We start from the raw sequence: 102824 nt of genomic DNA, 5'->3' as shown, positions 1-102824 counted from the left end.
GTGTGTGTGTGTGTGTGTGTGTTTGCAAACTGATGCATTTCCTAGCATGTGTGTGTGTGTGTGTGTGTGTGTGTATGTGTGTGTGTGTGTGTGTGTGTGTTTGCAAACTAAGATGCATTTCCTAGCATCGGAAGTAAGTGCAAGGACAAACCTGGAGATCCTAGCAAGGGTCTGCAACCTTCCCGCTTCCCCAAGCTAAGGCCTAGCCCATCCCCCTGTCATGACTGCAGAGTAAGTGGTAGTCACCCCCTAATCAGAAACACTGAATTTCCCCGCCACATCTGGAGACAGAAGCTGCTGCTATTGTGTTAACTGTGCCGGCACCAGGTTTCCATAAGTGGGCGAGACCAGAGTCCCATTCCTGAGAAGACTGAAGACTGTCCACCAGAGCTGGGCCTTGATCTAGAACTGCATTGTGTTTATTTATTTATAAAAGGAACAGGCCAAAGATTTAGCCTCTGTTTCTAGGTGCTGTTATCAAAACCCCAGATGACTGTGATGGGAGATCTGGATCTTTGAGGAAAATGGCTGGAATCGTTAATGACGGATAAGTTAGGCAGGTCAAGGAGCCAAAGCTGTAGCTCCCCCGCCCTCTGACTATAACGATACCAGGATGTTCACACTGATCCACACGAACTGTACCTCCATCAGTATGTCAGATCCCTTCTGTGTGGATAACAGAGGACTCTGGGGAAGGAAATTTCAATCGTGTAAATCCAGGTAAAGAAATGGGATGTAGCGAACAGCCAGCAGGGTGGCCTGGGGCACATCGCTCAGCCTTCCCTCGCCCGGGGGTGCCCAGCCTCCGAGGCGTTGGCCGGAATTTCTGGTGTTCTCTCCAGTGCGCGTTCCATGATTCTTTCCAGTGACCGGCCGGTCCGGACCATTTTGTCTCTGCACCGACGCTTCTCTTTCGTGCAGGCAAGAGAAGGAGCCTTTTGTCTGCCAGGGTCACTGAATAACCAGTGGCCACAAATGGACTATTTTTTATCAATTCTGTTTGCTTTTTCATTGAGAACAGGTTCCGTGCCTTCCTTTCAAAAAAAAAAAAAAAAAGAAAAAAAAGAATCAAAAGCCAAGGAAAACCACTTGCCTTGGTTTTTTTAAATTGACGACTGATGTTGCTCCCAATGTTCTTAGTTCTTAGAATAACTTGTTCTTACCAAAGAGCTAATAGCTTTAAGCAGGTTCATTTTTTCAGCGGCTGAGATTAAAATCTTCAATTCACCATCGGTAAACAGCTTTTCTTGCCTGGCTAACAAATGAACTTCTTGGAAACTTAGTTTGGTTGTAGCCTCATTTTCCTTTTTTTATTTTTATGAAGAAATTTGCATTCCATAGGATATTCCATTTTAAATTTTCTAATTTTCAGACCACTGCTTTCCCATGAGTTGGAAATACTGTGATGAGTGCTTATCTAATAATGACAACATATGCTGTATTCTTTCAACACAGCCACAGTGTCATTGCATAATGAAACCAGAATTTGATATGAAACTTGGTAACCAAAATCCACTGTGCCTCAAGAGTACAGTATGAAAAATCCACTTTTCTCTTCTTGTTTGGTCTTGATGGCTAAGCACAGGTTGTAAAAATAATTTTAAATGTCACTGTAGGATGAAACCTGTGGCGCCAAAACATTGTCAAATTACCGCTGCGATTTGCAGCCCGCAGTTGTAACTGAGCAGCAGTGCAAAGCCATGCAAGCATCACATACGGCTCCTGCCACCATTATTCAACTCTGCCATTCGAGCGGGAAAGCCGTCATAATGGTATATGAATGAATGCAAATTCTTGTGTCAGTATGAAATTTTAGTTATGGCTTCTGAAATAGAATTTCATGTAATTTTTATTGGCTTCAAAATATTCTTCTTTTGAGGGAGACAGTCGTGGACTTGACCGGATATGGGGTTACCATTCCAGCTGCTAGACTGGTCCTCCAGGGCCATAACTAGCACTCTCAGTCCCAGGATAGCAAGCTTATGTTTGACCCAGTGTATAAATGACAGAGACCCAGTTGGAAGTAACAAAGGCAAAAAAAAAATTTGACAACTTGTGTCACAATACATTGAAAGAGCATTATCAATGTGTCCTAATAGAACGGGATGCCAATCTCTAGTTGGAAATACAGGGCAAAGGGCCCTCCCCCCAGGGGAAGCAGTTGGCAAGGCCTGTGGAGCTGGTCAGTATATGAGCAGAAACCCAATCCCATGGACCAAGCCAGTGGTTTCCATCCACGGCTATGTGGCAAGAAATTAGTTACAATAAAGTGTAAATGCTTGTGAATGAATTTCCTTTTTAAATGTTATTTAGAGCAAGTTCACACTTTTTCCTCTTGTTGTTCCCACACACTTGCATTTCATCGGGTCTCTTGACAGCGAAAGAAGGGTGTGGACTACCCACTAACATGTAGGGGCATGTGCTGTGCACATGAATGTCACCAGGTGAGGCTTGGTGGAAAAACACTAGACTGTGCAGCGAGATTGCTATCAAGAGAAGACCCACTGTCCTGGCCAGGTGGTTGGAATGTAACCCTACGCACTGAGGGGTTGTGGGTTTGATTCCAGGCCAGGGCACATATTGGAGCTGTGGTTCGATTCCCACTTGGGGCTTGTACAGGAGGCCATCAATCGATATTATTAGGAGTATTCAAGTCTGTTTTTTCACCACATATTAAATAAAGACGTCAGAAAACACGGCTTGAGGCTTTGAATGTTCAACTTCTCTAGCTGCACGTTCCAAGCCGAACTGCATAAGCCCTTGGAGGAGTTCTTTATTCTAAAAAACAGTTTCGGGCAAGTTGGAGTATTTTGTTCTGTTCACATCTAGAGAAGCAACAAAAATTAAGTAGTTAAAGGTACTCATCATAAAGCGACAGTGCTTTAAATATTGCTCCGCTGGTGCCTATATATGAGTTTCAAAAGGAACAAAAGAGTAAACAGTGCAAAGCAAGTCTGTTTTCTCTCAGGTACCCACTTTCCCCCCTCCTCGGAGGCAAACACTGTTACTAGCTTCTTTTGCACCCATAGTGATATATGTATGTGCTTATACACATATGTAACAATTCCTCATTTGGGTAGTAGGTAGAAGAGAGAATGTAACAGGCCTGAGAGTGCCACCCTTAGTAAGGCCTGCTTGCAAGGTCGGCCGTTGGCTGGCCTCTGGGGACTTGGCTTTCAGATGGTTCCTACCATTTCCGCATCTGACGGGTTTCCACGATAGACAACACTTCACACGTGTTGTCACAGTTGGGTGCTGGAGTAATTAAGCATGCCCGACGTTCCTCCGTGGGGAGAGAACTCCTGGAAGGTGGCGCCTGGTTTCCTCCATGCTTCACCCCATGCGCCTTTTCCTTTCGCTAATGGTGCTTTGTACCCTTCTGCTGTAATAAATCTTAGCTGTGAGTGCACGTTGTTGCTGAGTCCTGTGCGTTCTTCTAGTGCAGGCGTCCTCAAACTATGGCCCGCGGGCCACATGCGGGCGTTTTTGCCGTTTTGTTTTTTTACTTCAAAATAAGATATGTGCAGTGTGCATAGGAATTTGTTCATAGTTTTTTTTAAACTATAGTCCGGCCCTCCAACGGTCTGAGGGACAGTGAACTGGCCCCCTGTTTAAAAAGTTTGAGGACCCCTGTTAGTGAATAACTGAACTTGGGAGGTCTTGGGAACCCCCCACATAGGCAGGTATGTATTTTCTTCTGTGTGACAGAAAAGTCTGAAACTATGGGAATCAGAAGGCTCTTTCCTTGTTGGTTAAACAATAACCAGATTCAGTGAAACCATCCATATTAAGAATATACTACCTTATTGAGTTTACCAATCAGTCTCAGCCCTATACTACCATTAGTGTGTATCTCAGTAATAAAAACTATGACTTACATCTGGACGATCTGTTCACTCTGGAGAGAAGATGACTGCTGAGGGGTGGCTGTGCATTTCATTTACAAATTCTCCAGCAGGATCCAATCTGAACCTGGCGCTCTGTGACGCTCCGCAGTTATTATGGGACTCGCCATCTTTCGGGGGAGGGGGAGGTTGGTGGCTATTTACATCTTCTCGCTCCTATTTTAGATCTCCCTTTCCTGTATCCCCTTTATTCCTCTTTCTTTGTTTTGGTGAACACATTCTATAGTAATTTCTTGGGAAAGAGTGTATTATAGGTTATACTTTGAAAGGTTGCATGACTTTCCCACGTGATTGATAATTTGGCAGAATTTCAAGTGGAGTCATATTCTTTTAGAATTTCAAATGATTGTTTCATTGTCTGAGCTTCAGGTGCTGCTGTTGAGAAATCTGATGGCATCCTGATTCTCTATCCTACGTGACTTTTTTTCCTCTCTGGAAACTCTTAGGATCTGTTCTTTGCTCTTTCATTCTCATGTCCTTCAGTCCTGAAAGTTTTTATTGAATTACTTAATTTCTTCCCCTCTGCACTGCTCTTCCAATTTTCTCATCTTTCTCTTTGAAGAGCATTTTGCTCTATTTCCCTCAAATCTTCTGTGAACGTTCCCCCCCTCACTTGTGCTACCTTCTAATTCCCCAAACTCAATTTACCCATCACCCCCCGTTTTTATTGCATCCTATAGAGGCTACATATTCTCTTAACCTCCCAGGAATATTACCGGGAATTTTAAAAAGTGTTCACCCTGCAGTGTCTGTTTCTTCCATATCCCTCTTTCTGGTGGTTAGGCCTCTTCCCTTTCTATCATTGTGTTTTGTTGTTTGCTGTCCATGACTTAAAAAGATAAAAAGTGAAAAGGGAGGGAGCTCTGAGTGAGTGGGTCCCTCTCTTGACTTTGAATTTCAGTATGGAGCGATCTGGTGTATAGTTTGTGGAGAACCTCGATGTCAATATCTTTAATCCAGGCACACAGTCCCTTATCTCCCTTTTTAGGTATAGCTCCCAAGCACTTCTTAGAGATTTTACTCTCTTCAGAAAATTAAACCTCAAAACTTCAGCCTAGGTGGGAAGGGGCGGCTGCCTACAGACACAGCCTGGAGGAAAAAAAATCTATCGATCTACCTGCTTCTCAAGCAGCTTTCACCTAATCCCCCTTCTTTTCAGAAATTCCCCCCTTCCCCCCCACTCCCCCACTAGCCTCCTTCAATCCTATTTTTCTGAGGCATCTCTTGCGGCTCCAGAACCGTTCCAGGAGGCGGAATTAGACGACTGTCTTTGAGCCGCCCTCCTAACTCAGAAGGGATGTCTGTATCTTAAAAATCTTTGGGCCATTCCAACCACGTTGCTCTTCCTTCCTTTCCAAGAACCGCTACTTCTCCATTCTGGGGGAACCCTCCCCCAGCAGATCACAAGGAGTGCACAAACCACTAAGAGCGGCAGAGTGTTGGTGGGGACATCAAAGGCAGAGATGATATTTACTTGAGTCAACTGGTCCCCTGTGACCAGAGGCACTGGCTCACCTTTCACAGCGGCTTCCTGCTCCGCGCGGCCCAGGCACCCAGCCCTGGCTGACGCCCCGCCCCGCCCCGCCCTTCCCACCGGGAGCCCCGCCCTTCCCACCGGGAGCCCCGCCCTCCCCACCGGGAGCCCCGCCCACCCCGCCTGAACCTACGCTGCAGGCCCCGCCCCTCTGGCCTGGCCCGAGGAACCCACGCGGGCGGGGGACCCACCAGCATGTCCAGAGCGTCGCGCAGGCTCCCGCGCCTCCTGGGCCGCCCGAGGAGCAGCGCCCCTGGGATCGCTCCGCTGCTGCTGCTGCTGCTGCCGCTCGGGGCCGGCGCCGACTGTCCGTGCCAGGATCCAGCGCTGTGCCGACCCATCCGCAACCGCCCCAACTTCGAGGTAGGCGCCTCTCGCCTGCCCCTCGGGGTCTGGTCCTCCGACCTCAAAGAGACGTTAGAGGCGAACTGAGCCCTAAAAAGAGGTGGTGCGGGTGCTGAAACCAATTTGACCACTTACTTGCCCAGGACCTTTTCTAGTTCTGGATTTCCTTCATCTTTTAAATGAGGAAACTCGAGCTCAGGGAGATTGAGTAATTCCTCCCACGTCTTACAGCAAGTGTTCAAACCCTGATCGGAATCCAAACACAAGCTTTTTTCATTATCCGGCTGTGTCGCTTGCAGTGCTTGCAAGCAAGGAGCTAATGAGACATTCGCTAAACAGCAAGACTCTGTGGTTTTCAAAAGAATGAGGATTCAACCCTAGCCAGTTTGGCCCAGTGGGCAGATCATCGGCCTGCGGACCAAGGGTCCTGGTTCAGTTCTGGCCAAGGGCCAGTACCTTGGTTGCAGGCTTCTCCCCAGCCCCTGGGTTGCAGGAGGCAACGGATCAATGTGTGTTTCTCTCACTTAGATGTTCTCTCTCTTTCCCTCTCTTTTCCACTGTCCCTAAAAATCAATGGGAAAATCTCCTCGGGTGAGGATTAACAAGAGCGAAGGAGAGAGGGAGAGGGGGCGGGCGGGGTGGGGGGTGTGGGGGGGAGGGAATATGAGGGTTCAGTTTGAATCTCTGCACTCCAGCAGTGCATTGGAGAGCAGAATGTTTTACTTACCTTTTCTTTCCTCTACCCACCACCCCTTTCCTTTAGGCACCTCAAAACCCACCCAAGAAGGGGGGTTAAACTAGGTCTTTCAGTGAATTTTCCTTCTACTCACCTAAACAATTTGTAAGGCCTTTGACAACTTTAATCAAACTGTTTCAGAGGCAACGTGAAAACAACCTGATTGCCTAGAGTTTGATGACTGCACAGGGAATTGGACATCAGAGAGGTGGAAAGGCTTAGTCCAGAGAGCATTGTTTTGTAATGTAGGGGCCATTGCCAGTTCTTAAGTCTAGCAGGTTAAGTTTGAGGCTGTGACAGCTCAATGCCAATAAAAACAAACATGTATACATTGTTTAGGAGAAAAAATAAAAGTGGTGAAAGTGTTACTGATGGAGAACCTGCCTGGTATGGAAACCTATCATCTGAAAGACTCACTGTAGCAACAATACCTCTTAGCAGGTTAGACAGTGTCTGTGAGCATTTGGAAAACCAATTATGCAAACAAGTTAAATTTGTGTTCATTTTCACGTTAAATGGTCTTTTTATCTACTGATCTTTTCTATGTTTTTCAAACCCCAAGACTAGACTACATAGCTTTTTTCTCCTTGCATTTTCAATTGGTTCATCCAGCTATTTTTTTAGGATTTCTATTATATCACAACCCCTCAGCATTTTTTTAAACAAATTCAATTTTAATTATCAGGATTAAAGGGATAAGTTTTGTGATGGAAATATGAATCTAAAAACAATGAGCTGTTCAATTTTACATTTTTTTATTTTGTTTTAAATGTTTTTAGCCAAAACCGGTTTGGCTCAGTGGATAGAGCGTCAGCCTGCGGACTCAAGGGTCCCAGGTTCGATTCCGGTCAAGGGCATGTACCTTGGTTGTGGGCACATCCCCAGTAGAGGGTGTACAAGAGGCAGCTGATCGATGTTTCTCTCTCATCGATGTTTCTAACTCTCTATCCCTCTCCCTTCCTCTCTGTAAAAAAATCAATAAAATATATATTTTTAAAAAAATGTTTTTATTGATTTCAGAGAGAGGAAGGGAGAGGGCTTTTATTATATAGGATAGGATATCCTTCTCTTCCTCTCTCTTACTTCTATACTAGAGGCCCAGTGCATGAAAATTCATTTACTGGAGGGGGTGGTCCCTCAGTCCGGCCTGCCCCCTCTCACAGTCCAGGAGTCCTCAGGGGCAGGAGGTGACCCAGCGATCAGGGGAAGGCAACACCCCATCACAGCTCTACTGCTGCCACTGCCAGCAGTGCAAGCCTTGGCCATCCCTGGTTACCTGTGCCTCGGGCCGGCCCTGGGTGGCTGGGTAGCCGCCATCTGAGGCTTGCCTGTGCCTTGGGCCGGCCCTGAGCAGCTGGGGAGCTGAGGGGACTGGGGGACTCCGGAGGCCAGCGCATGGAGCGGCCAGGCCCACCTGAGGGCAGGCCCAGCCTTGCCACACGCCTGCCCCCCACGGGGCTGAGGGGACTGGGCACCGCCATCTTGTGGCTGTCAGTGCTGCCATCTTTGAGGGCGTGGCAGTCAATTAGCATATTCCTCCTTATTGGCTGTGGGCACCACCATCTTTGAAGGCAGGACAGTCAAGTAGCATATCCTCTCCTTATTGGCTGTGGGCACTGCCATCTTTGCGATGGCGTGAAGGTCAATTAGCATATTCCCTCTTTATTAGATAGGATGCACATCTTAGGCCCCACCCCTGCTTAAAATACTCTAATGGTTTCCCATTGATCTCAGGATAAAATACAAAATCCTCCCTGGTCTCCAAAGCTTTACTTGATCTTGCCACCTTACTAGATCCATCTGATTCCATATACTTACAGGATCTTGTGTTCTAGCCACATTGACTTTCTTTTGGTTCCATAAATTCCAAATTCTCTTGAGGGATTGAGACCTTTGCACTTTTTCTTTCCTCTGCTGAGAATGCTTTTTTTTTTTTGTCCATAGTTATGTCTCCTCCATTCTGTCTAGATCATTCCCCAGGTTTCAGTCCTTTCCTAAGTGTGTAGTCCTCAGTGAAGTTTTCCTGCCCGAGTACGGAAGCAGGTTCCTTTATATGCTACCATGGCCCCCGGCATTCCCATGTAGCCCCTACCACAATTGTACTTAAATAAAGGACCTGTTCTTTCTCTTTAACCCCTTTGTCACTAATGCCTAGCAATATGCTCTTCCTATACCTTACTGGATGGAATTCAGTAAGTATTTGCTGAATCAATTAACACCTTATTTGGGATAAAGTAATAGTAATCAGTGAGCCTTCTGTGCTTCTAGAATTATCTGTGGGATAAAAATACTGGAGAAACATAACATCATCTACTTCAGAATTTAACGTGAGTACTATTCTAAGAAGTCATTCATAGAATTGCAGTATCACCTGGCCAGTATGGCTCAGTGGTTGAGCATCGACTTATGAACCAGGACGTCCTGGTGCAATTCTCAATCAGGGCACGTGCCCAAGTTTCAGGATCGATCCCCAGTGGGTGGCATGCAGGAGGCAGCTGATCAATTATTCTCACTATTAATGTTTCTCTCTCTCTCTCCTTCTCCCTTCCTATCTGAAACACACACACACACACACACACACACACACACACACACACACACACATATATATATATTTTTTTTTAAGAAAGAAATGCAGTATTTATGGCTCCACCTACAATAGCCAGAAACTTGAGGGTTATCAACCTCCTCTTTTTCTCTTGCCTTACTCATTCAAATAGTCACAAGGTCCTGTAAATTTTGCTTCCTTAGGATCTTTCAGATCTGTTCATTAATCTCACCTTTGCTGCTCCACAGCATTAGTTGAGGTCACTAACATCTCTTGCCTATATTCTTCCAACAGCTTCTCTATTAGACATTCTGCCTCCAGTTTGAGCCTCTCTTAAATCCATTTCCACTTCAGCTGAAGGGATTTTCTGAAAATGCATACATAAATGAAGACCTAAAGTATAAATGTGTGACTTCTCCTTTAAACGCTTTCCCTCAGGATAAAATACTAATTTCTCAAGAGGGCTTTTAAGGCCTTTTATGATTTAATCCTGCCTGCCACTCTCTGGTTTGTCCCTTCTGTCGCAATCTAAATTCTAGGCGATACATCATCGTTCATCAACAGAACAGTTTCACTTCTCTGCTATTCTAATTCGTCTGATATGAAGGACTTTAAGAAAACTCTAAATTTTTTCCTGAAATGTTTAACTCAATTTTATAACAATTGTTCTATAGCAAAAATGTGGTTTAAGTGTATTAGTTTCTTATTGCCACTATAACAAATTAACACAAACTCTGTGTCTTAAAACAACACTTTTTCCCCCCCAACAGTTCTGGAGGTCAGAAGTAAAACAAACAAAAAAACACCCCCCCCCAAAAAAAAAAACAAAAAAAAACACATTCTAGGTGAGAGCCATACTCAGTATTTAGTTACACAACCACCATGCTCTCTCTGCCTCTAGGCCTTGACACTTGCTACTATCTCCTCCTAGCTACTTTCCAGGCTGGCAAATTTCCCCTGCCACTAACTATATTGGGACCCTGACCCCCATGTCTTTTTCACTCTTGTACTTTCAGGGCCCCCAGTGCCTAGCATATGTTTGATGTTTAATGTTGGCATGCCACTCTTCTTACCTTAATTGATGGTACTTGCTTATCCCTGTTGTCCTGACAGGTCTTTGTGTTTGATGTTGGTGACAAAACTTGGAAATCTTATGACTGGTCACAGATTACAACTGTGGCACTTTTTGGAAAATATGACTCAGAACTTATGTGCTATGCTCATTCAAAAGGAGCCAGAGTAGTGCTGAAAGGTGAGTGCCAGTTTTTACCAGATGTGTCCAGACAATTGGTAAGTTTATGTGCATCATTTGCTATTCCTACTTTCCAAAACATTCCCTTTTCATGTTCATATGGCATATTTTTTAGCATCTTAAATTCTTACATACTGTGTAATTAATTTCACAAATACAAATATTATTAAAGAATTAAATAAACCACTGCATCATTTTGAGCAAAATGTGACTCCTAATTAGCATGATGACCTTTAGCTAGTCATGGTCCACAATTTCTGCTTCTACTTTGAAAATGATTTTACTAATTACTCATAACAGTTACTTTGGAGATGAATGAGTAATAACTTTTTATTATTTTGGTATATTATTTATTCATCTGGAAGACTTAAATTGGGAGCTTAGAGTTCCAAAATAATGAGATGTTTAAAGGACAGTTTGATCTCTTTGGAATGGGGTTGTGAAGTAAATGTCATTAAACTGTGAAAAGCATATATGAACAAAATGTGTGTATTGATTTCACAGGAGATGTGTCCTTAAAGGATATCATTAATCCTCATTTCAGAACATCCTGGATAGCTCAACAAGTTAATTTGGCCAAAACACAATATATGGATGGAATTAATATAGACATAGAGCAAGAAGTTAATTGTTTATCACCTGAATATGATGCCTTAACTGCTTTAGTCAAAGAAACTACAGATTCTTTCCATCGTGAAATTGAGGGATCACAGGTAAAAATTCCTTTGATGTTTTTTGGAAATCCCTAAATTTCCTTATCAAGATGTACTCATGAAGGTATAATTAATAGAATCCGTTTTATAGTAATGAAGTAGAAAAAAGTTCAGCATTTACATCCTAGGAAATATTCTGGAACTTTGGAGGTTTTATTTTATTTTATTTTTTTCTCATTTTTTTATTAAGGTATTATATGTGTACATATCTTACCATTGCCCCCTCCCCCCCCCATCCCACTCCCATACATGCCCTCATCCCCAGGTGTTTTGCGTCCATTGGTTATGCTTATATGCATGAAATTTTTAAAGTTTTACAGAATTTTAAGATGATAAGTCTGTTCTCTGTGTACATCAAGATACAACATGGATTGCACCATCTTCTAACCTTGCAGCAGGACTAGAAATATTAGCTAGGCAAAGGGGTCAGAAAGAATCAGGAAGGGCCAAGTTGCTTAGGCCCTGCTTTCTCCCATGCAGGACACAGACAGCTCTTGCCTTGGCGTAGAGGTACTTCAGCTGCTCCACCGACTGAATTGCTTTGTAAAGCACCCAAGGCCCAGGAAGGCTCAAAGGACTGACTCCATAGAATCAGTCAGAGTTATGACAAAAGGCAGAGTGCTTCCCCTCTGTCATCATGAGTGTGATTAGAGCAGATCATAGCACAGGGCATCTTGCCAGGCAATGTATGGGTAACAAAGGATAAAGTGGCCCCAGATTAGTAATTCTCAAACCTAGTCATAAACACACACACACATACATACACACACATACACGCACTGGAACTCACTCCCAGGGATTACTATTCACACAGTTTAAGTGAGCCCAGAGTCCATATTTTTTTACGAGTTTCATAGGTGATTATGGTTAAGAACTACTAGGCTAGGATATTCTAGACCAAATGAAGACATAGGAAACTCCTGAATTTTCCACCTGAAATGGACACATGAAATGTACAGCTGCAAAGGGAACAATTTCCTCAGAGAGAAATCCAGGACCTAACTGAGTGCCTACACATCTGGCAACTGAGAAAATAACATTGAAATGATTAGGAAAGGGTGAGACACACTCTTGCCATAAACCGCACTCCTGACACAGCACCATTTAATAGGGAGGGAACCCCCAACTGCAGCTTCTCTCTGAGGAAGGAAGGGTTTGGAATGCAACAATTTTTAAGGCTCCCACCTGAGGGATGGCCCCCCAAGCCTAGCTCTGAAAGCCAGAGGATGACAGGTGACACAGAAGAGGTTCCCAAGGCACTTGAGCACTTGTAATGGGTACTTTCCCCCTCCTCCCCCATAGGGCTCAGCTCAGAAAGAGCAGGCAAAAAGACAACAATGTATCTCCTAGTCCAGTGGTCGGCAAACCGCGGCTCAGGAGCCACATGCGGCTCTTTGGCCTCTTGAGTGTGGCTCTTCCACAAAATACCACGTGCGGGCGCACACATACAGTGCGATTGAAACTTCATGGCCCATGCGCAAAAGTCGGTTTTCGGCCTGGGTGAGTCTATTTTGAAGAAGTGGCGTTAGAACACTCAAGGGGCCAAAGAGCCGCATGTGGCTCGCGAGCCGCGGTTTGCCGACCACTGTCCTAGTCTTTTTCTGGGTTTGACTGCATAAAGTTGCTGCCAGAGGCTCTGATTTCTAATTAGCACACATCTAGGTAGTGACTGCAACCCTCCCCAGACCCCAAACAAAATAACAAGATCAAACATTATAAAAAGACTTTAATGAAAGTGAGGTAAGTGATTTACTCCATAGTGAATTCAAAATAATAGTCATAACATGGCTCACTGAATCAGGAGAGCAATGTCTAAACAAAATGAGAATTTCAACAAAGAGAAAATATTAAAAAGTACTAAACAGAAATAATAAAAATGAAGAATAACAGAACTGAAAGATTCAACAGAAGGGTTCAATAAAAAACTGTATCAAGCAGAAGAAAGGATCAATAAACCTAAAGGTAGAGAATTTCATCTAATTAGAGCAGTGAAAAGAAAAAAGGATGAAAAAGACTGCAGGTAGCTTAAGGAACTTATGAGACACATCAAATGGACCAATATATGTTATAAATATTTATGCATCCAACATTGGAACACCCAGATATATCAAGCAAATGCTAACATATTTAAAGGAAGCAATAGACAGCAATCTATAATAATAAAAGTGTAATATGCTAATTAGACCAGATGTCCTTCTGGACGACCTTCTGGACGAAGCTGGGGGCAGTGAGGGAAGCCCGGGTCCCTGGTGCCAGAGGGAAGCCGGTGCTGACAGCTGGGGGAAGGAAGGCCTACTCTTGCACAAATTTCGTGTATTGGGCCTCTAGTTCTACAATAATAGGGGACTTCTATACTCCAGTTTAAGCAGTGGATATGTTGTCAGTGAGAAAAAGACTCTTTCATGGGATCTTGAGAAAAGCATTTCAAGGATCCACACACAAGAAATTGTGATGTGGCATGGTTTATTTGTGGTGCAATATTAAAAGAGTTCTCTTCCTGGCTTCCCAATGTCCAATCTCCCTTCATCCCACCATTGAAAAAGTCCAACCATGTCTTCAGCAGGGCCAAAATAAAAGCCAAATGCCCAGAGTTCCTGTTTCATAATCCTAGGGAGCCTGCATAGTCTGCCTCAGGCCAGGTGGCCACTAGACCTGCTTGGTCATTTGTATCCAGGCGGGGGAGAACAAGAATGAATGGGACAAGTACAGGTCACTGAGGGAGAGAGAGAGCTTCTTTGTTCACCTGAAATTATGTATTCTTAGGCTTGGGAGGAACCAGAAACTTATTCAAAATAACCAATTAGCCTGGCCGGTGTGGTTCAGTGGTTGAGCATCGACCTATGAACCAGAAGGTCCCAGTTGATTCTGGGTCAGGGCACATGCCTGGGTTGTGGGCTTAATACCCAGTGTGGGGCATGCAGGAGGCAGCCAAACAATGATTCTCTCTCATCATTGATGTTTCTAACTCTCTCTCTCCCTTTCCCTTTCTGAAATCAATAAAAATATATTTAAGAAACAAACAAAATAACCAATTAGCTTCCCAAACTTTCTCGGGCTTGTATTGGGGTCCACCCCTAGTCAATGATCTTTTTCCCAGACTGACAGGCTTCTGGGGTCGAACACCTCCCACTGTGCCATTTTGATTTTATTGCCCACGTGTTTATTTCCCCTTTGTTCTATCCCTTCCCCCAGTGATCTTTGGGCAATGGACTGGTGCTTCCTGGGGGGGTGGGGGGGGAGTGTGAAGCTATAGCTTCCTGGTGAAGCAAACAGGTCTCTGCTTCCCAGCTGAATATGCTCAACAATGTCTCCCCCTTTGCTTCCTTTCCCATCAATGTTTAGCTAGCTCTAGTAACAGATAGATTATGCAGACAGATAATCACTAGGGAGACTGCAATAACTACATGTTAGAGCAGCAATTTCCAGCCCTTTTCATCTCATGGCACACATAAACTAATTACTAAAACTCTGTAGCACACCAAAAAATATATTTTTGCCAATCTGACAGAAAAATAGGTATAATTTTGATTGATTTATTTAAAAATTTTATAGTAATTACCTACCATTTTTGCTCCAAAGTGACTTTTAAAAAAATCAGGTGTCTATACTTGTATATAAGGATTTCTGGTACCAAGAATTAACCAATCAGATGCAACCTTATTATGGGACATGACCAATAAGATGCAGCTGTATAATATGACCTATATATTTATGGTTCAAGACAGGGCATTCATGCTGGAAGGCTATTGTGTGTTGGCTTTGTCATTTTTTTATTTGGCAATCTAGGGGAAAAGAGGTCAGTGCCCCTGACTAAATCAGCAGGTATTGCATGTTTTAAAAATTCTTGCAGTACACTGGTTAAAAATAACTGTATTAGAGGAAAGTGACCTAACAGACATACACAGAACATTCCATCCAACAGCAACAAAATACACATCTTCTCAAGTGCACATGGAACATTTTCCAGGAGAGAGCATATGTTAAGCCACAAAACACATCTTAATAATGTTTAGAGGACTGAAATTATATCAAGTATCTTTTCTGACCACAATGGTATAAAACTAGAAATCAATCATAAGAAAGTTAGAAATGCTTGTCAATGTTGTTGCAGAAATGAGACAAACCCACGAAAGTGGATAGGCAAGGCAAGTTTACTTCTGTGCAGAAGGGTGCAATGCAGAAGGGTGCAATTGTGTGTACCTGTGGAGGGCAGGTACACACAATGAGGATTCTGCTCTCCTTTTATTCCTTCCCTGAGGAGTTACTGCGTCCTACCCGGATTGGCTGAAAGGCGTGGCTTCACATTCTAGCTTGAATGTCTAATCTGAGAAAAGCAGCGCAATAAGGAAGGAGATGGAATGTCTGCTGGGGAACGGGACGACCTATTTCTTCTTCAGGAATGTTTGCCAGTCTGGTTACTTATTAGATTGTTAACTATCTGCCAGGAGATGAGGGGAGTTAATATCTAAATTATAACCTTGATAGAAAAGACACTTTTATGCTTATAAGAAGAAAACTGGAAAACTCACAAATATGTACAAATTAAACAGTATGCTACTGAACAACCAATGGTCAAAGAAGAAATCAAAATTGAAATAAAAGTATCTTGAGACAAATGAAAGAGACTATAACATGCTAAAACTCATGGGATGCAGCAAAAGCAATTATAAGAGGGAAATTTAAACTGATAAATGCCTACATTAAGAAGAAAGCCCTCTAATAAACAACCCAACTTCACACTTCAAGGAAACTAGAAAAAGGACAAATGAAGCTCAAAGTTAGTAGAAGAAGGAAATAACAATTATCAGAGTGGAAATAAATGAAATGGACTATAAAGACAATAGAAAAAATTAATGAAACTAAAAGCTGAGGTGTTCTGAAAGAAAAAATTGACAAACTTTTAGTTAGACTAAAAAAAAGTCTCAAATAATGAAAATTAGTAATGAAAGAGGAGGTATTACAACTGATAAAACAAACATCCTAAGGATCATAAGAAACTACTATGAACAATTATATATCAACAAATTAGATAACTTAGAAGAAATGGATACATTCCAATAAACATACAACCTTGTTACTTATTGGTAGGAATGTAAACTGGTACAACCACCACAAAAATTAGTTTCTCAAGAAATTAAACAGAACTAGTATATAAAAAGAAAACAAAGTCACTCTCTCAAAGAAATAGCTCTACTCCCATGTTTATTGCAGCATTATTCATAAGAGCAAAGATGAAAATAGCTTAAATGTCAACAGATGAATGGATAAGAAAATATGATGAGAGAGAGAGAGAGAGAGAGAGAGAGAGAGAGAGAGAGAGAGAGAGAGAGAGAAATATCCAGATTTAAAAAAGAAGGAAAGCCTTAGCCAGGTACCTCAGTGGGTTGGAGCATCCTCCAGATGCACCGGGGTTGCAGGTTGGGTCCCCCATCAGGGTGCATTTGAGAATCAACCAATGAATGCATAGATGGTGGAACAGCAACTTGATGTTTCTCCTTCTCAAAAAGGAAAAAAGGAAAAAGGAAGGAAATATTGTCATTAGTGACACTACTTGAATAACCTGAATGGAATTCTGCTCAGAGAAATATGCCAGACAGATAAAGGCAATTACTGCATGGTATCACTTAGGTGTGGAATCTTAAAGAAACAATTTGAACTTAGAAACAGAGAGTAGGTGGTTGCCAGGGGCTGGGAGGAATAAGGAGAGTCTGGTAAAAAGGTATAAACTTCCAATTATAAGGTGAATAAAGTCTGGGGATTACTATATAACATGTTGACTATAGTTGATAATGCCATCTTCTATATAATAAAAGCCTAAGCGACTGTTATGGTGGAATGACCAGAATGACCAGTCACTGTGATGCGCACGGACCACCAGGGGACAGACGCTCAATGCAGGAGCTGCCCCCTGGTGGTCAGTGCACTCCCACTAGGGGAGCGCCGCTCAGCCAGAAGCTGGGCTCACGGCTGGCGAGCGCAGCGGTGGTGGTGGGAGCCTTTCCCGTATCCCCGGCAGTGCCAAGGAGTAGCGAGCCAAGCAGTAAGGAGCAGTGAGCAGGTGGGTGGTAAGGAGCAAGGGGTCCTAGACTGTGAGAGGGATGTCTGACTGCCAGGGAGTGGGCCTAAGCTGACAGGCAGACATCCCCCGAGGGCCCCTGGACTCTGAGAGGGTGCAGGCCTGCCTGAGGATCCCCCCTCCAGTGCACAAATTTTGTGCACCGGGCCTCTAGTATTGTATAAATGAAAGTTGCTTATAAAGTGGAACTTAAATGCTATCATCAACAAAAAAAGTATCATCACCTGTACCTTTTCATTTTATTTTTCCAGTTTCCTTGCATTATTATAGTGTCACTGGTTTTTAAGAGCTTATTTATGACTAAAGATGTTAACCATTTCTCATGCATTGCAAATGAAATACCATGTTTTTGTTACAATTTTACTCTGGTGTTTTACTTTTTGGTTGTATCAAACTTGTGTATTAAATATAATCATATGCTGTTTTTAAAAAAATTTTTTAAAGTAAATATGTGAGGTGATGGATGTGTTAGTTAATACTTTTGATAATATATATGCATATCAAATCATCATGTTGTACACTAAATATATTACAATCTTATTTGTCAATTATACCTCAACAAAACTAAAAAGAATATTAGGCCTAGCAGTGCTTATTTGAAGATAGGGACCAGCTCCTTTAAACATGTCTAACACAATGTTTAAAAATTGTTTATCAAGTGAATGAGTAATACCTGCCTTTCAAAATTTTAAAATATAGTTAACTAGAAAATATTTATGTTTTATATATAGTATGTAAAATATACTTTATGTTATGTTTTACCTAAGTAATGTTAACCAATAATTCTAAACCTATCTCAGAATCACCTGGGAATACTTGTTAAAAATATCCCCAGTGATTGATTCAGTAGATCTAGGATGGAGCCTAGGAACTATATTTTTATCAAGTTGTGCAAGGTGATTCTGGTACATTTGGTCAACGGGCATTTGAGAATTATTGAGAAATTAATAAATTATATAAGGATTGATCTGTGTGGAAATCAGCTTTTCAGATTAGTACAATTTAGACCGAGAATAGCAAATATCTGGTATGCAGGCCACCAGATTCCTCTCCTCACATACTTTTCTATTAAAGACATAACCCTCATTTTTTTTTAATGGCTTCATTTACTTTAATAGTCAGGTGTTGTTGTTTTTTAAGTGTTTTTTTTTTGTAATCGTCACCCAAGGATATGTTTTTCCACTGATTTGTAGACAGAGTGGAAGGGAGGGAGGAGGTACATGCCCTTGACTGGGAATAGAACCCCTAACCCTTTGGTCCAAGGGCCAACGTTCTAACCATTGAACAAAACGGGGCAGGGCTCCCCACATTCTTTACATTGCTTTTATTGATAAACTATAGGCCCGTTGGACAAAATTCGTGCACTGGGGGGGGGGGGCAGTCCCCCAGCCTGGCCTGTGCCCTGTCACATTGCAGGAGCACTGCAATCAATCGCCCCAAAGAAGTAGGCCCCACCCACCCATCCGGGGCTCCTTGATGGATTGCCCCACAGAGGTAGGCTGGAGCCAGGGGTTCTGTCTCTGCACCGCATGGAGCCTGGAGGTGGGACCCCCAGGACAGCCTCGCCAGACCCCCAGGCAGGCCTTGCTGTGTGGAGCCAGGAGGTGGCGGGATCCCCAGGCAGGCCTCACCACATGGAGCCGGGAGACCCCCAGGCAGGCCTTGCCCAACCTCCAGGTAGGCCTCGCCTCGCGGAGGCGGGACTCCCAGGCAGGCTCTGTGCTACGCCCGCAGTGTCAAGCCCAGCCCCGCCCACCTGCATGCAGCCATCTTGTGATGGCATGAGGGCATCATGGCGTGACCACTACTTAGACTTTTATTAGTAAGAATTAGAATTGGTGAGTGAAAAAAATAACCTATTTGCTAGTGCTGATTAAGTATAGTGAGAGGTCCAGGAGGAAGAGATTGAGCAGCAGTACTATTTCCATGTTTGAGGGGCAAGTAGAACAATTTGGGCTTCTATGTCAAATTCATGTTAGGTAGATTAGTGGTAAGTACAGTTGCCAAGATAGACTAGATTGTGGAAGGTCAAGAATATCAGACTTAAAAGTATGCATTTTATTCTGTAACAGGTTACATGTGTAGAAAGTGCTTAGAGAAGAATATTGTATAGCAGCATGTAAAATTTCTAGAAAAGAAAAGGAGACCAGTAAGGACTAACCCAATAATACAATAATAGGATTTATGGTTTGGATTGGGATGATGGCATAACCCTAACACTCAGCAAGTGTTCAACAAATATTTATTGAATTAATTAATGGAAAGGAAGCGGCTAAAGAATTATGAGAAGGAAAGGAAAATGTGAGATTAGCAATGGGGTGTGGGGAAGAAGCGTCAGAAAGGCTCTTAAAATGGTGACCAGAAGAGAGAGAGAGAGAGAAGAGAGAGAGAGAGAGAGGCTAAAATAGAGTCTGGAAGGAGAAATGTGTTTTTGGGGAAATACGAGATTTAAGATTACAGAATTTTGGTCTGAGAATTAAAGAGCTAGAAATGCTCCTGAAGAGTTCTTTCTACATCCTTATATTTATAGGTAGGAACACAGATTTAGATGTTTTAAGTTACACAGACCTAGTTATACAGAGCCAACACTAGAACCAAAGTCTTTTGATTTGTCTAAAATATTAATATTGCCTTTTCAAAAATATGAGGTTAACTATGAAATCCAAGTGAAAATACTATTAATGCTTACGGGAGAGGTAAGGACTTACAAAATGTATTTGAAATATATTTACAATAGTATAGCTCCCATTTTATAATAGGAAGCAGCAATAAAGCAGGGTCCAAGAAGTAAAATTTTGCTTTATAACCTATAAGGTTTGGTTGTTGTTGTTGTTGTTGTTGTTGTTGTTTTTTGTAGAGCTTCCTTTAGTGTTAATATCCAGAGAATTATTGAGAGAACTTTGAGAAAGTCTTAAAAATAGTAATAGTAGAATAAATTGGCCAAAGTGTAAAAATTTTAACTAAAGTACCTCAATCATTTGTAATAATCAGTGGGTTTACTGAGAGCCTAAATATGAACTTTTAATGAAACCTTAGAATACTTGAACACATGTACGGCTAATTAATACTTGGTTAAGGCAAACAGACTTGTTGTAGAAGATTGGCTCACCATTCAAAATGAAAGATAATTTATCACTCAAGTTTTATTGGAATATTCCCATAAAATTGGACCATTTAAGTGATTTATTCATTTCTAGTTGGTTAGCTATACCTGTAGCTATAAAACACCACTATTCTTTAACTGTAATGTTGGAACAAACCCATCATAATAATGTAATTGTAAATCAGGGGCTCCTACTTCCAGGCCAGTCAGCTTGTACCAACATATGACTGACCAATTCATCCTGCATAATTTTTAAAATATATTTGTATTGATTTCAGAGAGGAAGGGAGATGGAAAGATAGAAACATCAATGATGAGAGAGAATAATTGATTGGCTGCCTCCTGCACAGCCCCCACTGGGGATCAAGCCTGTAACCTGGGTATGTGTCCTGACTGGGAATCAAACACTGACCTCCTGGTTCATAGGTCAATGCACAACCATTGAGCCATACCAGTCAGGCAGCCTGGGTAATTTTTAAAAACTTTTGTATTTGAATTATTTTAGTGTGCTGCTTTTATTTTCCAATTGCTTTCCCACCACACCCTACTGTCATTATACCTGTTTCTTTCAATCTGTTGAGTTTCCAATCTAACCTTTAAAGACATTTTAGTTTAAAACTCCCCTTCTACACAGTTCAGTGCTCCTGAAATTGTATATGTTCAAATAAGTCTGGTTGCAAATATAGGTCCATTATTTAAATATGTGTCCAAAATATTGTCCAAATATATGTCTGGATCAATCCATGTAAGCAAAAAAATATATGTTTCTTAGAACTTTTCTAGTTCCATATGTGTCAAACCCTACATTCATATATGAAAGCAGTTCTGTTTTCTTGGATAGTATTAGATGAGAATGTGTAATCAACAAAACATCTAACATAATATGCATATTTGATCCTGTTACATAAAATGGTTTGCGTTTCTCCACAGGTAACCTTTGATGTAGCTTGGTCTCCAAAGTGCATAGACAGAAGGTGCTATAATTATACTGGAATTGCAGATGCTTGTGACTTTCTCTTTGTGATGTCTTACGATGAACAAAGTCAGATCTGGTCAGAATGTATTGCAGCAGCCAATGCTCCCTATAATCAGACAATAACTGGTAAGACACACCAAATAATCATTTACTGCTAATATTAATTCCATAACCTCAAACACTAAGTCTTATTTTAGTATTTCTAAGTCATTTGTATACCTTTTCCATGCTTTCTTGAAACATGAAAAACATTTAATTTGGAGAGCTTTAAAGTTTACAAAAAATTTTGAAGTTTTCATTTAATTCTAAAAATCTTCTAAATAAGTATGTTATTTATTAATCATCTATTGCACATGAGATGAAGGGTGTTATCTTGATTGCACAGCTATGAAGTATTACATAGTTGAAACTCAAGCAAGTGTTTTAACTTCAAGTCAACACACTTCTCTCAAAATTACATAAATAAGATATTTTTTAATCTAGAACTTGGCAAGATACTTTTGTTGAAATAACCAATGTTAAATAATTTAATAGCAAAGATAGTTATGATGTGAATACCTTCTACACATGATTGATAGGATTGCCTTTATCTCATTTGACATTTATTATTAGTACATGCTGTATTACAAATTACATACATACCTAGGAGATATTATAGATTTGGTTCTAGACCTCAGCAATAAAGTGAGTATCACAATAAAGGAAGTCATAATCATTTTGTGGGTGGAGAGTCTGTCATCAGGTTGCCAAATAAGCAACATCTTTGAAGTACAACAAGGAGGGTATGCCTGTATAGCATCACAATTAAGAGTATTTCTGACGGGTCATTCATATGATATGGCCTTTGCATTATCCTTTCCAAAGTTTGGATTGGTTTATATCCCATCAACCAATTGAATCAAAGGTTGCTTACTATCTTATGGACTCAAGTGAATTTTTTCTCTGATAGTTGGCACTGATTTGTTGATTGGTTAGTAAGTAAAAAATTATTTCTTTTTCATATAGAGGTAAAACCTTAGAACCTGGCCTCATTTTAGCATGTCCTAGTTGTTTGGACAGATAATTAACAATTTGACAAATAATTTAATTCTGTTATAATTAAAAAGTAATTATTTAATCTAATCTTCCCAAACTGTGTTTCATGGAAGAGATGATAACTGTGCTCTATCAATAAAAGTTTCATAATCATGATGAACAAGAATACATCCAGAGACAAATGGCAGGGGAGGGATGGTTAGAGAGCAACCAAAGGTCTTGTATGCATGCATATTAGCATAACCAATGGACACAGATACTAGGGCTGTGGGGGCTTGCCCCGGGTGGGAATGGCTGGGGGGGCGGGGCGGTGTCAAGTGGGGAAAACGCAGACATATGTAAAACTTTAGACAATAAAGAAAAAAGTTTCATAATCAAATATGTTTCAGAAATGATGCATAACCCACCCCTTTCTTGGCTATTGAATGGTATACCATAACTTCAAAGGTTATGAAAAGTAGCAAATTTACTTAACATTCTACATAGTCTTAGAACTTCTCTTGGTGGAAATACACATTTTGCAGCATTGGGCAGAAAGGGATCCATAGTACAGTATTAGTATTTTGCAGAAATGTACCTGTTTTACAAACTTAGATGCTGCAAGGCTTGTGTAAATATATTAGTAGACATATGAAGGGAAAAATATGCTTTTTCTGTCCCTATTTGATTAGCATATGATGACTACATCAAGATGGGCATTAACCCTAAGAAACTCGTAATGGGTCTTCCCTGGTATGGTTATGATTATACCTGCCTGACTCTATCAGAGGTAAGAACAGCTCATTTCTTACATAATTTCTTTCTCTTTCTTTAGTATTTTTAGACCTTGCTGTAATATATAATATATAATATTCTATTTAGAATTTACCAACTCTTCTATATATAGAGTATATAAACTTTAGAATTTCTGAAATATAGTTTGAGACTAAAAAGGAAAGGGTTTATTTTTAAATATTCAATCCCATGAAAGTTTCTGAACGTTCTATATTTTCATTTAATAATGAAATTTAATTTTCATACTGTATAATCAGCATATCTATATAGTATACATTTTTCTAATAGTTTTCAGTATATTTTCTGATTTAACTCTTAACATATACTTAAGTGATAATTTCTAACATGAACATTTTTGCATTTCTAGGATCATGTTTGTACCATTGCAAAAGTCCCTTTCCGGGGAGCTCCATGTAGTGATGCTGCAGGACGTCAGGTGCCCTATAAAATAATTATGAAGCAAGTAAAGAGTTCTCTTTCTGGAATCCTATGGGATGAAAATCAGAAGTCTCCATATTATAACTATAAAGTAAGACTTTTCACAAGTTATGGACATTTATTTCTATTAGTTTTTGTAATTGCATATTTTCATAATTACCTATTTGCTATGGAGGATTTCTATCAGTTTTCTTTTAGGTACAACATATTGACTGCTGTTTATAGCAGTTAACTTGTCTTTGAATCTGTTTAATCAGGAACTTTACTTCCCTGGTGAGCAATTCAAGGTATGGTCACAGTGGCCACTTGTCATTGTAGGTGGTATAACAAAAACATGCATATCACAAACAGGATTTCCTGAATAGATGACAAATATGTATGAAGACTGTGGTTTCTAATAAGCTTTGGGGAAAAATAGGCTGGAAACCTCCATTTCAAAGTAGATAGAGACTCTGATGAGGCTCCTATGCAGGAAGGAATGAGGCCAAGAACAAGAGATGCCATCATGGACTTTACAATGGAAAATGGCATCATTTCAAATTTATTTCACAATTCAGTCAAACTATATGATATGAGACCAATGAAAAACAATGTTAAAATTAGAAACTAAAAATATTACAGAGACTTGAAGAAATGGAGTGAATGATAAGCAGTTCTGTCAGATAATGTTTGATAAACAGGAATTGCCATACCAAAGAGGCAAAGAAAAGTTATATTTTTCATAATTTACCTTTAGCATAATAACTTTTCATACCTCAAAAATCTAAGCACTAGCTTTGAATTCACTTTGGATTATTATTGTAAAAGGAGCCCTAAAAAGATCTGATGTAAATTAATTCCAGTAAGAATATCTATTTTTAACTAATGGTCTGGTAATCTTTTATAAAAAATGATTGCAAACATACATATTTAACAAATTATAATGGATTTATATCTATACATGCCTATATATTGATTATGTAGAAAACTTTACTGTAGCGTTTTCTAAAGTTTAGAATCTAGTGTGCATACCTAGTAATTAAGCTATGGCATACTGTAACCTTGCCTTTGCCAAATAGTATTTATAAAACCCTGTTCTAGGAACTGTTAATATTTCACACACACACACACACACACACACACACACACACACACACACACACCATGGTCAAATAAATTTGGAAAACAATGCATACTGTATGTCCCTCTTGGAGATTTAAAATGTATATTATAAGAAAGGATTTGAGAAGTGCTGCAGTACATATGTCATTTTTTAAAACATAGAACCTTGTTCCAACACTCTTAGGAACATGGAGGGGGAAGAGTGTTTCAAGGATATGTCTTGTAAAGACTGCATGTAACCAGTTATACATAATTTAGAAATATGTAATGCAGAATAATAGTTGATGCTGTGATGTAGTGTTTCTGAATCCCTGTCTTACTTTTTCTGTAATGAATAAGAAGACACATTCTTTTAGGTCTTAAAATTCAGAATACATTCTGATGAGCCTTGAAGACCATTCTTTCCATGGCACTTTAGACAACAATCTAGTCATACTGCTTTTGTTCCTCTTTTTGTTGATTGTAAAATTAGCAGCAACCAAAATCAAGTTTCTGATGTGACTGAAGAGAATCATTCTGCCTTCTTATGCTGTCTCAGCAATAGCAGCTTCATCTTGGTACTCAATATTTTTGAAGGCATTTATACCTGAACCATGCATACATCACTCCTACATGTACTCAGTTTTTCATACTTTGATCCTTCACTATTTTGAGGCATTTGAAATTTCTTAACAATGTCAAAAAGGCTCAAAGTACTAGCTAGAATGATGGCAAATTCAAAGGTATTTGGATTTGCTCCTAAATCTTCAAAAATAAATATTTCTATATTTAGGTACAAGTTCTTCAAGTTGTCTTTTAATGGTGAATTACAATTGTTACTAGATCTAAATATCTGAAAGTACAGAATATAAGATATAGTATAAGATATGCTTGTATATAATGAGTCTTTTATACTTCAATATGCCATAGCTTATTTATTTACCAGGGACTGTTGTCCTTCAAAGAAGTTATTTTAGGAGACTATTCTAATTCCAGTGGTGCTATCATTAAAAAAAAAAAAATGTTACTGGCATTAGTTGAGAACTGCCTTTAAAATTTTTCCAAGATGTATATAAAGTCAGTAAATTATTTTTAACCACAGGTCATTCTATTTTTACCTCCTATTTCCCCCCTTCCTCTACCCTTTTGCCTAGATCTGCTCATTTTTTTCTCTCTTTTATCCAATAAATGATATACCTTCTAAGAGAGAAAGACTGTCAGTGCTAGATAGAGACAGGTGTTATGGGGAGAAGGACTTTACAGGGTAGAAGGTGGGCAAAAGACCACTTTCTAGTTTATGGTTTTTGTCAGCTGTGTGCATAAGGCACCCATGGAGTCCAGACCTGACAGGCTCTTAGATCAATTGGTTAAGACTTAGAAAAGAAGTTACTTTCCTTGTCTATTGCCATTCCTCTTGATTTAACTAATGCATCGTAAACAAAAGCATCTGTTGAGGTCCTAACTAGGCACATTTCTAGAAACTGTAGGGAATATAAAAAAGTGTATAAGCTGGTATCAGAGAACCACAGCAGCGATCCTCCTTAGCCTTGGCTGAATATCACAATTACCTAATGGAACACAGAACACAAAACAAACAAATACATATCAGAGCACTAGCCCTGGAAGGTTTTAATTCAGTCAAACAAATTAACTGGAATCTGTACTTTTAAAAACTCCACAAGTGACTAAGATATACATATTGGTTGATAATCATCAGATCAGGGCAAAGAAGGAATCTTAGGGTATGAGAAGACCTTAAATGGACGCTATTAGGAGGCCTATTTGTGTAATCTCTGCCATTGTAAAAATGCCACAAGCAATGATATCTACCAAGTATCACGTAAAGCGCCATGCAATCATAGAGCCAGAAGATGCTGTGCCCTTACATTTTTATTATTTCATTGTATCCTTTTTGAATCCTTGAAATTTAGAAATGTTTTCCCTCTTATTGCACTGAATACTTAAAATTTCCACTTTCATTTATTTGTATAGGATTCTGCTGGCCATTTTCATCAGGTGTGGTATGATAACCCAAAGAGCATTTCCTTAAAGACAGCATATATACAAACCTGGGGCTTACGGGGCATTGGCATGTGGAATGCAAACTGTCTTGACTACTCTGGAGATGCTGTAGCCAAACAGCAAACAGAAGAAATGTGGGAAGCCTTAAAACCAAAGCTGTGAACATCTTTTGTCAAACTACTAAGATTTTGAAAAAGATCTGTACAAACAGATCTAGTTTCTTGAAGAGATGAAAATTTATACATTTTTGCCATATGGCTGTATATGTTAATTATTATATTAAAAAAACAGATAAAGTGATGCTTTGTTTGTATGTAGAACTATAGATAGATAGATTATGTAGATAATAGGTATAGATATATCTTCAGTGTCCAGAAACATAAAGGTAAGAAACAAGTATACTTACTATCCTATATAATAAAGAGGTAATATGCAAATTGACCCTCACACCAGATAGTGCCCCAAAGTGGTCACAAGATGGCCGCCACAAGATGGCCAGTAGGGGAGGGCAGTTGTGGGTGATCAGGCAGGCAGAGGAGGGCAGTTAGGGGTGACTGGGCCAGCAGGGGTGGGCAGTTGGGGGGGACCAGGCCTGCAGGGGAGGGCAGTTGGGGGAGACCAGGCCTGCAGGAGAGGGCAGTTGCGGGGAAGACCAGGCCTGCAGGGGAGGGCAGTTGGGGGGGATCAGGCCTGCAGGGGAGGGCAGTAGGGGCAATCGGGCCAGCAGGGGAAAGGTTAGGCCTTGATCAGGCTGGCAGGGGAGTAGTTAGGGGTAATCAGTCTGACAGGTAGAAGCAGTTAGGGGCAATCAGGCAGGCAGGCAGGTGAGTGGTTGGGAACCAGCAGTCCTGGATTGTGAGAGGGATGTCCAACTGCCGGTTTAGGCCTGATCCCACAGGAATCAGGCCTAAACCGGCAGTTGGACATCCCACGAGGGGTCCCAGACTGGCAAGGGTGCAGGCTGGGCTGAGGGACACTCCCCCCCCACCAGTGCATGAATTTCATGCATGGGGCCTCTAGTATTAAATATTCCTCTATAAGATGTTTTAATACAATTATTAAGAACACTTGCTTTCAGAATTTTATGCTAAAATTTCCCTCTAATCCTACCTAATAGACAAATATGCAAATTGACCACACCTTTGCTACGCCCAAGCCACGCCCACCAACCAATCAGGACAAGTATGCAAATTACCCCAACCAATATGGTGGTTAATTTGCATATCAAGACAGTGTAGAAAGTAGCCAAGAGCTGCAGAAGGGAGCAAAGCTGCGGAGAAGCAAGCAAGCTGGGGGGAGGAGAAGGGAGGAGTGGAGGCGGGGCCGGGGGAGAAGGAAGGAGAGCAGGCGGGCTGGCAGAGAAGGCGGGGCGGGGGAAAAGGGAGGAGCGCAGGCGGGGCAGGATAGAGTGCAGCAGGAAACCCCATTGCAGGATTGGGAACGCTAGTATTAAAATACTAGAGGCCTGGTGCACGAAATTCGTGCACAGAGGGGGGTTCTCCCTCAGCCCAGCCTGTACCCTCTCCAATATGAGACCCCTTGAGGGATGTCATATTGGACTGCTGGCTCCCAACTGCTTGCCTGCCAGGACTGCTGGCTCCCAACTGCTTGCCTGCCTGCCTTCCTGATTGGCCCTAACCGCTTCTGCCTGCCAGCCTGATCACCCCCTAAACCACTCCGCTGCCAGCCTGATTGATGCCTAACAGCTCCCCTGCCAGCCTGTTTGCCCCCAACTTCCCTCCTCTGCCGGCCTGGTCACTCCTAACTGCCCTCTCCTGGAGGGTTGATCACCTCCAACTGCCCTTTCTTGCAGGCCTGGTCCCTCTCAACTGCCCTCCCTTGCAGGGCTGATCCCTCACAACTGCCCTCCCTTGCAGGCCGGGTGCCTCCCAACTGCCCTCTCCTGCTGGCCATCTTGTGGTGGCCATCTTGTGTCCACATGGGCTCAGGATCTTTGACCACATGGGGGCAGCTATATTGTGTGTTGCAGTGATGATCAATCTGCATATTATTCTTTTATTAGATAGGATAGAGGCCTGGTACAGGGGTGGGGGCCAGCTGGTTTGCCCTGAAGGGCGTCCCAGATCAGGTGGGGTTTCCCTTGGGGTGTGGGGCGGCCTGAGCGAGGGGCCTGTGGTGGTTTGCAGACAGGCCACGCCCCCTGGTAACCCAAGCGGAGGCCCTGGTATCTGGAATTTATTTTCCTTCTACAATTGAAACTTTGTAGCCTGGAGCGGAGCCAAGCCAAGCCTGGGGCTCCCTCCGAGGCCGAAGCCATTGTGTTGGGGTTATAATTGAAACTTTGTTGCCTTAAGCAGGTGAGCCCGGCCAGGGTGTGTGGAAAGCTTTGCTTCCCCTGTTGCCGGCGGCAACCCTGGCCTGCTCTCTCAAGCTCCATTCTGCCGCCATTTGTTTGAATTTGTTTACCTTCTATAATTGAAACTTTGTAGCTTGAGTGGAGGCTTAGGCCTGGAAATGGCAGGCGGAAAGCTTGGCCTCCTCTGTTACCTAGGAAACCTTGCTCTCTGTGGCTGTAGCCATCTTGGTTTGGGTTAATTTGCATACTCGCTCTGATTGGATGGTGGGCATGGCTTGTGGGCGTGGCTTGTGGGTGTGTCGGAGGTATGGTCAATTTGCATATTTGTCTATTATTAGATTAGATATGCTTACAAATAAATGCTAGTTTTTAAATATGTATAATTTGAAGTGGAAATGTTTACTTAGAAGAAATTTTTTTAAAGCCTAGTCTAGTTTAGGCTAGTTTTCTTTATACTTGTGTTTTTTCAATAAATCTAAACTTAAATCCTGCAATTAATTCTCTTGTTTAAGTTCATTAAACTGTTGGAAATAATTTTCCTGCTCCCTGACTCCATATAGTACTCATGTCCTCTGAGGCTTATGAATTAAACTCAAACTTCCAGAGGGAAAAAGTATATGTATGAAGGATTAAAATACTAAAAAAATATAATAAGATAATTTAGTAATATTAGGCCTACCTATTATTTTCCAACTAAATTTTTAATGTGGCTATTTCTGATATTTTATAATAGGAAAAACTTGCTGGGAACCTAATTCTATCCATTGTCATTTACAATTATTATTGTAAATTGTTATTTACAATTATAATTGTAATTTTAATGTTCCAATTATTAAAATTCCTCCATTATGGACATCTATACTTTGTTTCTTGGCTAGTTTTCTTTTTATGGATAGATTTTCCTTTTTCTTTATCTGCATTTTAATTATCTAAAGACATTGTTTTCTCAAGTAGTTTTTTTTTTCTAAAAGAAATATTTTTAAAAGCTTGTCTTTTAAAAAAATATTTTTATTGATTTTTAGAGAGCGTGGAAGGGAGAGGGAGAGAGAGATAGAAACATCGATGAGAGAGAAACATCAACAATCATCTGCCTCCTGCATGCCCCCTATTGGGGATCAAGCTTGAAACCCTGGCGTGTGTCCTGATGGAATCAAATCAGCGACCTGTTGGTGCATGGATCAATGCTTAACCACTAAACCACACCAACCAGGCTAAAAGAGAAATTTTGTGCAAAGAACCTTTCTAAATATACAGAAGTCTCTATTATTTTTCTCAAGGCAATTGAGAACTCTGTGTTGCACTTACTAGTATATTAGTTCCTATAAATACTTAGATTAAAAGTCTGCATCCTTGAACTCTGGACTTATAAATCCTGCATCTCCTGCACATTTTTCTCCTCTAAATGGAAATACATGATGATTCAGTCATCTGTTATGAGAATATTCCATTTCCTATTTACACAATTATTATGGCAGAGTAAGACTAACCATTTTCCGTATAATATGCTGAATTTCTAATGTTTTTATATTTCTAAAACAAATTACTAAAACAATTTAAATTCTTAGACATTAAGCTCTGTCATAGCTCTGAATGCACGTTCAATATTCCTATTCTTTTATATTTCCAGATTGCTTTCAATTAAAGTACAACAAATAAATTAAACAATATTGATTTATATGTAAATATATTCATATGTACTAAACTATGATTTTAAATTATATTTTACAGTCATATTAAATTTTAAGACTATTTAAAAATGAAAATTATAAAATATAATATTTTCAAATAATATGCAATAGATTTGAAACCATCAAAAATAACCAAATAGACACCATTTTACTTTCATACATCTAATATTTCCAAAAATCCTTTGTAATACTAAAGCGGTGGTCAGCAAACTGCGGCTCGCGAGCCACATGCAGCTCTTTGGCCCCTTGAGTGTGGCTCTTCCACAAAATACCATGGCCTGGGCGAGTCTATTTTGAAGAAGTGGCGTTAGAAAAAGTTTAAGTTTAAAAAATTTGGCTCTCAAAAGAAATTTCAATCATTGTACTGTTGATATTTGGCTCTGTTGACTAATGAGTTTGCCGACCACTGTACTAAAGGATTTGGTGAAAAACATAAACCTTATGACTTACATAAAACATTGCCAAGGAGAACAAAGTTTTAACAAATCTGACCAAATAAATATTTAATATTTTTAACAAATAAAAGTTTTAAATTAACATACCTAACAGGCTGTAAAGATGTATCAATTTTATTCTGTGAGTTCAGCTTTCAGTATGCATACATCTGAAATTGCTTGTTTTCTCATCTATAAAACAAATTATCTTTAAAAGTTGAATTTCATTTTACTCATCTAAAACTAGTAGCCCATTTGCAGGAAGAATCCTGCAAGCGGCCGCGTGCACTGCCGCTGCTGCCGCCACCGTTGCGGCTGCCGCACCTGCACACACTCGCTGCTGCCACCTGCCCTGCCCCGCCCCGCCCTGCTCCGCCCCACCCCGCCCCACCCGGGCTTTCCCTCTGGCAGCCACCTTGCTTTCCGCTTTTCCTCCCTCTTCCTTCTAAGTTGTCTTCAGTCTTCACTCCTCCCTCCCTCAGCGTATGCAAATTAACCACCATCTTTGTTGGGTAATTTGCATAGTCACCCTGATTGGCTGGTGGGCGTGGTTTTGGCTGGTGGGCGTGGCGAAGGTGTGGTCAATTTGCATATTACTATTTTATTAGGTAGGATTACATAATTGTCATTTAAATAAAGGTGTGGGTTTTTTTTTATAAGTTAACTTCAACACTTACACTGGATTAATACATTAAATATATATAGATCAAAAGTCCTGTTGAATAAGCATGCTTATTTACTGCTGGATAAACTATCAAATAATTTCATTTATTAGCATATAGTCATAATAAGATTAAACTCTTCTAAAAAATTAGAGAGAAAAATATTTTTATCTTTTGCTAGAGCTTCAAAATCTGTTCTCAGGAAGAGGTAGTAAAAAACAAAAACATAATTACAGAAAAAACAAAACAAAACTTAAATCCCAGCCCTGAGAAACTGAACAGGTACTTAAGCAATACAATAGTGTTATTCTGTGGCAAGTACTCTTCTAAATGGATTAACTTCCTTGATTCTATCAAAAATTGAATGAAGGCAGATACTATTACTATCTGTATTTTTACAGCTGGGCAAACTGAGATGCCTAGAAGTTAAGTAACTCGCTCCAGGTATAAAACTAGTGATGCAGCCAAGATTCAAACTCAAATCACCTGGTGCCACTACCTTTACTCTTCCATGTATAGTCTGTGGACCAAGGCATTCACATCACCTGGAGCTTCTTAGGAATGAAGAATCCCAGGCTTCACCCCAGCCCTATCCAGATGGTCTCACACTGAACTTTGAGAAGCACTGCTTATGCTATTCTAACTTGAATATGGTTGCAACAAACTCAGGCTAGGTTTTCTGCCCCTTAATTCTAAATCTTACAGGTAAGTTTGAGGTAAATTATTCAGAAATCCTATATAATAAAGAGGGAATATGCAAATTGACCATCACTCCAACACACAAGATGGCCGCCCCCATGTGGTCAATGATAGCTGCCCCCATGTGGACACAAGATGGCTGGCAGGGGAGGGCATTTTGGGGGGTACCAGGCCAGCAGGAGAGGGCAGTTGGGGGTGATCGGGCCTGCAGGGGAGGACAGCTGGGGTAGACCAGGCCTGCAAGTGAGAACAGTTAGGGGCAACCAGGCTGGCAAGGGAGGGCAGTTAGGGATGACCAGGCTGGCAGGGGAGGGCAATTAGGGGCAATCGGGCCAGCAGGGGAGGGCAGTTAGGGGCAATCGGGCCGGCAGGGGAGCAGTTAGGCATCAATCAGGCTGGCAGGGGAGTGGTTAGGGGCAATCAGGCAGGCAGGCAGGCGAGCAGTTGAAAGCCAGTAGTCCTGGATTGTGAGAGGGATTCCAGATTGGAGAGGGTGCAGGCTGGGCTGATGGACACCCCCACCCCTGTGCATGAATTTCGTGCACTGGGCTTCTAGTCAATAATAAATAATAATGATGTTTACTATGTACCATTAAGCACTATGGTTAAACATAGGATTTTTCTTCCCACAATCCGTAAACTCAAAATTTGGTTCTCTTTTTCCTCTTAGTCTTTCCTGCTTTTTGTACTAGTAATTATAATATGAGTTAAAACCATTCATAAGTGAGTGATATTGGGTTAAAATATACAAAGACGATATGATCTAATGTGTATGCTTCCCAAAAGAAAAGAGCATCGCGACATGTGATTGAAGGCTCTGGAGGTATTTCTATTAGTCTTTTACCCACCCAACTATCCTTAGTGTGAAAGTTTCCACACTGGTTTTGTCTCCTTTTTTGAATACACAGTTTTCATTAATTGAACAAATTGGGTTTATGTGTGTGTGTGTGTGTGTGTGTGTGTGTGTGTACATACTATATAAGAATGCTAAATATTCATATATTGTTAAAAATGGTTCTTTGCCCTTTCCCTTTTCTGTGTTTTAAGTTTTAAGCTTCTCAATGCTGAGCCAAGAATTAGCCTTGAGATTGCCGGTAGTGAAAAGAATCTAGAACTGTGCTGTGCATATATTAGCCATTTGCCAAATGTAGCTACTTAAATTAACTCAAGTTAAATAAAATTTAAAATTCAATTCCCTAGTCACCCACAAGCTACAGTTCAAGTGCTCAATATCCTTCCGCGCCTAGTGACTACCATATCAGACAGAGCAGGGTTGGAACATGTCCATCATTGCAAAAGGTTCTCCTGGACAGTGCTGATTCTGGAAAGGGGCCATTATTCTGTCATAAAGCTATTTCTGATAAAGAGGTGAATTGAGAGCATTCATATAAGTATACAAATGAAAATAACCAGAGAGAGTGAGAAAATTACCCAAGAGAGGGGGAAAACATTAAATGGGAGCTCAGAAAGCTCAGTGGTTTGTCAGACTTAATTATATGAAAACTATTTCTTTTAAAATATTTTACTGAGCCTTTGTATTAATGCACAGAATCCTTTCCCTTTAATTCTTACTGGAATTTTACTGAGTTTTACTCTGACCTTGATATTATATGCATCTTTTCAGGATTTAGTTGTTATTCTTAAATTTTTTTCACATGTGCTCTTTGTTGTTAAGGTAACAATTTTAAGAGTCAAACTTTGCCTTAGCTAGTTTGGCTCAGGGGATAGAGTGCTGGCCTGTGGACCAAAGGGTCCTGGGTTTGATTCTGGTCAAGGGCACGGTCAAGGGCACGTATCTTGGTTTCAGGCTTCTCCCCATCCCAGGCCCTCATCTGGGTGTGAGCAGGAGGCAACCAATCGATGTGTTTCTCTCACATTGATATTTTTCTCTGTCTTTCCCTCCCTTTTCCACTTTCTCTAAAAATCAATGGAAGAATATCCTTAGGTGAGGATTAAAATAATAATAATAATAATAATAATAATAATAATAATAATAATTAATGAGTCAATCCTTACTATCCTTATGCTATTGACACCCAACGTTTTTTGTTTTTTGTTTGTTTTGGTTAATCCTCACCCGAGGATATTTTTCCATAGATTTTTAGAGGTAGTGGCAGGGAGGGGGGGAGACAGAGATAGAGACACATTGATTGGTTGTTTCCTGCATGCACCCCAACCAGGGCCAGGGATCAAGCTTGCAACCAAGGTACATGCTCTTGACCAGAATCAAACCTGGGACCCTTTAGTCTGCAGGCAATGCTCTATCCACTGAGCCAAACTGGGTAGGGCAACATCCAAAGTTAAAACACCAAAATTATTTCAAGATAAATGTTATAATCAGGAGAAATGCAAATTACCTTAGCTTCTATGATGTGCTTCATTTTCTCAGTAACCAATTTTCTCTTAAGTTGGTCAATTTCTTGCTGTACTTCAGTGATCTGGATTATAAGGGAATTCTGTATGAGGTATAGTAAGATATCTTTATTAAGGATAACACCTATGCATTTTTATTTTTAACTGCCTTGCTAACATAAACTACGATGTGATAACAAAAACCAAGAAGCAAATCATGAAAATGACCTATTCCATAAAATAAACTTATTGCTTTGGATTAAATTACTATTAATCTATAGATTTCTTCAGTTTTAGGGACTGCTTTCTCTTTTGTTCTACTACTATAATTCATGTATTATAAAAATAATACAATAAATAAAAAATAAATATTTATAAAAGTTACTATTAAATTAGTACCACAAACACCAACGACTATTAATATGAAAGGAATATGCTGAGTTTAAGATATTAGCAAGGTTTTAGAGATTGGCATAATGCTTTGTTAGCTGAATGAGATTAGAATTAATGTATTTAATAATAAAATCATATATTTTATATAAGAAAAGTTATTTAATTCAAGAACACTTATTTAATGTAAGAAATATTTTTATTATTTTTGTTCAAAAAGTTTATGAGGTATAATGGTCAACGAAGAAATTATTTAAAAATTCAAGCTGCCTTTGTGAAAAAAATACCCTATATTTAAGACAAAAAGTATCAGTTATGGTAAAGAAAAGTATCTCCTAATATGGATAAAGCATTACTTGAGACAATTTGGATTTTATATTTTAAATTTATCTAAAACAGTATACTTTTACTCAGAGAAACACATTGGTGGTTGCCAGGCATGGAGGAGAAAGGAACTAGGAGAGGGACCAAAAGGTACAAATTTCTACTTATAAGATAAATAAGTTATGGGTTGTAATGTACAACATGGTAACTATAGTTAACAATACTGTGTTGTATTTTTGAAAGCTCCTAAGAGAGTAGGCCTTAAAAGTTATAATTACAAGAAAAATGTAACTGTGAAACAATAGATGTTAACTAGACTTATTGTGGTAATCTTTTCACAGTATATACATATATCAAACCATTGTGTTGTACACCTTAAACCAATACAATGTTATATGTCAATTATATCTTGATTAAATTGGAAAAATATAAATGAGGAAACTTAATATTTCATCAAGTCTAACTCCATACTCTTAATCATGATTAACATATAAAAATATTTTTGGGCCCGACCGGCATGGCTCAGTGATCGAGCATCAACCTATGAAGCAGTAGGTCACAGTTTGATTCCTGGTTGGGGCACATGCCCGGGTTGCAGGCTTGATCCCTGTAGGGTGCATGCAGGAGGCAGCCGATCAATGATTCTCTCTCATCATTGATGTTTCTATATCTCTCTCCCTCTCTCTTCCTCTCTGAAATCAATAAAAATATATTTTTAAAAATAAACTTCATGTCTCTGGTTTTTCAATATCCAAGACCATCTTAAGAAAAAATAAATTGACAAAATGGAATATAATTTAATAATTTCTTTAGAAATACAATAATTTTAGATTATTGTATTTCTAAAGAAATTATAAAATTATATTATTAACCTCCCCACACATAAAAAGAGGAATGTAGTAAATACTGTTTTTCCCCACTGTATTTCACCATGTGCTCATCTCCCATACAATAATAGAAAGTGGCCCTACCCTCAGGTACAGAGTTGTTCATAATTGGCCTAAGTCAGCACATAGCATTCCCTGGTAGGTATTATCAGTCCACAGTAGGTCTGTTATCTCCCACCAAGCTAAAGGGAAAGTTTTATATATCCCACTAGAGGCCCAGTGCATGAAATTCGTGCACAGGGGGGGGGGATGTCCCTCAACCCAGCCTGCACCCTCTCCAATCTGGGACCCCTCAAGGGATGTCCAATGTCCAGCAGTTGGACATCCCTCTCACAATCCAGGACTGCTGGCTCCCAACTGCTCGCCTGCCTGCCTTCCTGATTGCCCCTAACCGCTTCTGCCTGCCAGCCTGATCACCCCCTAACCATTCCCCTGCCAGCCTGTTTGCCCCTAACTGCTCTCCCCTGCAGGCCTGGTCCCTCCCAACTGCCCCTCCCCTGCTGGCCATCTTGTGGTGGCCATCTTGTGTCCACATGGGGACAGGATCTTTGACCACATGGGGGCAGCCATCTTGTGTGTTGGAGAGATGGTCAATTTGCATATTACCCTTTTATTAGATAGGATGTGTTTGGAAGAGGTTCTCTCTTGGTTTGGAGGTATATAGCCTTCCTTGCCATTGGCAATTCTATTACTACTATGGGGAAAAGCAGGTTTGTAGGGAAACCAACACTCGAAAATAGTGAGGAAATCCCAGAAGCACTTAGGCCCTTAAAGACATTATTAAGCTGTTTATTGTATCTCTTCAGCACCCATTACATAAGATCATGAATTTTCTTATTGTTAACAAGTCAAGATTTGTTTTACTACACTTATAGCCCAAATCATCCTAAATATAACAATACTAACAATTATAAAGCAAATATTTTGAATAGAACATCTCTAATAGAATGTAAACACATTTAGTAGCACCTTAGAGTCTGTGGTGTTTGCCATATTCTTTGGTTTCATATTGACCTCCCTGGCTTCAAGTTGCAGGAGCACTTTTTTATAATAGAGTTCTAAATCTTCTTGATGTTTTGTTAAAACCTCTTCCAATGATGCTGTGACTTCCTTTGTTTCAAAGTATTTTTCCTTCCAACTACCACAGGCTATAAAAAAAGCAAAGGCTATATATAGTGTAAGTCTGACTAAAGGATTAAACTTTTAAAACTGGAAAGGACCCTACAGTTATTTAAACTCTTCTACTCCCTTCCACTTCCTCCCTGAGAAAATCAGAACTAAGAGCGAAATGTTTATTAAATAACTAGAGGCCCAGTGCATGAAATTCGTGCATGGGGGGGGGGGGTGGTTCCCCTCAGCCAAGCCTGCACCCTCTCCAATCCGGGATCCCTCTCACAATTCTGGACCACTGGCTCCTAATTGCTCACCCGCCTGCCTTCCTGGTCGCCCCCAACTGCCCCCTCCCTGCCGGCCTTGTTGCTCCTAACTGCCCCCTCCCACCAGCCTGGTCATCCCTAACTGCCCCCCCCCCACCGACCTGGTAGCCCCCAACTGCCCCCCATGCTGGCCTGGTTGCCCCCAAATGCACACCCCCACCAGCCTGGTCCCCCCCAACTGCCCCCCACTGGCCTGGTTGCCCTCAACTGACCCTCCCCTGCTGGTCTTGTTGCCCTCAACTGCCCCCCTTGCCAGCTTGGTTGCCCTTCACGGCTCCCTCGCCAGCCTGGTCACCCCACGCAGCCCGCTTGTTCAGTCGTTTGGTCATCCCTTGGGCCGGCCCTGGGTGGCTGGGCAGCCACCATCCAAGGCTTGCCCGTGCCTCTGGCCAGCCCTGGGCGGCTGGGGGGCTGAGGGTACTGGGCACCGCCATCTTGTGGCTATGGGTGCTGCCATCTTTGAGGGCGTGGCAGTCAATTAGTATATTCCCTCCTTATTGGCTGTGGGTGCCGCCATCTTTGAGGGCAGGGAAGTCAATTAGACTATTCCCTCCTTATTGGCTATGGGCACCACCATCTTTGCGACGGCATGAGGGTCAATTAGCATATTCCTTCTTTATTAGATAGGATAAAAGTACTTATCTACAAATATAGTAAAATGGTGATAAATCAAAAAACCACAACCAAGTTTTTCTTTACGCTTACAATTATTTCTGGAAAATCTGTATTTAAAAATACCATGTATAGCAAAATGCACATATTTTTTATTTTCATTACTTTTATTTATAATCCTATCTAATAATAGACAAATATGCAAATTGACCATACCTCCGACACACCCACAAGCCACGCCCACCATCCAATCAGAGCGAGCATGCAAATTAACCCAAACCAAGATGGCTACAGCCACAGAGAGCAAGGTTTCCTAGGTAATAGAGGAAGCCAAGCTTTCTGCCAGCCGTTGCAGGCCTAAGCCTCCACTCAAGCTACAAAGTTTCAATTATAGAAGGTAAACAAATTCAAACAAATGGCGGCGGAATGGAGCTTGAGAGAGCAGGCCAGGGTTGCTGCTGGCAACAGGGGAAGCAAAGCTTTCCACACACTCTGGCTGGGCCCACCCGCTTAAGGCAACAAAGTTTCAATTATAACCCCAACACAAATGGCTGCGGGCCTCAGAGGGAGCCCCAGGCTTGGCTCTGCTCCAGGCTACAAAGTTTCAATTGTAGAAGGAAAATAAATTCCAGATACCAGGGCCTTCGCTTGGGTTGCCAGGGGGCGTGGCCTGCCTGCAAACCACCACAGGCCCCTCACTCAGGCCACCCCACACCCCAAGGGAACCCCACCCTGATCAGGGACACCCTTCAGGGCAAACCAGCTGGCCCCCACCCCTGTACTAGGCCTCTATCCTATCTAATAAAAGAGTACTATACAGATTGATCATCACTGCAACACACAATATAGCTGCCCCCATGTGGTCAAAGATCCTGCGCCCATGTGGACACAAGATGGCCACCACAAGATGGCCAGCAGGAGAGGGCAGTTGGGAGGCACCCGGCCTGCAAGGGAGGGCAGTTGAGAGGGACCAGGCCTGCAAGGGAGGGCAGTTGGAGGTGATCAACCCTGCAGGAGAGGGCAGTTAGGGATAACCAGGCTGGCAGAGGAGGGAAGTTGGGGACAAACAGGCTGGCAGCGGAGTGGTTAGGGGGTGATCAGGCTGGCAGGCAGAAGTGGTTAGGGGTAATCAGGAAGGCAGGCAGGCAAGCAGTTGGGAGCCAGCAATCCTGGATTGTAAGAGGGATCCCAGATTGGAGAGGGTACAGGCTGGGCTGAGGGACAACCCCCCTTCGTGCACGAATTTCGTGCACCGGGCCTCTAGTTATAACTATGAGAAAGAAAGAGGCATAACACACTTTTTCAGATTTTTTTCCTTATTTTTTCATCCCCCAAAACAACATATTTTGTGATCAGCTGATTCTGATAAATCTTTTATCGAAATTATCCCAACTATATCCCCAAAATTGTGTGGGATAGAATTTCTCAACCTGAGATCCTTAATTAGAAATTTAACTCTGCCAGCTAGGTAATTGCTTTGGCACTGATGAGATTCTAAGTACAAACTTAACAGCAACACAAACTACATGCTAGCATACCAGATTATGTTCATGTTTGTCTTTTCAGATTAGCAAAGAAATGTAAACCCCATATTAAAAAATTCTATATGGTGATTTGATTAAAATTAGTTACTATATGGGAACTTAATTCAAAATTTTCATTTTCGCCCTGTATCTAATTTATGCTTTGTGTAGTAGGCATTTCTTTGTAACTGGTCTCTCTGCTTCTGTTCTCGTCCCAGGCTATTCCATAAGCCAGTTATTCTGATTTTTCTAAAATATTTTAAAATCATGTGAATCCCTACCTGAAAAAATCCTCCAATGGATTCTAACCTAATTTAGAATAAAATCCAAACTCCTTGAATTGACCCATCTATTCCTTGCTGAACTTTTGATGTTATCTCCCTGTACATTTCTCCTAATTTTTTGCGCTCCAGCCACTGGCCTTATTTTAGGTCCTAAGACTGAAAGCTCATCCCTATCTCCAGACCTTCACATTTAGTGTACCTTCTGTTCCTGCTCTTTTCCCTCTATTTCTTTTCATACTTGCCACCTTAATAATTAAATCTTAATAATATCTTCACAGAAATGCTGCTCTTGGAAACCCTAGCTAAAGTATCTCTCCTGCCCCATCACTATTTATTTACTTATTTATTTATTTACATTTTTTATTTATTTCAGAGAGGAAGGGAGAGGGAGAGATAGAAACATCAATGATGAGAGAGAATCATTGATCGGCTGCCTCCTGCTTGCTCCCTACTGGGAATCGAGCCCGAAACCCAGGCACTGACAAGAATCAAACCTGGGACCCTTTACTCTCCAGGCCAACGCTGAGCCAAGCCATCTAGGGCGGTGGTCGGCAAACTCATTAGTCAACAGAGCCAAATATCAACAGTACAATGATTGAAATTTCTTTTGAGAGCCAGATTTTTTAAACTTAAACTTCTTCTAACGCCACTTTTTCAAAATAGACTCTCCCAGGCTGTGGTATTTTGTGGAAGAGCCACACACAAGAAGCCAAAGAGCTGCATGTGGCTTTCGAGCCACAGTTTGCCGACCACGGATCTAGGGCAAACCAATTGAATTCTCAGTTCTATTCAGCAGCTGATATTGTCTTACTTATTTGTTTATTGCCTGTTCCCTGCCCCTTTATTTTTTTTAAATATATTTTTATTGATTTTTCACTGAGAGGAAGGGAGAGGGATAGAGAGTTAGAAACATCGATGAGAGAGAAACATCGATCAGCTGCCTCCTGCACACACCCCTACTGGGATGTGCCTGCAACCAAGGTACATGCCCTTGACCAGAATGGAACCTGGGACCCTTCAGTCCACAGGCTGAGGCTCTATTCACTGAGCCAAACCAGTTAGGGCTCCCCACCCCTTTAGAAGCAAGCTCCTTAAGGGAAGAGTCTCATTTAATGCTGTATCCTTAATATTTAAAACAATGCTGGGAAATGAAGCACATAGTAGGCTTAAAAAATATTTGAGCCGAAACCGGTTTGGCTCGGTGGATAGAGCATCGGCCTGCGGACTCAAGGGTCCCAGGTTCGATTCCGGTCAAGGGCATGTACCTTGGTTGCGGGCACATCCCCAGTAGGAGGTGTGCAAGAGGCAGCTGATCGATGTTTCTCTCTCATCAATGTTTCTAACTCTCTATCCCTCTCCCTTCCTCTCTGTAAAAAATCAATAAAATATATTTTAAAAAAATATTTGATGGCTGATACATGCCTTAAACTTGAAATATTCCTGTTGAAATAGAAAGTGATTGATGATTCTCATTTTATAAACAGAGAGAGTAAGGCACAAAGAGGAGAAATAACTTGTGTACTTATGCAAAAGATTGATCTAGTATTAGAATCAATCTTTTGAGTTCTAGTCCATTGTTTGAATCTGTCTAATAAAATTGCTCATTTAAAATACAACAAAGCTGAGTCATTGCCAGCGCTTCCAGGATAACATTTTAATATGAAGAGATAAAACTTTCAGAAATATCTCCTGACATTGTCTATAATGTTCAGTCAATTCTTGTATGGAATCAATAATTTTGCTGTAAACTGAGAATCCTAAAACCAGTTAATTCGATATAAACCTGTTACACTTATAATTCTCAAGTACAACCCAAAATGCAGGACTCTAAAATAATTTAACATCTCTCAAACCATTATCCTATACTCTCTCCACCCTGACTCATTTTCCACTTCCACCAGTTCTAACAACTACTTCTATTGCAAGAAAACTACCTACTTCTCCTACCTAATTCTCTCATTCATTCATTCATTCATTCATTCATTCCCTTTAGCAAAGCAGACAGACACATATATCAGAAAACTAAGCACCTTGAGGAGACTAAGGAAATCAAGGCTTCTGAAATGATATTTAAACTGAGATTGAATGATTAGTAAGAAATAGCCAGGTTAACTGGGAAGAAGAGGCTAGAAGAAGGTAAGAGAAGCAGATGTGGATGGCAGAGGGGAAAACAAACCTGAAGGCTTGCGTCTGAGAGTAGACACATTTTAAATTCTAGCACATCTTTTCCGGGAAGTGGTTCTTATCTCTTCCATCTAATTTAGGTGTTCTTATCCTGTAATCCTATGCCTAGAGTTCTATAGTTCCTTTATCATAGTATTCATCAGGATGCATCATTACTTAACTTGATTATCATTTCCCCATCAGACTATAAGCTCTGTTAGGGCAGGGACAAAGTTGTTCCTGCCTATTAGTATCTCCTCAATCCCTTTAACAGTAGCTAAATTCAGTAAGTACTTACTACTTATTTAGTAAACAAATAGAAGAATGAATAAATAAATGAATGTCATTTATGAAAAATACTTGAATTTTAATTTAAAAACACCCTACATAAAGAGTTGAACAATGATTTCATGTTTTCTGTATTAAATTATATCAAGTGTACCATTTAAACAATAACAGTAAAATAGAAAGTATTAAGAAGCATAAATTCTGTAAAACTTAAGTTTTTTATAGTGATAAAAGATATGTAATAAACTTTACCATGATATTGCTTTGATATTAGTTCTTTTCTTATTGTTTCCAGATATTGTCTTTCTTCCTTTACTTGTTTAATTTGTTTGATAATCTTCTCTCCTAAAATATTATAACCCATATTCATCAATCTCTAAAAGCTAAAAAATGGTTCATTTCCTAAAATATAGTGTGTAAAACTTAAAAGTGCTTAAATAAGAAGAATAAATTTTACCCCAAATTTTATTTTTCTTCCTGCAATATAGTATTTGCCCCTATGGAAAACAATGAGGAGTCATTTCACTTTCTAAGAGTGATACATAAGGGGATTTACATATATGTGAAGAATACAGTATGTCCCATCTGCATTTATATATATGTGTAAAATCAGGTAAAGATCAAGTAATTATATGTCTTGGTTTAATTCTTTTGGTAAATCTTGGCCCCAAAGTTATTATACTTAAATCTTACATGAAAAAAATGTAAATTTTAAATTATACTTTTAAAAGCAAAAATCATTTAGTTATTAAACATATGCTCTAATTAACATAAAATTTATATATTTTAAAATAACATAACTTTTTTTAGTAAAATATACATAATAAAATTACAATTTTAACCATTTTTAGTGTACAGTTCAATGGCATTTACAATGTTATGCAGCCATCACCACCATCCATTTCTGGAACTTTTAAAAAATATATATTTTATTGATTTTGTATAGAGAGTTAGAAACATCGATGAGAGAGAAACATCGATCAGCTGTCTCCTGCACACCTCCCACTGGGGATGTGCCCACAACCAGGGAACATGCCCTTGACCAGAATCAAACCTGGGACCTTTCAGTCCGCAGGCTGATGCTCTCTCTATCCACTGAGCCAAACCAGTTAGGACCATTTCTGGAACTTTTTTTTAAACTTTCCAAACTGAAACTTGTTGCTCATTATACAATAATTCCCCATTAACATCATTTAACTTTATCTCACAGAATCATCTATACTTATGGTGTCATCATACTTACTCTCAATCTGTAATAAAGAGATTTCAGTTATTCCTGGAAAGGAAGTGAAGGAAAATCAATAAGAGCTGGGAAGGTGATGTACTCTTTTTTACCTATCTGAAAGAAAACATGAAAATCAGTAAGATTTGGTGTGGTGACACATTATTTTCCCCCCATCTGTAAGCATTTGATAATGTACAATAGCAATGTTTTTTGGGTTTTTTTACTTACATGGTGTTTTTTTTTTTTTTTACTTATATGTATTTATACCACCTATAGACTCTTTCTTGTGCTATAGCTTCTCTATTCCACTATTACTTGGACATTATACACAGTGACTCCAAATGTAAAATTTTTAAAAATTCATATTGTGCCCTAACTGGTTTGGCTCAGTAGATAGAGCGTTGGCCTGCGGACTGAAGGTTCCCAGGTTTGATTCTGGTCAAGGGCATGTACCTTGGTTGCAGGCACATCCCCAATTGGGGGGGGGGGGGGGTGCAGGAGGCAGCTGATCAATGTTTCTCTCTCATTGATGTTTCTAACTCTCTATCCCTCTCCCTTCCTCTCTGTACAAAATCAATAAAATGTATTTTTTTAAAAATATGAGAAATGTGTGTTTAATTTTAAAAAATCCATATTGCTTTTTAAACATGATTTCCTTCCAAGATGTCTGATCTAGTGCATGAATTCGTGCATGGGTGGGGTCCAGCCAACCTGGCCAGGTGGAGGGGATATGGGTGGTTGGCCAGCCTACCTGCTGGTCGAACTCCTGAACGAGGGGACAATTTGCATATTAGCCTTTTATTATATAGGATATACACTGAGTAGCCAGATTATTATGCGTTCAGAGATCATAATAATCTGGCCACTCAGTGTATATATATATTTTTTTCTAAGATGGCTAGTGATTTTTTTTCCATTTTGAATCAATTTTGATCATCTATATCTGCTTAAAAATTGGATAGTCTATCACATTTTCAAAGTTTAGCATACATTTTGTTTTCATATATTTTCTCTTCTGTATTTGTATCACCTTTATCTTTCCTGATTTTTGTGTTTCTGCCCATTTTTTAAATACATTTTTATTGATCTCAGAGAGGAAGGGAGAGGGAGAGAGAGAGAGAAACATCAATGATGAGAGAGAATCATTGATTGGCTGCCTCCTGCACACCCCACACTAGGGATTGAGCCTACAACCTGGGCATGTGCCTTGACCAGGAATTGAACCATGATCTCCTGGTGCATAATCGATGCTCAACCACTGGCTGGGCTCAGCCCATTTTTGATAAACTACTTCAAGCCTTTCCAATGATGTTGTTTCTCCCACTGCCACTTTATAGATCTTGAATTGTTTTAATTCTGCTAGTTTTTTTTACTTCTGTAAATTATTAGGTACTACTTAATCTTTATTAAGCCATTACTACTACTTTGTTTGATTATTCTTTTTCAAATTTATGCTATTTTATTTTATTAACTTATAAAAGCCAGGTTCTCACAGGATAATGGTAACTGCTTAAATTAGAATCTCTCCATGCATCCTCCCAACTACTATAAAAAGGAAGCAAATAAAACCAACCATAATTTATGTCTACAGATTAACTAGGACGCAGAACCTTTTAATTTACACATGCTTTAATTTGTGTGCAAGTGGGGAAATAAACACCCTAGACCCGTGGTCGGCAAACTGCGGCTCGCGAGCCACATGCAGCTCTTTGGCCCCTTGAGTGTGACTCTTCCACAAAATACCACGGCCTGGGAGAGTCTATTTTGAAGAAGTGGCATTAGAAGAAGTTTAAGTTTAAAAAATCTGGCTCTCAAAAGAAATTCCAGTCGCTGTCCTGTTGGTATTTGGCTTTGGTGACTAATGAGTTTGCCGACCACTGCCCTAGACCAGCAGTATAGTGTGTTCAGGAGCCGACAACTGATCTGAGTTGGAGGTGACTATACATTAGAGAGAACTACCTGAGCCTGATAAAGAAGGTACCTATTAAGAAGGGCTCCTAATGGCTAACTGGGCTCACATTCTAAAAATACAGACCCTAGCAGCCAATTCTACACAGGGGCCTCTCACACAAACTGCACTTCATGGAGATGTCTGCACTGAACTGCCTGCCTGCAGTTTCTGCCAGCTGAGCCAGCCCTTATAAGGGAGTTTCTGGAATCCTATTTCAACCAATAGGACTGAGGCTTTCCCCATCCAATCAGAGCTGCTCAGCTATATTCCCCCCCCTGCCCCCCCATCAACATCTTCACAGACCAATCACAGCAGCTCCATTCTCACCAATCAGGAAAGTGCTAAGACTGAAGGAAGACTTTTCCTGGCTGAGCTAAAACAGAAGATGTCTCACCAGAGCAAAGCAAAACAGACCAACAAAGGGCAGAGCAGACTGGCAAGGAACAGAGCACAGCAGAGTGGAACAGCAAGGAGCAGAGCAAAGCAGTCTACTTGGACAGGGACCTGGCCCCAGGATACAGCCCTGATGTATCACAATTGAGCTGTTTTGCTCTGAATAAAGTTTCCTTCTTACCACAGCCCTAATTGGATATTCCTGTTGGCACTGAACTGACGCCAAAGACCATCAGTTAACAACTATGAGCAGACAAACACAGTAAACATCAACCATAGTTTTGTCTGGAAATACAGTACAGAAACAGTAAGATCTGATCTGGTAAATTGGAACACTTTCTATAAGGAATGTAGAAGAAAGGGGCTTATAGAATGTAGGGGGCTAGAGGTGGTAATCATGGGAAGACATAGCTTCTGAGAGGAAAATGCTTCAAAAATGAGAGGTATCCCTTTGGGCCTAGATGGTAAGAGAAAAGAAGAAAGTGGCCAAGATAAGAGCTCTGTGGAATAAAATTAGTAGCGAGAAAACAAAAAACAAAATACAGCATAACCCATGGACACAGACAATAGGGTGGTGAAGGCCTGGGACTGGGGAAGGGAGTGGGCTGGAAGGGGTCAATGGGGGAGAAAGGAGGACATATGTAATACTTTCAACAATAAATAAATAATAATTATTTTTTTTAATAAATGAAAAAAAAAGAAAAAAAAAATAAAACCACCCAAAGAAAACAGACCCCCTTCCCCCAACTGCATTTTGCCATGTCAACAGAAGAGGGCGCTCATAACCTAAGCAGAAAAGCCACCAAAATACCACTCTGTTCCTATGAACACCTGTTATTACTGATAAAGAAAATCCAACACAAGTAAACGTGAACAACATCTACAAAAGAATCTAGCATCCAGTTAATTTTTAAAAACCGTCAAAATTGATAACTAAACCAAAACAAAGCAGGTAGCCATAAAGCAGAGAAAAACTTAACACTTCTAAATCTAAATAAATTATAATTAAGTAAGCTTTTGCAGATATTAACAAATATCATAAATAATAAATTAATAATTCAGAATAAAAATGTAAAAATAATAGAAATATGTAAAATGGAAGTTGGCCAAACAGAAGAAATTACAGAAAAAACTAAACTGTCTCAGAAATGAATAAATTAGCAATTATCCAAGAAGAGATATGACCAAATATACAGTAAGGATAATGGAGAATAGAAATAAAAGGGGCAAAGAATATGAAACATAAAGAAAATAGTAAAATATAGGGGGATAAATGGTAATTAAAAGTAAAGGAAAAAATATATCATAAATATGTATATGATTAAGGGCAACAGCCTTTGAGCTTGACACATATTCCAAATATTAATAAATGTGAATTATGATGTTCAGAGTTTATAAGCTAACAGTTACCTATATTGATAGGGATGAAAATACTGTAACTGTGAGAACCATGAAGTTAAAATACTGCTAAATGAGGTGAATGTTTTGCTACATAATTAGCACATTATATTCCTGTGTGTTTCATGTAGGTCTGTTTCTATATTTAGCATAATCCTTCCAACCATGCCTATCCCACCCCATCTTCCCTGAAATTAAACTTACTTAATAACCCCTTTGTTCTCAGGTTGTTTCATCTTTCTCTAACAATTAGTTCTTTACCTTCTCACTTTATGTACTCACAAGTCTCCATATAATCCAACAGTGAGCTATTATTAGGGAAGGAACCAGCAGGAAAGGTCAACATCAAGACAGCACTATAAAGGAAAACCCTCACAAACAGAAACAGTGCCCTCATTTCTCCATGCTAAAGTTTTATAGATGCTTTAGAAAAATGTAATTGGTAATTAATGCTGGATTTACACTAGATATGATGGTTTATAAGTCCATGATTTGTATTTTGCTATACAGAGTTATTTTTAAGTATTTACTCAGTGATAAAAAATATTTATTCCAACTGTAAATTTAAGAATTTTCAATGAACCCATTTGTTGTTCTTATATAATTCTAAATTATTGAAATTCTTCAGTATTGATTCATGAAAACTAAATATGATCAACAATGTAAACAAAAAATATAAAAGAAGCTTATTATGTTGTGAACAATCCACCCATGAAAATAAGTGTCTATTTTTGGTAATTGGTAGAACTAAAGGAGGCAGAAAAAGATATGTCTATAACATGTGTGTGTGTGGGGAGAATAATCCAGAGGAAACATCATACCCACATAGAGGGATAGTTTAGAGAACAACTCTCAAAATCATGAAAGGCAGAGAAAATCTGGGGAACTGTTCCAGATTAAAGGGACATGACAACTAAATGTGATATGTGAATCTGGATTGGATTCTGCACTAGGAAACAAAGAAAATTATTGGGATAATTGACAAATAAAATATGGACTCTACATATTACATCAATGCTACATTTTCTGAATTTGATCATTATATTGTGGTTGGTAAAAGAAAATTCTTGTTCATAGAAGACAGGCAGAAATGTTTAAGGAGAAAGGAGTATGATGTCTGCAATTTAATTCAAAAAAAAGTAGACAGGTGAAAAAACAAATATTGTAAAATGTTAACAAATGTTGAATCTAGATGAAGTTAAAAGGTATATGGAAGTTCTTTGTACTATTCTTATAATGTTTCCATACATATGCAATTAGTTTAATTTTGAAAGTAATAACCTAAATATATAAAAAGCCAGCGACCAGAACGCCGGAACAACCAGAACAACCAGTCGCTATGACGCCCACTGTGGCCAGTGAACCCGCCTAATGCGGGGTGGGGCCAGCCTGCCAACCTCCCCTTCCTCCGTCCGGCCCAGCCCCTGATTGCTCTCCAACCCCAATAGGGGGCGGGGTCAGCTGCCCAACCTCCTGAAGCCCCTCCCCCTGGCCAGCCCCACCCCTGATAGCTCCCCTTTACCCCAATAGGGGGCAGGGCCAGCGGGCCAACCTCCTGCAGCCCCTCCCCCTGCCCAGTCCCATCCCAGATCAGGCCCCCCCACCCCTATCAGGAGCAGGGCCAGCCAGCCAACCACCCATGGCCCCTCCCCCAGGCCACTGGTCCCCGATCAGCCCCCCTTACCCCATTCAGGGGTGGGGCTGGCCAGCACACTGCCCACAGCCCCTCCCCACGGCCAGCCCCACACCTGATCAGCCCTTACCACCCTGATCGGCCCACGACCCCTCCCCCAAGCCAGCTCCACTCCCGATCACCCCCCCACACACACCAATCTGGGGTGGGGCTGGCTGGCCAACCTCCTATGGCCCCTCTCCCGGCCGCTGACCCATGATCAGCCTCCTCCACCCCATTGGGGCAGGGCCAGCCAGCCAATTGCCCACGGCCCCTCCCCTCAGTCAGCCCGGCCCTGATCGGGGCAGGCCAGCTGGCCAACCTCCCGCCATCTCCTCCTCCTGACAGGCCCGGCCCTGATCTGCCAGGATAGGGGGTGGGCTGGCTAGACCCCACCTGTGCATGAATTCGTGCACTGGGCCTCTAGTACTAGTAATAACAATTTAGAGAAACTGGACCTAAAGCTTCACATTAGCTATATTTTTCTGCTTCAATTTAGACCAGCACAGTTGTTAGTTTTGTCTAATCATCTATGACAGCTCTAGAAATAAATGTGTCGGGGTCTGTGTGTAAAGTTTACATTAAATATTGTTTGCTTTAATTATTTACATATTTATTATTTAACTAGAGGCCTGGTACATGAAATACATGCACGGCGGTGGGGCGGGGGGTGCCTCAGCCCAGCCTGCACCCTCTCCAATCTGGGACCCCTTGAGGGATGTCCAACTGCCTGCTTAGGCCTGATCCCACCAGGGCCTAAACGGGCGGTCAGACATCCCTCTCATAATCCAGGACTGCTGGCTCCCAACTGCTCACCTGCTTCTGCCTGCCAGCCTGATCACCCCCTAACCACTCCCCTGCCAGCCTGATTGACGCCTAATTGCTCCCTGGCCAGCCCAATTGCCCCTAACTGTCCTCCCCTGCAGGCCTGGTCGCCCACAAATGCCCTCCCTGCTGGCCTGGTCACCTCTAACTGCCCTCCCCTGCTGGCCTGGTCACCCCTAACTGCCCTCCCCTGCCCTCCCTGCTGGCCTGGTTACCCCTAACTGCCCTCCCCTGCAGGCCTGGTCCTCCCCAACTGCTCTCCCCTGCAGGCCTGGTACCCCCCAACTGCCCTCTCCTGCAGGCCTGGTCGCCCCCAACTGCCCTCCCCTGCAGGCCTGATCCCTCCCAACTGCCCTCCCTTGCTGACCTGGTCTCCCTCAACTGCCCTCCGCTGCTGGCCTGGTCACCCCTAACTGCCCACAACTGCCCTCCCCTGCAGGCCATCTTGAGGTGGCCATCTTGTGTCCACATGGGGGAAGCCATCTTTGACCACATGGGAGCGGCCATCTTGTGTCTTGGAGTGATGGTCTATTTGCATATTACTCTTTTATTAGATAGGATATGTAATTTAAAGTGTTTACACATTAAAGTTGTCAGTGTAGCACACAAAAATATAGTAAAATATTTTAATATTTAATAGTAAAATTAAATATTTATAGTAAAATAGGTCAGAGAGAAAGCAACAGCTATAAAAGGTAAAGATAATACTTAATTGTGTTTTCTCAGAAAAAACAACAATGGAATGATTCTGCTATTTAAAGTGTTTTCTTAGAGGAGGTTAATGGGGAAAAAAGGAGGACATATGTAATACTTTCAACAATAAAGATTTAAAAAAATAAAGTGTTTTCTAGGGAAGGGTGGGTGGGTGGGAAGTGATATACTGTATATATACATAGGCGTAAACCCTGGACACAGATAATAGGGTGGTGAAGGAAGCCTGGGGCAGTGGCGGGGATGGGCTAGAAGGAGTCAATGGAGGGAAAGAGGGGGACATGATAATACTTTCAACAATAAAGATTAAAAAAACAAACAAACAAACAAACAAATAAAGTGTTTTCTAGCTCTGACCACTGTGGCTCAGTTGAGTATCATCACATGCACAGAAAGGTTGCTGGTTTGTTTCCCTGTCAGGGCATATGTCCAGGTCCCAGGCTCGATCCCCAGTAGGGGACATATAGAAGGCAGCTAAATCTCTCTCTCTCTCTCTCAAACAAATAAAGTATTTTCTACTTTTAGAAAACATTCTTGAAACAAAAGAAATCCTGGTTTTCATACTGAAGGAGCCCACTATGTATCCAGAAAAACTTGATCTAGAATTCTCAACTGAGATACAGCCTGGTAAAATTATTACACATTAAAGAAATCCTCTGGCCTTCCTGACTGAAACACACAAGCTCGTTTACAAAGGAAAAAGAATCAGGGTGGTGTCACACTTATTAATAGTAACATAAAACAAGACATCAGTAGAGCAACATTAAAAAAAAAAAAAACTCAAGGGAAAAAATGTGTAAGCCAAGGATGGTATAGCCAAACTATCCTCCAAGTATCAAGGCTCTGGAGCAGGAATAGCAAACTTTATTGATAAAGGGCCAGACAGTAATAATTTAGGCTTTGTGGGTGACATATGATCTCTGTCACAATTCCTTTTATTTTTTTAACAATTCTTTAAAAATGTAAAAAACAAAAGGCCATATATGACAAACCCACAGTTAATATAATACTCAACAGGGGAAAGCTAAAAGCATTTCCCTTAAGATAAGGAGATTGATCCAATTAGGCAATGATTGAAAAATTTTCTGCAAAAGAACTGGCAGTACATGTTGAACACATTTAGTTATAGATCTGAGACTAAAACAGAGGTGAGGGGCATACAACTAGATATAAGTACATAAATGTTATATTATTTGGCAAAGCAGAAAAGACACAACTAAAAATACATGAGAGTAGAAAGGAGTGGAAAAGGTGACTTTTTTTATTGTTCTGAATATAACAGGTAGTAATCAGAGGGTAATTTTAGAGGTAACTAATCAAAACCAGAAGCATCAAATTAAAAAAGATAAAGAATGATTAAGAACCCTAGAACAAAAATACAAATCACTACAATGAAAATACAACTTTTCTAATACCAGGAGGAGGTAAAAGTGCAAATAAATCACATAATAATACACACTAACTATATCATAAAATAAAATGACAAATCTGACACTGTGAAACATACCAGTCCCATCAATGATGTAAATGGATGTAACTTGTCTACTAAATAAAAACGATTTTCAGACTGACTCACAAAGCAAAACCCAACTCTAGACTGTATGTAAAAAATATACCTAAAACAGAAAGGCTGAAAAAAAAAATGTGTGAAAGAAAGATTCAGGGGGGTGGGGGTGGGGGTCGGGGAGGTGAATGTTGTATAACAAATAAGTAAATGAAAAAAAAGCAAATAGTGATAGGCAATAAGGGAGAATTTAGGCCCAAAAAAGCATTAAATGAATCCAAGAAGAATACTTCATAATGCAAAAGTAGTAATATTAATACTCACATAAGAATAACTTTGTGACAAATAACACATAGAAATCTAAATAAATTAGAAACTGCAACAGATGTACAGAAAAAAAGTAACACGCTAAAAAGATATTCTAATATAAAATTTACAGTTCAAAACATAGACATAAAAATTCCCACTAATCAGAAATCTATGGCAGGCAACCCAATAGAAATCTCTGAAAGGCTACTCCCCAAAAAAAGTTATCAAAAGGGAGTTCAAGCTATGGTTGATGTGGCTTAGTTGGTTTGAGCATTGTCTGGTGCACCAAAAGGTGATGGGTTTGATTCCTGATCAGGGCACATACTCAGGTTTCAGGTTCAGTCCCTGGTCGGAAGGCAACAATCAGTGTTTCTCTCTCATGTCTCTCTCTCTCTCCTTCTCTCTCTCTCTGTCCCTTCCTCTCTCCAAAATAAATAAATAAATAAATAAATAAATAAATAAATAAATAAATAACAAAAATACTTTTAAAAAATCCTATATAATAAGAGAGGAATATGCTAATTATTCATTACGCTGTGAGGCATAACGATCGACCGGGTAATGACTGGATCATGGATCTGCAGGAAGGTGGGGCAGCGAACTACAAGTGGGCAGCGGAGAGCTACAGGAGGGGCAGGGCAGCAAGCTATGAGGGGGGTAGGGGAGAGGGGGAGGGGGGAACTACAGGAGGGCAGGGCTGTGGGCAGAGAGGTACAGGGAAACACAGATATTTATATTACGATTCATTAACAGTAGCAAAATTACAGTTATGAAGTAGCAACAAAAATAATTTTATGGTTGGGGGTCACCACAACATGAGGAACTGTATTAAAGGGTCACGGCATTAGAAAGGTTGAGAACCACTGCCTTAAGGTGTCATTTAACTTATTTTTCCAATCCTGCTATCTCCTGGAACCAGTTAACTGTATAGCCTTCAACTGACACAAATTAATTATCTGGGGCAAGAATATTTTATAAATGGTGCCCTGTATTTCATATTGTTTCACATCAGGACACACCAAATGCTCTACTTCAAATTTTGCTGTATTTAGTAATTACTAAAAGGATAACAGAACAGGCTATAAGGAACAAGAAAATGGAAAATATTATGAAGCTATTTGAATAGTTCAAGAATGAGATGATGGTGGCTCAGTTCAACATGTTAGCAGTAGAGGTGATGAGAAGTGGTCAGATTTTTATCACTGAAAGCTACAAGTCAATCCATTAGAAGTAAAGTTTGAGAAAGAAGTGGAGTATGAGTCCAAGGTTTTTGGCCTCAGATGCTGAAAGGATGGATTAGCCATCACCCAATATAGAGAAAAGAATGGGTAGTAGAGGTTTTGAAGGTGGGGCAAAAATCCATAGGCCAATCTCATATATGTCAAGTTTGAGATGTCTGCTGGCCATGCAAGTGGAGATTGTAAGTAAGCAATTGAAAATATGAATCTGGAGTTTGGAAAAGAGGACTGGGATGGGGATTTAATTTGGGAATCCTTAGCATAAACTTGATATTAAAGCTATTAGATTGGATAAGATTACCAAGGAATGAGTGCAGATAGAGAAGAGAACAAAGAGCCGGCCCCTGAAATTCTTCTATATTAAAAGTCAGGAAGAAGAAGCCCTAGCCATTTTGGCTCAGTGGATAAAGCATAGGCCTGTGCACTGAAGAGTCCCAGGTTAGATTCTAGTCAAGGGCACATGCCCAGATTTCTGACTCAATCCCCAGTAGGGGGTGTGCAGGAGGTAGCCAATCAATGATTCTCTCTAATCATTGATATTTCTATCTCTCTCTCCCTTCCTCTCTGAAATAAGTAAATAAAAGTAATACTTAAAAAAAAAAAAAAAGAAAGAAAACCCAGCAAAGAAGACTGAGAATAACAAAAAAAGTAGGAGGAAAACCAAGATATATGTATGTTAAAAGCCAAACGAAGGAATTACATCAAGGAAGAGAGTGGTCAACAGTGTTAACTGTTGTGCACAGATATATCAAGTAAGTGTGGGATAAGGATTAAGCAATAGATTTAGTAATGCAGAGGTGAATTTAAAAATAGCCGTCTTGGTGGAGTATTGGAGTAAAAGCTTGGAGTTGTTTTAAAGAAAAAATGGGGTGAAGCAATGAAATAGTTCTCTAGATCAATGGAAGAGTGAATGAGTTGAAGATAGTTTGATTGCCTACTAGCAAAAGGTCCCACTGGAGATTCATGGTCATGAATTTAAAGTGAGATATAGATTAAAAATGGTGGCAGAGTAGGATGATGCACAGACATGCTCCCAGGAACAAGCTGGAATTACAACTGAAATATGAAAAGGCTTTTTGAATAATCAATGGAAAACTCACAGGAGAGAACGCTGATACCTAAAGACTGAAGGTGGAGATTGCATAGAGACTGGTAGGAGGGGTGGAGGCGTGAAAGGGCTGGCCAGGCACCCACAGATGGCAACTAAAGTCCTGGAGAGATATCTCAGCTGTGGGGGGGGTGGGGGGGGGGGCGGTGCCACTGAGAACTCTGGGATCTAATCCTGAAGCTGGGCTCCCCAGCAGAGAGCACCAAACTGAGGAGAGTACCCATATAACATCTAGCAGTGAAAAGCAATGGGGTGCTATCTGCCAGGGAGTGGCAGCTGAAAGTTTGGACACCCTCTTAAAGGGCCAATTCACAAAAATTCCCTGTGAAGCCACCCACCTTGTACTCTGGCAGAGGGAGGGTGAAGTGGTCTGGAACGGTGAGAGCAGAACCCAGGACTTGGGAATTGGGGGATAGAGCTCAGAAGGCAGACATCCCAAGTTTCCTGGGCTAAGTCATTCCCCCACACAGGAGAGGACATCTTTCCCACATAATCTGCCTTGCCTGGGAGGAAGACACACCCTATTGGAAAACACTTGCCCTGAGGCCACATAAGAGATTAAAAGTAGCAATTAGCCTCCAGGCAGAAGCAACTACCCCACCCTGTTGAAAAAAACTCTCACCACTCCAGAGGATGATTGCCTGGGGGCAATTCAAGTCAGAATCCTATTAGTCTATAGACAGAGGCAGTCTCTGGAGGCTTTGAGTCTTTGCCTCATCCAATTAGTCAGAAACAGCCTTTAACACTGCCCTGCCCTAGAGATTGAGAGGTATAGAGGATCTACCTAAAACATAGTCACAAACCCAAACAGACCACCCAAATGAAGAAACAAAGAAACAACCCCCAAATGAAAGAACTAGTGAATTCTCCAGAAGAGATAAATGAAGCAGAGATAAGAAATTTATCTGAAACAGAGTTCAGAGTAATGATGTTAAAAATGTTCAACAGTATGAAAAAAGATACAGTAACTGAAAAAAGAACAGTCTGAGATAAAGAATGACATAACACAAATAAAGAACACATTGGAAGGAATACACAGCAGATTAGGGGAAGCTGAGGATTGAATAAGTGAATTAGAAGACAGAATTGAAAATATCACTCAATTAGAGAACCAAAAAGAAAAAACAATTAAAAAACAGGAAGACAGCTTAAGGGAGCTGTGGGACAATGTGAAACATAACAATATTAGAATAGTAGGTGTGCCAGAAGAAGCAGAAAGGGAGAAAGGAATAGGGAGTGTGTTTGAAGAAATAATGGTAGAAAACTTCCCTAACCTGGTAAAGGAAGAAGTCACACAAGTTCAGGGGGCAAACAAGAAGAACCCAAACAGGGGTGGGGGGTGGGGGGGCAATGGTAAGATATGTACACATATAATACCTCAATAAAAAAAAATGACAAAAAAAAAAAGAAGAACCCAAACAGACCCATGCCCAGACACATATAATTAAAATGCCAAAAATTAAAGACAAAGAGAGAATCTTAAAGGCAGCAAGAGAAAAGAAAACTGTTACCTACAAGGCTGACACCTATTTCTCATCAGAAACTCTACAGGCCAGAAGGGAATGGCATGAAGTATTCAAGGTAATCAAAGCAAGGATCTGAGACCAAGATTACTATATCCAGCAAGGCTATCATTCAAAATAGACATTCAAATAAAGAGCTTCTCAGACAAGAAAAGGCTAAAGGAGTTCATCACCACCAAGTCTGCATTACAAGAAATGCTAAAGGGATTGCTGAGAAGAGGAAACAGAGAGAGAAACGTAGCCACACAAAATTAAAATGGCTATAAATAAGTACCTCTCAATAACAACCCTAAGTATAAATGGATTAAATGCTCCAATCAAAAGGTGTAGGGTAGCTGAATGGATACAAAAACATGACCCAACTATATGCTGTCTACAAGAGACCGACCTCAAAACAAAAGACACACAGGATGAAAGTGAAGGGATGGAAAAAAATTACCCATACAAATGGAAAAGAAAAAAAAGTAAGCTGGAGTTGCAATACTCATATCCAACAAAATAGACTTTAAAAGCATCATGCTAAGCAAAATAACCCAGTTGGAGAAAGATAAATATCATATGATCTCACTCATTTGTGGAATATAATGAACAACAGAAACTGATGAACAAAAATAGAGCCAGAGGGAGGAAAATATACTAGAAGTAATCCTGTTATTTGCAGATTTTTAATATTTCCAACAACTTTTGTGATATCATACTATGTTAGTACAGTTTTGGTAATATTATTATACTTAAAATCTTTTTATTCCTTTTTAAAAATCTTTTTATTCTTGAAATATTAATGTTTATTGTATGTAATATTATGTGTAAGATCATTTTTCTTGAATAATTGGTGTTCATTGCATGTAACATTATTATATTTAAAATTGTTTTCTTGAAAAAAAAAGAAAAAAATACTAAATAGAAAGGCATCATTTGAAGATAGAGAAAATAAAGGCTAAGATGAAAAAGAAAGAACCTATGGAGGGACTGACTGCTCTGGGCCACCCCAAGGATATATGGATACATTTTCACTGCACCCTTTCTGTACTAAAAGAGATTGGACACTAAAAATAAATAAATAAATACATAAATACATAAATAAATGGTAAAGTTAAAAAAATAAAAATAAAAAATAAATAAAGTGAGATATAATCCTTATGCTGATATAGGTTTCTTCAGCCATGCTATAGGTATAGGTATAGGTATAGAATTGGATTAACCAGCATTTTTGTTTTGCTAAGGAGTATAATGAAAAGAGAGAGGGGCAAGGAGTCAAAACGTGCAAGAAAGTGATCAAGACTGTTCCACAGTATTTAAGCCAGCTATGGATGGCATTGAAAGGAATAAAAACAAACAAACAAATGAAAAACAGGTGATTATAGGTCCCAGTACAATCAGGGTACTTAGAGGAAGTGAGCTAGAGATACAAGTACTATTATCAGACAATGGAATACATAGAGTTGAGTTCAAAGTGAATATCTAACACTTTATATAATCCATATTTTTGCTTTATCAAAATTATTCAAAGACACTGGCTGGTGTGGTTCAGTGGTTAAGTGTCATCCCATGCACCAAAAGATTGCTAGTTCGATTCTTGGTCAGGGCACATGCCCAGGTTTCTGGCTTAATCCCAAGTAGGCAGGAGGCACTGCTGATCGATGTTTCTCTTCCTCATCAATGTTTCTCTCTCCCTCTCTCTCTCTCCCTCCCTCTCCCTTCCTCTCTCTCTAAAATCAATAAAAACATTAAAAAATTTTGTTTTCCAAGATTAGCAAATTTTTCATATATTTTAGTATAAAAATATTTTCTTACCTCTGATGAGGAAGGTTGACTTGGATTGAGGGACAAATTCACCAATGTCTGAATGGGGTAATAATTATCAGATGGAATTTTGTGGGGTTTTTTACCTTTCTTCATTCAAGTAGTATAAATGTTGTAACAGATTTTTGACTTGTTTAAGATAGTATTCCATTCATTTCTGGTCTCTGATTCATTCAAAAAGTGAAAAAAAAACAACACACACACATATATAAAAGACTTTTTAAAATGGAGTCAAAATGGCAACTTAGGTATGTATACAATCTTATTATAATAATTCAAATAGATATATTACTAATAAATAGGGCTAATAATTATAATGGGATGAACATACATCCTACACAATTAAGTAATGTGGTAAATTATAATAGAGTTGTAACCAGGACACAGTTTAAACAATTCATCTTCTCTCGGTCAAAAATTAAGATAAAATACATACAGTATTTTCTACAAAGTATATTTTTAGAGAAGACTCAGATACATCTATAGTAACTTCCTTATTAGATAAGAATTAGTGATAATGATCTATAATAATTACAGTACAGTAATTGGTATGCAGATTGGGAGGCCAGAATTTTTAACTCCTGTGGATACATTAAACACCTGATATTTTAATTCAAAAGAAAATTTTAATTAAGCAAACTCGGCACAGATCAATCAAGACCTGCTTTATTATTGTCCTAAGGTAAACTGCCCCACTATACTATAGCAAAGAAGCCATGCTTTGAATTATAACTGTCTTTACCATTTCTGATTGGATCAATACTAAGACCAAATCCTGGTTGGCCATAGACAAATAAAATGGCCTGGCATGAGATGAGCCTTTAGGAATTAGGATTGAGAGAACTAAAGATTAAAGTGTGTAGTTAGTAGACACTGAAGCAAAATGGAAGAAGAAAGAAAGAAAGAAAGAAAGAAAGAAAGAAAGAAAGAAAGAAAGAAAGAAAGAAAGAAAGAAAAGGAAGAAAGAAAGAAAGAAAGAAAAGAAAGAAAGAAAGAAAGAAAGGAAGGAAGGAAGGAAGGAAGGAAGAAAGAAAGAAAGAAAGAAAGAAAGAAAGAAAGAAAGAAAGAAAGAAAGAAAGAAAGAAAGAAAGAAAGGAAGGAAGAAAGAAAGAAAAGAAAGAAAGAAAGAAAGAAAGAAAGAAAGAAAGAGAAAGAAAGAAAGAAAGAAAGAAAGAAAGAAAGAAAGAAAGAGAGAAAGAAAGAAAGAAAGAAAGAAAGGAAGAAAGAAACAAAGGAAGAAAGAAAGAAAGGAGGGAGGGAGGGAGGAAGGAAGGAAAGGGAAGTCATGAAGTAGCAGCATAGCCATGGGGTAAGCCCATGTTATGAGAAAGCTACAATTATTTGTAAACAAAGATAGAAAAGAGATAAAGAATAGACAGAATGACTAACTGGCTGTGAGAAGGTAACTGAGGAGATACATAAGTAATTCATGTTTATAGCTGCGCACTAGAAAGAAGAGTGAAAATTTTTCCTGTTGAGGTCTCTAGTCTTGCATCTATTCCCAGTTTGGCTATAATCAACTCCACTACTGCTCTATGTTGATTTTTACAATAATCTCTTCATTGCTTGAGGTAACTTAAGTCTTTACTATCAAAACCAACAGAGGCTTCATTAACCTCTTTAGGCACGCTTAGAATTTGTAGTTGATCCTAACCAAATCACATTTCACTTACTAACTCCTACCACATAATCTTTGGTATTTTCAAATTCCTTACCTATTAATTAGCTAATTAACAAAACAATGACAATTCAAACAAAAGATTGATAGCTGGATAGTCAAATATTTGGGGCTATAGAGTTCTAGTCTAATCTCTCATTTACTGTATAATTTTGCTTTATAACCACTCTCCTGCCAGGAATGAAATGTTGGCTTTATCTTGTATACTAAATCTCAGCAACTCCCCTCCCCTCTGACAGCTGTCAGTCTGTTCTTTGAGTCTGTTTCTATTTTGTTTGTTCATTAGATTCCACATATAAGTGAAATCATATTTGTCTTTCTCTGAATGGCTTATTTCTCTTAGTATAATGCTTTCCTGGTCCGTCCATGGTAAGATTGACTTCTTTTGTTACAGTCAAGTAGTATTCCATTGTGCAAATATAACACAGCTTTTTTATCCACTCATCTACTGATGGACACTGGGGCTGCTTCAAAGTTTTGGTTGTTGTAAATAACACTACAATGAACAGAAGAGGTGCATATATTCTTTCCAATTAGTGTTTCAGGTTTCTTCAGATATATTCCCAGAAGTGAAATCACTGGGTCAAAAGGCAGTTCTATTTTTAATTTATTGAGGTAACTCTGTGTTTTCCACAGTGGCTGCATCAATCCTCATTCCCAGTAATAGTACATGATGGTTCGCTTTTCTTCACATCCTCTCAAACACTTGTTTGATGATTTGTTGATGATAGCTTTCCTGATAGGTGTGAGGTGATATCACATTGTGGTTTTAATTTGCATTTTTCTGATGATTAATGACATTGAACATCTTTTCATATGTCTATTGGCCATCTGTAAGTCCTCTTTGGAGAAATGTCTATTCAGGTCCTTTGCCCCTTTTTAAAAATATATATATATATTTATTGATTTCAGAGATGAAGGGAGAGGGGGAGACAGAAACATCAATGAGAGAGAATCATTGATCAGCTACCTCCTGCACACCTCCTACTGGGGATCAAACATGCATTCTGGGCATGTGTCCTGACCAGGAATCGAACCATCACCTCCTGGTTCATAGGTTGACATTCAACCACTGAGCCACACCAATCGGGCCCTTTACCCATTTTTTAATTGGACTGTTTGATTTTTTGGTGTTGAGTTTTAGAAGTTCTTTATAAATTTTGGATATTTAACCCCTTATCAGATGTATCAATGGTGAATATGTTCTCCCACTCAGTAGGTTGTCTTTTTGTTTTGTTGATGGTTTCCTTTGTTGTGCAAAAACTTTTTAGTTTGATGTAGTTCCATTTATTTATTTTTTTGTTTCCCTTGCCAAAGGATATATATCAGAAAAAATATTGCTATGAAAAATGTCTGTTTTACAGCCTGTTTTCTTTTTTTTAAAAAATATATTTTATTGATTTTTTTACAGAGAGGAAGGGAGAGTGATGGAGAGTTAGAAACATCAATGGGAGAGAAACATCGATCAGCTGCCTCCTGCACACCTCCTACAGGGGATGTGCCCACAACCAAGGTACATGCCCTTGACCAGAATCGAATCTGGGACCTTTCAGTCCACAGGCCGACGCTCTATCCACTGAGCCAAACCAGTTAGGGCACAGCCTGTTTTCTTATAGAATTTTTATTTCAACTCTAACATTTAAGTCTTTAATCCATTTTGAGTTTATTTTTGTGTATGGTGTAAGAAGGTGGTTTAGTTTCAACTTTTTGTATCAGTCCAATTTTCCCAACATGATTTATTGAATAGATTATCTTTACCTCATTATAAGTTTTTGCCTCCTTTGTCAAATATTAATTGACCATAAAGGTGTGTTTATTTCTAGGCTCTCTATTCTGTTTCATTGATCTACATACTTTATCTGTAGATTCTATTACATTTTGAAAATGAAATGTATTTTAATAAACACTGCCTTTATAATTATTCAAAGTTTGTGTACATTTTTTTTGGGGGGGGCATCTTGTATATGTTTTTCTGCCAGTACTATGCTTGTAGTATAGTTTGATATCAAGTAATGTGATTCCTCCAACTTTGTTGCTCTTTCTCAAGATTGCTATGTAATTCAGTCTTTTGTAGTTCCATATAAATTTTTGGAATATTTATTCTAGTTCTGTGAAATACACCATTGGTATCTTGATAGAAATTGCATTGAATCTTAGATTGCTTTGTATAGTATAGACATTTTCCTATCCATGAACATTGTACATGATTCCACTTAATTGTATCTTTTTCAACTTCTTTCTTCAGGGCTTTATAATTTTCTGAGTACAGATTTTTTACATCCTTGGTTAAATTTATTCCTAGGTATTTCTTTTAATGGAATTGTAAATGGGATTGTTTTCTTAAGTTTTCCCTTGTGATAGTTCATTATTGGTGTATAAAAATGCAAGTGATTTCTGGATATTTATTTTGTATTTTATATTTACTTCACTGAATTATCAGTTCTAGTAGTTTTTTAGTGGAATCTTCAGGAAAGCTTAAGAATTTCTGATACTCTGTGCAGTACCTAGAAATAAGAATTCTGGTGATTTTTATTTCCTGTCTGATTTGATTATAGAGTATACAAAGAGATGCTCGGTGAACTTTAGAAAATCCTAAATCAATGTTAAAATTGGAAACCTGAAATGGGCTACATTTAAATATACCAATATAGTGGAATCTCACACAAAATAATTAAATGGATTGGGAGCCAGAGAAGCAGATTTCTAGTTCTGTATAATCTATAAAACCATTCATTCATGTCCCATTAAAAATATATATTTTTAATCTTCCAAATGTGCCAAGTATGAATGAAGTCAGTCAACAAGCCACCAAAAGTGAAATAATTTAAAATGCTGCTGGGGAAGAAGGAAAAGTGATATTGAGATAACTTGTCATATTCTTAATGTGTATAATTTAATTTCATTCTCACAAACAGCTCTGGGGAGTTTTATTATTTCATTTTGAAATGAGGAAACAGAATCTCAGCAAAGTTTGAGTGGCTTGCCCAGAGATACCAAGGATAGATAAGGCCTGAAGTCAAACCCTGGTTTATAATCCTAGTCATTACATCCATTGTATGAATTAAGTACAATGCGTAAGTACACTGGACATTTTTTAAAAAAAATATTTTTATTGATTTCAGAGAGGAAAGGATAGATAGAAACATCAATGATGAGAGGGAATCATTGATTGGCTGCCTCCTGCACTCCCCCTACTGGGGATTGAGCCCACAACCCGGGCATGTGCCCTTGATCAGAATCGAACCCGGACCCTTCAGTCCACAGGCCGACGCTCTATCCATTGAGCCAAACCAGCTAGGGCTACACTGGACATTTTTGTAAAATTATTTAAATTGTTCAGTAAATGAGTTAGGACTTGTGGACATAGAGCAAATTATATATGGGATTTCTCACTATACAAAAAATTTGAAATGCATTAATAATGAAATTATTAATATTCATTGAAGTCATTAGTATATTCGTTAATGGGCTGTTCCAACAGAATAGGAAACATTGCCTGGCTCAGTGGTTGAGCCTTGACCTATGAACCAGGAGATCATGGTTGGATTCTGGATCAGGGCACATGCTCCGGTGGTGGGCTCCATCCCCAGTGGGGGGCATGCAGGAGGCAGCCCATTAATGATTCTCTCTCATCATTGGTGTTTCTATCTCTCCCTTCCTCTTTGAAATCGACAAGAATATACAGATGGATATAGATATATCTGTATAGGTATATGTAGATATATAAAATAGAAAACATTTGTCCTAAATGCTTTGACATAACACTTACTTTCCCATGGGTGAAACAGCCTATTTTCCTTGATTAGTCCTACTATCTCTTTAGAAAACCATTTTGAAGATCAAGGTCGATAAGTTACTGAAATATATAAAAAAAAAAGAGCAAATTTTCCCGAAACACAAAAAAATAGTTGTGACTTTTAAAAGTGAAATAAGCTTATTTTACATTAAAGAAATGAAACAGATAACAAGAGGAGACAGGTGTAAATATTCAACCAGCACCTTGGCTTTTTCACAGCCTCTTCCAGAAAACCAAGAGGTAAGAGGCAACAGAAGCCGAACCTTGAGAAGATCCCGTTTTCTCCGGGGAACCAGCGCCCAGCTGCCCGCCACCCGGCGGCCCCCGCGGTCGGTTACCGCGCCCGCCACGCCCTCTCGGCCTTAAGGTCTCACGGTGGGGACGCGGGCTGCGGAGAGCGCGCCCACAGGACACACTCGGATCACTCAGAGGCCCCTGTGGGGATGGGGTGACAGTGAGAAAGCGGGTACTTGTAGTTCCCACACCTCGGCAGGGCTCTCCCTTTTCCTTCCCTCAACCTCTGCCGCCAACTCCGTCAGGAAAACTGGAGCCTCCTGGTCACCCCGCCGCCAGGCCTTCGATAAACTCCCTCAAGCGTCCGGCTCCCACTCCGCGGTCTCCTCAGGAGCGCCTCTGGGGTCTCCGCGGCCAAGGACTCGCGCTTTCCCAATCCCTCCCACACCCGCCTCCCGGGGGCCCGAGGGAGAGGAGAGGCGGATCCAGTCTGCGCTCGCGTCTCGCGGCGGCCACGCCCACCGCCGCCCCGCCCCGCCCCTCACGCTCCGTCTCCGCCTCCCAGCTTTCGCGTCCCACCGGGCGTGTCGCTGAAACTGCCGGCGGAGGAGGCGCGCATGCGCGCCGAGGGCGGAGCCGCTGGGCGAAGAACCGGAAACTTGGAGACAAAGTTCCGAGCTCCGCCCCTCGCGTCGCTGCCCCGCCGTCTGGCCCCCGCGGACCCGCGACCCGCTACCGACCCATCTGCCCGGCACTCCCGTGCACCATGTCTGGTTCCTCCAGCGTCACCGCTATGAAGAAAGTGGTTCAACAGCTCCGGCTGGAAGCCGGGCTCAACCGCGTGAAGGTGAGTGGGGGCGGGCGGCCGGCGGGGGGGGGAGGGGAAGGCGGACGTGGCGGTGGGATCGCCGCCGAGCTGGCCGGGGCGGGCAGACTGAGGGTGCGCGCCGGGCGCCGTTGGCGACCCGGGAGCTGCGAACGTTAAGAGACTTAGCGGCGTGAGTGGGCGCTGGGGTTGGGGCTCCGGTTGGCGCGCCCTTCCGCCCTAAGATTTCCCGAAGCGGGCCGGCGGCGGGCTGAGCCGCGGCGTTCCGCATTCTGACCGCCCCCCCTCCCTCCCTCCCTGCGCGGTGACTCCGCGCTGGCCGGGCCCGCGGCTGCTCCTCCGCGCGGTCCGCACCCTTCCCGTCCCTCTCCCGGCCTCCTCCGCCTCTCGGCGCCCCGCGGGGCTTTATCCATCGTTGATTGAGAACAGACGTATTTTTTTGTTTTCGTGTCGGACCTTTCCAAACCCACTCCCTTGAGCAGAAGATTCTTACCTCCGGCTCCTCTCATCCACCGAACTTGAGGACGAATTCTTGCCTGACTTGAACTCTGTTTGTTTTTGAACCGTCCGCGGTGTGTAAGGTTACCACTGGTGCCCGGTCTAACCAGTCTCGTGCCGAGCGTGCGTTTCCTACCCATTTGGCGCCGTTTGCGGCGATCTGACCTTGGGGAGATCTCCAGGCCCGCGTGCCTGTGGAAAGTGATTAGGGTGGACCAGTCTTACTTACTTTGGCATTTGGTTAGCATCGACCTTGTCTTTGGCTATTTTATTGTGGGGCTGGGGGGACGGGGGGGACGGAAGGGGGCTTTTGTATGTGTTGATGTGTGACAACCGGACATTCGAGTGCTATTCCAAGTTCCTCCAGATTTTTAAAATCCCAAGTGGATTTCGGCTTCTTTCTGGTACAGATCATCTTCCATGTGAAACACTCCTTGTACTTAAAAGAAGAAACGAGAGTAGAATATGAATCATTCACTTTGTCCAAAGCAGCAGCCATTTTCCAAGATGATTTGATTCTGTATTCATCAGGGTGGTCTTTACTTCTCCCGGAAATGTTTTGTGGAGTAAGATGGGTCTCCCATTTGCCTATTTCCTTTAAGTAGAAATGTCAGGAACCTAACTTAGTTGTGTTCACCTCAGGAGGGAAGGGAAATTCCCACCAGTCTTGGTGTGGGATTCCCCTCCCTGTCCTGTGAGTGCTGTGGACTCCATTGCTGTTTGGAATTCATTTCTCTAATCTCCAGATTCTTAACCTTACCTAGTGGTATTTGTGGACAGTCAGGTGTGCCCTTATTATACATTGGAATGGCCCAGGAAAGAAAAGAAATGCTGGTTGAAAGTTGTGTTACGTACGGGTACTTAAGCCCTAGTCTCCAAAGAAAATGATATGAAGTCCTCAGACTAAAGTACACCGAGGGCTTTGTTATGAAAACCTTGGCCCCTTCAATAACCCCAGCATGATGCCTGCATCCTATACTTAATTCTTTAGGAGGCTTCTGGTCGAAATCATTAAAGCCACCTCCAAGTGACTTGGTTTTAGAGTTCTCAATTTGTCTGATGGTAGGGCTAGGCAGGAGGAGGGTGGCATGCAAACCTGGAGACTTTAAATGAGCTTTTCTTTAGATGCAAAATGTGGTCAGTTTGATTTCATCTTGTGCATCTTTTTTATCCATGACTATGCTAGATGCTTTCTTTTTACCAGTGATATTTTTAAGCTAGCACAAGTTTACTGTTTAAACCTTTGTTTGAATACAGTTGATAGAAATTGTCACAAATGCTTGAGAAATTCTCCCATATGTAGGGGGACCATACACTTGATTACCAACCCAGGACGCCTTTGGGAGTGAAAGAGGGCACTAGTAATTATGTCAGGATTATAGGATTTCAGCCTCCTGGCTGGTGATTATTACAGCGCCATAGAGGCTAGCAGCTTGTGAGTTCTTTAGAACTTTTACCTCTTTTGCCTCTTTTCCCCACTCCTTGGAATTCTCACGGATCAGTTTCACACTGGTGGTCATTTGGCTGGATTTTGGGGCATTGAGTTCTGTTTAAATGTCACCTTCTCAGAGACACCTTTCTGTATGTCACAATCTAACAAACCGCTCTTTTTTTTTTTTTTTCTTTAGAGCACCTTATCTGGCTTTTTCTCTGAACTGTCAGCTCCATAACAGCAGGGACCTGGTTGCTTTTATGTATTCTCAATGTCTAGAAGTATATTTGGCACATAGTGGTGCTTGAGAAGTTTGTGAAAGTTAGTTAAGTGGGAGCTTACTACACCTTGGGCAAAAAATTAACAGGCCGAAACCGGTTTGGCTCAGTGGATAGAGCGTCTGCCTGTGGACTCAAGGGTCCCAGGTTCGATTCCGGTCAAGGGCATGTACCTTGGTTGTGGGCACATCCCCAGTAGGAGGTGTGCAAGAGGCAGCTGATTGATGTTTCTCTCATCAATGTTTCTAACTCTATCCCTCTCTCTTCCTCTCTGTAAAAAATCAATAAAATATACCTTAAAAAAAAATTAACAGATACTTGACTGTATTTTTGTTGCTAGTCGATGTGAATGAAATCAAGTTATAAGAATGTGAAAAATAATAATACTTTAGCTCTATACCTACCTCCTTTTGAGTGGCCATTTATCAAAGTACTTGGTACAGGTATTTTAAAACTACTACTTTACACAGTTGCTAAATAAACCTATGGAACTCATTACCCTGGACTGTTGTATAAGCCAAACATACAAATAGATTCTGAGAGTGGAGTTTAGATTCAGCTCAGGATGTTGGATCATTTTGTCAGGTTAATGTACTTTTATCAGGTACAGCAATAACCTGCAGGCTTTCTTGGTATAGAGAGCATCTGTGATGCTCCTAACCTCCTTTTCAAAGGCCAAATACCCCAGCTGGACTGGACTTGGACTACGGCACTCACCCTCCTTGAGGATAGTTAAAACTGAGAATAAATGATTATCCTTCCCATCTTCCTAAACCTCAGTTCAAGACAGGATATTTTATTCATTTGGGGCATCTTTTAGTGATCCATATTCTACACCTAAACCATTCAGTTCATTGTTTTTGTATCCTGCATCACCTTACCAAATTATGTACAAATAGTAGATGTTTAAATGATACAGCTAATAAACAAAGTAAAATGTAAAGCCATAGAAGTTCTTTTTTTTAAAAAAATATATATATTTTATTGATTTTTTACAGAGAGGAAGAGAGAGGGATAGAGAGTTAGAAACATCGATGAGAGAGAAACATCGATCAGCTGCCTCTTGCACACCCCCTACTGGGGATGTGCCTGCAACCAAGGTACATGCCCTTGACCAGAATCGAACCTGGGACCTTGAGTCCGAAGGCCGACGCTCTATCCACTGAGCCAAACCGGTTTCGGCCATAGAAGTTCTTTAAGTCCTATTTGGGTGGCATTGTATATACCGGTACATGAAAATTATTAAATCACATTTAAGGCGCTAGCCAGTTTGGCTCAGTGGATAGAGCATCGGCCTGTGGACTGAAGGGTTCCGGGTTTGATTATGGTCAAGGGCATGTACCTCTGTTGCAGGCTTGTTCCCGGGCCTGGATGGGGTGCATGCGGAAGGTAACCAGTCGATGTTTCTCACATAGATGTTTCTCTCTCTCCCCCTCCTTTCCACTTTCTCTAAAAATCAATGGAAAAATAGCCTCTGGTGAGGATTAACAACAGTAAAATCACATTTAAGGCAAATACAGTTTCTTACAGGTAAGCTGCTCAGTGAAGTTGTTAAAATTAACTGAAGTTTGCTATCAGCTTTTCAGTCACCTGACACTGAGCAGAAAGCTGTCACTGTCCAGTTTTGTAACATTAAACAGCTGGTGATACATGATACCAAAACAATGAATTGAATGGTTTAGATTTAGAACTTTATGTTCATTCACAGTGGTAGCATTTTTCCAGTAATACTGCTTTCAAGGTGAAGTAATAGTTTGCTAGAATTTCAATGCTTTTTGCGTAAACTCTTATCACGTGTATTGCTTTTTAATAAAAAGATGCTGCTTCTCCTCAAGGTTGCACTTGAGCAACCTGCTTATTAGTAAACTAGCAAGATGTGCTATACTTTACAGATAAATGGAATTGTGCTGTTTGTACTAAATCATTTGATAATGCTTCTAATAAGCAAAATGAAACAAATGTCTTATTTACATACCCTGCTTTAAGAGCTCAGTATGTGACTGATAAACTCCAATTAGTATGTATCTTTTGAGTTAAAAGAAATGTTTATTGCAGGTATTTTGAAAGATTTGAGAAAACTTTTTCTGAAAACATTCTTAAATCACCTCCCATTCCCTCCCACTTTGTTACCTATAGGTTTCCCAGGCAGCTGCAGATTTGAAACAATTCTGTCTGCAGAATGCTCAACATGACCCCCTGCTGACTGGAGTATCTTCAAGTACCAATCCCTTCAGACCCCAGAAAGTTTGTTCCTTTTTGTAGTAAAATGAATTTTGAAGGTAAGTTTACTTACAGTAAAACAACAAAACTACACGAAGCTGGAATAACCAGTTAAGTCTTTTTGTTTGCTTCTATGCACTTTTGTTTGGCACTGCAAGTTTCCAGTCTTGTTTTGTAAGGGTTGGTGAAATTTACTGATTTAGTAGTCACGAAGACTAATTGTTTCTATTTTACCATAAAGAGGGTTAAATAGATGATTTAATAACCATACAAGAGGATATAGGAGAGTTACTAGAAAATCACATTGACATGCCCTGTTACTTTTTATAGCATTGGCCTAACGGTGTATTTTGAGGTCCCCAAACACTAGTCTAATTTTTGTGTATGTAGCAAATATTTAGTTTTTAAACTTTATAGAATGTTTATGGGGATGACTTTTAAAGTACTACCAATTGATTTGGATTGATTCTGGTGCTTTTACTCTAACAGAATTCAGTTATAGGGCAACATAGCAAAGAATTGGGAGTCGTGAATGCAAGAGAAAATGAGACAATTGAATAAGCTAACTTCTAAATTTTAATCTGTGCCTTCCAGATCAAATGTCAATATGTGCAAAACCATGTTAGTCCAAAAGAGATGTGACCAAAATATGCTGTGGTTACATTTTAAATGTAACCCAAGGGTGCTAATAGTGCTTTAGTCAGGGTGTGTACTCACTAGTATTGACCTATGAGGAGCAACCTTAAATTAATAGTGCTCTTAAAAAAAAAACCCACAAAAAAACTGTATGGCACACACCCTTTACAAACAGTCTAACTCCTCAAAGTCCAGGAAGCTGCTTCCCAAAATACCATGTTACATAGTTGTGCCCTCCCTAATTAAGCTTTGTAGATTTGGGAGTATCCAGGAAGTCTGTATAAGTGTAACACGTTTCCAGTAAATACAGTGGTTGGTTAAGATTTTTGGAAACACCAGGGTTGGGGGGGCAGTGAGTGGGGAGGCTCGGGGAAAGCACCTTTGAGTGATAGGTTTTCCATACTGAAGTCAGTCTTTTCAACAGTCTAGCTCCTATTAAGCAGTACCTTGCTTCTGGCAATATTAATTCTTCATGGCAGTTTTTGCAATTACATCCTACCTAATAATAGACAAATATGCAAATTGACCGCACCTTCGCTATGCCCAAGCCACGCCCACCAGCCAATCAGGACGAGTATGCAAATTAGCCCAACAAAGATGGTGGCTAATTTGCATATCAAGACAGCTTAGAAAGAAGCCAAGAGATGCTGAAGGGAGCAAAGCTGCGGAGAAGCAAACAAGCCCGGGGGGAGGAGGAGGGAGGAGCGGAGGCGGGGCCGGGGGAGAAGGAAGGAGAGCAGGGCGGGCTGGCAGAGAAGGCGGGCCCCGGGGACAAGGGAGTAGCGGAGGCGGGGCGGGGTAGAGTGCAGCAGGAAACCCTATTGCAGGATTTTTCCTGCAACGGGAACGCTAGTATTTTTATGGTTTATTAAAGATCCTTTTTAAACTTCTGTTCCTATTCACTTACAAAATGGCTTATTTTCATATGATAAAAAGTACTGTTAAGAAGCCTGGCTCTTAGCTGGAAGTTAATAGTCTACATTTCACAGGAGTCTACAGATAAGTGTTTAAATATGGCTGGGATAATAACCCAGGTTTCAAAGTAAGATAATGGTTATTAATCCTGGCAGTATAATGAAACAGCTTTGTGGATATTATGATTTGAAACATTTTTGGCTAGGAAAAATGATGTAAAAACATTTCTTGTCAAATTTGATATACCTATAAATCACTTGGTTAAAATGCAAATTCTATTTTAGTGGGTCAGGAGTGAGGTCCTACAATCTGTGTTTCTTACAAGTTTCTGGGTTATACTAGTACTATTGCCAGTGGTCTTAGGCCCACAGTGAGTGACATGAGTACAGAGAATTCAGTTGAAACTTTATACTTATAGCATTTAAAAATATATGGTTTTTATCAAAAAACAACAGCATAGGTAATTTATCAACAGCTGGTCTAAGGAATATACAAATTACCATGGTCAGTATACCTAGAAATAATCATTGTTAAGATATTTCCTTTTAAGAGAGAAAAAAATTATTTGTCCCAATACACCAGAGGTGGTGGGTTCAATCCCCAGCCAGGGCATATACAAGAATCAAAAATGAATGCATAAATAAATGGGACAACAAATTAATGTTTCTCTTCCCCCTTCTTCCTTTCCAAAATCAATCAAAAAATAAATAAAATGAGGATCATGGTATGTAGTTTAAAAATACGAATTTTATTTCATTAAATATTTGTAAATGAGATGTTAGATGTTCAGTGGTTGTACTGTAACTTAATTATACTTCATTGAATATTGAAGTTTCCAAATTTGAAGCTACACCGAAGGGAATATGTTGGTATCTATATACTTATATATACTTTACCTCTCTAAGGTACATTTCTAGAAGTAAAATTATTCAATAAGGAATGGCATTTAAATTTTATTAACACTAGTCTTTTTATTAAAATTTGTTATTTCACCTGGAACTTGATGCTGAGCCCTTGCCAGCCTATTTGCTATTTTCTGACTATCTTCTTTTTGTAATTTGCACTGATTCAAATGTTAAGTTAAACACTTTGTTTTTTCACCATTGATTGTTTATGCCTTTGGAACATTTTCATCATGGAATATATCAAATTTTCAAGTATAAAGATGAATTTGTATCTATCCTGAATTAGTTTACCTTGTTAATTTTTAAAAAAAATATATTTTTCCTACCTTTCCACATAGATAACATCGTGAAGTTGGTATGCCCATGTTTTTATTTTTACTACATATAGTTCTTGGTTTATCTCCATGTAGATTGTTTAGTCATTTAATTGGCTGTCTAGTATTTCATTGTGTATGAACCTTAGTTTATCCAATCCTCTTGAGTGTAGGCTATTTCCGGTTCTTTGCTCTTAAAATATCACTATAAATAATATCCATGTACATGTTTCTCTTTGTATATAGGTTTAGTTGGGTAGAGAGAGAAGTGTGGTTGCACCTTCTACCTTAGTAGATATTACCAAACTGCTCTCCCCAATACTATTGTTCATTTTAAATTAAGACAGAGTGTATTTTAGCAATGATCTTAGCAAGTTAATCTTTAAGTCTGATTATAAACTGTAAATGATATATACTTCAGAGTGGTTTTGAAAATTAAGAGAATGCTACATTTTACACCAGTCATTTCCTATCCTGTTTTTCCTCCAGAAACCCTGTGATGTGTCGTTTTTTTTTAAACTAGGTTTAGTTTAATTGAAAGTACTTTATAAACTAACATTCAGATGAATGCTGTAAAAATAATACAAAATGCAGTGCTATTGTTAATCCATTGACTATTCTTTGACATTTTACCCTAACTCACTTTTTTTCTTCTTCCCATTTCAGGTGTTCTAAACCACTTTTCTTGATCCGGTGAATATTCAAAGAGAGCTAAATCTGAAGCCTGTACAAAAAGCTTACCCTATAACATGTGCCATACTATACAAACTTCTGCTTTTGTCAGTCCTTAACATCTACCTCTCTGAATTTTCATGAATTTCTATTTCACAAGAATGATTATTTTATATACACTGGCAGCAGCATACAAATAAAATACTTAGTATAAAAAGTATTTTTGCTTAATTATTGGTAATACACTATGTATTAGTTTGTTTTGAACACCTAAATTAAATGACAATTTTCCCATTATCATTATGGGTTGTTTTTAGCGTTTGTTCCACCAACTCTTCTAACTTTATGCCATACATTTGCAAAACTGCTAGAAAAGGTAAGTTGCACACTTCTTCTAAGGGTCAGAAGAAAGTTGCTAATACTAGTTTCTACTCATATGAGTTATTTACAGGGCTAGCTTTGTTTTAGTAATCAATATTTCTAATAAACTCCTTTGTGGGTTTATTACCACTACACCTAAGTTGTTTACTTTATCTCCTATCTCCTAATAAGGACAGTAGAGAAAAGACTGGATGTAAGAATTCCATTAGAAGATATAAGAAAAACTTGAGAGCTTCAGAGCTTGAGACAATTTCTGGAGTACTACAGTACAGAATAATGATGTATAACGTAGTAAGAAAAAAGGAACCAAAGATTGGCTTCAATAATTTGCAACTTTGCTTTAAGTCCTTGGTAAACCATTTTGCTTAAAAATTTTTATCCTTCGGAAAGGCTTAAGGAAATGTTAAAACATCCCAGACACGTGGTCTCCAATCATTCAGAAAACTGAGTTAAAAACTCTGTGCCAGATCCAAGAGTCTGGTAGGAATCTAGTGGGTTGGTTACAATGTATCCACTGAGCACTGTATTTTCCTCTAGCCCACATGTACCATGAAAGTGTACATGGTAGAGGGGCGGAGGAGGCCTAGAAGGGGTCAATGGGGAAAAAAGAGGACATATAATACTTTCAGCAATAAAGATTTTTTTAAAAAAGTGCATTTGGGAAAGTTAGATTGAGTTTGTTGTTTTTTTTTTTTTTGTTTTTTTTTTTCAGAGAGGAAGGGAAAGGGAGAGAGAGAGAAACATCCATGATAAGAATCATAATTGGCTGCCTCCTGCATGCCTCCTACTGGGGATCGAGCCCACAACCCAGGCATGTGCCCTTGACTGGATCGAACCTGGAACCCTTCAGTTTGCAGGCTGATGCTCTATCCACTGAGCCAAACCGGCCAGGGCCCGAGGATATTTTTCCATTACTTTTTAGGGAGAGTGGAAGAGAGAGGGAAAGACAGAAACATCAATGTGAGAGAGAAACATCAATTTTTGGTTGCCTCCTGCACGAGCCCGGACCAGGGCCTGGGCCGAGGAGGAGCCTGCAACAGAGGTACATGCCCTTGACTGGAATTGAACCCGGGACTCTTTGGTCCGAAGGCCGACGCTCTGTCCACTGAGCCAAACCGGCTAGGGCTAGATTGAGTCTTGATTTAAATTTCAGGAAATTAAATTGCAACATAAACTCGCACCAAAATGACTTTTATTTGTATGTCCTAAAGAAACAGTGAGTGGTAATTCATGGCACTAGGTAATTTGTCCAGACACGAAAGAAGGTATATGAAATCAGTAAATGCCATTTTGAAGAGTCTTCTGTTACACATTTAAGATAGGCCTGTTCTGCAAAATCCAATACTGTTCCTTCAGTATTTTATAAATGGAATTTTCTTCTATTTGTATCCATTTCCCGGGGCTGAAAGTTAGGGGGTAAACAAAGTTAGCACACAATCTATGGGTAACAATTGCTAAAAACTGTCACTGAAGTATCAGTCTTCAGGTTTAATATAAAAGGTGTTGGAAATTACAGTTCCAATAGATGTGTTAAACACATACAATTTTAAAGTAAAAATAGCACTTAAGTGAAATACTACTTACTAGATAGAAAATAGTTCTCAAGCATGCACCCGAATCAGGGTAACACAAGCTTATGAATAGGTTGCTGGGTCCAATTCAGTAAATCTATGGCCCAACAATTTTTTGTCTTAAAAGTTTCCAGGTGATGCTTCTTTCTGGTCCTACTTTGAGAACCATTAATATTTAGGATACTTCAAATGAACCAGGATTAATCACCAGACCCAAACACCACATTAGAGAATGGTTCTTATAGCTCATGAGGGAAGACATTCAGAAGCGTAACTTGAGGTAGAACAACCCAAAGCTTAAAGAGTATACGATTTCTTTCTCATTCCATACTTAAAATCATCGAAATGGCTTTTAAAGAGTAAGCACATACCTTATGGACCCATTCATATTCACCATATTTAGAATCAAAGGTTCCTTTCTGAAGAGATCTTAATTTCAAGGTAAAACGTGGTCCAAGTTCCTGAATTCCCACTTTCTTTTCACTCTTGAATATGTATCTTCAAAGGTAAAGAAAAAAGTTGAGGAAATTAGTCTGCATTAACCCAACTGTTACTTCTTTAACGTTTATGATGGTTGAAAAGAATTTCTCATCTATAATACCTGTCAAAATACATTAGAAAACAGGTTTATCTTGAAAAGGTATTTCATGATTAAAAGTCCAAGGAGTTAAGGTACCTTCCTCACCTGTGAAATCTGAAGAAGATATAATCACGTTGATTGTGGAATGTGGCAACCTGCCTTCCAATAAACTGAGGATTATGGGGAAATAGAGATGCAAACATTCGTCCAACAGAATGACCCAGCCGTGTTGTAAAATTATTCAGAATTATTTCAGGTACGTGTTCTGTGGGGTCTTTGCCTCTTCTCTAGAAAAATCACAAGTTTATTAACAAAACTATATCATTGCAATTTTAAGTTTTATAATTCCCATGACAAATATGAGAAATTTATCTCAATGACAACCACAGATGGCTTACTACACCCATGAAGTAGTATGTATCTAAAAGTACTTTATAAGCTGTAAAGGCACCAAAAAGGAAGTTCTGGGAAAGTTAACATTTCACAGTAATGAAAGCTATTGCCTGTCTGCCATAACTCAGTTATGACAGTCTCACAAGAAACCTGCCAGTAGATAAAACTATTGCTTTAATCAGGATAGCAAATGCAATTATTAAAATCAAGCAGCTGTTTAAGTTAGTCTGCTTAAAAGCAAAAACTAGAAGGGGACCAATGCCAATCGAGAAATGCCTAAAACTTACCTTAATTTCTTTACGCAGACGAACACTGCTCATTTTAAAATGAGCAGTTGGTCCATTTGGCAAGTGACTCAGAATTAATCCATCTGTTCACAAAGCTAAGAACATATTGAACTCTAATCTAAATCTTGAATTGTTTAAATAATTGATCCTCAAAGGCTCCTAAAATCTGTAGCTAGGTGAATAGGTGGGTGCATGCATTCCTCTGGGTTAATGGAGATTTTCTTACCAAGCCTCAATCTCAAGACATATAAATCAACATAAATCTTTCAGAAAAATAGATTAACCTATTGTCCTACCTTTTCTCTTTTCACAATATGATAAATACCTCATCAACCCTTTCTACAGGGTGTTTTGAGCATTCAACTAAAGCAGGCGTCCTCAAACTATGGCCCGTGGGCCACATGCGGGTGTTTTTGCCGTTTTGATTTTTTACTTCAAAATAAGATATGTGCAGTGTGCATAGGAATTTGTTCATAGTTTTTTTTAAACTATAGTCCGGCCCTCCAACGGTCTGAGGGACAGTGAACTGGCCCCTGTTTAAAAAGTTTGAGGACTCCTGAACTAAAGTATGTGAAGCAACTAATGTCCACTACTGTAGCAGGAATGATAAGACAGGAATGGATTCTAGAGTAACTATAGCACTGTAAATAGAATTAAGTTTACCTCCATGTTAGAGGCCTTATAACCCTAAAAATGCACTTTTATATGTTTGTATATACATTTTATGTTTGTAAGGTTAGGATATGCTGCCAGCTTTGAATTCATCCCACAAAACCAGAGACTCCAAAGTTCTCTTCTTGATAGAAACAAGCTCTTTCTTGGGATTACTATACCACAAATTAAAGTTATTAATAGTCATTTACTGATTGTCTGCCATGAACAGAGAATTAATAGTGCTACAGACTCTAAACTACAAATGAAATACAAGATACCTACCTAGCAGGATTAGCAGCCCAAGGGCTTTAGAAGTCCTGGATGCAGCAAATTAAGATTACTACCTATACAATATTCCTATTATAGCACAACCTGATTCTTGGAAATGCTGAACCTTAAAAGGAGATGAGAATCAGATTGCTTTCAAATATTTGTACATAATATTAGTTTTATAAAACTTACTGTCCTCTTTATAATGGGATCAACACTCCCATTCATCCAGAGTAGAAGCTATGGTTATCTTAAATTTCCTCCTCTCCCACTAAATCCTACTGTTTGCGTAAGTTCCTCACTTCTACATCTCTCCCTTACTGTTACTGTCTTAGTTGATGTCTTTGAGATTTCCCACCTAGATTATTAAAACAGTAGCCTGGTTGGTCTGACCTCTCCAACAGTTTAAGTACATCATCTACTACAGACTGTAAATCAAGCCTGGATTTAGGCCTTGGTTATAAAACCAAGTAACAAGCTATGGGGCTTAGCTGTGTCACTATTTGCACCAGTTCCTCACATGCTAAGTGAAAAAAACAAACTAGATACCTTGATACTTGACAGCTACAGCTAATTTCAAGCCACTCTCATCAGCCTCAACTACAGAATAAAACATCGGTCTGATACTCAATGTGGTTCCAAGCTATCTTTCTAACCTGTCTCCTCATGGTGTTTCCTGATAGGCAGCGATACAATCTCTTACACACCATACACATTTTTTTTCTTTAACTCATGCTATTTCAAGTAGCTTCAATAGTTTACTTATCCAATAACGCCCAATTCAAATGCCACCTCATTATACATAGTCAAAATTAAGATCTAAAACTCAGTTCTCACTGTTACTATAGCATTTATCACTTACTTGAGTTATAGTCACGTAAATGCCTTCTCATCTAATCCATCAGCTCTTGAAAGATCTGTTTCTGACAGATACTAGTGCCTACCACATAGCAGATTATCAGTAAATGTTTGAATTCTTCTTTTCAAAGATTCACTACAGGTTCAACTTCATGATGCACAGTCAAAAGTATTTCTGTATCATTTGCACATTGAAAAAATTAATTAAATCTTATAAGGGGGTTAAGACGTAAGTCATTTCTTGCAAATTAAATCAGGGCTTGAATCCTTTCTAGAATATTCTTACTAAATGTGGTTTGTGTCAGAAGCAAACTACAAAATTCAAACTTATTAATTCCTGTACAAAAAGTTTATGTTCTGCTAATATCCAACATCAACCATGCAAAATAGAAGCCCTTCCTTAAAAAACAAAGGATACTTGGTGTTTTACGATCTTCATTAATAACAATCAGATCTGTGAAATCTCTTGAGATGCACTGTGGAATAATTCTTTTCAGAGCCAGTCCTCTTCTGTAGTAAACATGTGAGTTTGGTATAACTGTGGAAAGCTGTTCACAGAGTCGTACTGTTCTCTGTAAAACAAAATAGCAAAAATCCTCAAAAAAGAAAAGAATAAAAATCTTATGTGATATATATTTATCAGGAAAGGCATAATGATTATTATAAGACAATGTTATAATAGAGACTAACACTAGGACAAGAGTGAAATCTGAACAGTTCCATCCTTTACCAAAGGCTGATCATCCTAAAGCAGTGGTTCTCAATTGGGGGTGATTCTGTTCCACCAGGGAACCTTTGGCAATGTCTGCAAACATTTTTGGTGATTATGACTGGGGGTTGGGGATGGCTGGTACTGGTGGTATCTAGTGGATAGAGGCTAAGGATGCAATTAAGCATCCTATAATGAGCAGGACAACCCCCATAACAAAAAATTATACATCCCCAAATGTTAACAATGCTGAGGTTGAAAAACCTTATCCTGAAGAATCAGGCTTAGAAAACCTACATTGTATTAACAATATTACATTTTATTTAGCTTATTCACAGGCATCAGGCAATCTCTAATTAACTCTTCTGAACAGAGTTCCTTTAAATAGTCCAAGTAATAAAAGAAAATTAGGAATTTAAGAACTATACTAATTAATGTATTTATTACCCCATGAGGTCTATCTGATGTTGTAATGAGAATCTTGGGAGAAGTTTGTCTGTTGAAATAAGAAGCAAATTCATCTGTAGCTTCATCATAAGCAACCTAAGAACAGAAAAACAAGTACATTTTACATCAAATACTCTCCTGGGCCAAAATTTTAATAGTTCTAGAAGGATTCTATGACAGTGACTACCTAGCTGATAGGGTATTTAAAGAAGGCCTAGAAGGGACTTACATTAATGGGAACATGAAGAAGTTGGGGATTTCCTCTTTGTAGAATCCTACATAATAAAGAAGTAATATACAAATTAACCCTCACGCCCTCAAAAGTGGCTGCCTACAACAGGAGGTTAGTGAAGGACAACCAAATGACTGAACAAGCAGGCTGCATGGGGCGACCAGGCTGGTGGGGGGCCATGAGGGACAACCAGGCTGGCGGGGGAGGGGGGGAGGCAGTTGGGGGCAACCGGGCCAGCAGAGGGGGACAGTTGGGGGCGACTAGGCCAGCAAGGGGCGGGGGGGGCAGTTAGGGGAAACCAGGATGGTGGAGGGGGTGCAGTTGGTGGCAACCAGGCTGGCAGGGGGGGCAGTTAGGGGCGATCAGGCCAGCACGCAGAGGCAGTGAGGGGCGATCAGGCTGGCGGCGAGGAGGCAGTTAGGGGCGACCAGGCAGGCAGGTGAGCGATTAGGAGCCAGCAATCCAGGATTGTGAGAGGGATGTCCTGTATTGGAGAGGGTGCAGGCTGGGCTGAGGGGAGCCCCCCCTCCTCCCCCAGTGCACGAATTTTGTGCACCGGGCCTCTAGTAAAATTATAAAGCTGGAGTAAGTTGTCAAAAACAATTTCAGGGCACAAACTGAAACCTGTTTATCCTTGAAAAATTGCTACAGTGGTAGCCAAGAGTATCAGGAATCTTCCTAGAGCTATTCTTTCCCCCATCAACTTGGTCAGTGAAAACAGGAACCTTAGATTTGATGGTAGGCAAGAACCAGAAATCTTTTGATTTTTTTACCGAGAGGAAGAGGGATAGAGAGTTAGAAACATCGATGAGAGGGAAACATCGATCAGCTGCCTCTTGCACACCCCCTACTGGGGATGTGCCTGCAACCAAGGTACATGCCCTTGACCGGAATCGAACCTGGGACCCTTGAGTCCGCAGGCCGACGCTCTATCCACTGAGCCAAACCGGTTTCGGCAAGAACCAGAAATCTTGAATCTAGAGGTGGTGGGCTCAATTTAGGGTATGTCTGTGAAAACCCTAGCTTTGCCAGTCCAAGATTACGGGTCCACCTCAGGAAAGGTGTGGGAATTTAAAGAAGCCATACATTTAAAGGAGAGTTCTGGAAGTGAAAGAGCCATAGAGAGACAGACATAATCTCTCCAAAGATCTGAAGAGACCTGAGTGAGAATCCAGCATACATGATAGGCAAAGGAGACTTGAGAACTGGTTGCAACTCTGAAACATTCCTCAACCCAACACTGCTTAGTTGGCAGAAGCTATGTCTGTCTTAGTGGCTCAAGGTGTCTCAGCTTCTGTCCAAATGATTGGCTGACCATTAAGCCACACAAACACAGGGAAATCCCTACAGAGTCAGTTTAAAAATAACAAAACTGGGTAGAGGCATAGTGCAACTGTCAGGTAGACAGATTCTACATTTTAGTTCTAGGCAAGTTACTAAAACAAAAAACAACAACAACCCTAATGAAATAAAATAATCCAGAGTTATTGCAATAAAATGTCCAGTTTTCAACCAAAAATTAGATATTCAAAGAAACAGGAAAATATGATTTACAATCAGAAAAAAGCAGTGAATAAAAATTCACTCTGGGCCCAATAATGAATTTAACCAACATTTCAAAGCAGCTATAATAAATATATTCACGGAATTAAAGGAAAATATGGATTTACTAGCAGATCTGAGATGGCAGAAAAATCAATGAACTAAAAAAGATTAATACCCAATCTGAAGAACAGAGAAATCAATCACAGAAAAGGGAGCAAAGTGAGAGAAACTTGGAGGACAATGTTAACCATTTCAACCGTGTTAGAAACAGAACCAGAAAGAGAGGTGTGAAATGGGCAGAAAAAAATTTGAAGAAATAATGGCTGAAAACTCCCCCAATTTGATGGAAAACTTACGTGGATCTCCAAGCTCAACAAACTACAAGTAGGATTAAAAGAACAATATCTGAACACATTAGAGCCAAACTGCTAAAAGCCAAATCACAGACAAATTTTAAATAACAGAAAATAAATCCTGTACAGGGGAATTCTATATCCTAAAAAAATGTCTTTAAAAAATGAAGGTAACCCCAGCTAGCCTGGCTCAATGGTTGAGTGTCGACCTATAAATCAGGAGGTCATAGTTCCATTCCTAATCAGTTCCATTCCCAGTCAGGGCACATGCCTGGGTTTTGGGCTCCATCCCCATTGTGGGGCGCGTAGGAGGCAGCCAATCAATGATTCTCTCCCTCTAGGAATCAATAAAAAATATATATATATTTTCCTCTCTGAAATCAATAAAAATATATATATATATATTTTTAAATGAAGGTAAAATAAGCACATTTTCAGATAAATGAGAAAGGAGATAATTTGCTATTAGATTTGCTATAAAGAACAAAGACTTAAGATAATCTTACAAGATGAAAGAAAATGACACTAGATGGAAACTCAAATCCAGAGGAAGGAAATAAGAAATGGTAAGCATGAAGGTAAACACATAACAGTGTGTGTGTGTGTGTGTGTAGACACATTTAATTGCTTTAAAAAATAGTTCAAAGCAGTAATCACAACACAAAGTATACAACCAAAACAGAAGTAGTATATTTGATGATAACAGTACGAATAATAGTGGAGGAAAGTAAGCTATACGGGTATAAATTTGCTATATTTTGCCAGAATTGTGTCAGTATTTACTTGAAGTATAGTGTGATAAATTAAAAGTGCATGTTGTAATTCCTAAAGCAACCATTAAAAAAAGATCAAGAATAATAAAATAGCACACCAAAAATATTTGTTTATTAAAAAAGGAAGCAGTAAGGAAGAAAAATAAGACATTTGAAAAGAAACAAAACTGTTAATAGATTGAAAGTAAGAAAAACTTATTTGCAGAAATGATTTCTCTAAACATGAAATGAAAACAATATTCAGACAATTAAACTACTGCTTTAAAAAATCACTATTAAAAATCAATTGCATTTTTATAAATCAGCAAATAAAATGTCGTTCAGAGATGTGTCTTACAATAAGAAAAAAACATAATGTAACCAGGAATAGCTATAACAATATGTGTAAAACTTATATAAATTATGAAACTTATTAGAAGGCATTTTCAGTAAAGAAAACCTGATAAAGCCGTATTTATAGAGCCCACCCCTCCCAACTGATCTTATTAGTGCAATTTAAAATTTTATACAGAAGATCAAAACACCAGGAAGAACACTCCTGAAGAATGGGATTTGAGGGTAGGGGTGGGAAGGAGAGTCTTACAATGAAGCTAAACAATTAAGAAAGTGAAGAACTGATACAGGTCAACATGGTGGGAAGGTAAATGCGGCCGTAAATAAAAACTCGAATCCTCCCACAACCACATCAAAATTACAATTAAACTACAGAACACCATCATTCAGAATCACCTGAAATCTAGCTGAATGGAAGTCCTACAACTAGGGATTTAAGAAGCCACATTGAGACTGGTAAGAGGAGTAGACACGCAGAACAGACTGCTTCCACAATGTGTGGCCGATAAAAATCAGGAGGAATATCTCAGCTCCAGTGGCACCCCACTGAGGAGCAAGGGGTCCCAGCCACACACCAGGGCCCTCATCCCAGGGTTCTAGTGGCACAAAGAGAAGTCCGCATAACTCCCAGCTGTAAAACCCAGCAAGGATTGTGGCTGAATGAGAAGAAGGGCTGCTGGAGTCCCAGATAGTTCCTCTTAAAGGGCCCATGCATGAACTTAACTTGGAATCACTCCCTCTGAGCTCCAGCTCTGGGGCAGCAACTTGAAAGGAACCAGGGAAAAAGGGGAACTGAACTGTCCGGCATCAGGGAGAGAGCTGGGGCAGCTTTCTGTCAGACAAAAGTGCTGGAAGAGGCCACTGTTCCTTTCCTGAGATAAACGCCACTCCCCCCACCCCCCCCCCCCCCCCCACAACAATCACACACAGAGCTGGCAGAATGGCACCATATCTGAGTCTCCATCAACCTGGCTAACACTATTCACTGCCCTGGTGATTCCCTAAGACTCTACTCCACCCAATTTATGAGCCCACCCAAGCTGTTTCCAGTGGCTTATCCATATGAATGGCCTGTCTTGTCTCATGCTTCAGACTTTCCTAAAATCTCTCAAGCAGTATCCAGCCTTAGAATACCTGATACCTCTCACTAAGTGACCCCAGGCCAGCACTAGCAGCAGTTGGCCTTAGTTCGCAGCTTGGCCTTGCCTGGACACCTCCTAACCCAGCACAAGCAGCAGCCATCTGCTGATTGCTTTGTAGCTCACACTTGGTGGCTCCATGAAGAACGCAGGCGGCAGCTGACCTTGTTCTGCACCTCCTGAGAAGCCCCACAGCCAGAGCACCCAGTGGACAGCTTCACAACTACCTCCACAAGCTACACACACAAGGGATGGACACAGTGGGCACAGAGCCCCTGCACAGCTGATCCTCCAAGGTGGTTGGTGGTTGCAGCCAGTCCTTGCAGCTGATCAACGTGGGGGTAAAGCCCTCTCATTGTGGGGGAGTGGAGTGGGGTATGGTACACCTGGAGTGCCTAGCTTAGGTGACGGGGGAAGCTGTGCCACTGGACTCTATAGTACACCTACTTCATAAGGCTGCTCTACCAAGCCTGGGGATGTAGCAGCTTTCCATAATACATAGAAACAAACACAGGGAGACTGCCAAAATGAGGAGACAAAGAAACATGTCCCAAATAAAAGAACAGAAAAAAAAAAACACACCAAAACAAAAAACAAAAAAAAACAAAAACCTCCAGAAAAAGCACTAAACAAAATGGAGACAAGCAATTTACTGGATGCCTCCTGTTTGTACTCTAACTGGGAATTGAACCACAATGTAGGTATGTGTCCTGACTGGGAATTGAACCTGCAACCTCTTGGTGATAGGACGATGCTTCAACCAACCGAGCCACCAGGTCAGGGAAATTCTTTTAGAAAAAAATATGAGAGCATACGATCCCAGGATAAATAACGATTTAAATATGACAAATCCATAAATATTAAAAAATCGAACAACCAACTATGTAGGAAGTGGTTATAGGGTTAAGCCTCGGACTGACCTGCTGGCAAAGTGCAAACAAGTCCCAGCTTAGAGGGCATAGCCCTCTAAGCATAATTAAGCCTGATCCTGTAACTGCTCCCTAGATCTTTCCTGGGTAGCTAATGGGCTGTGGGAGGGGCAGCAAGTGCTGCCAAAACAAGCGAAACTTACAAGAACATTGTAAATTGCCTTGTTTGCCCCTGACTATAAATAAAGCATCAGCTTTGCAGTCTGGATCTGTTCTGTGGCCTCAGCCAGGCACAGAAGATCCACCTAGACCCAGCTTATTCTCTTGTCTGTCTCTTTCTTCATCCTTCACTGCCCTCCCTCAGGCTCGCCGAACCCTTGGTTGTGCTGGTGCGGCACACCAACCATATTAAGGACTTTTGCTTATCAAAAGACATCATAGATAAAGTAAAAAGAGAAGTCACAAACTGGAAAATAGCTGCAACAAAGGAAGAATTAGAATCCAAATTATAAAGAGAAGTTCTACAAATCAGTAAAATACACTATAGGAGAGAAAACTGAGCAAAAGACATAAGCTGGCATATCTCTACCAAAATCACAGTATATACACAAAAAGATGCTCAGTCACATTAGGAATCAGGGAAATGCAAACTCAAACCAAAATGAGTTGTTAGCCCTTTTTCACTAGTCTGAATATAACAGGCACTGGCCAGAATGTGGATGACCAGAACACTGCTCTCATATAAAAGTGAAAATTGATACCATCACTATTTTGCAAAAACATTTTGGCGCTATCATATAAAGTTCAACTTTTACACATCCCCATAACCAAACAAATTCTCCCCTAGGTAAATATTTAGGGAAACTTTTACATACTAATACATGTAACCTCAATATGCCTAAGATCCCCAATTTATCTCCAGCCAAGGCCTCTTTCATAACAATGCCATCCTTCTAACTGCAGGCTAAAACCTCAATACCACTATTGAATCCTTTTTCTCTGACACCCCAAACAGCTTTTGCATAGGCTGTTTCCCCATCCTGAAGTACTTTTCACCCAAAGATGGCTAATCTCTTCATATTCTTCAAGACTTTGCTAAAAGTTATCTCAATGAAGCCTACCCCAGTGGCCGGCAAACTCATTAGTCAACAGAGCCAAATATCAACAGTACAACGATTGAAATTTCTTTTGAGAGCCAGATTTTTTAAACTTAAACTTCTAACGCCACTTCTTTAAAATAGACTTGCCCAGGCCATGGTATTTTGTGGAAGAGCCACACTCAAGGGGCCAAAGAGCCGCATGTAGCTCGCAAGCCGCAGTTTGCCGACCCCGGGCTTACCCTGACTGCTATATATGAAACTGCAACTCAAACCAACATGAACAAATAATTGATTATAAAGAAAGAAAGAAAAAAAAGTATGTTCAGCCCAGCCGGTGTGGCTCAGTGGTTGAGTGTTGACCCATGAACCAGGAGGTCACAGTTCCATTCCCAGTCAGGGCACATGCCCAGTTGCGGGCTCCATACCCAATAGGGGCCGTGCAGGAGGCAACCGATCAATGATTCCCTCTCATCATTAATGTTTTCTATCTCTCCCTTGTCTTCTCTCTGAAGTCAATAAAAACGTATTTTAAAAAAAAGAAAATATGTTCAACCTCATTTTTAACAAGAGAACAGCAAGTTAAAACTACATTGAGATATAATTTCTCACCTATCAGACTGGAAAAAATTATTTGTAATTGCAAAAATCTTGATTCAAAGTTTGAAGAGTAACATTTATTTATATAATCTGAAAGTACTTGTTAATTAATTACAAAGGGAAAAATTGTAGTTATAACGGGAGAAACTTGGTAGGCATTTTAATAACAAGTGATGAAAGTTAACATAACCAGTAATGGGAAAATCACTAATACATGAGTCCTGATAAGAGGCACTGAAAAGAACATAACATCACATTTGTAGTATTCGTGAGCAAACCTCCAAATCATTTTTAGCGACATTCTACAACACTACCTGATCTGTACTCTTCAAACATGTCAATGTCATTAAAAGCAAAGAATGTCTGAGGAACTGTTCCAAATTAATGGAGGTTAAAGAGTCATTATAATAGGCCGAAACCGGTTTGGCTCAGTGGATAGAGCGTCGGTCTGCGGACTGAAAGGTCCCAGGTTCGATTCCGGTCAAGGGCATGTACATTGGTTGCGGGCATATCCCCGGTAGGGGTGTGCAAGAGGCAGCTGGTCGATGTTTCTCTCTCATCGATGTTTCTAGCTCTCTGTCCCTCTCCTTTCCTCTCTGTAAAAAGTCAATAAAATATATTAAAAAAAAAAAAAGAGTCATTATAATAGAATAAAATGCATGAGCTTGGATTTTTCTTTTGCTAAAAATGACATCATTGGGACAACTGGTAACATTTGGATAAGCTGTACAAATTATGGACAATACTGTATATCAATATTAATTATCTGATTTTGATAACTCTATGCTGTGCTTATTTAAAAAATACACTTGGTTATTAGGTAAAACATTCTAAAAGTATTTAGGAGCAAAGAGGCTTCATGTCTGCCACTTACTCTCAAGCATTTAAAAAAGAATATAAATGAAAGCCAAGTATGGTACAATTTAACATTTAGGAAATCTGGATGAAGGAAATATACAAACTCCTATTTTTCTTATTAAGTCTGAAATTACGTAACAAATAAATAAAATGTATACACATATACAAACTCCTATATATATAAAATTGCAAACTCTACTCCAGTTAGTCCTGAATCTCCTTTACCCTATTTGTTAACTCTAGTAACCTATCATCTGATAACTTATCACAATTTACTTATTTTATTATGTTCACTGTTTATCTCTCCTCCTGGAATATAAGCTCTGGATGGGCAGAAATTTTGTGTGTATATGTATGAGGGTGTTTGCATTGATTGATCCCATGTCCCTAAAACAAATCCCAATACATAGTAGGAAATAAATAAAACATTTGGTGTAAGACTGACTGACTAAATGAATGACTATATGAGGAGACACATAAAAGCATTGTTTAAAAGCAAACATAACAAAATTTTAAAAATATATACATTTTAAAAACTTTGATTCTCTGACTATACAACAAATTTTTTAAAGGAAAAATGTGAAAAGTAGATTTTTTTAAACCAAGAGGTTTTATAAGGACACAAAAAATACCATAAAATAATATCCTTAATTATCAAAATGTTTAACAGGTGCTACAAAATTCTACAGTGAGAAATACTTTATATATCAAATGATATATAAAAAAAGTATTATACAGAGATTAAATGACAAAAAGTAAAACATAATAGATTTCTAGAAAATAAATTACTGCCTCTTTCTATACAATTACTGGGAAATTTCATTATTAAACAATCTATAGCAAGTAAGATAATATGCCAACATTATAGCTGAATCAGTCCATTATACGAATTCATCAGCCAGTCATTTAAATTAAACGTCAACATATGAAAAGATAATTTATCAAGTGTGGCCATCCAAATTTATTTAAGACTTTTAATGTTACCTCTTCATCATTAGGGTCTACTGTGGTTTCATCATATACTCGCTGGTTGTCAATGGTCTTGGGTATGGGCTTTGGTGGAGCCTAAATAAAAGAAAAAAAGATTAAGGCTTTGGTGGAGCCTAAATAAAAAAAGATTAAGTTGTAACAGCATTTTTACATAAATAATTTTTCATTACAGTTGGGAAGAATAACAGAAATTTATAAACAATCCAAAACACAATCTGTTCCTCATTTCAACCCACTGCTACATCAATCCTAACAACAATATTGAGTAAAAGGCTTTTTAATTCTCTGAGCAGAAACACACATGTACTAAAAGAATTGCCAATATTGGACGAAATAGCTTAAAACCAGACAGAAGTAGCAGGGAGAAAAATAATGGTTAAAATAACTACCCACTAAAAATAAAAGTTATCAAACAAAATGAAAAAAAAATTACAAAAGTACATATACATGTATCTTTGTCCCAATATTTAAAAAAAGCTATTCAGAAATATGTAACAAAAGCTACAAATCTACCTGCTGAACTAGTAATTCTAGAATGGGGATTTATGGTAAGGAATGAAAGGGGGGAGCAATTTACACAAAGAAAGATGTAGTATCACTATCGTTAATAGAAATGAACAGCGAATAGATAGGACAAAGGTCCAACAACATAAATGGAATACCGTTAGAATCAGCAATCATGCATACTTGCATACTCAGCTTAGATCAAAAACTGTGTAAATGAAATGGTATGGATCAGGAATACAGAACTGTAAACATACACTAAAATGAATTCAAAGTATATGTACACTAGCAGAGATAGAAGCATGAGTTGATGACCCATTTAGGATTTTATTTTTATTATTCTATGAAGCAAATATTAAGTTTTAAATCATTTTTTGAAGGAGGCAGTTCTAAGAAGTCATCTTTCAGTACAAAAAAACAGAATGGTGATATTTTCAAATGGTGATTAGCATATTAATTTGCTGGAATTGATTATTGAGAGCTAAAAAGAGACTAATACTGCTTGATAGAATTTTGCAGGTTAGAAGAGTCTAATATTGGCAATTTCATGTTATTTAACCTAATACTATTAAGAGAATGCATGAAAAAGCAGAATGTTTCAGCCTTTATATTTTTCCCTTCTTCAAAAACACTTATCCTTCAAAAAGTCTTCTCTTATTACCTCATCTTAAGAGATGGGAAGGGAGAAGAATTGTACATTTTTAAAAATTTGCAAGTATAAATTATAACCTAGAACAAACTATAAATGAAATCAAATGAAAATAACTTAGCTGTGCAATAATGTGGAAGTATTTAGTAGTTCTTTTTAAAATTTTCAATAGAAAGATTTCACTTATGATCAATATCACAAAAAATAGCCAAATGCTTCTTGATGCAGTATTTCTGCTCTCTTCTTTGCTATAACCCATCCAGGCATATCATCTTCCTTCCATTCCCCCTTCTCATTCTTCACAGATTCCTATCATGTGACAGCTCTCATTCTTATTCACCCAGTCCTTTTAGCAGAAGAGGGTTTGTCTGACAAAGAACCTTTGTTTCATATCTCAAGAACTCCAGCTCTAAATTAGGGAGCTTCCCCCATTCCCAAAGTCAAGGAGATGTGTATGTCTCTACTTCTCAAAACACATAAAGTAAAATAAGCAAGTCAAAATATGCATAACATTTATGTTAAAATTTTCAAAACATCACCATTGTGCTTGTTTGGGAACACATACATAGAGAAAGCAATAAAGAAGTGCATGGGAACAATAAACAGCAATTTCGTTGAGTGGTTACCTCTGGCGAAAAAGCAATCAGAAACACACAAGGGACTGGGATCATTATTTGCTAATGCATTATTTCTTAAGCTGAGTAAAGGGTAAAAAGGAGTTTGCTATATTGTTTTTATACATTTTAAATATTTCATAATAAATTTTAAAAGAAAGTCATTCAACATAAATATCAGGAGGCATTCCTTCTTAAGATAGAAAACAGATGGCTACAAATTTTCTTTACCTTGTCACCAAGAGCCTCTCTCTCTTTTTTAAGTTTTTTCTTAGCTGCCAACTTTTCCTAAAGGGTTTAAGAAAAAAAGAATGAGATCATTAGTTAGATCACAAACACACTGAAACTACAAATTACTAATGCTAAGAATACTTACACTGAGTAATCTTCCTAATTTATTAAAATTAAAATGTTGACATAGATTTTCAAAACAAGTGAGCTGAACAATCAATATGATTTCTGTAACAATAATTTTGCTTCTTAAATAAAATCTAAGTTGACCAACTTTGAATATTTAAAATTTCACCAACTTTATCTTTTACTGTAAAATCTCAAATTACGTGAACATGCACAATGTATACTTAACAAATTTTTGCTGTTTTTCCCCCCTGCATTTCTAACAAGTTGCATCCTACAGAAAAAACATGGCTATGCTGGTTGTTTCTCTAGGAAAGTACTAAAAATAAATGGGAATGGGAGATTTGTTTTCAGGTTGCTTCCAATAAAAGTATCATTAGCTATCCATATATTTTATAATCAAAATATGTTTTTAAACTTATTAAGTATTTGCAAGTTAAGATTGTTTGTGAATGTGTATCTTTTGGAGATTTCTGAACAGAATTCTTAACTCACAATAGAAAATATCCCCCCCCCCCCCAGGATTTACTAACCCTCGATCTATCAGGTCTCAAAAGTCTTCTAGAATACCCTTCTCCCACACCACAATGGTTTAGATGCTCCTTCTATGTACACCAATAGCACGTTAGCACTTAAGACTCAGTCCAGGGCTTCAAAAAATCTAATAAGAGGAGGTAGGCACATAAAAAGATTATGTGTGTGAACTTTTATGATGTGCAAGAAAAAGCAAACGGTTGCTTTCAACTGAAATTTAACCATAAATGAGCACTGTGACCTTAGGCTTTATTTGGCTTATCTCATACTTGTTTACTTCACAGAACAGTATGAGGATAAAGCTGTATGGAGGAAACTGGTGAATATGATGCTAGTCGAAATAAGCCAGTCAGGGAAAGACAAGTATCAAAATGATCTGACTCATATGTGGAATCTAATGAATAAAATAAACTGATGAACAAAATAGATCCAGAGACACAGAAGCAGGGAACAGACTGTGGAATCTCAGAGGGAAGCCGGGGAAGGGGTGGGGGGGGGTGGGAAAAGATCAAAGAACTTGTATGACAATAGGATGGTGAAAGCCTGGGTGGGGTCGGGGGAGGGTGAGGGGGTGGAGAAGGAGGGCGGGCTAGAAGAGGTCAATGGGGAGGGGGGGATGGAAGGGGACATATGTAATACTTCCAACAATAAAGATTTAAGAAAAAAAAAAAGGAAATATCAAAATAAAAAAGTAATAAAATTACTAGAAACTTTACAGTACTAATTTCAGTAAGAGTTGCTGCAGTAATCAGAGAAGCATCACTTTGAATTTATGCATTGCCTGTATTAGATTTTAGGTATTAACCAACCGGAGGTGAAGGTGGCCGGGACCAAGCGGAGAGGGAGACTTTGCCTCCCAGGTCAGGAGGGAGCAATTTCCACTAGCGGGAGAGCAGGGTTTCTGGCTTTCATTCTCAGCCACGAACCCTAGCAAGGAGCTGGTAAAAAAGGGAAACCGGGCCGCTCCGGCTAAAAGCAGGACGAGGGGATCGGGACAGAAAACGCCCCGCCCAACCCTCGGGGTAAATCGCGGCTGGGGATCCCAGGCTGGGGAGACCACGCCAGTGCAACACGCCCACCCACGCCGCCATCTCCTGCGCGCAAAGGGCACTGCGCATGCGCCCGGCCGCCTCCGCCCCTCCCCTACCTTCCGCTGCTGCTGTTTCCACCGCGTGAACATTAAGTGTCGCCGCTGCTTGTTCTTAATCTCCGAAATGCTGAAGCCTGGAGGGAAGGCAGGCGCCTTCGGGGCTTGGCCCCCGCTTTCCGTCGCCCCATCCTCAACGACTGCAGCCTCCTGAGGTTCTTGGGCAGCGCTCTTGCGCTTCAGGCCTTTCTTTCGGCTGCCGCCGGCCTTCTCCATGGTGTTTGCTCCTTGGCGTCTGTACGGAAGCGGAAATAGCTTCCTCCTCCGACCCTCTTAGGCTTTTACTTCCGGGGCGGAAAGTTCTCAAAACTATAGAATGCCGGGGGAGCTTTAAACTTTTAAGAAGGTGTTGAAATTTAGGTTTGAGAAAAGTTAATGGGGTTGCCAAGCTGTATGGACAGTGAAATGATGAATTCGTGGAATTCTTTATTGAAAGTTTTCTATGTTCAAGCCCTCAAAACATTAAAACAAAATCTTTTCGGTAGAGAATTTACATTCTACTAGAGAGATTTAAAATGAGCTTACATATATATAATGTGGTGAGCTATAAAGTAAGTAATACACGGTGTGGAAAAAAAAAATAGAACAGGATAAAGAAGATGAAGGGTAGAAGGGCATGTTGCAGCTTTTAAATAGGAAATCATAGTCTCTGGCTGTGAACGTAGCTCAGTTGGTTGGAGCGTGGTCCCGTCCCCATGTGCTAAGGTTTTGGTTGATCCCCGGGCAGGAGCAAAGATTTGAAGGAGATAATGGGGTAAACTATGGAGTTATCTGGGGGAAGAGCTGCAAACCTGAGAAAAGCTGTTCAGGCAAAGGAAACACACAGTTGCAAGGCGCGTAGTCAGTAGCAAGGCTGGCATGTTTGGGAAGAACCATGGAGGCCAGGAGTCAAATGGGAAAGAAGAGAAAGGGGAGGAAGGGTTTAAGAGTGATAGATTGTGTAGGGTTTTTTGACTTTGGTTTTTATTTTATGTGACCTGCAAATCTCTTGGAAGATTTGAGAAAAAGAAAAATATGCCCTGACTCAGATTTTAAAGGCATCGCTCAGACTCTCCTTTTGAGAATAGACTTAAGGGGAGAGAAAATGAAAGGAGGGAAGAAATGACAGTGTCTTGAACCAGGGTAGTGCTAATGGAGGTGGTGAGAAGTGGTCAGATTCTTTTGAAAGTTCCTGATAATTGAATGAAGGACATGAAAGAAAGAGAAGAGTCAGGATGACTCCAAGACTTTTGAGCTGAGCGACTGGAAGGATGGAGTTACATCAGTTAAAATGTGAGAGACTACCAGTGGAGCAAATTTGAAGAGTAAAATCAAGATTTCAGTTCTGGAAATGTTAAGTTTGAGATACTTAGTCATGATCGTTGTTTTCAAGTACTCAATTGGGTTGTATGATTCTGCAGCAAGAGAGAGAGAGGTGTAGACAAGAGATCAAAATTTGGGAGTCATCAGCGTGTAGGTAGTGTTCAAACCATTATAGTGAGTGTAGCCAGAGAACTGAAAAGGAGAAGAGGATGAAGGACTGAACCCTGGAGGAGTCCCACAGGAAGAGTTAAAAAGAAAAGGAAAATCAAATAAAAGAGAAAGACAGTAGAGAGCCATGGAAGCCAAGTAAAGTGTTTCCTTTTGATCGACTATTAGGAGTTAATTTTCCAGAAATTGCCTTAATTTCAAATTATATGTTTCACTATTGACACTGTTTGATAATCCAGGTCACTGCTGGCAGTACTCGTAATGCCATGCAGAAGGTAGAGTAAGAGGTTTAAGAGAGTGAGGAGTTATGGGTGATGAAAGCTTCTTATTGATGTACATAACCCAGTGCTATTTCTTAGGCTAAGCTATCTCCCTGTTACTTTTTATTTGTGGACCCCTGAAGATTGGCTTACTTTTTAAAATTATTATTACTAGAGGCCTGGTGCATGGATTTGTGCATTGGTGGAGTCCCTTGGCGTGACCTGCGGGGATCAGGCCAAAACCAGCAGTCCAACACCGCCTGCCGCTCCTGCTCATCCCAGCCCCGCTGTGCCTGCCGCCACCGCTCAGTAGGCTCACTGTTGCTCCGCTGTGGTCTCTGCGCGCCCGTCCTAGGGCGATACTTGCATGCCCATGACTGAGAAGCGACCATGGGCTCATGCCCAGTCAGTCTGCCCTGACCACCAGGGGGCAGCTCCTGCTTTGAGCATCTGCCCCCTGGTGGTCAGTGTGCATCATAGCGACCAGTCGACCGATTGTTTAGGCTTTCATATATATAGATTACTTTTTAAATCCTCACCCAAGGATATGTTTTTTATTTAATTTATAGAGAGAGGAATGGAGTGAGAAAGAAGCATTGATGTGAGAGAGAAACATCAATTCTTTGACTCCTGTATTTGCCAATCGGAGATCGAACCCACAACCTAGGTATGTGCCCTGACCAGGAATCAAACCCATAACCTTTTGGTGTACAGGAGATGCTCCAGTCAATGGAGCCACCTGGCCAGGTGAAATTGGCTTTCTTTTCTTTTTTACATATATTTTTATTGATTTCAGAGAGGAAGGGAAAGGAAGAAAGAGAAATATCAATGTTGAGAGAGACTCATCGGTCGGCTGCCTCCTGCACTTCATGCCCCACACTGGGGATGGAGCCTGCAACCTGGGCATCTGCCCTTGACTGGAATCGAACCCAGGACCCTTCAGTCTACAGGCCGACGCTTTATCTCCTGAGCCAAACCAGCTAGGGCAAGATTGGCTTACTTTTCCATTGCCACCATTAGTTAGCAAGAACAGCCTTATTTTAAGGCTGAATGTATTCTGGGAGTCAGTTTATTGAGGCAATTAAAGTCATTTGTGCAAGATGCAAGCCACTGCCTACTATATGATGGATCCTAAGGCAGCAACTTGGGAATCCAAAATTATATTTGGTGATTTGGATTAAGGTTTTTCTTCTTTTCCTACCCACTGTAGAAAAGAATGTATTCACACTGCCTCTTCTCCTTGAGGCAATCAATAAAATTTCATTTTTTCTGATGTTTCCCCCCCCCCCCATAGCAACCAGATTAAATAAGAGATAAAAGGCTTCTTATACTTTACTTTTGTATACTCTAATGGGAATTATATGTTTTTCTATAATGTTGGTCTTGAGTGCCACAAAAAATTGAAATAAAGCTAAGCTTCATTTAAGGGGAACAACAAAAGTCAGTAGTTTTCCTGGAATTTCCATCACAAGAGCCAGGAAGGCCTCTGGGAAGAACTGAAGATGTGTTTATGAGATAAGCATTAAGAGTAGTGATAAGTGATCAGGTTCCAAAAGTTTCCACCATGTTCCAGTAGGCTTCAGGGATGTTTTGCTGATGTAGGTTCCCTACAGTTATTCCTTTTTGCTGATGTAGGTTCCCTACAGTTACTCTAAAGCTAACAGTTCAGGATAAAGATTAGTATATTCCAAAACTTGACTATTTCTATGACAGAGACATGCTAGGAAGTTCCAGTGGTCTCCAAGGATCACTAGATGCTAGGACATCTTGTATTTGCTAAAACCTCAAAAAATGTGTATAGAGCTACTTGAAGTATGATTGATGGACATCATCTGGAAGTTTGATAGAAATTCAGAATCTTGGGGTTCACTGCCAGAAGCTAATTCCAGCATGTCAGCAGGGCTAAATCATCTGGAATGGCTGAGGGCATTTCCCCAAACCTAAATATTTGCATAAATGATTGCTTGCTGCCAGACAGCTGAGGACATTTCAATCTACATGTTATTGCCTCCTGCTGGCCAAACACCTGTAACAGCCGAAGGCAGTTTCCCCCAATCTAACAATGCCTACTGTATACCAAACCTTGGCCTTTGATTTGTATATCTACCTTGCCTTAGGACAATTTGTGTTAATAAAGAGCAAGGGGTCCGGAGATTCAGGAGAACTTGGTTCCTTTAGCTAAGTTTTCTCTGGCTCCCCAAAATGCCTTCCAAAATTATGTTTCATCTCTGGACTTTTGATTAATTTACATGCAGCCCCTTTTCCAGATTCCTGAATCCTTCAAGATGCCGAGAAACACACACGAGCAGTTCACCACCAGACCAACTGAAAGATCCCCAGGTAATTCATAAACATATTGAAGTTTAAGAAATGCTTCTGAAGAAGATATGTGCTGCATCCCTTACCCCTATTAATTTATTTTATCAATCAGAGAAAAATTTATGGTTGGTTTATAACAACATTTTATTATAGTTAAAAAACAATATTTTATTATTTTAAAAATGAGTGAGAAATATTGTGGAAAATTAATATATCTGTTTTATTTTCTAACTTAGTCCTTGCATATAATGATATTTAATAGATCCCTTATCTGACTAGTAGGCAGCATATCAATCCAGGGACCCATGACTATAACTCATCAAAACTAAATGGCTTTCCTTTCCCTTCAAGTAACTATCAACAAAAGTGATTCTCAAACTGTAGTACCAGGACCACATCACCTGGGCACTTGTTGGAAGTGCAGAGTTTGAATCAGAGGCTACAGGGATGGGACTCAGAAATCTGTGTTTTAACAACTCCTTTAGGTGATCCTGATGCATGCCAAATTTGGAGAACACACTGATCTTGATCCATTATTATCTTCTGATATATACAAACAGACTAAGGTTTTGTTTCTCTAGTGTCTATGGTAAGCTTACCTATCTGGGAACCAAATCACTTCTTCCCATGTTTTCACATAGGAAAGTCTAGGTGCCCACACTAGGAAATATCAAAAGAATTATTATATCAAAACTAGAGGCCTGGTGCATGAAATTTGTGCACTCGGGGGTGTGGGGGGGTACGGGGTTCCTCTGCCCAGCCTGCGCCCTCTCGCAGTCTGGGACCCCTTGGGGATTGGGTCTAAGCCGGCAGTCAGACATCTGTCTCACAGTCCAGGTCTCTCGCAATTCAAGACCCCTTGCTCCTTACCGCCCACCTGCAGCAGAGGTGGGAGAGGTTCCCGGCCACCACCACTGTGCTCACCAGCTGTCAGCCTGGCTTCTGGCTGAGCAGTGCTCACCCTGTGGGAGCCCACTGACCACCAGGGGGCAGCTCCTGCATTGAACGTCTGCCCTTAGTGGTCAGTGCGCATCATAGCGACCAGACATTCTGCCATTCGGTCGATTTGCATATTAGGGTTTTATTATATAGGATGCTCTCATATATATTAAAAAACCTATAACAATGATGGTAGAGCTTGTGTTGATATAATCATTATCTTTAGGCAAATAAAAGAGAGATTAATGGAAGCTTCTGATCAAGATTGCAGAGTAGGTAAAAGCTGTATTTGCCTACTCCCACAACCACTTCAAAATTACAACTAAACTACAGAACAACCATCACTGAGAGCCTCCTTAAGTATAACTGAACAGAAGTCCAATAAACTAAGAATATACAGAAGAAGCCATGCCGAGACTTATAAGGGGTGGAGGGTAGAATGGGCTGGTCCCATACCCACATGTGGTGGTTAAAAATACGGAGGCATAATTTGGCTGCAGAGGTTTCCCTCTGTGGAGCAAGGGGTCCCAGTCCCATACAAGGCTCCCAGCCCAAGGTTCCAGTGCCAGGAAGGGAGATTCTCATAACTTCTAGCTGTAAAAACAAGTAGGGATTGTGGCCGAGTGAGATGGAATGCTGCTGGAGTTCCAGACATTCCTCTTGAATGGCCTATGCATGGACTCACTCAGACTCACTTATGCTGAGCTACTGTGCTAGGCAGCAGGTCAAAAGGTGCCAAGGGCCCCGGCTGATTTTGCACAGTGGTTAGAGTGTCAGCCTGTGGACCAAAGTGTTGTGGGTTTGATTCCTGGTCAGGGGCACGTACTTTGGTTGCAGGCTTGATCCTGAAGGAACCAATCAATGTGCCTTTCTCACATCAATGTTTCTCTCTCTCTCTCTCTCTCTCTCTCTCTCTCTCTCCCTACTTTCCCTTCCACTCTCTCTAAAAATCAATGGAAAAAATATCCTTGGGTGAAGATTAAAAAAAAAAAAATGGTACCAAGAACACACAGGGAGGAACTGAATTGTCTGGCTTCTTTATATTCCAAATCACTGATTTGATTCTCAGCTTCATCTACTCTACTGTTGATTCCCTATAAATTATTCTTCATTTCAGTTAGTGTATCTTTCATTTCTGATTAGTCCTGTTTTATGCTGTTGAGGTTCTCACTAAGTTCATTGAGTATTTTTATCACCAGTGTTTTGAACTCTGCATCTAGTAGATTGCTTATCTTCATTTTGTTTAGTTATTTTTCTGGAGTTTTGTTCTGTTCTTTCATTTGGGACATGTTTCTTTGTCTCCTTATTTTGGCAGCCTTCCTGTGTTTGTTTCTATGAATTAGGTAGAGCTGCTGTTTCCCGGTCTTGGTAGAGTGGCCTTATGTAGTAGGTGTTCTGTAGGGTCTAGTGGCACAGCTTCCCTGATCACTGAAGCTGGGCACTCAAGGTGTAACTCTCCCCTGCCCCCCATATGGGCTGTGTATACCTTCTTGTTGTAGTTGAGCCTTGATTGCTTTGACATGTCAATGAGAGGGAATTACCTCCAGGCCAATCAGCTGCAAGGACTGGCTGCAACCACTGACCACCGATATCTGACCATCATGGAGGAACAGCTCTGCAGGAGTCCATCCCACAGAGCAGGACTTACCTAAGCAGGGCTCTGGTGCCTGCTTAGTCTGCCCCTTGAATGTGTCATTTGTGGAGGTGGTTGGGTGGTGATGCTTTGACATGTTCTGATACTGTCTCCTGGGTGCACTGGCTCTGGGGCTTCCCAGAAGGTGCAGGCCAAGGTCAGCTGCCTCCTGTGTTCTACCTGGGGCCACCTGGAATGAGCTGTGAAGTGATTTGCTCATGGCTGCTTATTGTACTTGGAGGTGCCCTGGCAAGACCATGCTGCAAAGTAAGACTGGCTGCTGCTAGCGCTATGTCTGGGGTCACTTAGCGAGAGGTACAGGGCATGTGAGACCAGATGCTGCTTGTTTGATATATTTTAGGAAAGTCTGAAGCATGAGTCAAGCTAGGCCATTCGGATGGATAAACCACTAGAAACAGCCTTGGGTGGGCTTGGACGTTGCTGGAAGGGCAGATTTCTCCTAGAGAGAGGTGCTGGCAGAAGCCATTGTTTCTTTCCTGAACCCTACCTCTGCAGGGTCAGGTAGGCACTGTATCTGAGTCTCCATCAACTTGGCTAACGCTGTTAGTCTATCCCTGGTTAATCCCCGTGACCCTACCCAACTCAAGCAGCGTCCAGTGGCTTTTCCATACAAAAGGTTTATCTTGGCTCATGCTGTCGAATTTTCTAAAATCTATTAAAGGTTCACAAACTTCAAACAAGAGGCATCTGGCTTTGGGACACCTCATACCTCTTACTAAGCAGTCCCAACTCCTGGCAGCCTGCCTCAGTTTACAGCATGGCCTCTTCTGGGTACCTCCAAGCCCACCACAAGTACCAACCATCTGCATATCACATTGTAGCTCATACCAGCTGGCCCTGGGTTGGGCACAGGCAGCAGCTGACCAAGGCCTACATCTCCTCCCAGGAGGCCCCCATGATAGTGTACCTAGTGGACATCTTCAGACCACATTGAAGCACCAGCCAACCTCTCCCACAAGAGACACACTCAAGGGGTGGACTCAGCAGGCACCAGAGACATTCTGAAGAAAGTCCTGCTCCTGTTCCATAGGGTAGGCCCCTGCACAATTGATCCTCTATAGTGGTTGAAGCCAGTCCTCTCAGCCAATTGGCCTAAGGCCATGGTCGGCAAACTGCAGCTCGAGAGCCACATGTGGCTCTTTGGCCCCTTGAGTGTGGCTCTTCCACAAAATACCATGACTTGGGCGAGTCTATTTTGAAGAAGTGGCATTAGAAGAAGTTTAAAAAATTTGGCTCTCAAAAGAAATTTCAATCGTTTTACTGTTGATATTTGGCTCTATTGACTAATGAGTTTGCCGACCACTGGCCTAGGGGTAAATCTCTCCCCTTGAGGTGCCAAGAGCAATCAAGGCTCAACAACAATAGGTGGTGTGCACAGCCCACGTTAGAGGGGCGCACATCTTGAGTGTTCAGAACACCTACTACATTAGGCCACTCTACCAAGCCTGGGAGATATAGCAGCTCTACCTAATACATAAAAAAACAAACACAGGAAGGCTGCCAAAAGAAGAAGAGTGGTGGCCAGCTGGCTCAGTTGGTTGTAGCATTATCCCATACACCAAAAGATTGCGGGTTCAATTCCTGGTCAGAGCACATACCTAGATTGCAGGTTTGATCCCTGGTTGGGGTGTGTATAGGAGGCAATCTCTCTCTCCCTTCCTCTCTGAAATCAATAAAAATATATTTAAATATATTAAAATGAATAAATAAATAAATAAATAATAAATAAATAAACAAACAAATAAATAAAATAAGCAAACAATATGGAAACAAATTCCTAAATGCAGAGTTAGGTAATTTCGGATAGGAGGGGGTTTGGGAGGATGGGTGAAAAAGGGAAAGGGATTAAGAAGTACAAAATAGTAGTACTATTGGTAGTTACAAAATAGTCATGGGCATGTAAAGTATAGCATAGGGAATATACTCAACAGTATTGTAATAACTATGGCCCTAGCCGGCTCATGGATAGAGCGTTGGTCTGCGGACTGAAGGGTCCTGGGTTTGATTCTGGTCAAGGGCAGGTACCTTGGTTGCTGGCTCCTTCCTGGTCCGAGACCTGGTTGGGGCAGGAGGCAACCAGTCAATGTGTTTCTCTTTGTCTTTCCTTCTCATTCCACACTCCCAAAAAAATCAATGGAAAATATCCTTGGGTGAGGATTAACAAAAAAATAATCTATATATATAAATGCCAAATATGCAAATTGTCCCCTAGGGAGTTTGACCAGGAGACCGGGAGTTTGATCACTCACTATGATGTGCGCTGACCACCAGGGGGGCGGTGTGGGATGAAGGAAAGCCCCAATTGGCCCCAATCACTGGCCAGGCCTAGGGATCCTACCTGTGCAAGGATTTCATGCACCAGGCTTCTAGTATTGTAATAACTATGTATGTTGTCAGGTGGGTGGGAAATTTATCAGGGTGATAACTTTCTAAATTGTATAAATGTCTAATCACTATGTTGATACCCACAACTAATATAATATTGTATGTAGATTCTAATTGAAAAATAAAAAATTATACTAAAGAAACAACAGGGAAAAGAGAGATTAATGACTGGCTACAAGATCATGTTTACTTTTTGCCAAAGTTAGTTAATAATTTGAAACTCTGGTGTGCTGGGTGGCTCTCGAACACAACCTACTTTTACTACTGTGCACATCCCTTTTTGGCAGTGATCCATTTTATTGTCCAGAAATGGTGGATTTTTAAATATAATTACTATGACATTAAAATCTCTTTCTGCTAAAAAAAAAAAAAGAATTGCAAAGTGGAGACAATATGATGATTACATATCCAGGTAATATAATTGCATATCTAGACAATCCAAGAGTATGATTAGAAAAATAAAACTAATAAAATAAATAAGTAAATAAGTAAAATATCTTTCTGCTAAATGCAATGTGGTATATGGACTGCATCCTGGAACAGAAAACAGACATTAGTGGAAAACAAATTAAATCTGGACAGTGTCCAAAATTTAGTTAATAGTAATGTACCAATATTGGTTCTTAGTTTTGAAAAATGTATTATGGTAATGTAAAATGTTTACATTAACTGAAATTGGATGAGGGTATATAGGAACTCTCTGTATTATTTCTGCAACATTTCCATAAATCTAAAATTATTCCAGAAGAATTTTTTTTTTTTAATTCTTTAAAAAAAAAATCTCTCCCTGATCTTCACCCAACAAACTATTTGAATTATTTTTAGGTAAAAGAAATTAAGCTACTAACTGTCACAAAACACATTTTCTAAATATCTAGAACAGGCATTTACTCTCTATTCCTTGAACTTATATGTACAGAGTTTTCACTTGAGTACTTTGCACTTGATGATATGTTATTTTAATAATAATCCTCAAATTATTTCATGGATGACTGCTCCCATCCACCCCCGCCCTCCTCCAGAGCACTTAATGCAGTCTGCTGCAGGAAGTAGGCATTCAGAGCTTGGATTTCTCTGACTAACCAACTGACTCAATGTGCTACCTGTAATTATATTTTAAAATTTATTCAGAGCAGTTCTAGGAATTCAAGGGGATAAAGTAAAAAACAACTAACTATTCAAGTTAGGTTTGCATAAATTGTCTAGAGTGAATAGACTCCATCAAAACTTGTCAAAATGCAGAATTTGTCATTGGAAACCAGAATATCAAAATTTTTAATCATCCATATGAAATACACTCAAGGCTGAAGGTGAATAGTTCATGGTGAAGTTAACATTTCTAAAATAAATTTTGGGCTGAACAGAAAGTTATCAGTCTTACTTCTTTCATGCTTTTTGTTTTATTGCATTTTGTTTTTTAAAGTAGTTAAGGATAACATGTTATCTTGCTCTGGCTATAGATACATGTTGAGAAATTCTGAAAAAAGCCTGTAATAGAAGAAACTATTTATCTCCCTGATCTTTTTTGGTAATATTTATGTAAACTAAAGCCAAAACTACTTTAAAATACCAAGACTTATGATACATCTAACATTAGAGATTCTCAAAGTGTTTCAAATGTATCATCTGAATCCTTCTAAAATTTTTTATTTATATAAAATTTTTATAAAATTTTTATAAATAAACTAGAAGCCCAGTGTAGGAATTCGTGCACAGGTGGGGTCCATCTGCCTGGCTAGTGATCGGGGCAGATCGAGGCCGTCTCGCCTAGTCCTGATTGGGGCGATGGGGGCCGGTCGGCTGGGGAGGGACCATGGGAGGGCTCCAGGGTGTGTCCAGCCCTCTCACCCAGTCCCAATTGGCGGGACCCCAGCAGCAAGCTAACCTACCAGTCAGAGCATCTGCCCCTTGGTGGTCTGACACTTAGCATATTATGCTTTTATTATATAAGATGCAAGGCAGGAATTATCCCCACTTTTCCAGTGGGAAAATAAAAATTTGAAAAGTTTAAAAACAGCACCCAGATAAACCAAGAATCATAATTCTTAGGCCAAAGTTCTTTCAACTAATCATGTGTCATGTACTTAAATTCATATTATTTAGAATGAATTGTTAAGTGAACAACCCCATACGTCTGCATATACTCATTTTCTTTTCTTGATTCTGCAATGAATGTTCAGGAACAAAGCACTTGATGAAGTGCAATATGGATCCCTTAAAAGAGGCAGGTGCATGAAGTTTGGAGCAGTAAATGTAAGAGCAATATTTGTTTTTCATTTAACCATTTCAACCCATGTTTTCTATTGCAGAGATGGTAGCGGTTGATGCAATTTTGACAAAATAAGTTTAAGTAAAAAATATGTATATTTGTATTGTTTTCCATATCTATAATT

The 102824-nt window shown here is 40.0% G+C and overlaps 4 protein-coding genes across 14 annotated transcripts; 2 read left to right on the top strand and 2 right to left on the bottom strand.

The window, feature by feature from the left end:
- The first annotated feature begins 5596 nt into the window (after window positions 1-5596).
- CTBS (chitobiase) lies at window positions 5597-26834 on the top strand. Its single transcript, XM_008139475.3, has 7 exons — window positions 5597-5802; window positions 10182-10320; window positions 10825-11033; window positions 21143-21314; window positions 22895-22992; window positions 23365-23526; window positions 26508-26834. Exons 1-7 carry the CDS (start codon window positions 5635-5637, stop codon window positions 26697-26699), a joined length of 1140 nt encoding a protein of 379 aa, XP_008137697.3. The 5' UTR covers window positions 5597-5634; the 3' UTR covers window positions 26700-26834.
- On the bottom strand, window positions 21206-64440 carry SPATA1 (spermatogenesis associated 1). Of its 11 annotated transcripts, XR_008557038.1 has the most exons (11): window positions 63934-64440; window positions 63704-63790; window positions 58343-58420; window positions 43840-43935; window positions 42849-42941; window positions 37260-37438; window positions 34695-34775; window positions 31085-31168; window positions 25459-25516; window positions 23379-23438; window positions 21206-21294 (listed from the first exon to the last, which is right to left on the bottom strand). XR_008557038.1 is itself a non-coding variant. In XM_054721200.1 (9 exons), exons 3-8 carry the CDS (start codon window positions 58350-58352, stop codon window positions 31112-31114), a joined length of 471 nt encoding a protein of 156 aa, XP_054577175.1. In that variant the 5' UTR covers window positions 58353-58420; window positions 63704-63790; window positions 63934-64440; the 3' UTR covers window positions 21215-21294; window positions 31085-31111. The 11 variants fall into 11 exon arrangements, 3 of the variants coding, with proteins under 3 accessions (XP_054577175.1, XP_054577177.1, XP_054577176.1); XR_008557034.1 differs by lacking the exon at window positions 25459-25516 and having other exon boundaries at window positions 23379-23484; window positions 58248-58420; XR_008557032.1 differs by lacking the exon at window positions 25459-25516 and having other exon boundaries at window positions 23379-23484.
- A 145-nt stretch (window positions 64441-64585) lies between these two features.
- On the top strand, window positions 64586-72960 carry GNG5 (G protein subunit gamma 5). Its single transcript, XM_008139474.3, has 3 exons — window positions 64586-64811; window positions 69135-69277; window positions 72655-72960. Exons 1-2 carry the CDS (start codon window positions 64731-64733, stop codon window positions 69258-69260), a joined length of 207 nt encoding a protein of 68 aa, XP_008137696.1. The 5' UTR covers window positions 64586-64730; the 3' UTR covers window positions 69261-69277; window positions 72655-72960.
- A 1256-nt stretch (window positions 72961-74216) lies between these two features.
- RPF1 (ribosome production factor 1 homolog) lies at window positions 74217-91636 on the bottom strand. The gene is made up of 9 exons (XM_008139473.3): window positions 91405-91636; window positions 89598-89654; window positions 87594-87674; window positions 78811-78906; window positions 78073-78226; window positions 75873-75955; window positions 75298-75479; window positions 74984-75110; window positions 74217-74443 (listed from the first exon to the last, which is right to left on the bottom strand). Exons 1-9 carry the CDS (start codon window positions 91618-91620, stop codon window positions 74402-74404), a joined length of 1038 nt encoding a protein of 345 aa, XP_008137695.1. The 5' UTR covers window positions 91621-91636; the 3' UTR covers window positions 74217-74401.
- Between the last annotated feature and the right edge of the window lie 11188 nt (window positions 91637-102824).

Source organism: Eptesicus fuscus, chromosome 9 (assembly GCF_027574615.1).
Source record: "Eptesicus fuscus isolate TK198812 chromosome 9, DD_ASM_mEF_20220401, whole genome shotgun sequence".
Lineage (NCBI taxonomy): Eukaryota > Metazoa > Chordata > Mammalia > Chiroptera > Vespertilionidae > Eptesicus > Eptesicus fuscus.
The sequence above is the reverse complement of the archived record's forward strand: the minus strand, read 5'-3'. Positions and strand labels throughout refer to the sequence as shown.

What these genes read in the sequence shown, in the direction of transcription:
- CTBS (XM_008139475.3), top strand. Translation starts at nt 5,635, where the DNA reads ATGTCCAGAGCGTCGCGCAGGCTCCCGCGCCTCCTGGGCCGCCCGAGG. An exon ending in GCAACCGCCCCAACTTCGAG is followed by an intron (nt 5,803 to 10,181) that starts GTAGGCGCCTCT and finishes TTGTCCTGACAG; the next exon opens with GTCTTTGTGTTTGATGTTGG. An exon ending in AGCCAGAGTAGTGCTGAAAG is followed by an intron (nt 10,321 to 10,824) that starts GTGAGTGCCAGT and finishes TTGATTTCACAG; the next exon opens with GAGATGTGTCCTTAAAGGAT.
- RPF1 (XM_008139473.3), bottom strand. Translation starts at nt 91,620, where the DNA reads ATGGAGAAGGCCGGCGGCAGCCGAAAGAAAGGCCTGAAGCGCAAGAGC. An exon ending in CATCAGATAGACCTCATGGG is followed by an intron (nt 78,227 to 78,810) that starts GTAATAAATACA and finishes TTTGTTTTACAG; the next exon opens with AGAACAGTACGACTCTGTGA. An exon ending in AATATGAATGGGTCCATAAG is followed by an intron (nt 74,444 to 74,983) that starts GTATGTGCTTAC and finishes CCTAACTTTCAG; the next exon opens with CCCCGGGAAATGGATACAAA.
- SPATA1 (XM_054721200.1), bottom strand. An exon ending in AATATCAAAGCAATATCATG is followed by an intron (nt 37,439 to 42,848) that starts GTAAAGTTTATT and finishes CTTTTTTTATAG; the next exon opens with CCTGTGGTAGTTGGAAGGAA. An exon ending in AGCACATCATAGAAGCTAAG is followed by an intron (nt 31,169 to 34,694) that starts GTAATTTGCATT and finishes TTTGTTTTATAG; the next exon opens with ATGAGAAAACAAGCAATTTC.
- GNG5 (XM_008139474.3), top strand. Translation starts at nt 64,731, where the DNA reads ATGTCTGGTTCCTCCAGCGTCACCGCTATGAAGAAAGTGGTTCAACAG. An exon ending in CCGGGCTCAACCGCGTGAAG is followed by an intron (nt 64,812 to 69,134) that starts GTGAGTGGGGGC and finishes TGTTACCTATAG; the next exon opens with GTTTCCCAGGCAGCTGCAGA.